Source organism: Stenella coeruleoalba (genome assembly GCF_951394435.1).
Source record: "Stenella coeruleoalba genome assembly, chromosome: 2".
NCBI lineage: Eukaryota > Metazoa > Chordata > Mammalia > Artiodactyla > Delphinidae > Stenella > Stenella coeruleoalba.
In genome coordinates, this window is record NC_137147.1 from 75,985,946 (window position 1) to 76,117,165 (window position 131,220).

Sequence of the window (131,220 nt, forward strand, 5' to 3'; positions counted from 1 at the left end):
AAAAGCTTAAAAAATGAAAAAAAAAAGAAGGGGGGGTAAAAATCACATAGAAATCCTACTAGCTGCAAAACTAAGTGCTATTCTTTATCCAGACGGACAGTCCAGGAGGTAGAAGCAACAATGTCTAACCAAAAGAGTGAAAAACTGGATAGAAAGATTGTTTAATAGAACCACGGAATGAAGAGATTTTGGATAGTGCAATTCAAACCCTTCTCTACACAGTGTAGGAAGCCAAGGCAGGTGGCATAGTCTGCATAATGAACAGGAAGGCTTTTCAATGAGAGCAGTCTCCAGGTGACATACTTACAACATCAGGACCAAGAGACTCGCTGAGACAAGCATCACAGGTTAGGTCTACAGGCAGGACAGTAATTATGACATAATTACTCTGTCAGGGCCACAGACTACATTCCAAATCCTAGCTAACTCTTGGGATCAAGGGATCATAGGTGGAAAAGTGTGAATTTATCACAACTTCTGCTAATACAACTACAAAAATATACATACATTACATATATATACATGCCTATGCATAAATACATGCATGAATACATGTATATGTCATTAGTGGTGAGATTATAGTCGTTTTTTCTCTTAGAGATAGAGGTTTACGGTATTATTATTATGGCTGACGATTCAAGATACAATAACCTGTATTTCTGATTTAGAATTGTGAAAAAAGTATAGCTTGAGAGTGTGAATTAGAGTGAATTAGAATCAGTGTCTTGGATTCAAGCCCCAAATCAATTGCTGTTTTGGTAATCATGGGTAAGTCCTTTAATCACTTTGAATACCAGTGTCTTTTTTTTAATATATATACATCTTTAATGGAGTATAATTGCTTTACAATGTTGTGTTAGTTTCTGCTGTACAACAAAGTGAATCAGCTATATGCATACGTATATCACCATATCCCCTCCCTCTTGAGCCTCCCTCCCACCCTCCCTATCCCACCCCTCTAGGTGGTCACAAAGCACCGAGCTGATCTCCCTGCACTATGCAGCAGCTTCCCACTAGCTATCTATTTTACATTTGGTAGTGTATATATGTCAATGCTACTCTCTCACTATGTCCCAGGCTCCCCTTCCCCCTCTGTGTCCTCAAGTCCATTCTCAACGTCTGAATACCAGTATCTTAATCCATAAAATAGAGATAATACCTGTGCTATCAACATCATAGTGTTATTACAGTCATGAGCTCCAGAGCTTGGGATAGTCCTAAGGATCTCTACACACATTTCAAAAAGTGTACCCTGGTACTCTGAAATTAAGTTTCCAGGCTCTACCCTTTTAGATTAGCAAGCTAGGTGACACCAAACAGGGTGGCCAGTGTGCTGTAGCACCCCTGAGACCATGAGTGCCATACAGAGGGTTACAGGTTTGTCCCCAGCTACTCCAGACTAACACTGCTCCTGAGATAGGGATATGGATTCATCTGGACTCCAGCTGAGGCTAAGGCATTTAGGGAGCTAGAGGTCTTCTAGTTGTATACCAGCTTGACTCATTACCAGACAGGTAATCTGAGCCTCAATGCATTGCACACTTTTCAAGCAAACTGTCACTGATTAAAGCCAACTCTCTCACAACGGAGTAAGAACTGCTTGTTTTAGAATATAGCTAACATTGTTTAAGTGCCTGCTAAGTGCCAGGCAGTGTGTTAACTGCTTTACATGCATTGTCTCATTTAAATGCCAAACAACCCATAAAAAGTGGATGCTATTATTATCCCCATTTTACAGATAGGAAAACTGAAGCTTAGAGGAGTGAATTTACTCACCAAAGGTCACACAGTTTATAAATGTTGAGCATGTATTTAAACACAGGTAGAAGGACTTCCAAGCCTGCTGTCTTTATTATGCCACATCTCCAAGGCAGATTCACCTCCATGGAGTGGTAGGCTTTATTCACAAAACTCATACTTAGACTCGACAAGTGGGAGCAGTTAAAGGGTATTAATATCTTTTAACAATCTATAATGGAAAAGAATCTGAAGCTCCTCTGGGATGCCAAGTGCAACCAAATAGGTGCTTGTCCATAAATCACTGCTTGGGTGATTCTTTGAAGCTGGCAGTGGATAGACTGAATAGAAGCACAAGCTGTGAATCTAAAGGTAAATATTCACAAAAGGGAAAAGAAAAATCTGGTGAAGCCAAGGGTCTTTATAATCCCCAGGCACTCACTGCCCTCTTAGCTTCTTATCAGAGATCTACCCTTCCCAGTTCAAAGTCTACTCCCTCCAGGAAGTTTCTCACGGTCCCCCCTTCACAGAATCCTGAGTTTGTTCCTTAGTAGAATAGAGCATTTCTCATAATTTGCCTTGTATTCTTGTGTCTCCTGCATGTGTCTGTCTCCTTCACGAGACTGTGAAGCCTTGAGAAGAAGGCATGTTTTATACACTTTACATACTGTCTTGCACTTCATAGGTGCTTAACAGATATTTATTGACTCAAAACGGGGGAGGATAAGAAGTGTGCGATAAAACTGACTAGAAGAGGTGAGCAATTTTTAAAAATTTAACTACAATTGATGTACAATTTCAGGTGTACAACTTCAGATTCTTTTCTATTATAGACTGTTACAAGATACTGAATATATTTCCCTGTGCTATACAGTAAATCCTTGTTGTTTATCTATTTTATATATAGTGGTGTGGACCTGTTAATCTCATACTCTTAATTTATCCCCCCACCCCTTTCCCCTTTGGTAAGCATAAGGTTGTTTTCGAAGTCTGTGAGTCTGTTTCATAAATAAGTTGATTTGTATTTTTTTTTTAGATTCCACATATAAGCAATATCAGATATTACTTGTCTCTGACTTACTTCACTTAGTATAATCATCTCTAGGTCCATGAATATTGCTGCAAATGGCAATATTTCATTCTTTTTTTATGGCTGAGTAGTATTCCATTATACATATATATCACATCTTCTTTATTCACTCATCTGTGGGTGGACATTTAGGTTGTTTCCATGTCTTGGCTATTGTGAACAGTGCTGCTATGAATATAGGTGTGCATGTATCTTGTCGAATTAGAGTTTTCATCTTTTCTGGATGTATGTCCAGGAGTGAGATTGCTGGATCATATGGTAGCTCTATTTTTAGTTTTTTAAGGAACCTCCATGCTGTTCTCCCTAGTGGCTGCACCAACTTACACTCTCACCAACAGTGTAGGAGGGTTCCCTTTTCTCCACACCCTCTCCAGCATTTATTATTTGTAGACTTTTTGACGATGGCCATTCTGACCATCGTGTGAGGTGGTACCTCACTGTAGTTTTGACTTGCGTTTCTCTAATAACTAGCGATGTTGAGCATCCTTTCATGTGCTTGTTGGCCATCTGTATGTCTAAAGGTGAGCAATTTTAATAGGTGGTAGGGCCCTTAATAAAGGGGCTTCTAAGGGCTGAGGAGATGGCACAACTTCACCCCAAAAAGTAGTAAGTCTGGACACTGCACTCATCAGTTGGATATTGCAGCTTAATACCACTGATCAACAATTATGGGTGTAGGTTACCTATGGAGGAGAAAGTGAGTCATCCTCTAGGAACTTGCAAATAAGCTCTATGAGAGTTAACCCAGTGGGGAATGGAGTTCCTCCTCAGCTCTGGTAGTTGTTCAGTTGGCAGAATGACAGTAAGCTGAAGAAAGATTGCTTCAACTCAAGGGAGTGGCTAGTTTAGAAAAGCAGGACTCAAAGGAACAAATAATACAGGGTGCATTTAGCACTGTCCACTGAAAAGAAAAGCTGAGTTTGGACTTTGTAAACATCTTGCGAATTGAGAGATTTCCTCTGTTGCAAGGCAGAGACAGTTCATCTGGCTGTCTCAAAATCCAACTGAAATATCCTTTAGAGATCAGTCAGTTACTGTCTCTCTGCCTAGAGAATCATTCTAGACTGGTGATTTTCAAAATGTGGTTCCTGGAACAGAGGTCAGAATCCCCAATACCCAAGAGTTTCCTAGAAATGCAGATTCGCAGGTCCTATCCTAAACCTACCAAATCAGAAATTTTCAAGGGGGGGTGAGCAAAAACCCTAGTTTTAATCAGGGGTTCTTAACCTTTAGCATGTATCAAAATTGCCTGGAGAGCTTGTAAAATACACATTGCAGGGCCTGGCCCCTAGGGCTTAAAAATGCAGACTCCAGACCCCACTCCACCTGTCTAGATCAGTGCTTCTCAAAGTTTAATGTAAGTGGGAATAATCTGGGAATCTTGTAAAATTACAGATTCTGATTCAGTAGGTCTGAGGTGGGGCCTGAGAGTCTGCATTTCTAACAAGGTGATGCTGATGTTGCTGGTCCACAGCCCATACCTTGATTAGCAAGACCCTAGGGCAGAGATTCCCAAACTTGTCTGCACATTAGTATTATCTGGGGAGTTTCAAAAACTTCTAATGCCCGGGTCCTCCTCTGAAGATTGTGATTTAATCAGTCTAGGGTGTGGCCTGGGTTTGGGGATTTTTAAAAAAGATTTCCAATGGTTCCAATGTGCTGGCTTTGAATTTCTTTGCTCTGGCAGCTAACCAGAAAGGAAACTCTAGATTCTCCTAGTCAACCAGGAAGCAATGGTCACCAGTTGCTACTCTTCCTGTACCACCAGTGTGATGCTAAAATACATTATTTATAAGTTGTAGTTCAGGATCATAAAGGCGACAGAAAAATATTTCTTTTAAAAAGAGTGTAGGGACTAATGGGGTAGGTGGTAAGAGAGGCATCTTAGGAAGTTAGGTGGGATCTGGCTCAACAAATTGAGAATAAAGGATGCCCCTGATTCTGAGCTGAAGCTTCAGTTGTTACCTGAGAATGCAAGGGTACCCGCTACCCTTAGGAAAGGGATATTTCCAGAAGACAGATAATCTATCTTACATGAGGTAAGCATGTTTCTCCTGCTAATATCTGTTTGGCCCTGCTCTTTATGAAACAGCACCAGCATTACCATCCTAAAGGTCACTTGTCCCTTTCCTGAGCCTGGTCCCTCTTTCTGAAAACAGTTCCGCATTAGCCATTCAGGATGGCTCCAAAAAATTCTTTGTCCAGGGACCTATCCCAGATGGACATAAGCTGCTTAGTTCACTCTGCCTTAATTATTTGATATCTACACCCGGTTACAGGCCATTGCTTTAGACTTTCCGTCTCCTTTTATTTCCATTTTCACCAAGTAACTTTCGCATGAATTAAGAGTCCCACTATACTATTTGATACCAGGACAAAAGGTGTCCAGATTGGCAGCGAACATGACAAAATCTTTTTCAAGAAATGGTGTTGGAAGATATTACAAAAGAGAGGAAATTTAGCAAAAGAGCGGAATTTGGTAGAAGAGGAAACCTGAGGGACAGGAGAAAAGAGGACGAGGAAGGGGTTGAGGGGGGAAAGGCGGCGAGAGGGAGTGGGACTAACCTCTGGCCCCAGAAAAGGGTGCAACGCCCTCGCTGCAGTTGCATCGCCAGCCGCGCCTCTCTCCTCCCCGCGGGCCGCGACCGCCCCGCCCCGCGTCTGCGACGGCGCGCCGTCTCCTCCCCGCTGCCCGCCCGGCCCCACCTCAGGCTTCCACTCTACCCACCCGCGGAACCGAGAGCCCGGTCCTTTTCCTGCTGCCGAGGACTGAGCGGCCCCGCGTGACAGCCAGCTGCTCCAGGCCCAGGTGGCTCCGAGGACGGTCGAGCGCCGGCAGCAGCTGGCCCTGGCCCCGGGTCTAGGCGTGGTTTCGGCCGCCGGGGCCGGTGGGAAGGGCCTAGCGCGGCCAGGTAGTGACCTCCCGAGACTCCTCTGGGCGGGCGCCGGGAGGGGTGCCTCGGCCCTGCTCCTCCGGCAGCTCCGGGAGCGGGTGTGGTGTGTGAAAGGGGGAGTGGGAAGGATGAGGGAAAGGGAGGGCCCGGGGATAGAAGGCCACAGGAAGAAGGTGGAAGAGACCAAGTGAGAATGGGTCGCTCTTCCTTGCTCTGTGTTCTCCTTGGAACGGAAACCCGGGCTGTGCTTAAGCTGGGTAGGCTGTCACACAGCCAACTTAAAAGTGTGGTGGCTATTAATGTGTTAACACGGCAAGGTCTCCAAGGCACACTAAGTGCAGAATAGTCTCTAAAGTATGATCCTCTTTGTGTAAAACAAAACAAAACAAAAAGGGGGGTGGTGGTGGATATGGGGGAAGGGAAGGTACAGACCTATACATATATTTGTATATGCAGAGAAAGTGTCTGAAACTCTTCATATAAAACTTAGCAGTGGTTATCCCTGGAGAATGGAATTAGAGATGGATATTTTTACTTTTAATTTGTAGAGACTTTTACTTTTCATTTGTAGGTTAGCTGAATCTCCCTTCACAAACACCAGGGTGTGAAAAACATGTAACTATTTTTCTGTTAACTTAATTTTTTTTCTTTTTTTAAAATTTATTTATTTTTGGATGCGTTGGGTCTTCGTTGCTGCGTGCGGGCTTTCTCTAGTTGCGGCGAGCGGGGGCTACTCTTCGTTGTGGTGTGCGGGCTTCTCCTTGACAGTGGCTTCTCTTGTTGCGGAGCACGGGCTCTAGGCACACGGGCTTCAGTAGTTGTGGCTCGTGGGCTCTAGAGCGCAGGCTCAGTAGTTGTGGCACACGGGCTTAGTTGCTCCGTGGCACGTGGGATCTTCCCAGACCAGGGCTCGAACCCCGTGTCCCCTGCATTGGCAGGCGGATCCTTAACCTCTCCACCAACAGGGAAGCCCTGTTAACTTAATTTTTGTTATGAGATGACTTCTTTTGAAAATCTTGAGTCGATTCTGAGATTCCTCAGTCCTTTCGCTGGGGGCTTACATAGTGCAAAGACATGAGGGAAATGTACAAGCCTATATAGGCCATCATTCTTGATGCAATTTGCCTGCACTTATGTCCAGTGAGATATCCATTGTCCTTTCTGGTTCTGGATTGTCAGTCCATTCAAGTCTTCTTGGACGTATTCTACATTCCTGTCCATAAGCTCTTGCATATTAAGGATTAAGCAATTGACTTAACAACATACTTATTCCTAAAATACATAAATGTAAATAGGAGATAAGCATTTGTCCAAATAAGAGAGTATGCACATTACTAATGATGTAAATTCAAGCATCCTCTGAGGCAGAGGTTCTTAATTTGTAGTTAATGGAGATTCTAGGAGGTCCGTGGGTGGACTCCCTGAAAATTGAATGCAAAGTAGTATATACTCATGTTTTTTCTGTGAAAAAGCTCCATGGATTTCACCAGATTCTCAAAAGGTTATGAATCCTACTGACTAGACATTGTTGCAACAACGGTGAACAAGGCTAAAGAGTCTCTGTGCTCAGGAATTTATAGTCTGGGGGGATGAAAGACAAATGACCAGGCAATTACAATATAGAGGATGTGTTCTATGCCAGAGGAAGTACAGTGTGGGAACATAGGAGGACCACCTGTACCAGACTGGGGGCTGGGTGTCACCTGAGGCTCCTTGGAGGAATTGACTATTAAACTGAGGCCTTCAGAGTGAGAGGGAAGTAGAATTTGGCCTAGTAAAGGAGGGGCTGGGGAAGGGGGGTGGTCTTGGTAGAAGGAAGAATGTTCTAGGCCTCTGCCTATGCAAAGTCCAGAGTCAAGAGATACCTTGGCAATTCATAAGCTGAAAACAGTTTGTATGGTTCAAGCTTAACGTTAGATGGGAGTAGCAGTAAGAGGTGAGGCTGGGAGATCAGAAGCCAGGTTATGTGTGTGTTGCTGGGCATGCAGAGGTGAATAAGACACAGGAGCCCTGACCCTCAGGGAGTTTTATTTTATTAAGGAGAAACCAGGAACAAGTAGGCAAATGGGCTGACAAGATAAATTTTTATTATGATGAAATAAACAAGGTGTTGTAAATGGTGGCTGGGCTATGTATTGGGAGCTCCTTTAGGCAGATCTACATACTGTGTGCCACGTGGATTGGAGGGTTTCAGCGATGACGGTGGCAGGCAGAACAGAGAATTGGATAGATCTGGGAGACATTGAGGGAGTAGAATCAATAGGATTTGGTAATTTATTGGATGATAACAATAATAAATAATAATAGTTTCCACTTATTGCACACTTACTAACTCTAAGTGCTTGATATATTTTTTCTTATTTATTCCTATACAACTCTATGAGGTAGGCATTTATTTCAGTTTTGTGATGAAACTGTGGCACAGAGAGTTTAAGGAACTAGCCCAAGGTCCCATCAGGATTCAAACTCAAACCTATTTTATACCAAACCCTTGTAAGCATAGGGGGCAATGAGGAGGAATGGATTTGGAGGAGAGGTAGAAAGCTGATACATTTGGGATCTATGGAGTTTCGGGTACCTTTGAGTCATCCAAGTGGAGATGTCCAACAGGGGAATGGATAAATGAGTATGAAGCTCAGATGAGATCCAGGTCAAGGAATAAATATGTGAGTTGCCAGCATAGCAGTGTTATGTGGAGGAACAGAGTAGGTGAGACCACCCTGGGAAAGTATATAGAAGGGTTAGAAAAGAACTCTAAGCAGCATCAACATTCAAGGAAGAGCAGAGAAAGAACCCCCCCCCCCCAAGAAGGTGTGATCAGGGTTGTAAGAGGAAAACTGGGACAGCACCGTGCAAGTCAAAGGGAGAGAGTTTCAGTGAGACAGTGATCACAGGGTCATATTCCACTTGAGAGATGAAGTAAGATAAGCTCCAAGATATGTCTATTCTTATAGTAAGAAGAATTCCATTAGTTACCTGAGAGGACAGCCTTGGAGGGATAGTGGAAAAAGAATCCCATTTAGTTGGTTAAGAGTGAGTGGGAGGCAAGGAAGTTGAGGTGGTGAGTATAGACAACTTGATCAAAATGTTTGTTTCTCTGGAGCTAAGAATCCAGAGTCCAGATTATGAGTATGGCTCCTGTGCTAAGTTGGGATCATACTGATAGCCCTGGGGGGTCTCCTTTACCCCTTCATGTGGAGACATGTTCCTTTCCTCTCCAGCTCTTACTTTTTATTTATTTATTTATTTATTTATTTATTTATTTATTTATTTATTTATGTCTGGGCCGGGTCTTCGTCGCGGCATGCAGCATCTTTTTTTTTTTTTTTTTGCGGTACGCGAGCCTCTCACTATTGTGGCCTCTCCCGTTGCGGAGCACAGGCTCCAGATGCGCAGGCTCAGCGGCCATGGCTCACGGGCCTAGCTGCTCCGTGGCATGTGGGATCTTCCCGGACCGGGGCACGAACCCGTGTCCCCTGCATCGGCAGGCGGACTTTCAAACACTGCGCCGCCAGGGAAGCCCCATGCAGGATCTTTTAGTTGAGGCATGCAGGATCTTTTAGTTGCAGCATGCAGACTCTTAGTTGTGGCATGAATGCAGGATCTAGTTCCCCAACCAGGGATGGAACCCAGGCCCCCTGCATTGGGAGCACGGACTCTTACCCACTGGACCACCAATGAAGTCCCTTTTTTTTTGTTTTTTAAACTTCCTGACTCTTAAGCTTCTACCTCACCTTTTCCCTACTCCTTTCCCTTAGAATACTCCCTGTATACATCCTTGGAATGAACCCAGTCCTGGAAAAACAAATATTGGTTGTTTTCTGCCTTCAGGTCACTGGGATTACCAGGAGGACTATGGGAAAGATTTAGTCCCAGTACGCATGCACTCCCAATACAGCCAGCTGCTCATTACCTGTCTTTCTCTCCTTCTAGGCATATACTGGTTGGGCTCCAGCCATGGCGAAACTCCATGGGCGTGTGTCTACTCACCTGGACATCCTCTCCTTGGAGAACCGGTGCCTGGCCACACTTCCTGACCTGAAGACCTTGGAGAAACCACATGGGCATGTGTCTACCCACTCAGACATCCTCTCCTTGGAGAACCGGTGCCTGGCCACACTTCCTGACCTGAAGACCTTGGAGAAACCACAGGGGTGTGTGTCTGCCCACTCAGACATCCTCTCCTTGGAGAACCGGTGCCTGGCCACACTTCCTGACCTGAAGACCTTGGAGAAACCACATGGGCATGTGTCTGCCCACTCAGACATCCTCTCCTTGGAGAACCGGTGCCTGGCCACACTCCCCACTCTGAAGAGCACTGTGTCCACCAGCCCCTTAACCCAGAATCTCCAGATACCTCACGTGGTGCAATCTGACCTGTGCAGCCTGAGTGCCAGCAACCACCTGCTCTCTGAGCCTCCAGCCTCAAGGGCTCAGTGCTTCTCTGAGGGTCTAGGCCTTCTGACCTGCCCCAGGGTCTTGAAAACCATCTCTGCCACAGAGAGAGCTCAGGAAGCAGCTTTGGTAATAGCTCCATCAGTTGTCTTCACTGCAGCCATGTCTGTTAGAATGTCTAGTCACTAGCTTTCAGTGCCACAGTGTCCCTGTGTGCTGCTCTGTGTCTGTGTACCTTCTTTCCTCAGAGCCTCTTCCTGAGGCATCTTTTACCCGAGGGCTGTCTTCATGAGCGTCATCACTCTTTTTTTTTTTTTTTTTTTCCGGTACGTGGGCCTCTCACTGTTGTGGCCTCTCCCTTTGCGGAGCACAGGCCCCGGACGTGCAGGCCCAGTGGCCGTGGCTCACGGGCCCAGCCGCTCTGCGGCATGTGGGATCTTCCTGGACCGGGGCACGAACCCGTGTCCCCTGCATCGGCAGGCGGACTCTCAACCACTGCGCCACCAGGGAAGCCCCGTCATCACTCTTACTGCTTATCTAGTGCAGAGATTCTGGACAATAGAGCATAAGTAGGTTTTGTCCTTGGAAAGCCTCTTCTCGGGAGGAGAGCCGATATACTATTGCAGTAGCAGAGTCAATCAGGTGCTTTTGAGATCTTACAAGGCATGAGAAACAACTACAGTACCACTTCTCTGTGTGTGCATGTGCAGACACACGTCCACTTGTACACATCTATATAAGCACGTTTAGTATACAGGTCAGGATCGGTAGACAAACACACATTCCTTCTATGTAGACTTGAGATTTGGACTGAGGGAAAGGCAAATCTGAGCCCTCTACCATTTTTGCCAATTATAAGCCACTCGACCTTGGGCAAGACTCTTAACCTTTTTTTTTTTTCTAAATTAATTTTTATTGGAGAATAGTTGCTCCACGATGTTGTGTTAGTTTCTGCTGTACAACAGAGTGAACCAGTTACACGTATATACACATTCCCTCTTTTTTGGATTTCCTTCCCATTTAGGTCACCACAGAATATTGAGTAGAGTTCCCTGTGCTGTACAGTAGGTTCTCATTAGTCATCTATTTTATACATCGTAGTGTATATATGTCAATCCCAATCTCCCAGTTCATCCCACCTCCCCTTCCCCCTCTCTGGCATCCACAACTCTGTTCTCCACATCTGCGTCTCTACCTCTGGCTTGCAAATAAGTTCATCTGTACCATCCTTCCTAGACTGCCTACCATCCTTCTAGACATTAGCGACACCACACGATATTTGGTTTTCTCTTTCTGACTTACTTCCCTCTGTATGACAGTCTCTAGGTCTATCCATGTCTCTGCAAATGGCACTATTTTGTTCCTTTTTATGCCTGAGTAATACTCTATTGTGTGTATTTACCACATCTTCTTTATCCATTCCTCTGTTGATGGACATTTTGGTTGCTTCCATGTCCTGGCTATTGTAAATAGTGCTGCAATGAACATTAGGGTGCATGTATCTTTTTGAATTATGGTTTTCTCTGGGTATATGCCCAGGAGTGGGATTGCTGGGTCATATGGTAGTTCTATTAATATTTTTTAGTTTCCTGTTTTCCATAGTGGCTGTATCAATTTACATTCCCACCAACAGTGTAGGAGGGTTCCCTTTTCTCCACATCTTCTCCAGAGTGGTCCACTCTCACCACTATTATTCAACATAGTTTTGGAAGTCCTAGCCGTGGCAGTCAGAGAAGAAAAAGAAATAAAAGGAATCCAGATTGGAAAAGAAGAAGTAAAACTGTCACTGTTGGCAGATGACATGATACTATATCTACATAGAAAATCCTAAAGAGGCCACCAGAAAACTACTAGAGCTTATCAGTGAATTTGGTAAAGTCACAGGATACAAAATTAATACACAGAAATCTCTTGCATTCCTATACACTAACAACGAAAGATCAGTAGGAGAAATTAGGGAAATAATCTCGTTTACCATTGCAACAAAAAGAATAAAATACCTAGGAATAAACCTACCTAAGGAGACAAAAGACCTGTGCTCAGAAAACTATGGGATACTGATGAAAGAAATCAAAGACAGCACCAACAGATGGAGAGACATGCCATGTTCTTGGATTGGAAGAATCAATACTGTGAAAATGACTATACTACTCAAAGACTCTTAACCTTTTGAAGCTTTAATTTCCTCACCTTTAAGATGAGATCAATGAAAATCCACGTCATAGGGTCATTGTCAGGATTACAGCTACTGCCATCTTACATTTATTTAGGGCTTTGCAATTTGCAAAGAGTCATACATACATGACCCCATTTAATCTTGTAACAGCCCCATCAGGTAGGTGGCAGGGAATGAGGAAGCTGAGGCTCAGAGGGTAAGCTCACGATTGCTGGGCGATTGATCTGGGACTTGGTCCTTCTTCTTCTGACTCTAAAAATACCTTAATAGCCTCTTGGGAGGTGTGTTGTGAAGGGCCCCAGGCTCCTAGGCTGTGACGTCCGTAAGGAGATGAAAGAAGCCGGAAGATCATGAAGCATCTGAGCAAAGGCTCAGAATGTTGATCTGGGAAAGGGCATGTGTGTGATACTGAGAGATCACTCTTGTCAGACTGGACAGATCCATGCTGGGGGGTGAGGGGAGAAGAGTTTAGGTGCTAGAAGGTAGATGTGGACTCTTCCTAGCCCTGGGTGCTGCTTTCAGATCTCTGTCTTGTATGAGGGGCTGTGGGTGAGTGCTGGGATTCATAGCTGTCACTATCCCCAGGGTCGATGGTCTTCTTCTGGAGAGAAGAAGCTAGAAGACAAGGAATGGGCAGAGGCTCAAATGCCTTTTTATAGTCTAAGCTTGGGAGAGGCGGAGAAAGTGGAGGAGCTGACCCTGACGCTCACTACTGGGGACTCTGAGCCCCGTCCTGAGCCTGCTGACCAGGCCCTTCAGGAAAAGAAGGTAAAAGTTCCAGAGCTGGGGAGAGGTTGATGGTGGAGTGGGGGGGCCTGGGGAAGTTGGGTAGAGCGGGCGCCAAAGGCTGATCCCCTCCACAGAGAGAAGGGGAGGGAACTCTGGTTTCTTACTTCCTGATCCCCTTTTCTGACCTCTCAGCCGGACAGACATCTTCCTGAATCTGGGTTCATTCTCTCTGTCTTTGGAAGTTGGCCTGAGTGGATGCTTAAGTTGGTCCTTATTACGTCTTTTCTCCTTTCTTCCCTCTCTTTCCCAATTCCCAGATGGTTCTAATGAGCTTCCTCTGTTCTACTCTGGTGTCAGACGTAAACACAAATGATGCAGCTTCCTCTACCCAGGCGTTCCTCCTCCAAGTCTGTAGTGAACTTGCCCCCTTGGAGCCTGAATTTATACTCAAGGTATTGTGACGTGAAAGAGGGGATGGGAGTGGGAAGTTAGGAGGAAGGGAATTTGGTTATGGTGTGTCAGGGGGATGGTGAGAGGCTTTATACTAGGGGCTGAAGGAACTTTACTTAGGAAGGTAGTAGGATCTCTGGGTGAGCCTGAGGCCCAGTCCCTAGGGTTCTCTGAGGAGTGGGGGAAGATAGGATTGAGAAAGTATCCTAGGGTTTGTTTATTTAGTAGGTACACAGGCTAAGTACACAATGCTAGGCCTTGAGGGTTATACCAACAGATAAAACGAAACTTGGACCCGGCTCTTAGGGAATGGTATTATTAATGGTATTATTAGCGAAGCAAAAACGATCCCAAATATTATATAAATGCAAATGGAGTAGCAGATAGTGAATGTTTCAGAAGCAGAAAAGAGAGGGAAAATGTTTCCTATGAAGCTTGGGAAGATGGCAGGATAAATCAGCAATTTGAACCGTGGGTAAGTTTTTGATAGACATGGATGGTGGGAGGTCTTCCAAAGTGGGAAAAGGACAAGGTTAAAGGCCCTTAAATTGGGATAAGTAGACTTAGGAGAAGACTGGTGAATAAGGGCTAGATCATGGAAGATATAGAATGCCAAGCCAAGAGGCTTGGATTTTATATTTACAGACAATGTGGAGGGCTCAGGAAAGGTTTTATGCAGGCAGATTAGATAAGCAAATTAGGGCATGGTGCTGTGCAGAAGTGGGTGAGAGGCCAGCGCTCCCTACCCTGTGCCCTAGGCATCTCTGTACGCCAGGCGGCAGCTGAATGTCCGGGATGTGGCCAACAAAGTCTTGGCCATTGCTGCCTTCTTACCAGTCTGCCGCCCCTACCTGCGACGATATTTCTGTGCCATTGTCCAGCTGCCTTCTGACTGGATCCAGGTAGCCAGGTTCTACCAGGTATGGCATTCAGTTCCCTGACTTTTGACCCTCACTTGGTTCCCTCTCCTTTGCTCACTGCATCTGTGGAGAAAATTCTCAGACACTTTGGCCTGCCCTCAGCTGTCCTCAACCCCGGTGCCCAGACAGGACAACTTCTCCTTGTACCAGGCTGGGTTGCCCAACAGGGAGAATATGATTGAGAAGGGCTGGACTGAGTTTGAGGAAACTTGGTGTTATTCCGGACCTCGTGTTTCCAGTGAAGAGAATAAGAATCTGAGAAGTCTGCCCTCAGGTCCAGGACCACAGAAATTGTCATTGTAGAGCTGGGGCTGGGGACTTCCTATCCTGTGCTGTCACTTAACCCCATGAAGTGCTCTCATTTTGTTTTGGAGGGTCTCGCTCCTGAGGGTTTCTCGTCTCTCTGACAGCTCCTGGCTGGAGAAGAGGAGGACAGGCTGGTGCCCCTGCCTGCCTGCCTGCGTGCTGCGATGACAGACAAATTTGCCCAGTTTGATGAGTACCAGCTGGCTAAGTATAACCCTCGGAAGCACCGGGCCAAGAGGCGCCCCCGCCGGCCACCCCGCCCTCCAGTCAGTCCCTGCCTCTACCCTGGTCATTCACAGCCTAGGCCCTTTTCCCCCGGAAAGTGAGAGGGATGAGGGAACACGCTGACCTCCTTAAACAGCTGACATGTTTCTACCACCAGGACAGAAGGAGTCAGAGAAATGCAGAGGAGCTGGGTAGAGCTCAGAGGGCAGAGAGGGCAGGGCCTGCCTTTTTCCCAGCCAGTTTCCTTTGGGGTAGAGATGGGCCTTCAGGGCTATTGGAATGGGTCTCTCTAGGGACAGCCTCCACTTCCCCTTTTGAAATGGCTTGTCCTGTCCCTACAGAAGGAGCATACATTTTCTGAGACACAGAAATACTTGCCAAAGTTCATTCGGCCTCTTCGAGATGAACAGAGGATGGTGAGTGCCTTGTTCTGGGGTTCTAAACATACACGTACGGTCTTTTCTCAACTAATGTTTAGAAATGGAATTCCATTTGGTCCAGAAATACTACTAGTGGGTATGGTAGGCACATGCCAACGTCCTACCTGGATAATTCTCAGCTGCGATTATGGGGTTTTGAGAGCCCCGGGAAAGGCTCCTTTTATTTCCATTTTGCTCTCCTTGGTGTCGTTCTTTACTGACAGATGGCATATCCAGCTGGATAAGTGAGTTCAAAACATTATGAAATATCCACCTTCCACAGGAAGTTTTAAAAACAAGCCAAACAAAAAAAACTTTTTTCTTTTACTTTAATAACAAGACACTGGTCTTCGCCGTTAAGAGCGTAGAAGCTGGATTCAGACCATCTGGGTTTGAATCTCCCCACCTGCCCCCCCACCGGTTGCTGGCTCTGTGAACCTAGGCTGAATGGCTTACTCCCTCTTGCCTCATTTTACTCACATATAAAATGGGGATAATAGCAGTACCTTCTTCATTGGGTTTTTGTGAGGATTAAATCAGTTACTGTATTTAAAGTATTTCTAACAATACCTGGCACTAAGTGATGATTTCATCATCATCATCATTAAAATAGACTTTTAGGAAAATATATTAGTATTACAAGAAAATACATCCTCAGTTGGTCCATTGGTCTTTTCTCTTCATCCTATTAATACAACCCAAACTTAGCTCTTCTAACAGAAGATTCTGAAAGCCAGCTTCTTTCATTTTTTAACTCCTCACAGCCTACATTGTGCTGATGCCTCCATTTACACGCTCCAGGCCTCAGCAATTTATTTATTTATTTATTTTAAAATTTATTTTTTTATTTTTGTCTGCATTGGGTCTTCGGTGCTGCGTGCGGCCTTTCTCTAGTTGCAGAGAGCGGGGGCTACTCTTTGTTGCGGTACGCGGGCTTCTCATTGCAGTGGCTTCTCTTGTTGCGGAGCACAGGCTCTAGGCATGTGGGCTTCAGTAGTTGCAGTGAGCGGCTCAGTAGTTGTGGCTCACGGGCTCTAGAGCACAGGCTCAGTAGTTGTGGCGCACGGGCATCATTGCTCTGCGGCATGTGGGATCTTCCCGGACCAGGGCTCGAACCCGTGTACCCTGCATTGGCAGGCGGATTCTTAACCACTGTGTCACCAGGGAAGCCCCCAGGTCTCAGTGATTTAAATAAGAGCTGCTTTTCCCTCTTCCTCCCTCTAAGAACAAGGTGTTTTCTGTTTATTCAAGCCCCATCTTGCTTGTCACCACCCAGTCATCCCATGTTAACCATTGATAGTTCAACCTTGTGTAAATGAAACACGGTGACCCCGTAGACCTACTCTGTTATGTTCATCACAGAAGCTCTTGCTGTTGGAGAGTTTTACCCTCTATTCCTATTCTTTGCCCAAATCGACCTTGGGGAAAGAAATTACCATAGTTATAGGATAGTCTTGGTTTTTGTTTTCTGAAGAAAGTGACCATGGTCATAGATTGAATGACCCCTGTGGGACTTGTGGATATTTCCACAGTTTGAGGCAACCTGCAGTGCAGTGTCAGAGAAAAAGAATGAGCCAAGTTTCACCCTGAAGAAGTTGGTACAGAGACTGCACATCCATGAGCCTGCACAGCTTGTCCAGGCCCTCCTGGGCTGCAGGTGAGAAGATGTACCCTGAGCACACGCTCCATCCGGGTAACGGCCTGATTCTTCAACACCCATGGCCCCAATCCCTGTAGTTGGACCCCAGCAACATTAGTTTGGGCAGACCTGGCCTTAAATGTGACTCACTAGCTTTGACTGACTCACCATTCCTTTTCTCAGTTATTTTCAGCTGGCTTTGAAATCCTAAGTTTTTCCTCCTCTGTTCCAGATACCCCTCCAACCTACAGGCCTTTTCTCGAAGTCGCCTGCCAGGGCCCTGGGATTCTAGCAGAGCCGGGAAGCGGATGAAGCTTGCTAAGCCAGAGACCTGGGAGCGAGAGCTGAGCTTGCGGGGGAACAAAGCTTCCGTCTGGGAGGAACTCATCGGTAAAGTAACCTTGACCGTCACACCTCTTTCCTCTCTTCCTCATTCATGCCTCTATGTTTTGGACACTGACTAGAAACTTTCCATGGCATGGTGCAGTTATTCTCTTACTTGGCAGTTCCATCACTGAAAATGATTGCATTTATCAGGTCTGCCATTGACCACACCAAAGTGAACGGTGGCACCTGCTTTGAATAGCACTGGCATCATAGGTAGGTCATAATTCCAGATGTGGTTAGGTGATACACAAGCCTTTATCAACACATGACAAAAGCAGTACCTTCTGTCTGATTTCACTTGTGTCAATATCTGTGTAACTCATCCAAACAAGGTAGGACTAGTACGTGGCATACTGGAATCTCCACCAAAACCCTTTTTTTTTTTTTTTTTCGGTACGCGGGCCTCTCACTGTTGTGGCCTCTCCCGTTGCGGAGCACAGGCTCCGGATGCGCAGGCTCAGCGGCCATGGCCCACGGGCCCAGCCGCTCCACGGCATGTGGGATCCTCCCGGACCGGGGCACGAACCCGCGTCCCCTGCATCGGCAGGCGGACTCTCAACCACTGCGTCACCAGGGAAGCCCCCAAAGCCCATTTTTTAGGACATGGATGTTTTAGGTAATTTGCCCACACTGATAAAAAGAATTCAAATGGGGAAGACTAAGTTACTTTCAGTCTTCTCTTTCTGTTTTTTTTGCTAGTTTATTTTTAACTATAGAAGGATCTTCCTGTTCCATTTTTTCTTTTATGTCCTCTTTCATCTTTGAAGTCAACCTCTTTCTGTTGAAAAATACCTGATTGTAGCCCTTTTGACTGCTTGAGTTTTGTGGACTTCATATTTGGGAGCTTCAGAAGCCCAAGTTGGCTTTTATTGCTCTGTAAGCTGCCATTTATAGGTGGTACTCAGGGCAGCCCAAAAAGCTTAACTGCTTATCGTTCCTCCCACTTTGGGGTTGTCACTAGTGCTGTATGTATCAGAATCACCTGGAAATTAAAACACACACACGCGCGCACACACACACACACACACACACACACACACACACATGCTTGACAACTTATTCTGCAATGTTGATACAACTTTGGGTAGAGTAGGATAAAGGAGCCTGGATGGCAGTCAGCATGTGTTGGTGGTTCTAGTATGCATCATCTCCCCTTTCCTCCCTCTGCCTCTGAAAATTAAAACTGCTATTTATCTTGGTTGAGACCAATGCCCATAATCTAAACCAGTGGTCTCCAGACCACTGGATCATTTATTGCAGAAACAATTTTTGGGATACACCAGAATATATGTATATATATATTAAAAATTTTTTATACATGTACTAATCAATTATGTACTTTAGGAACTATATAACATATAATTATATAAATATAGATATGAAAATTAATAAAATAAATATAACTATAAAATATAAGATAAAATATAATTAGATATACGGATCCCTCTTTGGAAACCAGAGGCTCATTAACAACTCATTAATGAATTATTTGGAATGAAATCAGTGAATTTCTCAATCTGTAGGATGAATATTCATTTATTCCTCTAGTATCGTATCAATAAATATGATATTGAACTTAATTTCTTATCAAAGTGATCTAGAAAATCTTTCATACGTAGCAACATTTGAGCAAAACTAATGAGTTGACAGAGGATGCAATAGTTCATGAGTTGTCACACATCATTTACATTGCGTATACAACATAATTGTTCTACACAGTCTGTAAATCAGAAGTATTATGATTGGAGAACCCCAGGACTTCCAGCAGGCTTAAAGCTTTCTAGCTATAATTCAAATGAGACTTACATCACCTTAAAAAAGGTACCGCCACTTTCCCAATGAAAGCTGCTGCTGATGGTGGGGCTAGTGCCTGGGATGTGGGTGGGGACTAACAGGCCTGGTCTGTAATGTAGTCTGAACGCATCTTTGGGTGTTAGCCAGGAAAAATATCACACCTCCTATTTATGTTGACCTTTATCTAAAAGAAAGAATGTTTCCAATGTTTACTATACAGATTGAACCCCTGTAGTCACTTAGTTCATGTTACATGGTTATGTGTCATGTATGATAGTTGAGGCTTCTTGAGGAAAAGGAGGCGTTCCACAACACAAGGGCATTGATGGGGCCCCCTCACTCTTTTTTGGTTTCTGCATAATGAGACTTGTTGCAGCTTATCTTTGAATTGTAAATGGCTTTAGAATTATTATTCAGTATTAACCAAACTAACCCTCTAAAATTTACATAAGCCTTAAAAAGATTATTAAGAAGCTATGACTTGGGACTTCCCTGGTGCGCAGTGGATAAGAATCTGTCTGCCAATGCAGGGGACACAGGTATGGTCCCTAGTCTGGGAAGATCCCACATGCCGCAGAGCAGCTAAGCCTGTGCGCCACAACTACTGAGCCTGCGCTCTAGAGCCCGTGAGCCACAACTACTGAGCCTGCGTGCCACAACTACAGAAGTCCGCATGCCTAGAACCCCTGCTCTGCAACAAGAGAAGCCACTGCAATGAGAAGCCTGTGCACCGCAACGAAGAGCAGCCCCCGCCTGCTCGCTGCAACTAGAGAAAGCCCACATGCAGCAATGAGGACCCGAGGCAGCCAGAAATAAATAAATAATTAAAAAAAAAAAAGAAACTATGACTTGAAGGTAATACTAATATCACAGGGACAAGTGAACAATAAGAAAGTGACAGAAGTGAAATTCTGCTTCAGGGCAAATCTTTCTCACCTATCTTTATTTTATTTTTCTTTTAATTAAAAAAACTTTTTTGGCCATACTGTGTGGCATGCGGGATGTTAGTTCCCTGACCAGGGATTGAACCCGTGCCCCCAGCAGTGGAAGTGCAGAGTCTTAACCACTGAACCGCCAGGGAAGTCCCTTTTTCACCTATCTTTATTTTTTTAATTTATTTAAAAAATTTTTTAATTTATTTTATTTATTTATTTTACTTATATTTATTTTTGGCTGCATTGGGGCTTCGTTGCTGCATGTGGGCTTTCTCTAGTTGCAGTGAGCGGGGGCTACCCTTCGTTGCGATGTGCAGCTTCTCATTGCGGTGGCTTCTCTTGTTGCGGAGCACGGGCTCTAGGCGCATGGGCTTCAGTAGTTGTGGCTCGTAGGCTCTAGAGCACAGGCTCAGAATTAGGCGCACGGGCTTAGTTGCTCCGCGGCATGTGGGATCTTCCCGGACCAGGGCTCAAACCCGTGTCCCCTGCGTTGACAGGTGGATTCTTAACCACTGTTTCACCAGGGAAGCCCTCACCTATCTTTAAGTAAAAAATGATGACTATTTAATCAGCTCATACAAGACATTGACCAAAAAACTTAAGAATTATCAAGAAGACTATTTGAAATATCAATTTACACTCACAGTTAATGGTGAACCTTTACTTTAAATGTATATCCTGCCTTGAAATATTAACTAATGATTGTACTACATGTATATAATTTATAAGATTACACTAGGAAATTTCTCTTTAGCCATCTAAAAACTTTGGAAATCATTACTGTGGATTAGAGAATGTATTTTGCCCGTTGAGCCCAATCTCAGGGCTGGAGCCAGCAGGCAAAGTGATACCCTCAGTTGTTTATTGAAATAGCTAATCCTATAAACAGTGTTGATTAGGTTTTGCTCCAAGCTCAGGCAACCCAGTTGTTATCTTTCCAGACCTTTAAAACATTTTGGGTAGGATAGATCATATGTTCGTACCTCATTTGCTCCAACCTGAACATTCTGCATGGCTCTGGTCTCTGACCTCTCTCACTCATCCTTTGTTTGCTTTTCTCACCCTATGTCCTACCTTCCATAGACAGTGGGAAGCTTCCCTTCATGGCCATGCTTCGGAATCTGCGCAACCTGCTGCGGGTTGGAATCAGCACCCGCCACCACAACCTTGTGCTCCAGAGACTCCAGCATGCTGTACGTGTGAAGGGCAGGGAGCCAGCCTTCTCCTAGTGGCTGGGGAAGGTCATAGCCACCAAGCTATTTCCATATGGGCTGTAAACAGATATGGGGCTTCAGATAGGTTGAGGGAGACAGGTTTGGGGGTTCATCATCCCTTAGAGTATAGAGGATAATAACTTTCCTTTTTATTTTCTGAGATCATTTCTGTGATTTAACTAACTTCAGAGGGAGTCTGATATAAAAGAAACAGGGAACCTTCTGTTACTTCCTCTCCTTTCCTCGTATTCTCACGTGACATCTTTCTTTATTCTTCTCCACCTTTATCTAATATCCATTTTGGTCTTCCTCACCTTCCCACAGATGTAATAGAGTGGTTATCTCATCTTCCGGGTCCCTGGAGCCTCTGATGCTCCCCATGCTTCCTGGTCCTCTGCTCATGACCCCTCTCTTGCTTTGCAGAAGTCAGTGATCAACAGTCGGCAGTTTCCATTCAGATTCCTTAATGCTCATGATTCCATCAATGACTTTGAGGCTCAACTCGAAAAGAAAGGTATTATCTCTCTTCTTCCAACTCCTGTTTGTCTCTCATGCCTGAGAATAGATGAGACAGCAGCACTGGTATTTTCAGCCTCTTGCCTTCCAGTCTCAGGGTATGGGGTGGGCAGAGGTCAGACACTGGCCAGCCCAAAGGATCAGGACTCAGGACAGGCAATGATGGGAAGACAAGATGAGGGAATAGAAGCTGCCTGACTCAGATACTTACCTGTCGCCACCCAGAGTTGCCACTTCCTTCCAACACAAAACTGATAAAGCGGATAATAATTAAAAACACAAGATATGGCAAGAAGTGTGCCTATTCCTGGCAGTTTTGCAAACCAAGTCGTCGGGAACTTCGGGCAGCAATGATGATCCCCGTGATATATGAGCAGCTCAAGCGGAAGAAGCTGAAAATACACAAGGCCAGGTGTGTGTGTGAGTGTGTGCTATCTGGGAGCAAAGGGTGGGCAACAAGAGGCAACCTGAAAGGGCTTGGGAGTCATCTGGAAACCCCAGCTTTTATTCTGCAATGACATGCTTGTCAGTCATCCCAACGGCTGAGACTTGCCTGTTTCCAGTCTTCTCTCGCACAGCAAACCTTGTCTTTAACATTGTCCTGTAGAGAGATCATGAAACAAAATCTGTGTTTGGGCCTCCACTCTTATCTGTGATTGCCTTATTGGTTTCTGTGGACTCCTTCAGCCTGTGTAGCATTTCCCTTCCTATTAGTACATGATAGTGCCTCTCTGCTTATGCTCTGGTTCACATTTTCTTTCTTTTTCTTCTCTGTGATATCTGTTTGTTTTTCTTTTTGTTTCTCTCCTCTGTGTATTTTCTGACCCATTCATTTTCCTTTTCCTTTTGACACATGTAAAGATAGTTATCATCAAGCAGACTCAAAGTCAGGCATAAAACCTGTTCTGTAAGCTTGGTGAAGTCCCAGCACTCTGTCCTTTTAGATGCATCCACAGTATCTTTATTCGTTTTCATTCAAGACAAATGCGGGGCTCATCTAACCTTCTAGTAGGACTCAGTGGCCAGGACTCACCTGAATCAGTGAATCAGTGGCAGAACATGGGGCCGTTAAAGAATTAAGCTGAGGATGCAGTCCAAACAGGATGTCTTTGCTGGCCAGTTTGGTAGCCACTAGCCACAGGTGGCTGTTGAGCTCTTGAAGTGTGGCTAATGGGAACTGAGATGTGCTAGATTTCGGGGCAGTGTGAAAAAGGATGTAAAATATCTCATTTGTAATTTTTGTATTAATTACGTGTTGAGGTGAAAAACTATACGTATATAAGGCTAAATTAAATGTAATATTAATGTGTCCTGTTTCTTTTTACTTTTTTAAATGTGGCTGCTAGAAAACCTTACATTACATGTGTAATTTCAATTTAATTTCATTTCATTAATTGTAATTTATTTCTACTGGATAGCACTGGTAGAGACTGCTGGATTCTCTAGATTAAAAAAACTGAAAAAATTTAAACGTGTACAAGAGTAATGAGAATAATACAATGGACTCCCATGAAACTGTTAGCCACTTTCAGTGAAAATCTAGATTTTGTCAGCCTTCCTTTCCTGATCCCTCTCTTCCCTTCTTTTCTTTTTTTTATGAAGATTTTTTTAAAATTAATTAATTAATTTATTTTTGGCTGCATTGTGTCTTTGTTGCTGCGCACGGGCTTTCTCTAGTTGCAGCGAGTGGGGGCTACTCTGTTGCGGTGTGCGGGCTTCTCATTGCGGTGGCCTCTCCTGCTGCAGAGCACGGGCCCTAGGCACACGGGCTTCAGCAGCTGTGGCACGCGGGCTGTAGAGCATACGCTCAGTAGTTGTGGTACACTGTGGCACATGGGCTTAATTGCTCCGCGGCATGTGGGATCTTCCCGGACCAGGGCTCGAACCCATGTCCCCTGCACTGGCAGGCAGACTCCCAACCACTGCGCCACCAGGGAAGTGCCCCTTTGAAGATGTTTTAAAAAAAACAAATGCCAAATAATATGATACATCTTATTTCACCCCTCCATATTTCACGTGTCTCTTAAAACAGACGTTTTCTTATATAATCAGAATGTCATTAATATAGCTAACAGAACTGAAAATAATTCCTTGGTATTATCATTTATTACCTAGTCTATATTCAAATTTCCCAGTTGTCTCAAAAGTATCATTTCACAGGTTTATTCAAATCAGGATCCAAACAACGCACACACACATTACATGTAGTTATTAAGATTTACTTAAATCTCTTTTTAATTAATTAATTAATTAATTTTATTTTTGGCTGCATTGGGTCTTTGTTGCCACGCACAGGCTTTCTCTAGTTGCGGCAAGCGGGGGCTACTCTTCGTTGCAGTGCGCGGGCTTCTCATTGCAGTGGCTTCTCTTGTTGTGGAGCATGGGCTCTAGGCACGCGGGCTTCAGTAGTTGTGGCTCGTGGGCTCCAGAGCGTAGGCTCAGTAGTTGTGGCTTACGGGTTTAGTTGCTCCGTGGCATGTGGGATCTTCCTGGACCAGGGCTCGAACCTGTGTCCCCTGCATTGGCAGACGGATTCTTAACTACTGTGCCACCAGGGAAGTCCCAGATTTACTTAAATCTCTTAAAATCTTTTAATTGTTTTCACGCCATTGACTTGCTGTGGAAATCAGGTTCGGGGGCCCCACAGAAGATCCCATATTCTAGATTTGTCTACTTCTCCAGTGTCATCTCACTTGTTTCTCTATTTCATGTACCCTGGGCATTAACTCTAAAAGCTTGAATACATTCAGATTTAACTTTTTTTCTTACGTGAATATTTCGTAGGTGATCCTTTGTACACAATGAGTAAGACCACCAGAATTTTTGTCTCCTGGTAGGACACAGCATCAGGAGGCACCAGAAGCCTACTGGTCCCACTCGTAGTGTTGATGATTGATCAGTGCTTTTAGGTTATGGTAGCCTGATTTCTCCACTGTAAAGTTAATGGTTTATCCATTTGATAGTCTATGCCCAAATCAGTTGTTTCATTAGCAGTTGCAGAATGGGGGTTTTCTATCATTTCCATATTTATTAGCTAGAACTCTAAAAAGAACTTCCCTCATGAACTAAAGCTATTTAGTTACTTTGAAACAGAGATTGTCTTGGGAAGGTGGGATGAATGTTCGATTCTTTCTCCTTTAATTGCCATTTTTTTAGGGTAAGAAGTTAGCATGTGTTCTTTAAATTACAATGTAAAAATATGTAGCAGTTAAATCTTGCCTCATGAAGTATGGACTGATGTGGTCAGCATGGCAAGCGATTTCAGAGAATGGGTCTACAGATGACTTGTCTCCTGCCATGAGAATGGATCAGGATAGTCTTGTAGAATGGGGGCCAAGGGAAGCTCTGTCCCTGTTTTCTCTACTGACATTGGAGATGGGCTGTGGAGCGGGTGAAGACTTTTACTTGAGTGGCAAGTTCTCATCTTCCCATCCGCCTCAAAGTGGCAAACAGTGAAGCCCCTGTCTGTTTCTTTCCTGCCTGCAGACAGTGGATATATGACCGTGCAATGCTGGCTCAGTATCGACAGGCCCTGGAGACAGCTGTGAACCTCTCCGTCAAACACAGCCTGCCCCCGCTGCCAGGCCGCACCCTCTTGGTCTATCTGACAGATGCTGATGCAGACAGGATCCTTCCCAAGAGCAACCCACAAGGGGTAAAAGAATAAAAAGATGGGGTGATGTTGGTAGGATGTTGGAGATCCTGAGAGGCATCCTGTTCCCAGACCTGGTTCTCCCAGGCAAACACTCAGAACTAAAATAAATGACATGCATTTGCTTCCCAGTATCAGACCTTGGTTCCTAGGGATAATTCCTAGAATGTGGTCTCAAGCATGTTCGTGGATCGTAGCACTAACCTTTCACATTTGGCTGGTCCTTAATACTCTCTAAATTTCTGTCACCAAAATATGTGTTACTTTCACCTCCTTACATCCCAGTGTTGAATTTGGGCAGGGATCCTGGCCCTTCTCCACCTCCTACCTGCTCAACTCTTCCTGGGGACTGCTGAAGCTGCCCCATCTTAATAGGGGATTTTGTCCACTTTTCCCCAACCAGTGGAGACGTTTGGCCTCTAGAGCTGGGTGGGCAAAGGTGGATTCTAAAATAGGGGAGTCTTATTTTACCCTGATGCTTGTCCAATCAGCCCCCTCTGAACTATGTGCTGCTGTTGATTGCAATGATGATGACACGGACAGAGCAGGTGGATCTCTTGCTGTGTGGAAGTGGCACTGTGAAGACTGCTGTGATTAAGGCAGAGGAAGGTATCCTGAAGACTGCCACCAAACTCCAAGCTCAAGTCCAGGTCAGACACCCACCATGCAAATATATGTGAATAGACAGAGGCCTGGGAACAGCCTGACTAGGAAAGGCTCGGTTATACTCAGTTTAGAAGATTTCTTTCTTTCTTTTTTTCAAAAAATATTTATTTATTTATTTGGTTGCACCAGGTCTTAGTTGCGGCAGGCAGGCTCCTTAGTTGTGGCTCCTGGGCTCCTTAGTTGCAGCTCACCAGCTCCTTAGTTGCGGCATGCAGGCTCCTTAGTTGTGGCATGTGAACTCTTAGTTGCGGCATGCACATGGGATCTAGTTGCCTGACGAGGGATGGAACCCAGGCCCCCTGCATGGGGAGCATAGAATCTTAATCCACTGCGCCACCAGGGAAGTCCCTCAGTTCTGAAGATTTCTTGAGCAGACTATAGTATTTGTTTTTTAATGATCATCTCCCATGCAACCACATGACACGAGTCTCTTTCCTTCAGGAGTCGGATGAAAAGTGTGAATCGTCCCTGCCTACTTTTGGGAAGCACTTGCTGTCCCTGGCTACCCAAAGGGTCCCTGTGAGTACTGCCCAGTCCCTGAGAAACCCTCCCCTCCCCAACATTTTCCTCCACACTGATGTATCTCATTTCTCAAAGCTTCCTTGCACGCTATGCACAATACCCTGCTGGCTGCAACCCCCTAGTCAGTGACATGCTGGTAAATATTTAACAACCAGCAATCTGGAAAAATAAGTCTTGGTTAATAGCATTTTCTAATTTCCATGATGTAATTACTCCTTCCACGGCTGATTTCAAGCTACCAACGTGCTGTCAGTGAACACAGAGTGGGGAAGAGGTACTCAGAGGTGCTCAGCACAGTTTTTATAGTATTTCCACAATAGAGAGAAAGTAAATGTAAATAAGGTCAAGAGTAGATAATAGTGAAATGTAGTAAAGTAATTAGGAAGTAATGATTTTTTAGTATTTATTACCTTTGTTTTTAATATAATTTATTCAATTATAAGCTTATACAATTTAATATTTAATGACGGTCCATGTTTAACATGTGGCTCACAGAATTCCTAAAAGTTTGACAGTCAGCTCTTGTCAGCCTGAATGACCAGCTACACACTGCCCCCCCGCAAACTCCACTTTATGTTAAAATTTTATTATTTTTATTAAAAATTAAAAAATTTTTAATATAACTTTTAAAGCCTACTTTCTATGTACACTTATTACAAAATATTGATTATATTCCACCTGTTGTACAATACATCCTTGAGCTGTCTTATACCCAGTACTTGGTACCTTCCACCCCCCCACCCCATATTATCCCCCGCCACTGGTAACCTCTAGTTTGTTCTTTGTATCTGTGACTCTGCTTCTGTTTTGTTTTATTCACTAGTTTGTTGTATTTTTCAGATTTCACATATAACTGATACTATACAGTATTTGTCTTTCTCTGTCTGACTTATTTCACTTAGCATAATGCCCTCCAAGTCCACCCATGTTGCTGCAAATGGAAAAATTTTGTTCTTTTTTATGGCTGAGTAGTATTCCAGAGTGTGTGTGTGTGTGTGTGTGTGTGTGTGTATGTATGTATGTATATACACACTAAATAAATATACATACACCACAATTATATATATGTGTTTGTGTATATATATATATATATATATATATATATATATATACACACACATACACACACCATATTTCCTCTTTTTTTTTTTTTTTTTTTGGCTGTACCATGTGGCTTGTGGGATCTTAGTTTCCCAACCAGGGATTGAACCCGGGCCCTCAGCAGTGAGAGCACGGTATTCTAACCACTGGACCGCCAGGGAATCCCATATACCACATTTTCCTTATCCATTTATCTGTTGATGGACACTTAGGTTGCTTCCATGTCTTGCCAACCCCAAACTCTACTTTGATGCCCCTCAAGTCAGGGTGGAGTGGGCTTTCCCACCCTGGGTGCTCTCAGAAAAGGCTGTTTTCACCCCACCTCAGAGTTTTCCTAATTCCCCAGTCCTCAGAGACCTCTTGATGTCCTGAGCTCTTTGGTACCTCTACTATCCCTCTGTTCCTCATCTTAGCCCCTCCCTTTTCATCTTACAGGTGGACAGGGTCATCGTCTTTGGCCAGACTACAAATGAGAAACTGATAAATGCAGCCAAACAGCTTTTCTGGCAACACGTGAATCCCAAGTGCCTCTTTGTTGGTGTTCTCCTAAGAAGGACAGGTTACCTGTAAGGGCGCTCACATTCCTTGCCCAGTGCCAGCAGATAGAGATCCATATTTCCCGTCTACCTCTACCAAAGCGTGGGACACTCGCACTCACCAGACCCCTCCCCATTTCTGTCTCTTACCTCTATTGCACTTGAAGTGCTAGAACCTTCTCTGAAGTCTTCAGGCTGGCTCCATACCCCTTCGTGATGGTCCACCCCAGTCCCAGCCTAGCACAGAACCTTATTAAAAGTGCACAGGTAGGGTGTCCATCCTAGGATGTTAGGGGCAGTGACTCTGTGTTCTTGGCACTGTTTCTGACTGGTAGTGACTACTCTTCCTTTACCAGATACACAGATTTGAATCCCAATGACGTGACACTCTCAGGCTGCACTGACGGGATACTGAAGTGAGTACAGGATGGACACTGGAGAGGTTGGGGACTTTGTTAGAACACTTTTAGAGATTATCTGTGGCCTCTGCTCTGTTCACTTCCTTTTTTAAAAATAAATTTATTTATTTTAGTTTTGGCTGCATTGGGTCTTCATTGCTGCATGTGGGCTTTCTTTAGTTGCATTGAGCGGGGGCTACTCTTCGTTGCAGCGTGCGGGCTTCTCATTGCGGTGGCTTCTCTTGTTGTGGAGCATGGGCTCTAGGCGCACGGGCTTCAGTAGTTGTGGCACAGGGGCTTAGTTGCTCCGCAGCATATGGGATCAGGAATTCCTGGACCAGGGATCGAACCCATGTCCCCTGCATTGGCAGGCAGATTCTTAACCACTGCACCACCAGGGAAGTCCTCACTTCCTTTTTAAAAGCAAGATAAAAATTTATTCCTCTTTTACAGCTGTCTAAGCATGGCAACAACACAGTATTACAGGGACCTGGGCATCTTCTATCTGTTGCTCTACCATCCTCAAATACTCTGCTTCCACCTCATAGTTCATGATGGCTGCTCCAGCTCCAGCCATTAGTTTTGTATTACATCTAGTAGGAAAGGAGAAAAGGGGACATGGGAGATTGTGCCGTTTGCTTTTAAGGGAACAACTCAAGAGTTGGTCACATCACTTCTATTCATTCTCTGTGGCCTCTGCTCCATTCCGTTTCAGAGGAAATTCCATGTTAACTTTATTTATTTATGCCAGATCCAGAAATCTTTTAACTTTGTTTTTCTCTCCGCTACTAGGATTCCCATTTATTTGTTTTTTTCCCCTGCCTTTTCCTTTGGATGCCACCCATTGCCCCCTACTCCTGTTAGGAAGCCTCATACAATTCCCTCCCTCTCCAGGGAGCTTTCATGGCTGGTACCGAGCTGATCAAGCCCAGACTGGAATAACCTGAATCTTTACACCTTCATTCAGCCCAGTTGCCCGTGGCCCAACAGAAAGCCTATGATAACCACGCACACAGCAGAAGAGGCTCTAACTGGGTTTCTTCTTTGTTCTTTCATTCCTGTGGTTCTGCTGCCTCGCTTATTTCAAGTCTACATTTACTGTTTATGGTCTTCTTAAGGAGCTCCAGTTAACTGGGTGAACCTAATCTTGCCATATCTTTGTCCCCTGCCCCCTTGGAAGATCTTCCTGATTCTTACTCTGCTATTTCGCTCTCATTTATTTTGTCACTCTTTATGACAGGTTCATTGCAGAGCGTGGGGCCTCCCGCCTTCTAGAACATGTAGGCCAAATGGACAAAATATTCAAGATTCCACCGCCCCCAGGGAAGACAGAGGTCCAGTCTCTCCGGCCACTGGAAGAGAATACTCCAAGCCCCTTGGCTCCTATTTTCCAGCGTGGGTCAGTCTGTGTTTTATGCCTTTGTGAATTGGGAGGGGCTTCAGTCGAAACCTAGAGAAAGTCAGGAGACTGAAATTCTGACTGTAGAGATGCTGCTTGTTCTATTCGCTGAGGAATGCTTCCTCTTTCCCAGGTAGGGGTGTCTCTAACACAGATGGTAAGCATGCCTATTTCTCTACTAGGGAAAGGGGTTAGGATGCGAGGCACGTGGCAGGCACCAGGGCTCAGGCAGAGGGCTTAGGGGCGCAGGCTCTGGCTTTTCCATCCTGGCTTTGCCACATAGTAGCTTGAAACTTGGGCTAGTTGCTTGATGTCTTAAGCTGTAGTTCCTTGATCAGTACAATGGAGGTAATGCTTGTGCTTACCTCACAGTGCTGTCATGAGCATTTCACGGGCAGAGTGTAGGTGCGTAATAATTATTGCTGACACAGGAGGAGTGCCCGAGAAATGGCAAGTGGGTTTATTTATTTATTTATTTTTGGCCGTGCCGCGTGCCACGTGGGATCTTAGTTCTCTGAACCTGTGCCCCTTGCACTGGCAGTCCCCAGGTGGGGTTTAATTTCTAGGCTCTGCAGTTGAGGTTACAAGCAGGTTATTCTCTGGAGGCCTGCTGGACTCCCACCCTGCAGTCTTCTGTATCTGACTTGTCAGTGCTGACGGGAGGTCACAGCCCCGCGTGTGGAGCTGGGCCGTGGGCTGATCCCTGGCTTTCCTGCAGATGGCGCAGCGTCCGGCTTTTCATTTCCTCCACTTTCCGGGACATGCATGGGGAGCGGGACCTGCTGCTGAGGTCCGTGCTGCCAGCACTGCAGGCCCGAGCGGCCCCCCACTGCATCAGCCTTCATGCCATCGACTTGCGCTGGGGCGTCACCGAGGAGGAGACCCGTCGGAACAGGTATGGGGGCCACAGAGAAGAGGGGCTGGGTCGGCGATGAGGGGCTTGAGTCGGGGAGCTGACCTGGGCAGGGCTGGGGCTGCAGGGTGACTGAGTGCCAAGGGTACGGGGTGTTCTTTGGATGCTATCGGTTGTGAGCCAGAGCCCCGTCTCCCTGACACGATGCCCCTATAACCATCTTTCAGGCAGCTGGAAGTGTGCCTAGGGGAGGTGGAGAACTCGCAGCTGTTTGTGGGCATCCTGGGCTCCCGCTATGGCTATGTTCCCCCCAACTACAGCCTCCCTGACCATCCTCACTTCCTCTGGGTAAGGCAGACAAGGTTGGGGCAGGGATGCGAGAAGCCTCAGTATGTCTAGAACCCTGGGACTCTGCACAGGCAGATCCTTGAGACCTGAAGTGAAACACAGGTAGAAGGTTCTGTGAGTGATCAAGTCCTAGATGAGGGAATTCCTTTGGGAAATACCTCTGGGTTGGCCATGGGGTGCGAGAGGTAAGTGGTAGGGCTGATTAGGCTTTGCCGTCAGACAGAGCTGGGTTCTGATCTCCCTTCTGTCGTTGTGCAGCGTTATGGAAAATGGTTTATCTTAATCTAGCCTCAACTTCTTCATATATTAAAGAGAAACAGTGATGTCTACAGTGCAGGGTTATTCTAACAATTAGAAATCTACTTTAAAAATGCTCCACGTGTGAAAGGCGTTCCATCAACGTTAGCTATTAGCTGTATTTTACTGGCTTGTATCTGGAGGGAGAGAGGAACGTTACTGAGATGAAGGGGCCCTGGGGTCTTGGCAGGTCTCAGAGGAGGGGATCGTGTGACCAGGACTGAACCTGCCTGCTCTCTGGCCTCTCCCTGCAGGCCCAGCAGTACCCTTCAGGTCGCTCTGTGACGGAGATGGAGGTGATGCAGTTCCTGAATCGGGGCCTCCGCCTGCAGCCCTCTGCCCAGCCTCTCATCTACTTCCGGGATTCTAGCTTCCTCAGGTACCTTCTGTTGCCTCCGGGCCTCAGTCTCCAAAGAAGGCCAGACAGGCTCAGTGGACGGGTCTTCTGTCCGTAACATTCAGAGCACAAGAGGGGGACCTAGAATGGAGAAACAGGGACCAGAGGGCTTGCCTTGCAGCACCAAAGCAGCCTTGCAGGAGATCTCCCCTTGAGGGGTTTCAGGGAACCACAGCCAGGTCTGGTGGTCGGGGACGGAGAGAGGCTGGGGTCTGAATCCAGCCCCGCTCTTGGGGTGTCTTTGGTGGTCAGCTCTGTGCCAGATGCCTGGAAGTCTGACTTTATTTCTGAGTCGGAAGAGGCTGCCCATCGGCTCTCAGAACTGAAGAGCTACCTGAGCAGACAGGAAGGGATCACCTGTCGCAGGTGAGCTGGGAGAGGTAGGGAACACCTGCACGGAGCAAGGTGGTGAGGGGGCCCCGGCCCGCTGTGACCCTGCTTGTGCTCGCTTTTCCTGCAGATACCACTGTAAGTGGGGTGATGTAGCAGCTGGCCGGCCCTATGTTGGGGAGCTGGAGACGTTTGGGCAGCTGGTTCTGCAGGACGTGTGGAATATGATCCAGAAGCTTTACCTACAGGTCAGCAGGAGCTCTGGTGGCCAGGGGAGTGGAGAGGGGCTAGGCTGGGCCGGGTAGTCCTGGGTGGGAGGTAATTTGGTGGGGGGGCACAGTGAGTTTTAGGCCTGGGGTCCTGAGGAGCATGGAAACATAGGTAGTCACTGCCCCATGTGTTCTCAGCCTGCGGCCCAGCCGGAACAGCCAGTGCCCATCCAGGATGATGATTTGGTCCAGGCCGCCTTTCAGCAGCTGAAGAACCCACCGAGCCCTGCACGACCGCGCCTTCTTCAGGACACAGTGCAGAAGCTGAGGCGCCACCGGGGGAGGCTGAGCCTGGTGACCGGGCAGTCGGGACAGGGCAAGACCACCTTCCTGGTACAGAGTCTCAGAGGCCTGGACAGGAGGGAGGGCTGCGTGAGCTCAGGAGGGCTAAGGAGGTGGGAAACAGGAAGCTTGTGCATGTGAAATGTGACCATGTTTTCTGGTCTCTTCCCATGCAGGCATCCCTTGTGTCAGCCCTGCAAGCTCCTGATGGGGCCACGGTGGCCCCCTTAGTCTTCTTCCACTTTTCAGGGGCCCGCCCTGACCAGGGTCTCGTCCTCACCTTGCTCAGACGCCTCTGTGCCTATCTGCATAGCCAACTGCAAGAGCCAAGTGCCCTCCCCAGCACATACCGGTGTGTTTCTCCCCCACTCAGCCCAGCCTTGTTGATAGCACGTGACACCACCCCTGCCGACCTTGGTCTTCCTCCTGCATACACAGGGGCCTGGTGTGGGAGCTGCAGCAGAGGCTGCTCCCCAAGTCTGCTCAGTCCCTGAAAACTGGCCAGCCTCTGGTGCTGATCATCGATGGGGCTGACAGGTTGGTGGACAAGCGCGGACGGCTGATCTCGGACTGGATCCCTAAGACCCTTCCCCGGGTAAGTGTGAGAAGGAGGTGGGGTGGGATGCAGCAGGGAGAGGGACCTCTCCAACAGCGTTCTCCTCCTCTTCCTTCAACGTTTTTACCCTGTTGCCCGAATCCCACAGTGGGTGCACCTGGTGCTGGGTGTGTCCAGTGATTCCAGCCTGGGGGAGACACTCGAGCAGAGCCAAGGTGCCCATGTGGTGGCCCTGGGGCCTCTGGAGCCATCTGCCCGGGCCCGGCTGGTGCGAGAGGAGCTGGCTCTGTACGGGAAGCGGCTGGAAGAGTCACCTTTCAACAACCAGGTTGGGTGTAGGCCAGGGCGGGTGGGTGTGTGGGGTGAATCTGGGAGCTGGGAGAACTCTGGATGCTGAAGCTAGCAGCCGCCCCACACAGACCAGCTCCTTCATTTTCTCAGCCGAGGGAAGTTGTCAATAAGATAACTGCGATTCCTTATAATGTCACCCATTCCTTTTCTCCTGGTGAATGGCCTCTCCAGGGCCTGTCCGGGCGAGGGGAGGAGAAAGCTGTGGCTGTCGAATGGGGTAGGCTGAACCGCGGGGGGGTTTCTGAAAGCGGGGCTGGCTGGCTAGAGCAGTGCGGGGCAGGGATGGCTGTGTCCTGAGGTGATGCCATGGTGGGGCCTCTGAGAGGAGAAGCTGCCCTGCACTGGGCTTGGTGCCAGGACGGAGGGCAGGGGGTGGAGGGCTGGCTGTGGCCAGGCTCGCTGGTCCTGTGCTGAGTCTCTGAGTCTTCAGATGCAGCTGCTGCTGGTGAAGCGGGGGTCAGCCCTGCCGTTCTACCTGCGCTTGGTCACTGATCACCTGAGGCTCTTCACGCTCTTTGAGCAGGTCAGTGGAGGACGTGAACGCTCACTCTTCATCTTCGAAGTCCTAATCCCACTTCCCAGTCTCCATTCAGCCTCTTTCTCCCACCCTCATCCTTTGCCATCTTGTGATCACCCATTCCGCATCCACACCCCCAAGCCCTGCTTCTCTCCCACCAGCGTTGCTCTTTCCTTGTCATCCCTTCGCATTTTTTTTTCTGATGTCCCCTCCCCTACCCACAACCAAAGCTGCTTCTCCCCCTCCCCTCACTGACTGAGGCCCCTCCCTGTCCCCTCCCAGGTGTCTGAGAGACTCCGGACCCTGCCCGCTACCGTCCCTCTGCTGCTGCAGCACATCCTGGGCACCTTGGAACAAGAGCATGGCCCTGATGTCTTTCCCCAAGCCTTGGCCACGCTTGAGGTCACCCGCAGCGGTCAGTACTTGGAGTGGGCTGGGGGGTTGCATGACCTTTAGTTCAGTTGGGGCCTCAGCAGGCGGTGCAGGGAGGGACTAGGTGTCATGGGGATGGGTACATTGCGTGGTTTAGGGCCTCAGAGAGCTTGGGTTTTTAGGTCTGACCGTGGACCAGTTGCATGGAGTGTTGAGTGCCTGGCGGATACTTCCCGGGGGGACCAAGACCTGGGAAGAAGCAGTGGCTGCTGGTAACAGCGGGGACCCCTACCCCATGGGTTCGTTTGCCTACCTCGTCCAGAGTCTGCGCAGGTATAGGTGCCCTCAGCTGAGCTCCCACTGACTTCTGTACCTCCCTGTCTTTGAGCCAGGGCCCCATGTGATCCTCCCTTCATCCTACCCTTCCCTCCGTATAGCCCCTAACACTTGTCTCCCAGACCCTGAATGGCTGTCACTCAAGTTACCACTGTTTGAGGTGGGAATGGGAACCCACAGCTGTGCCAGATGCTCACATACAGGCCTCCTCCCTCTTGTCCTGCCTTCTCGCCCTCACACGGGATCAGTTTGCTAGGGGAGGGACCCCTGGAGCGCCCTGGTGCCCGGCTTTGCCTCCGTGATGGGCCCCTGAGAACAGCCGCTAAATGTCGCTATGGGAAGAGGCCAGAGCTGGAGAAGACGGCACACATCCTCATCGCAGGTGACTGCAGCCCAGTGAACCCCCGGGACGCTGACTGTGGGACCTGGTACTCCACATCGGCTGGCCCCCTCACCTGCTACCCCAGGGGGTGGATGGCTCTTGCTGTAGCCTGAGGGATGTGATCTTTGGAGATGCTTCAGGGCCGAGCCCGTCTCAGTGCCTGTTCCTGTGACCCACACCTGCAGCTCAGCTCTGGAAGACGTGTGACCCTGATGCCTCAGGTGCCTTCCGAAGTTGCCCTCCTGAAGCTCTGGGAGACCTGCCTTATCACCTGGTTAGTCCCCGGATCCTACAGGCACCCTCTCCCAAGGAACTTCTTTGGCTCTTCTGAGACCCCTCTCCCCCATGACCACCACCGTCATCTCCACTGCCGTTATCACCCCCACCCCCTTCCCAAACTCCGTGTACCTTTCTCCTGTCAGTTTTCCTGCCCTCGTCCTTCAGGTCCTTTGTCCCAGCTCCTAAGTCTAGGTCTTAGCTGCACAGACAGGGTCCAAGACTAGACGGTCCCTCCTCACCAGCCTCATCACATCCCTAATGAATCCAGTCTGACTTTCCCAGCTCCAGAGCGGGAACCGTGGCTTTCTTGCAAAGTTCCTTACCAGTCTCCACGTGGTGGCTGCACACCTGGAACTGGGTCTGATGTCTCAGCTCCTGGAGGCCCATGCCCTCTATGGTGAGATGAGTTACTGGGTGGAGTCTTCTCCAAGCAGTGGCTCCTGGGTGTGTTCATGGGGGGCGGCCTGCTCGGAGGGAGGTGTAATGGAAAGAACAGTTGAATTTCTGTTCCAAGGTGAAAAGGCAAGAGGGTAAGCATGTGATTCTTGGGAGACCTTTTGCTTAGGTCTCTTAAACCAGAGGCTCTCACACTTTATTTAGTGGGCATACAATTACTTGGGAAACTTGTTGAAACTGCTGATCCCTGCGTCCCCAGATTCTGGTTTCCTAGGTCTGGAGTGGGACCCAAAGCTTCGTACTTTTAACAGATGTTCCTGATGTGGGACCAGAGGGCCACACTTTGAGACTTAGCATTTTAGACACATCATATGATTGACTTGGTGCTGGGGTTAATGGGGGTCCAGGCTGGCTCCCCAGTGACACCCCACATCTCTTCTATAGCTTCCTCAGTCCCTGACAAGGAACAGAAGCTTCTTGAGGCTGATGTTGCTGTATTTCACACCTTCCTGAGGCAGCAGGCTTCAGTCCTCAGCCAGTACCCACTGCTCCTGCACCAGCAGGCGGCCAACCAGCCTCTGTGCTCGCCCCTTTGCCGCCAGGCCCCCCAGCTCTCCCAGCGATGTTACCTCCAGCGCATGCTACGTTGGCTTAATAAACCCCAGACCCTGAGGGGCCAGCAAAGGTAAAACCCTTGAACCCAGATGCTGGCAAACCCGCCAGAGAGCAAGCTGCAGCCCTCTCTGAAACTGGAGAGTAAAGAACAGACCGCAGTCACCGTGGAGAGGGGGGTTCAGGCCCAGAAATGCAGAAACGAATTCCCATCCTCTTCCTTCCCCTCATTCCTCATCTCCTCCCTTTCTTGCTGTTCTTCCTCTAGCTCCAGCCTGTCCCTGGCAGTTTCCTCACCCCCCACAGCTGCGGCCTTCTCCCCCGATGGGCAAAGAGCAGCTGTGGGCACTGCCAGTGGGACGGTTTACCTGTTGGACCTGAGAACCTGGCAGGTACGACACGCAAGGCGGGGTGGGATTTACCTTCAGAAGAGCCTCACGTCCTGCCCCGAAGCCTGAGGCAAGCCAAACCCACCAGTTATCACCCTGTTTGATTCAGCACTATACTAAGCACTGCAAGGAACACAGGGCTTAGGACATTGTCTTTGCCCACCAGGTGGTCAGTTTTTTGAAAAACAAGGCATACAAGGTAAAAAAGGAACCAAAACATAGCCATGTGGCATAGGTAAGAGCTAAGTGAGTTGTGCAGTTACTGGAGGACGTAGGGTGGAGACGGGGAGGCGTTCCGGGTTGAGTGAGGAACCCGGGCAAAGACGCTGGGGGCATGTTCCCTGTAAGTTGCTGAGAATAATGGCAGCAGAGTGCGTGTGAGAGAGGGCGGTAGTACAGTAGGCGGGAGAGGCGGGCTCTGCAGCCACAGCCGCCGTCTCCTCTTCCACCCATGTCAGTACCCCCCGCCCCCCATAGGCGTGTGTGTGATGTCATTCCCGCCTCAGAAGCACCAAACCTTCTGCGACTCGGGGTTATGTACGGGGTTCGAAGTGAGGGGGACGATGTGACCTCACTTGGATCGGGAGGTCCCACTTGGATCGGGAGGTCACTTGGACCTCACTTGGATCGGGAGGTCCCACTTGAAGCTGTTCGAGCTTGGCCTAGGTCTGGAGTAGGGCCCAAAGCTTTGCACTTTTTACAGGGGCTACTGCTGTGGGACCAGAGGGCCAGAGTTTGAGACGTAGCAGGGAGTGTAGAGAGCTAAGGGCTCCAGCCCTTCTAGCCATTGCCTCCTTCCTGGTTGGGGCTTGGAGTGGCTGGACATGGACTGGTCAGGGGCGTGTCCTGAGTGCGCTTCCCCGCTCACTGTCACAGGAGGAGAGGTCTGTGGTGAGCGGCTGTGGTGGGGTCTCCTCTTGTTCGTTCCTCTCCGACAACGCCCTCTTTCTTACTGGCTTTGACGGGCTCCTGGAGCTCTGGGACCTGCAGCACGGCTGTCGGTAAGGGGCCCCTCACGTCTCAGCGTGAGGGCCATCCCTGTTTGTTGGAAGCCCAGGGGGAGGGGGACGAGGAGGGAGTCTGTGGCCAGGGGGGCCCCCTGACCTTGTCTCCCTGGGGTAGGGTGCTCCAGATCAAGGCTCACCAGTACCGGATCACCGGCTGCTGCCTGAGCCCAGACGGCCGGCTTCTGGCCACCGTGTGCCTGGGGGGAGGCTTGAAGGTAAGGACCAGGGGGCTGTGGTGGTGCAAGCGGCCCTGAACTCGGGGTCAGCCCTGTGAGATCGTTCTCCTCAGTGCGGCAGAGGCTCCAGCTGCTTGGCCTGCTGAGGGCAGGGGACTGGACAAGGTGGCCCCTGGAGCTCTGGAAGTGAGCGGCTCAGGCATCTGTGTCCAGCACCCTGAGTCCTCCTCCCCTTCTCTCTCGTCCAGCTGTGGGACACGGTCCGCGGGCAGCTGGCCTCCCAGCACGCCTGTCCCAAGCCCCTCAACTGCATCGCTTTCCACCCAGAGGGGCAGGTGATAGCCATTGGCAGCTGGGCTGGCAGTTTCAGCTTCTTCCAGGTGGATGGGCTCCAAGTCACCAAGGTGAGAGGAGCCGGGTGGCCCTGGGGAAGGAAGCACGGGAGGGTGGGAGTGGAGAGCGGGAAATGGCGGACACCTGCATCCTGGGTCACTCTTAGTTTGGGTTGAGAGCAGGGCCCTGACGTTCCAGTTTCTACCTCTCCATGCAGGAACTGGGGGCCCCAGGAGCCTCTGTCCGCGCCTTGGCCTTCAGTGCGTCTGGGCGGGCTGTAGCTGTGGGCCGGCTGGACGGGATGGTGGAGCTCTGGGTCTGGCAGGAGGGGACACGGCTGGCTGCCTTTCCTGCGCACCATGGCTTTGTTACTGCCGCCCTTTTCCTGCGTGCTGGGTGCCAGTTACTGACGGCTGGAGAGGATGGCAAGGTCAGGTTACAGAGGGCTGGCGGTGGGCTATGAGGAGGGGTTGCAAAGGTGTGGGACTATTTGGGGGAGGGTGGCGCCTTTGCCGAGGAGTCTGGAGGAGCTTGTGCTACGGGGAGGGGGTGCGGTGTGTGCACAGTAGCTCTCGGGGACGAGTCTCTGGAAGGAGGACTTTAATGGGGGGGGTAGGTTATCTTTAAGCCCCTTTCTTGGCCCTCAGGTTCAGGTGTGGTCCGGGTCTCTGGGTCGTCCCCGTGGGCGCCTAGGTTGCCCCTCTCTCTCTTCTGCCCTCTCCGTGGCCCTCAGCCCAGATGGCGATCAGGTGGCTGTTGGGTACCGAGCAGATGGCATTCGGATCTACACCATCTCTTCAGGTACCGGAGGGAGAAGGGTTGGAGTGTCCGAGCCTGGAAAGGGCCCTCTCCCCCAACTCTGGCCCTCTTTCTGAGCGTCTTACTCTGTTGTTGTCCCTCATTCTCTAGGTTCCCAGGGGGCTCAGTGTCAAGCGCTAGATGTGGCCGTGTCTGCACTGGCCTGGCTCAGCCCTAAGGTGTTGGTGAGTGGTGCTGAAGATGGGGCCCTGCAGGGCTGGATGCTCCAGGGAGGCTCCCTTCAGTCCCTCTGGCTCTTGTCCAGACACCGGAAGCCTGTGCTGGCACTGGCCACGTCCCAGGAACTCGTGGCTGCTGCCTCAGGTACGGCTGGGCAGAGGGCATGGGCAGGGTCGTGAATCACTGTTCCTTTCAAATGTGCTAACACCTTTCTTCGATTTGTGTGTATATGTGTGCGTGAAAATACACACACCTATATAACTTTTTTTTTTTTACAACTTGCAAAGTGTCACCCTTTGAGTTTCTGCCTAGTGGGAGATTTTGCTGTGTAAAAGGGATGGGTCTCCCTTAGGAGAAGAGAGACGTTAAGGTGAAAATGGCCTTAGTCCTGTCTAGGTAAGAGGCTTGTTCAAAGTGACACTGTGCACTCTAGGAGAGGAGGGTGTGGAGGTGCAGTCGGGAGTTAGAAGGGGACGGCCGCAGAGCCGGAGCTGGGAGTGCCTGGCATTCCTGCCCTGTGCCTCACGTGGTGAATGATCCTCGTCCAGGGCCTGGGTGGGACTCACGGCGTCCCTCCCTTGGAGCTGTGCCCTCAGACATCACCTTCAGCCCCCATGATTGCCTTTGTCTTTGGCCTCCCAGGCCTGTGTCACTTCCTCTTTCAGAAAATCTTCCTCTCTCCCCATTTCTAACGCAGAGGACTTCACAGTGCGTCTGTGGCCAAGGCAGTTGCTGGCACTGCCACAAAAGACAGAAGACTTTCCCTGTGGCACTGAGCTCCGGGGACACGAGGGCCCCGTAAGCTGCTGTAGCTTCAGCACCGATGGATGCAGCCTGGCCACCGGGGGCAGGGATCGGGTGAGCTGCAGGGCCCTCCTCCCCGTGGGCCCCCAGCCCCTCTGGTCCTGGATTCTTGAGCAGCTCACTTCCCACTGCTTCCTCCAGCTTTTTGCTTTGCTCAATGGCCTGTACGGGATCTGTCCACCCGTCCTCCTTTGATATTCCCTCTTTCCTTGAAACCTTTTGCCTGAGATGGCCCTGGTGTCCTATGGTCCTGATGGCTTCCTCTCTTGGGGCCTGTCCAGAGTCTGCTCTGCTGGGATGTGAGGACACCCAAAGCCCCTGTTCTGATTTGCTCCTTCTCTGCCTGTCACCGAGACTGGGTCACTGGCTGTGCCTGGACCAAAGACAACCTCCTGGTGAGTGAAGGGGTGGGGGGTGGCACAAAGCTCAGCAGGGTTCCTGGGGGAGGACAACACATCCCACCTCATCCTGTTCCTAATACCCATTTATAATACAGTATGTGATTTTCTAACACCCAATATAATAGCTCACATTTATTGAGCACTTAGTATGTGCCAGACATTGGACTAAGCCCTTGGCATATATGGCCTCATTTCGTCTTTACAACACCCTGTGAAGAAGATACTACTATTCTCTCTATTTCATAGACAAGGATATCGAGCTCAGCTAGATTAAAGACCATTTCCAGGGTCATGTAAGTGAAGAAGCTGAGCCAGTAAACTTTATGATAAGAAAGCCCGTGCTCTTAACAAGAACACAGAACTGTCTCCCCAAGGGCTTAGGATGCCCTGTGTCTGCAGGTAAAGGTAGTGCTATGATTTCTTTGGTCCTAAGTGAAAAATGGGTCTCAAATTATGCACTCAGCGTTGGTAAAGCCTAGTTTTCCAACGCAGTCCCTGTTGTTCTCAAAAAGAAATGAGTAGCAATTGAATAGACTTGTCATTGTCTGTCCTACCCCTGACTTCTAGGCAGCCAGATCTCTCCTGGGCGTTGCAGACTTCTCACCTTTGTCGGGGTGAGAGAAAGTTGTTGTTGACTGACATTATGTTAATAACAAGGACAATAGCTACTATTTATTCAATGCTCACTATGTACCAGGCATCCTGCTAAGTCCTTTACGTAGATGCTTCAGCCCCATATCAGTAGGTACACTGTCATGATCCTAGTTGAACAGATGAGAAGCCTGAGGCCCAGAGAGATGAACTGGCCCCAGGTCACCAAGCAATGAATGGTGGAACTAGGATTTGAACCCAGGACAGCCCTTGCTGTTAATCACAAGGCTTACAGCCCTCCACCCTACATTATAAGTATAGAGAAATGCTGGCGGGATGCTGATTATTCCACTCCTCTGCCCTCTGACTCTGCAGGTCTCCTGCTCCAGTGATGGCTCTGTAGGGCTGTGGGACCCAGAGTCGAGACAGCAGCTTGGTCAGTTCCTGGGTCACCAGAGTGCCGTGAGCGCCGTGCTGGCCGTGGTGAGAAGGCAGTGGAGAGCTCACTGGGGGTCCCTGGGAAGGTTAAGGGGGCTTTGGGAGACTGGATGCATTGCGTATCTAATCCCAAAGGCAAAAGGAGTATAAAGAGTGAGATGCTTGGGCTCCCCTGGTGGCGCAGTGGTTGAGAGTCCGCCTGCCGGTGCAGGGGACAGGGGTTCGTGCCCCGGTCTGGGAAGATCCCACATGCCGCGGAGCGGCTGGGCCTGTGAGCCATGGCCGCTGAGCCTGCACGTCCGGAGCCTGCGCTCCGCAATGGGAGAGGCCGCAGCAGTGAGAGGCCCGCGTACCGCATAAAAAAAAAAAAAATTAAAAAAAAGTGAGATGCTTGGGCCTGAATTAGAGCAGAATTAGGGTATTGAGGCTGAGGGTTGGTGTGAGGGGAGGAAGAGCATGAAAATACAGTATCTCAGTATCATGACCTCGTGGCATGATGGAAGTCCTGAGCCTCCCAGCCCCACTATCCAGGGTGTCCTCATTCTTTGACATCTTCTAGGCCCTTAATGCTGAGCCCACACCTCTGTGGCGGGAGTCGTAATTCCCACGTCCCGCTCAGTGTGACTCTTCTCTTATCCTGTGCTCTGGGGCAGGAGGGGCACGTGGTATCTGTGGGCCGAGATGGGACCTTGAAAGTGTGGGACCATCAGGGTGTGGAGATGACCAGCATCCCTGCTCACCCAGGACCCATCAGCCACTGTGCAGCTGCCCTGGAGCCCAGTGCAGGTAATGAAATGTCAGCCACCTTCCCGTCCCCGCCGCCTGTTCCCTTCTCCCCTTCTCCTGACTCAGTTTCTCTATCTTATCAGCTGGCCAGCTGGGGTCAGAGCTTCTGGTGGTAACTGTGGGATTGGATGGGGCCACACGGTTGTGGAATCCACTCTTGGTGAGTTCCCTGAAAGGCCTTGGGTGGGGGCAGTGGAGAGGGTATGATGGTACAGCATCCTGCTGTGTCACCTCCCCACTGTACCATCTCCATCCTTTCCTCCTAGGTGTTTCAAACACACAGCCTCCTGGGACACAGTGGCCCAGTCAGTGCAGCTGCTGTTTCAGAAACCTCAGGCCTCCTGCTGACTGCCTCAGAGGATGGTTCCATACAGCTCTGGCAGGTACCTGAAGAAGCAGGTGAGGTGTGGAGAGACTCAGGGTGTGAAAGGGGGGTGTGTTTGTCGGACCAAGAAGGTCAAGGGTAGCCTGCTATCTCCTCTTGTATCCCAACAGTGGTCCAGCTCCTAATGAATCACTTCCTTTCTTCTCCAGATGACACATATATACCCAGGAGTCATGCAGCCGTCACTGCTGTGGCCTGGGCCCCAGACGGTTCTATAGCAGTGTCTGGGAATCAAGCTGGGGAACTCACCTTGTGGCAGGAAGCAAAGGCTGTGGCCACAGCACAGGTGAATGGGGTCAACTTCAGTTCTCTGTTTATGTGAATTCTGCCCTGGCTATGTATCTGATGGTATGTGCCGGGGTTAGAGGTTGCGTAGACGCCTGGGATGGGGAAGAAGCTTAATCCTGGTTCCTCAGAAATACTGAAATAAACTTGTATTCACTAGGCTCCAGGCCGCATCAGTGCTCTGATCTGGTACTCAGCACACACCTTGATTGTTGTCAGTGCTGATGAAAAAGTCAGTGAGTGGCAAGTGGAACTGCAGAAGGGTTCAGCACCCAGAAATTTCAGGTGAAGTGAGGCGGCTGGGTTAATGAATACAGTTACATCTGGGATTTTGCTCAAATCACTCCCTTCTACTTCTGAACTAGGTCAATAGCATGTTAGTAAGCAGGAAAAAGTCACTGGGAAATTGTTTTCTGCTCATCATGTCAATTTAAGTAATAATTATCAAGTGCCTACTTTATGCTAAGCTCTGGGCCAGGCAGTGTGAACCAGATTGAAATTAATTTTTAACTAAGGGAGCTCACAGTACAGGGATGTGCAGATAAGTAAACTGCCAACAATATGCAGAGTGATTACTGCTATAATAAAGATATATATATATTTATATATATATATATATATATTTTATATACATATATGTAAAATTCCTGGGGCTGCAGAATTTAAGACATTTACCGTTTACAAAAGAGTTGCTATTTGAGATTGGGCTTAGAGGATGAGTAGGAGTTTTCTGAAGCAGTAAGGGAAGGGAATGGTGTTTTAGGAAGAGGAGGTAGCATTAACAAAAGGCATGGAGGCATGAGAGTGCGTGGTGTGTTCTGAGTATAGCTCAGTCTTTGGGTTCTCGGTGCGAGTGGTGGTGGGGAATTGCGTTGAAAAAATGAACTGGGGCCAGGCTGTAGAGGGCACAGTGCTAAGAATTTTGAGCAGAATAATTATCTGAATTTTAGAAAGAGAACTCTAGTGGCCACACGGAGGATGGTTAGTAGTAGATAGATACTAAACGTAGGGCGACCACATTTACAGCTGATGCTCTAGTCCAGGGAAGACAGCACGTGAGCCCTGACCTGGGCAGTGGGGATGAAAAGGAGAGATAAAGACTTAGGCATGTGTTGCCAGTAGAGTCCACAGTGCTTATCAATCAATTGGAGGTCAGGAGGGAAGGAAAGGACAGGAATGTTAGAGATTCCTGGTTTGAGCAGATAAGGTGATGATGGTATGATGAATACTAATTAATATAACAAAAACAGAAAGAGGAACACAATTTGTAGGGATGGTGATATATTTTGTTTTATACTTTACTCCTGAGGAATTCATGGGGAGCTGAGAGAGGTGGACTAGAGTAGAATCTTTCTCTGTCCATGTATCCTTTCTTGCGCTATAGTCTTCACCTGAACCGAGTTCTGCAGGAGGACTTAGGGTTCCTGACAGGTGTAAGTCTGGTCCCTGACGGTCACTCCCTCATCTTGGCCAAAGCAGATTTGCAATTACTGCACATGAAGCCAGGCGATGAGCCCTCTGTAATCTGGTAAGATCCAAAATGTTTTCTCTTGGGCTGGAGAGAAGAGGAAAAGTGGGTTAGTGGCTACCCTGAGTTTGGGTCTAACTAGAACAAACATTGGGGTCTTACGGAGAGGTGTTCCTGGGCTTAGCCTCTTTCTTTCTTATCAACCAGGAGAAGCTATTCAGAAGATCCTATAATGTTGTCCACCCACCAGGACTATGGTGTGTTTGTCCTGCAGTCAATGAACCTCAGAGTTCTTTCTTTCTCAGTAAGTTCTGTCTGGGTGTGTGTTAAAACAAACATTTGTCCAGGACCAATGTTTTAAAGCCTTGGGGCCATGATGGAGGATAAGAGGAAGGAAGGGAAAAGCAGTTGGTTCCAAATCCCCTTCTCTTCCTTCAACTATAGCTCTACTTAAGAGCATTTTATATTGGGTTTCCCTATAAGATTTCATTGATACTAGAAAGGATTCTAGTGTTTAAAAGAATCGTGGGAAACCATAAACCTAGTTGTTTTCATTGCATTTTCTTCATATCTGTCTTGTCTTGCCACTGTGAGTATTAGCAGTGTCTGGAACAGTACAGATATATATCATAGACATCATGTTGGGCGAAAGAAGCCAGACACAAAAAACTACATATTACATGATTTCACCTAAATGAAGTTCAAGAACAAGCAAAACTAATTTATAGTGACAGAAGTCGGAATATTGTTAGCTCTGGGGGTGGTGATACTCTGGTATTGACTGGGAAGGGGCGTGAAGGCGACTTTCCAGGGTGATGGAAATGTTCTACATCTTGATCTGGGCAGGGATTACATGGATGTATACACGTGTAAAATTTTATCAAGGTGTCCATTTAAGATTTGTGTATCAGTACTTTCCTGTATCTAGGATACGATTTTGAAAAATCTTGACCAGCCCAGAGCAGAAAAGAGTTGCTTTGTCTGGGCAGCAGTAAGTGATACAAGTAGGCTAATCAAAATGATCTATCCTTTCACAGAGCCAAAAGGAATTAGGAGAGTTTGCAGAGTGCCCAGAATTTGATCTGAGCTTAGAGAATCCTAATAAGACCCTCATATCGGTAACTCAGGCCAAACCTGAATCTGGTGAGTGGTGATGGGAGGGCCCAAGGAATCCAGAGGTGGCCTAGGGGAGGATGGTGCATCCTTCAAAGTCTAAGACCTGGCTCAAACTCTGCCCTTGAAATGGCAGAGTCCTCATTTTTGTGTGCCAGCTCTGATGGGATGCTGTGGAACCTAGCTAGATGCAACGTTGAAGGAGAATGGACCACAGATAATATCTGGCAGGAAAAAGTAGAAATGCCTGAAACCCGAACTCCAGAGACAGACGCGTGTGTATGTGCTGACACGTATACCTGTCCAGCAGTCCCACAGCTAAAGACACGGCAACGTAGAAAGGTGAGTTTGAGGGAAAGGTCACAGACGTTGGGGAGGAGGCTCTAGGTCTGACCCAGCAGACTTCTCTGCTTCCTTGTCTGAGGAGGGTCCACTGAGAACTCACCACACCTCTTCCCCTCCCTCCCTAAGATTCACACGGGCTCTGTCACAGCCCTCCACGTGCTGCCTGAGTTGCTGGTGACAGCTTCAAAGGACAGAGATGTTAAACTGTGGGAGAGACCCAGTATGCAGCTCGTAAGTGTGTGTGTGTGTGTGTAAGGAGGGCTAAAGGGATGTCATAGAGCAAACGTGGGGTAAGAAAGGGCAAAAGATCAAGACTGTTCTTCTGTCCTTCTTGCAGTAATGTGCAACTAACCTGTTTCTAAACAAAAGTCATTGGTGTGAGACAAATAAGTAAGGAGGCCCTAGGCTTGTAGCCCACATCTCCCGTTTTTGTTCCCATCGTAGCTGGGCCTGTTCCGATGTGAAGGGGCAGTGAGCTGCCTGGAACCTTGGCTGGGTCCTAACTCTGCCCTGCAGCTCGCAGTGGGAGACACACAGGGCAATGTATACTTTCTGTCCTGGGAATGAAGATCACTGCTCAGGGCAGAGAGACCGCTTGTGCCAGAGATGCAAAGCCTGAAGACACCAGTGGCTACGTTCTTGATACAATTATATAAATAAAAGGTGGGAAAATCTCACATGCAGTCCTGCCTGTGTTCTTAATGTGGATTTGGACCAAAAGGGAAGAGTATGAATGTTCTTATGTTTCTTTTCTGATTTAACATTAATCCTTACCAGAACTGCAAGAAAGTGAACCAGATCTTTAGTATTCTTTGAAATTATGCTTTAGAATTCTTGTGTCATTTTCTGGCCCCAGGACCGTAAGGTATGACTCCTACCAGGAGGAGGAATGAAAGTGATGTTGACCAGCACTTAGTTTGAACAGAAATCTGAAGACCTCTCACTTGTTCAAGGAAGAGGAAGAGAAGGAAGAATGAGTCACTTGGGCCCTGGTTCAGGGTATTTGGAAAGAACTGGGATAGAACCAGGACAACGCTAGGTTCCTGTCACAGAAGCAGCCCCATCTACTCAGAGCCAGCTGCCCAGGTGAGAGGTGAGAAGCCAGGGCTCTGAGAGCAGAACATGTCTTCTGGCTTTCACAGCCTCTGACAGGGCAAGCGGCAGCCACTTGACTTGGAAGCATTAGTCAGTATAGTAATTTGCATTCTTGGAGGAGATCACAAAAGGGGGTCTCTCTCAAATTGAAGTTCATAAAGATAAAATGAGTTGAAAGGTGGAACAATACCTACACATGGACTTGCTGTGGACTGTGACCCTCTTAAGTAAACTGTGACCCTCTTATTTTCCTATAAGTCTGTTTTATGGGAGAGGAAGTTCCCTGAGGCCCTTTCTTTCTAAGGGTTAAGGAAGGGTTAAGGGTCTTCGGTGTCCAAGAAGTCAAGGACTTGTGTATGATAAGCCAGAGCTATTACAGGATTTTATCCTGGGTTGGTAGGGTTCTCTCAGAGACATATCACTACACTCTGGTCTAGAGTTTTCTGGATTTAGGGAGTTGAGGGGTACTCAGTTTCATTCTTACTTTGCCCTGATTCCAGATTTTATGTGGAGAAATCACCTGAAGGACTTTATCTTATTTCTACCAATGCCTCATATTCTCTCTCAGCCTGAGGATAAAGACATAAGGAATGCCATCAGCTGATAAGTTTTAATCGTAGGTCATGCTTCTGTCTTTTATCCCATGCCTCATGCAGGGCTCTAAATATACCTTCTAGACTACCTGCTCTACATGAACCTTGTGACTAGAAGTCCAGGTTAAGGTAATTTGAAACTTATGATTCATACTACTACCCAGAAACGCTACAGAGAACCATGGTACAGCATCATCCTGGAAGTCACTGGGTTCAATCGTTCCCCTGAAAGCATGGGCCAAGGAAGGAGGAAGCTCTAGATGTCTGTCTTCCATGCTCTAAAAATTCTACAAAGGCAGCCCAGCTGAGGATGGAGGAGTGGGGCTGGAGAAAGTAAAGCATACCTTGCTCAGTAGACTCAGCTCTGTTTACCAGGTCCACCTGAAGGGTGTGATCTTTCTTATCTTGGAGATATAATTGCTATGAGTGAACAACAGGTTCTAGGTAACAGTAAATATGTCCCCAAGGGAGTTGAAGGGAAAATCAGTTTAGGTTTTACGTTAAATATTTTCTGAGTTCTTATCGTTAAACAATTTCAGTGTCTCCCAGTGCCTGGATGAGTTCAATTATAGTCACTGGATTATAGGATCATAGGACATTGGAACAGTCTTCTTCAACCCACAGAAGCACCTTTTTCATGTGTCAGTTTTTAACATCTGTTTTTACACATCTGTGCAGTTTGGGTTTTTTTGTTTGTTTGTTTTGGCCGTGCCGTGCGGCTTGCAGGATCTCAGTTCCCTGACCAGGGAATGAACCTGGGCCAAAGCAGTGAGAGCCCAGAATCCTAACCACTCGGCCATCGGGGAACTCTCACCACAATTTGTTTTTGAAATCTAGAACATATCTATTCAAAGCTTGGTTTGTGGGCTTCCCTGGTGGCGCAGTGGTTGAGAGTCCGCCTGCCGATGCAGGGGACGCGGGTTCGTGCCCCGGTCCGGGAAGATCCCACATGCCGCAGAGGGGCTGGGCCCGTGAGCCATGGCCACTGAGCCTGCGCGTCCGGAGCCTGTGCTCCGCAATGGGAGAGGCCACGACACAAAAACAAAAACAAAGTTTGGTTTGTGGACCAGTGCTGTTCCACAAATTCTTGAGGGTTCATTTTCCTGGTACTTCATTTTTATTATATTTTACGAAAGTATTGTTCCATGACAGGTCAGAAATTTGTTTTAACAAGACTGCTTCCCTTTCCCCATCTGTAAAATAGGCATAATAATATTGCCTATTTTTTAGGGATGTTGTGAGGATTAAATGAGTTAAAACATGTGAAACACTTAGAACAGTAGTTGACACTTACATGGTAAATGTTCAGGAAGTGCTTGGCTGTTCTTTTCCTTATCCACTAGTGCAAGTATCACCTTGTTATTCTTTCTCAAAAATGTCTTGGTTATTGGTATATATTTAATCAGTCAGATGAAATCTGGACTCAATTTTTCAGTTAAAAAATATATATATGGGGAACTGATAGAATTTTTAAAAAAGAAAAAAACCCCACTTGCTGGCTCTAAATCTACCTGGAAATAAAACACATCACTTCCACTCATATTTTATATATGTGAGCAAAGCAAGTCACACGGCTCTGCCTATTGTCAAAGGGGAGGGAAGTGTCATCCTACCATGTATCTGGAAGAACTAGGAACCAGATACACAGTTATACCCTCAAAGAACCTGTGTTGATGCTTTTCCAGTAGAATGGCTCTTAGTCCTTTTTTAAAAAAGATCAGTTAAGATTTACACAGAATATTCCCATATACCCTTCTTCACCCAGCTTCCTCTAGTGTTAACATCTTACATAACCAAAAAATTAACATTGATATAATATTATTAACTACATATGTGATTCGATTTCCTCAGTTTTTCCACTAGTATCTTCATTTTGTTCCAGGTCCAATCCAGAATACCACATTGCATTTAGTCATTATGGCGCCTTAGTCTAATCCTTCAGCTGTGACCCTGTCTCAGACTTTCCATAGTCTTGACATTCTTGGAGATTTCTGGTCAGGTGTTTTGTAGAATATCCCTCAGTTTGGCTTTGTCTGCTGTCTTCTCATGAACAGACTGAAATTATGAATTTAAAGGAAGAATACAAGAGATGATGTGCCCTTCTTGTTACATCATATCAAAAGCAATGATATCAACGTGACTTATTACTAGTGGTGTTAACCTTGATCACTTGTAAGGTTGACGTGATGTTTGCCAGGTTTTTCTTACTGTACCTTCTCCATATTGTTTGTTAGAAGCAAGTCATTAAGTCTAGCTCACACTCAAGGGGAAGGGGATTAAGCCTCTAAGAGGGAGATATATCAAAGAATTTGTGGTAATCACCACAAAATCAATAAATTTTGAGGTAAGTTTTTTTAGACTATGCAAATATTCTGTTTTCACTGACTTTTTAATATTCATGCATCAATTGCCTGAGCAATTATGACTGTGATTTTCTAATGATGATTTTCTATTTCCCTCAGCCCTTCTATATTAATTGAAATTCTAAAAGGAATGTTTATCCCGTCTTCCCCACTTATTTATATATGGAGTCATTCACATATCAGTATGGACTCATGAATATCTATTTTACTTTTTGGGAGCCTATTGCATTTTATTACTTAAACTACATAGTATGTATATTTCAATGCAACTTTTTTGGCCACTATTTTTAAAGGAAAAATATATATCACAAAAATTCAGTATAGCATTTTTAATTGAGATACAATTCATTTTCACCTTTTTTTTTTTTTTCTGGCTACACTGCACAGCACGCGGGATCTTAGTTCCCTGACCAGGGATCAAACCCGTTCCCCCTTCCCCGGAGCCTTAAGCACTGGACTAGTGGTGTTAGGGGAGTCCTGTTTTTCACCCTATAATTCAGTGGTTTTTAGTATATTCCAACACTGCAACTATCACCATTAATTCCAGAACATTTTTATTACCTCCAAAGAAACATTGTACCGAATCACTCCCCTCTCACCCCTTCCTCCAGCCACTGGCAATTGCTAATCTACTTTTCATCTCTATGGCTTTGCCTATTCAAGACATTTTATATAAATGGAATCATACAATATGTGGCCTTTTGTGTGGCTTTCACTTAGCATGTTTTCAAGGTTTATCCATTTTGTAGCATGTATCAATACTTTATTCCATTTTATAATAATAATACAATATAACAATAAATAATACAATAATATTCCATTGTATAGATACACCATATTGTGTTCATCCATTCATCAATTGATAGAAATTCTGGTTGTTTCCACTTTTTGGCTATTATTGTGTTGCTATCAACAGTCAACGTACAAGTTTTTGTGTAAACATTTCTTTTCAATTCTCTTTACATACCTAAGATCAGGATTAGTAGGTCACATGGTAACTATATGTTTTAACTATCTGAGGAACTGCCAAACTATTCTCCAAAGAAGCTGAGCCATTTTACATTCTCACCAGTAACATGAGAGGTTTCTAATTCGTCCACATTTTCACCACTACTTGTTATTTTTGGTCTTTTTAATTGCAGCTCTGCTAGTGTTTGTCAAGTGGTATCTTGTGATTTTGATTTGTTTCTTTAATATATAATGATGTTGAACATCTTTTCATGTGCTTATTATTGGACATTTGTATTTCTTTGGAGAAATTTCTATTCAGATTCTTTGGTTGGTTTTTAACTGGGTTATTTATCTTTTTGTAAATAAATTTATTATTTATTTATTTTTTTGGCTGTGTTGGGTCTTTGTTGCTGCGCGTGGGCTTTCTCTAGTTGTGGCGAGTGGGGGCTACTCTTCGTTGCAGTACACGGGCTTCTCATTGCGGTGGCTTCTCGTTGCGGAGCACGGGCTCTAGGCACACGGGCTTCAGTAGTTGTGGTACATTGGCTCAGTAGTTGTGGCTCGTGGGCTCGAGTGCAGGCTCAGTACTTGTGGCGCACAGGCTTAGTTGCTCCGCGGCATGTGGGATCTTCCCAGACCGGGGCTCAAACCCATGTCCCGTGCATTGGTAGGTGGATTCTTAACCACTGCGCCATCAGGGAAGCCCCTATTTATCATTTTATTGTTGAATTGTAAGAGTTCTTTATATATTCTGGATACTGGATCCTCATCATGTTACGATTTGCAAATATTTTCTCCCATTCTATAGGTTGTCTTTTCACTTTCTTGATAGTGTCCTTTTTTTTCTTCCTCTAGTATATCTATTTATTTATTTATAATTAATTAATTATTTTTTTGGCTGCATTGGGTCTTCGTTGTGGTACGTGGAGTATTTTGTTGCATCATGTGGCCTCTTTGTTTCAGCGCACGGGCTTCTCTCTAGTTGTGGTGTGCAGGTTTTCTCTCTCTAGTTGTGGCACACTGGTTCCAGAGTGCGTGGGCTCTGTAGTTTGCAGCACGTGGGCTCTCCAGTTGAGGAGCATGGGCTCAGTAGTTGTGGCATGCGGGCTTAGTTGCCCTGCAGCCTGTGGGATCTTAGTTCCCTGACCAAGGTTCGAACCTGTGTCCCCTGCACTGGAAGGTGGATTCTTTACCACTGGACCACCAGGGAAGTCCCGATAGTGTCCTTTCATTAACAAAAGTTTCAAATTTTGATGAACACTATTATTTTCTTTGGTTGATTGTGCTGTTGGTGTCATAGTTCAGAAACTATTGCCTAATCCAAGGTCACAAGATTTCCATCTGTGTTTTCTAAAAGTTTTATAGTTTTAGCTCTTACATTTAAGTCTTTGACACACTTTGAGTTAATTTTTGATTGATTACTTTGCATGTGGATATCCAAGTTGTCTTGACACCATTTATTGAAAAAACTATTCTTTCCCCCTTTTAGTAGTCCTGGCATCCTCGTTGAAAATCAGTTGACCATAGATACATGTATTTATTTCACAACTCTCCAATTTTATTGATCTATATATCATCTTTATGCCAGTACCACACTTTCTTGATTACTACAGCTTTGTAGTAAGTTTTGAAATCAGAAAGTGTGAGTCCTCCAACTTTTTCAAGATTGTTTTGGCTATTCAAGATCACTTTGCAATCTCATATGAATTTTAGGTTTGTCTTGTTCACTTGTACAAAAAGGCTATTGGAATTTTGACCAGAATTGCGCTGCATCTGTAGATCACTTTGGGGAGTATTGCCATCTTAGATATATTAAATTTTCCAATCCATGAACACAGTGTATTTCCACCTATTTGGGTCTCCTTAAATTTCTTTCAATAATGTATTGTCATTTTCAGTGTACAAGTTTTGTGATTTAAATCTACTCCTAATTTTTTTTGATGCTATTATAAAGGGATTTTAATTTCCTTTTCAGACTGTTCATTGCTAGTGTATAGAAATACAACTGATTTTTGTATATTGATCTTGTATCCCACAATCTTGTTGAACTTATTATCTCTAATTTCCTTTTGTATGTATTGTTTAGGGCTTTATATATATATTAGATCATGTAATCTAATCTATATATATATATTACATCATGTAATCTAATCTATATATATATATTAGATCATGTAATCTGCCAATATAGTTTTTCCTCTTCCTTTTCAATATGGATGCCTTTTCCCCTCTATTCCTTATCTAATTACTGTGCCCAGAATCCAGTACAATGCTGAATGGAAGTGGTGAGAGCAGATATCCTGGCCTTGTTCCTGATCTTTGGGGAAAAACTTTCAGTCTTTTTGCGGTTTTTCATAGACATCCTTTATTAGGTTGAAGAAGGTCCTTTCCATTCTTAGTTTGTTGAATGTTTATCGTGAAAGGGTGTTGAATTTTGCCAATTGCTTTTTCTGCATCTAATGAGATGGTCATGTGACTTTTGCCCTACATTTGGCAAAAGTCACAACCATCAATTTTGGTTGATTTTCATATGTTGAACCAACCTTGCATTTCTGCAATAAATCTCATTTGGTCATGCTGTATAATCCTTTTTTATGGTTTGCTGGTTTAGGCTTGATAGTATTTTATTTTTGTATCTACATTCTTTTTTTTTTTGCTGGGTCTTTTTTTTTTTGAGCTGGGTCTTCATTGCAGCATGTGGGCTCTTCATTGTGGGCTTCTCTCTCTAGTTGCAGCATGCGGGCTTCTCTAGTTGTGGCGCACGAGCTCCAGAGTGCACGGGCTTAGTAGTTGCGGCGTTCAGGCTCTCTAGTTGTGGCACGCAGGTTTAGTTGCCCCGCAGCATGCGGGATCTTAGTTCCTCACCCAGGGATTGAACCCATGTCCCCTGCATTGGAAGGTGGATTCTTGACTACTCGATCACCAGGGAAGTCCCTGTATCTACATTCTTTTTTTTTTTAATAAATGTATTTATTTTTGGCTGTGTTGGGCCTTCATTGCTGCACGCGGGCTTTCTCTAGTTGTGGCGAGCAGGGGCTGCTCTTCGTTGTAGTGCGCAGGCTTCTCATGGCAGTGGCTTCTTGTTGCAAAGCATGGGCTCTAGGCGCGTGGGCTTCAGTAGTTGCGGCACACGGGCTCGGCAGTTGTGGCTCACGGGCTTAGTTGCCCTGCAGCGTATGGGATCTTCCTGGACCAGGGCTTGAACCTGTGACTCCTGCATTGGCAGGTGGATTATTAACCACTGCACCTGTATCTACATTCTTACAGGATACTGGTCTATAATTTTCTTGTGATATCTTTATCTGGGTTTAGTTTTATGCTGCCTTATAAATGAGTTGGGAAGTATTCCCTTCTCTTACATTTTTTTGAAGTGTATAGTCTAGTTTTAACAGCAGCATACTATTTCAATGAGAGAATATATTTAACTAGTTCCTTATTTATGGGTTTTTTTTGCATATAACAATTCTGCAGTGACATCATCTATGTAAACATGTACATCTGTAATTTTTAGGTCAAAGGGTGTGTACATTTAAAATTTTTGATAGATATTGGTAATCTGGTCTCTAAAAAGTTACAAACTATTGTTTTCATTTAAATAACCTTCATTGTTACTAAGGAAGTATGTTGTATGTGTGTGTTTATCTGTGTTGCATGTGTTTACAAATAGTCAAGAAGTCTCTGGATCTGTTTTAGACTTCAGTACTTCTTAGAGGGAGTGGGGTACGTTAAATCATTCTCCTTCTCTCCCTTCCTCCCTGAGATATATTTAGGCTTAGTGACAGTCCTCCAAGTGCTACCCAAAATTTTGGACATCTGCTGAGACCTAGGATGCTAAGTGGTGGGAGACCTGGTCAGCAGGTGGTAAACAGGGGAAAAAGGCAAGTGAGAAGATTTGTATGGGAAACAATTCAGTCTTTGCTGCCTCTGCCCTTCCTATAATACTACCCAACAAACTCCAGTTTGCAGAAAAACTATATTAAATGGAGAAAAACATTAACCTCCATTAGTCTCCCTCAATGCACAGAGGCTATTCTGCTGTGAAAGAACAGAACAGGATCCTGAGTAACTGCAGCTAGCTGTGGCATATGCAGAGAAGCTGTATTTTCTGTCCTGGAAATAAAGATACACTAACATCAGAAGAAATATGTGCTTGCAGAAGTAAAGCCCGAAGAAGCCAGTGGAAGATTTGTACTGTCTTTATTACAGAAAATATGAGAAAATCGGAAGTACAACGTTGCCTGTTTTCTTGCTTGAAGATCATATTTTCTCTGGTTTGTTTAATATCAACATTCACCACAGCTGCAGGAAATTAAATCGAACCTTTAGAAGGTATCGCATATGGACCTGGTTGGGGTTATAGACAATAAATTCGTTGTAGTTGAGGGTATAACCCTCTGGATTCAGAATTCCTGTGTCACTTGCTGGTCCTAAGGGCACTGTACTCCCATTCCTGCCAAATGGAAGAATGTGTGTCAACATCTGCCTCTGGTTCAGAAGTTTGAATAGAGAAAGTAGAGAGTCTTATCTGGCCAAAAGGAGTTTTCTGACCCTCCAGGCTCTGAGTACTTACAAGGTGATGGCGCACGTAGGACTGGGAGCCATCTTGCCTAGCCCCTTGGTGCTGTGTTTGCCCTGAAGTAATCCTTCTGCCTCTGGATTGGCCCCTAGTAGCTCATTACACTGACCTAGAGCTACCTGCAAAGAAAAGGATCTTTAAATGACCACATCCTACTGAAATGAATGGCTCTAAAGCCAAACAGAAAACTCCATCAGTTCTTTCTTCTCCTACTCCAGCAGAATCGAATGCAGTGGAAATTGCACTTGGCTTCCCTCTCAGGTTCTCCCAGGTGAACCTCTTGGTTCTGTGGCTGAACTTTTCTCTTTGGAAAAATAGGAACTAATAATAAACTAGAAATCACGGATGTGTTCCTGCCTTACCTCTGACAGGAGCAGCAGTCCAGTATCCTTTAGGCGAGTGGCAAAGCAGTAATTGGCACTCTTGGAAGACATGTCAGCAAAGTAGATTCCTTTTCCAAACTGAAACATATAAATAAAAAAAAAACAAGGTCAACTGCCTAACCCATTGTGTTAGAAGGGAGGCTCATACCACTGACCCTGTGTTCTATTATCTTAAATACAATATAGACCCTTCTCCATTTCCCCTCACAATTCTGTTCCAAGAGAAGGCAGAAGCATCAACGAATCTCTGCTTGCTGGGGAGAAAGGAGGGATATCCTTAGGAATTTAAGAAAGGAAGGTCATAGTCAATGCCAGGTCACCACCTAATCCTAATCTAGGAAAAAAAAGAAAGGGGGGAGGGAAGGACTGAGAAAATTGTATTCTTTTCCCTTGTACCTACCTCCAGGGTTCAATTTCTACTCACCATGTAACCTGTGATGGGAGCCTCAGGTGGGGCGATTCGAAGCCCGTGGCTCAGGATTCCCACCCAGTTACTCAGCCTGGAACCATGCCATAGCAGCATCCTAAGGAAAAGCCAATATTATTGTACTCTCTCTTGCTCTCCTGCAAACACAGGCCATAAGCATAAAAAAACACCAACAGCTGTCTCTGCTGTCCTTCTCTATAAGTTCCATAACTGCGCTTCAGGCAAGGGAATGTCTTCCCAAACCCAAAGCTAAATGGAGACCTGTTATGAAGGTCCTCTCTGAAGGCTTCTTTCTCACCCTCCTTCTCTACTTCAAATACATCCAGCAAGGTCATGGTATAGTCACTGTGTGTGGGAGCATGCGTAGACTGCAGGTACTGGGAAATCACCTGTGAAGAAGAATGAAAGAAATGGCTGATGCGGACTCTATAAGAGACCATGGTGAGCTGAAGAACCTCAGGGCTTCTGGTGTAAATGGCCCAAATGGTCTCACAAGGGCAGCTAGAAAGAGCCCTACCTTCCCAATTCCTAGTAAATAGAAGTTCTGCCCTCAAGTTTTCTCTTAACCAGAAGTAGTCAGAGAACAGGGGGATGGGGAAGGGTGGATCATTTATTTTGTTATGAAAATAAATGATCATTTTTCTTACTTTGAACTCATAACTCTCATGGTCTAAAGGGTGCAAAGCACAATGTAGTTTTCTATAGTGTTGGTCCAGTGGGTGTTCTGGGCTCTGCAGTTCTGTCCTCACCAGTTTAATGGCAATTTCAATGTCTCCCAAAGCCTGACAAGATGAGACAGAAAATCAGTGTGGGAGGAACCTGGGGCAAGAGATGTAATACTTCCCAATCCACACATATCTCACCTCTAGTAGCTGTACTTTGTCTGACAACTCTTTCTCTGTCCGGATTAATGGAGGGGTACGGAGTCTAGGACAGAGATATAACCAATAATTAGTTCTCTGATGTGTGGCCAAAAGGCACATGACTAAAAATAACAGACTAAAGATAGGTCCTTTAGAAAATAGGTATAAGAAACTGGGGTCTTCCATTTGATAGAGATCTGTAAGAGATGTTAACTTCCAAATGTATAAAGAGATATTATGCATATACTCTGAGTAGGATAAAATGAACAAACTATATAGATTTTGACATTTGGGACTAGAGTTAAAATTCCTTTTTATGGGAACTTTTTAAAAATAAGATGGGGCTTCCCTGGTGGCACAATGGTTGAGAGTCCGCCTGCCGATGCAGGGGACACAGGTTCGTGCCCCAGTCCGGGAAGATCCCACATGCCGCGGAGCGGCTGGGCCCGTGAGCCATGGCCGCTGAGCCTGCGCGTCCGGAGCCTGTGCTCCACAACGGGAGAGGCCACAACAGTGAGAGGCCCGCGTACCAAAAAAAAAATTAAATTAAATTAAAAAAATAAAATAAAAATAAGATGTATTGACATCAATAAGGAATAGTTTGGATGAAGTCCTATCTTGAGGCAGAAATATACCTATTGACCACTCGGGGTTATTTCTAGGTCACAGGCTTCTATAAAGCAATAGAGGAATAAAAATAAAGGAAGCACCAGAATGCAGAATCAACAAAGATAAAATGTATTTTATATACTTAATATCCTTTGAGTTCACAGAAATGGTGTTAGTGTGTTACTGTCACCTTAAAGAATAGGAAACAGGGTGATAGGCCTGAAGGTGTTTTACATGCTGGTTGGATAGCTAGACCCCACTCTCTCTTGAGTTGGTAACTTCCACTTTGTCAGAGAATATGGTTGTAATCAGGCCAGGAGATCACATCCCATACTCATAAGCTGATGAAATAGGCTATCTATAAATCATTTTCGCTCTACAGCTATTCAAGATGATCATTTCCTTAGAAATGAAAAATTAAAAAGATTATAGTTGCTGCTGAGTGATGTAGGGGATATGGCTGGGCAGAAGACCAAAGTGAAGTAACAGCACAGGCCTTACCCAAAGTCATGTGGTATTCTGGTGTAGAATTCATTGCATGCTTCCATGAGAGCTCGTCCATGCTGGCCAGCCCGAATACAATCCTCAATCTTCTTAAGAGACTGGTAACCTGCCTTGATTTGTGCCACTGTCAGCTTCCCTGCAGACCCAGCCAGAGATCAGACTCCACAACTAGGGTCCCAAGCCTGTCAACTGTATTTGTGTCCCTGCCCAACAAAGACTCTCACCTTTCAACTTTCAAAATTGTTCTTCCTCCCCCCACGCAACCTCTCACCCCAAATCTCTCTTTCTTTGTTCAGTAATATCAGCAAGCTTTAAATCATGATGGTGATAAAATATCCTGGTAAAGGAACTAGAGTATGAAGTGATCGAATCGGAAGTCCTACCAAGTGGGGCTTTCTTGGTATCATATTTCATTTCTACCATCATCTCTTCCATGGCCTGGACATTACAGATCAACTTTATCAGCTCCTGTACACGAAGATCTAGCTGTGACTCTGGTTTCAACTGGGATTTGAGAGATTCACCTTTATTTGTTTCCTCTTCACTCTACAGCAAAAAAAAAGTCATAAAATCTGAAAGGATCTATTTTACGCTCCCTGCAAGGACTGGCTCTACAATATTCCTGCCAGGTCAACATCGGCCTCTGCTTGAACACAGGCCTGTTCCATTATTAACCTAGTTGTACTCAGTGTGACTTCCACCTTCCAGTCCTACTTCTGCTTCCCATAGTTAAACACTCAGAGTAAGTCTAAAAGGCCCTCCAAATATGATGTCATTAAGTATGTAAAGAAGCTATTGGATCTCAAATCTTCTCACCTTAAAAAGACTGGTTTTTCATTTTTCAGATATGTGACAGTTTTCAGGATAGATCCTTTTAGCATCCTGGTTATAACTCAGCATTCAAAATTAAATTTTTTTTTTTAAACTGTGGTATATAACTAGAAGTGAAGGCAACTTTAAATGTAGTTTTATCAGTTTGACTATTGATTACTCCTCTCTTGACTCATAATATTAAACTTCTGGAAACAGGCCCTAAGATTTTATAAGAACCTTAGTAAATAACAGAGACTAGGACCTCATCTAAGTCACTCTGCTAGACTTCACCCTGGTTAAGAGGAAACAGTTCTTCCCTAAACGTATAGTCAGAGTTTACCTGAGTATTGGTGGTATAGTCCATTTGTAGCATATCATATTTTCCAGGCACCTTCTCAAACTTCTCACGATCCTCCCAATTATTTTTTGTTTTGTCAAGGAATCTGTAAAGTTCAAGGTGGTGAGAAAATCTTACAAACAAGGGTCTACTACTAGGGATGGGCTTACAGTTATTTCCTAAGAACATCTTCAAACTTTTTATTTCCTGCGACATCAATTTTCCATAAATCTGGATTCTGAATTAGGACCCTGAATGGACAGAAAAGCTCTAGAGACAAAGGGAACAAAAAAAATGGGAAAAGACGCCTGAGCTTCCCAAAGGCCCCAAACATCACAAAAGTCATTGAGATTTAAGACAAAAGATCCCTATACAATCCTTTTCTCTGAAAGAAACATTCCCAGAGACTCCAGAAAGTTTTTCATATCATAGTAAAATAATTTTTCAAACTGTAGCTGAATAGTCTCATCTCATTTTTCCCAAATTTCCTAAATTGTTGGTCATGTGCTGAATATATTAGCTTCTTCTCTTTTTAGTCAATTTCACAGTTCCAGGTGATTTAATCACTAACTAAGGATGTAATTTGGTGTTCCGATCATACAGTGTCACAGTGGAAAGACATTATCATTTAGGCCAAATCACACTTACTATAAAATTCTTAAAGAAGAGATATCCAAGAAGAAGAAGGGTATTTTTTTGTACTCATTTCTTAGCACTCACTTCTTTTGAAAGATTTCCTTGGCCTTGTTGAGGTCCCCAGAACAAGCCACCAAGCTGTGCTGCCCCATTTTTCCAACTGCAAAGTAAATGCCACGTGTAAGATGGTTCTCTGCCCCCCAACCCAAGAACAGTTCTCTGATAGCAACAAGCCAGCTCTCTAAGGTTTCTCCACTTAGCATCTGACAAATGGGCAGGAAGGAAGAAGGAAAAGGTGAAAGGGCTTAGGGAACTGATCCTGTTGCCTCTGAACAGCACTAGCAGCCCAACTGCAGGAGAGTTCTCAGCCTCAACAGGCTGCTAGTAGTTTTTCCGATGGGAACTTGCAAATGAGGATGCTGGCCACTCCCCAATTTCAAGCAGCACAGTTTGATTCCTAAGCCTCTGACAGGTTATAGAAACTCTACTTCACCAATTTAAACCCAGAGGATCCTTTGGCTACTCACTTAGTTGCTTTTGGCTTTCTGAATAATAATTCATAAAATCCACAATAAAAGTCATTACCTCGGCCCCATCTCATCCAAACACAGAAGTTCCTCTGTGCATCATCTTCTAACAGCTGGATCAGATAATACTTGTTGTTGTTGAACTGGAGATTGGTCTACGATGATAGAAATATGAACATAAAAGGACAGAAGTTTGCAAATGAAAGCTACATAAACTAATGACTCTTCCTTGGTCACAGGTACCAGTAATTGCCATGAGGAAAGGACAGCAAGGGACAAGAAAATCAGGTTCATGTAAGAGTAAGGATATGAGAAAGGAAGAAAAGGGTTTCTATATTAAACTTTGAGTTCCTAGAATTAAAGGCTGGACGCTTCCTAAAACCTCTACCCAACCTCAAATATCATCACTTCCCTCCATAGATGGTTCCGAGGCCGCATGTATTTTCCAGCTCCCAATCCATTCCCAATAATTATTTTCCAAGTGAAAACAATTTTGATGCCCCAAAGATCTGTAACTATTATGCTTGTTTGTTTAGACAACTTATTCTTCAACAGTTCCACTTACTGCTTTGGTTTGTCAGCTGCAGCAATCTGACAATGAGCTGAGAGCAGGATGTTAGGAGGGGAGGGAGGACAGGCAGAAACCACTGCCACGTCTGCCCCGTACCTAACGTGACCTGAGCTGGAGACATTCAGAGAAAATGTGACTAGTATCTAAAAAGCGGTATCCTGTGAGTAACTTACTCTGAGTGAAGAGAGTGAGCAGTCCATGATAAGGAACAGCAGCTTGTGCTGTAAGGCCAAGCCCTGGTCATCAATGCAGTCTTCTTTGTTAAGTGTGTTTCCTGTTCCTACCTCCTGTCTGCTCACATTATAAAGTCGCAGATGGTAGAACAAAAAGGGGCCTTAGGATCTTTTCTATCTGCTCATGATATTTTAACTGAAAAAAGTGGTAATAAAAGAATACTAGGTAGCTGTTAAAAGTATATATGATAGATCAATCAAGTCAAATATGAAGACATATTCAGGAAATACATTAACCAGGCATGTGTAGTATCTACCTAAAACAACAAAAATAAACAAAGAGAAAAAAGATTAAAAAGAAAAAAATTGGATATCAGCATCATGGTGGAGAAAAGATGCTCCCTTCATCTCTCCCCTTCAATCTACAACCAGTAAAAAAATCCACAACTCAACAAAGGTGCCTCTGTCTTACACTCCAGGGTGCCAGAGAATTCCACACATCTGTACATCTAAAGGTGGGTGGACTGGGACACATAGAGGAGGTGGAACCAGGGCAACAGTGGAGGCGGTGCCTGCGATTCCGTTCCCCCAGAGAACCTGGCAGCAGCAGGTGAGGCGGTGCACAGGACTCTGGCATCCTGGCTGCAGTGGTGCTGGCAGCCACAGGTAACTGGGCAGCAGTGACAGGGGAGCCATGGAGGGCCCGTGACTCTGGCCCCTGCACCTTCACCCTCAGTGGCAGCTCCCGGCTGAACACAACAATACCAGACAACTCAGAGGCACTGGCGACCCAGCTCCCCGCGCCTTTTCCTGTGACTTAGGAGATCCCAGATGAATGGAGGCTCCTGCCATCCTGGTGCCCCAGGTAGTGACGCCAGTGACAGCAGCAGCAGCAAAGCACCAATGACCTTGGAGGCACAACAGTGATAAGGAGGGCACCGGGTGACCCCTGACAGAGGTGGTGGAGGGTGGAAAGTGCTATCAAATGTAACTAGAGGCAGGTCCGATGAGAAACCAAAAACTTGTGTTACATCGCCACCTACTGGAAAACAAAAGAAAGGCCTGTAATTTCTAACCTGTTGAATCCTCAGAATCAAGATTTAAAAAAAAGCTTTACCTAAAGAAGAGCGCGGTGTTTGCTACTTCAGACGTACTAGCAGAGGAACAACTCATCAAACACCACGAAAAACCACAATTACAGTGTATCATGAAAAGAAAATGACAATTTTCCAGAAACCAAACTTAAAGTCACAGAATATAATATTGTGATCTAACTGATAGAGAATTATCATGAAGAAGCTCAATGAGCTAAAAGAAAACTCAGAAAGGCAGTTCAATGAGCTCAGGAATAAAATTAATGAACAGAAGGAATACTTTTCTGACGAGATTAAAACTATAAAAGAACCAAGCAGAAAGAAATAATAGCTGAGAACTTCCCAAACCTGGGCAAGAAAATTGATAGACCACTCCATGAAGCTAAGAGAGCATCTAATTCCCTCAACACAAAAAGGTTTTCTCCACGACACATTATATTAAGACTGTCAAAAGTCGATGATAAAAGAAGAGTTTTAAAGGCAGCCAGAGAAAAATGTATGATCACCTATAAAGGAATCCCCATTAGGCTAGCAGAAGATTTTTCAGAAGAAACTCTAGAGGAGTGGAATGACTTTCTCAAAATACTGAAAGATAAAAACTGTTAGCCAAGAATACTCTACCTAGCAAAGTTATCATTCAGATATGAAGGAGAAAAAAGGCTTTACCAAACAAACAAAAGTTGAGAGTTCATCACCACTACACCTACTTTACAAGAAATGTTGAAAGGAGCTCTTCTACTTGAAAGAAAAAGACAAAGGTACACAAAACTTTGAGTAAGGTGATAAACAGAATCAGAAAATTGCAACTCTATCAGAATAGGTTTAAACAGCATAAAGGTTAAAGGGAAAAAAAGCAGAAAAAACAACTATAGCTACTTCAATTTGGTAACAAATTTACAACATAAAAAGGGATAATTTGAGACAACAAATACATAAAAGGGGAAGAGGAAGAGGATGGAAGCCATATAGTCAAATGAAGATGCTATCAGCGGAAAAAGGACTATTTTATCTAAGAGACGTTTATACAAACCTCATGATAACCACAGAGCATAAATCTAGAGCAGAGCCACTAAACATTAAAAAAAAGGAAACTGAGAAAGACGTCATAGAAAACCACCAAACCAAACTGGCAAACAGAAACACGAGGAAAAAGAAACAATGGAGATATAGAACAACCAGAAAACAAAAGATGAAATGGCAATACTAAGTCTTCATCTATCAATAATCATCCTAAATGTAAATGTATTGACTTCACCAATCAGAAGACACAGAGTGGGGCTTCCCTGGTGGCGCAGTGGTTAAGAATCTGCCTGCAGGGGACACGGGTTCGAGCCCTGGTCCGGAAAGATCCCACATGCTGCAGAGCAACTAAGCCCGTGCACCACAACTACTGAGCCTGCGCTCTAGAGCCCATGAGCCACAACTACTGAGCCCGCATGCCACAACTACTGAAGCCCACATGCCTAGAGCCCATGCTCCACAAGAGAAGCCACCACAATGAGAAGCCTGCGCACTGCAACAAAGAGTAGCCCCCCACTCGCTGCAACTAGAGAAAGCCCGTGCGCAGCAACGAAGACCCAATGCGGCCAAAAAATAAAATAAATTAATTAATTTAAAAACAAACAAAAAAACCCCACAAAAGACACAGAGTGGCTGGATGGATTAAAAAATAAGATCCACCTATATGCTGCCTCCAGGAGACTCAGCTCAGCTCTAAAGACAAACAGGCTCAAAGTGAAGGGATAGAAGATGATACTCCAAGCAAATGGCAGCCAAAAGAAAGCGGGTATAATTAATACTCATATCAGGCAAAATAGACTTCAAGAAAAAAGGTAACAAGAGACAAAGATGGACATTACATAATGACAAAGGGGACAATTCATTAAGAAGAGAAGTTTTTCAATATATGTACACCTAATTCAGGAGCACCAAAATATGTAAAGCAATTATTAACAGACCTAAAGGAAGAAACTGACAGCAACATAATAATAGTTGGGGACTTTTAACACCCAAATTACATCAATGGATAGATCATCCAGATAGAAAGTTAATAAGGGAACAGCAGCCTTAAATGAAACATTAGATCAGACAGATTTGACAGATTTGTACAGAACACTGTATCTAAGTGCAGCAGAATACACATTCTTCTCAAGTGCACAAGGAACTTTCTCAAAAATAGATCATATTGATATGTTGAGGTACAAAACAGGTCTCAATAAATATAAGAAGACCGAAATCGTATCAAAAATCTTTTCTGATCACGTGAAACTACTACAACAATGTAGAAATCAACTACAAGAAGAAAGCCGGAAAAACCACCAATATGTGGAGACTGAACAACATGCTACTGAACAACTATTGGGTCAACAAAGAAATCGAAGGAGAAATTAAAAATACTAAAGATGAAATGAAAATAAGACATACCAAAATCTATGGGATGCAGCAAAAGTGGTATTAAAAGAGAAATTGAAAGCAATACAGGCCTACCTCAAGAAACAAGAAAAATCCTGAATAAACAATCTAACCTCACACCTAAGGGAACCAGAAAGAGAGCAAATGAAGCCCCAAAGTCAGCAGAAGGAAGGAAATAATAAAGATCAGAGTAGGAATAAATGAAATAGAGACTAAAAAGACAATAGTAAAGATCAATGAAACTAACAGCTGGTTCTTTGAAAAGATAAACAAAATTGACAAACTTTTAGCTAGACTCAGAAAAAAAAAGAGATAAGGCTCTGATAAATAAAATCAGAAACGAAAGAGGGGAAATAACAATGAGTACCACAGAAATACAAAGGATTATAAAAGAATATTATGACTAGCTATATGCCAACAACTGGACAACCTAGAAGAAATGGACAAATCTTAGAATCATACAACCTTCCAAGACTAAATCATAAAGAAATAGAAAATGTGAATAGACCAAACCCTAGTAAAGAGACTGAAATAGTAATTTAAAAACCTCCCCCAAAACAAAACATTACCCTGATACCAAAATCAGACAAGGACAACACAAAAAAGAAAATTAGAGGCCCATATCTCTGATGAGCATAGAGAACTGTATGGTGACAAATGGGAACTAAATTTTCGGTGGTGAGCACCCTGTAGTGCTTATAGAAGTAGAAATCTAATGTTGTACATGTGAAATTTATATAATGTTATAAACCAATGTTACCTCAATAAAAAGTAAATTTAAAAAATAAATAAATTTAACTACATAAAAATGTAAAACTTCAGTAAGGGCAAAAAGTATACCATAAGGAAAATCAAAAGGCAAATGACAAATTTGGAAAATATATAAGCAATTTATATTATAGACAAAGGACTATCCTCCACATTATATAAAGTTCCTCAAAGCCCATAAGAAAAAAGACCAACAACCTATCAGAAAATGTGCAAAATGATATGAACAGAGGGTTCATAGGTTCAATAAAAGACATAAAATCTGCTAAAAGATCTGCTTTTCATAGAGGACTCCACTATCAATCAGGTAGAGTGCACTAGGGCTGAGTACTTGGGAGTATGAACCCCTAGGGTCTAATATAAGGGACTTCAGAATTAAAGATTTGGGCACTGGGACGCTGTCAACAATAATTATCAAGAAGAAATTCCCATAAATAAAATAGTTTCTTCCCTTACCTGATTTAGCATGACATCATAGATATCATTTCCTTCACAGTATACATGGGCCTAGAGAGAAAAGGAAAAAAGTGACATTTGTACAGTCACAGCCCTGATGAGATCCTAAGCGAGGCTCTAAATTTTCTTATGCCTCGAGGTAGTATTCTCCCACTCTACCAACATGCATCTTCCAGGGAAAGAAATGCAAAAATACGTTCTTCTACACATAAACTGTCATTCCTATGATGAAAACATGTTGCCTTTTTGTAATTACAGAAATACAGATCAGTCTAACTCAGTTAAAGGAAACCTGTTCCAGAGGAAGCCTTTCTTCTGTATTCTTCAAATCCTTTTCCCATTCATCAGTAACTCATGCCATACATACCAGGGCAGTTTCTCATTAGAACATTGATAATGATACAATTTTCTAACTGAGAAAGAGAATGAGGTGTGGAAAGCTGATGACGACTCCGGAAGTTAACCATGCCAAAAATCACCCTGATGATTACCCCCAAACCCCACCCCTGCTGTCACTCAGCCTTGGAGAGAGTTAATCACTAGTAATATTTTGCAGAGCATTCCTAAAATGGATACTAGCAATGTTCCAGACAGGAATCCCAATAACAAACGAACAACTGCTCCCTGAGAAATCAGTGGGAGTCTCTCACCTTCCCCACCTTGGCTGTGCACTCTGGGTCCACTGGAGCTTTGCCCTTTAACAGCAAGGTCTTTACAGACTCTGAGGAAAGACAGATATGTACCACATCTACTTCTTTGGGAATCAAAATTATCTGTCATGGTTAGACAGAAACCTGTCATAATTAACTTTGCCCTTCCCAAGCACTCCTGATCTGCCCAGGTCTCAGTTCATCTCAAATACAGGAAACTGAAGATTTTGAGAAAGTAGTTTAGTCCTGTGGTATGCCCAAAAGATAGAAAGTTAATTATATCTTCAAGAAAGGAAGAAATAAGAGTTGAAAAAACAAGATACCACCCCCCGACCCTCACCCCTCCCAGAGACCCCTTGCTGGCCCAGGAGCTCCCTGGCCTATGTATGTCCAGGAGCTGACCTTGCTTGTTTTCCGTCCTGTCATTATCAGCCTTTCCTCCAGCCACAGGCTCCTTTTTCATCTTCTGGCATTTTCGAATTTTCTTTGCAGGTGGAGGGTCTTCTGTAGCTGTTTTGCCATTATTAACTCTTTCAGCTTCATTCAGTGATACAGAATGGGCAAAAGCATAGGCAAAGAAGCAAAAGAAAGAATGAGTACACACTGAATATGATGCTACTTTGAAAAAAACATCTTTTTAAAGAAATAGATTGAGGTGGTTTTGTAAATTTACAAAGAAATAATAACTGCCACACCACTGTTCTTGAAAACAGTGTGAGTTCCTGAATTGCTATTCTAGCCACATAAAACTAAACAAAGCAAAATGGAGCCTTGAGGTCCTTGTGAGCTCATGGCCTGAGGCACGAGTCTCATAGCCTGCTTATCTCTTCCGTTTACTTGTGCCCCAATACCACCCAAATATCTATCCTCAAACTACCTAAGGTGGTATGAGATAATGGTTACTAGAGTGCTCTGGAGTCTGTGCCTAACTTAGAGCCCAGCCCTGTCTCTTTCAGCTGTTTAATCGCGTAGAAGTTATTTCATCTCTTAGTACCTCAGTTGCCCCAACTGATAAATCCAGAGGAAGACAACACAGTACCGAATTTGTGGGGTGGACCTATGCACGTAAGAACACAATACACAGAGTATGATATCTCATCATAAGTCAGTTCTAAGAGTTGCATTTTATTATCTCTGAAACTGGGATGCATTTTACCGCGGATGACTTATAAGTAGTGAATGTTTTAATTGGAAGCGTTTCTCCTTGCTTAGTGGTACATAAAACAATGATGCACCTTACAATTAATTTTTTTTAACTGGATGACATTAGGTATTTAAGATAGTGCTGGCACTAAGTTAGTTGTTACAGGTCAACAAGCTGTTATACACAGTTCTGTAATCCCAAAAGCTCTTGAGAACAGAAAATTTCAAAGTTCGGTACCAAGACAAGTGCTGGTTCAGGCGGCGATGGAAGTAGGAAGGGCTATAGCAGAGGGCACCGTTCCTTTTCCGATTTCCCGCCCCCCAACCTTCTGCCCCCCACAATGCACTCCAAACCTCGCGCCCGGCTGCCGCCTGTCCCCCGCCGCCGCCGAGGTGCCATGGAGCCAGAACGCTGACGTCATCAACCCTCTCCCAAGTATCGCCGGCGCAGTCAAAAGGCGGGAGCACGTAGCGCGCGTGCGTCCCAGCGAGGAGTTGCCAGGGGAGGGACGCTCCGCAGTATTTGCATGTCGCAATGTGGTGCGGGAAGTCACCATAACCGACAAATGTACTTAGATTTGGGAGCCTTATAAATGTGGCTTGAGCCTGGTTTTCGGCGTAGGGCGGCGGGAAGCTCATCGATGGGGCCACGAGCTGAGTGCGTTCAGTCACTCCGTCCCATGTCCCTTGGGAAGGTCTGAGACTAGGGCCAAAAGCGGCCCTAACAGGGCTCTCCCTGAGTTTCGGGGAGGTGAGTTCCCAGAGAATGGGGCTCCGCGCGAGGGCAGACTGGGCAGGAGATGCCAGCGACCCCGCCCTTGCGGATGGGGCTTGGCGGATGCCTCCTTAGCCGGAGCTTGGAACAGACTCACGGCCAGCGAAGTGAGTTCAATGGCTGAGGTGAGGTACCCTGTATGGGGGCCTCATAACCCAATTCAGACTACTCTCCCCCCCGTCCTCTTTTAGGCTGTGGAAGCTACAGAGAATGCTAATGAACTCGGAAGACCTGGTCAAGTGAGTATTAGAAAAGGTGGGTACCACCACCCCGCTGGGAGCATATCCCTGAAGCTCTGTCTCAGACCCTCTGAATTAAAAACTGAGAGCCTGCATTTTTAACAAGAACAACCAGTGTATTGGTGATTTTCATGTAGATTATAGATATTTATTCATTACTTCAGCATATTTATTGGACACTTTGGTGGGTTCTGGGGATATGGTAGTTTAGCCAATATAGACATGGTTCATGTCTTCATGGACCTTAGAGTCTAGTTGGGGACAGACATTAATCAAGTAATTACACAACCAAAAGTACAGCAGCAACAAGCGCTATAAGAAATACACAGTACTAAGGGAAGTTCTAATGGGAGAACAAACTGGGGAACTCATCACTAGGTAAATGACAGGAGTTGAGCTGTATCAGAAGAATCAGTCAGTAAAGAGGAGAGACACGGAGTGGCTGGAGCAATGAAAGCGGGAAGTGTGGTGTGAGACGAGCTGGAGAGGCAGCCAGGGCCCACAGCAAGCCAGGCTTTCCAGGTCAAGGCTAGAATTGTGATTTGTTCTAATACGGATGTGTGTGTGTGTGTGTGTGTGTGTGCGTGTGTGTGTGAGAACTACAGATGGATTAAGGACTGACATTCAAAAATAAACTTGAAAACTCTTAGGTAGAAAATACACGTAAAAGACATAGAGGACAGACTTGTGGTTGCCAAGGGGAAGAGAGGTGGGGGAGGGAAGGATTGGGAGTTTGCCATTAACAGAAGCAAACTAATATATATATAGGATGGATAAACAACAAGGTCCAATGGGAACATTATATTCAATATCCTGTGATAAACCATAATGGTAAAGAACATGAAAAAATATGTATCTATAACTGAGTCACTTTGCTGTACAGCAGAAATTAACACAACGTTGTAAATCAACTATACTTCAGTAAAATTTAAAGAAAATACACATAAATATCTTTTAGACCTTGAGAGAAGGGACGGGTTTCTAAAGACACAAAGTCATTGAGTATGAGAGAAAATATTGATAAATTTAATTATATTAAAATTGAGAAATTTTGTTCACCAAAGAAGAAAATAATTTTTTCTCATTATTTGCATTAAATTTTGTTCACCAAAGAAGAAAATAAATTTTTCTCATTATTTGCATGTGGTTTGATTATGGATAAAAAATCCAGAAGAAACTGGGGAATCAATTTTTTAACTCAATAAGGAAGCTTAGCAAGGCTGCTAGAAAGTAACATGTAAGAGTAAATTTTATCTTTATAAAAGAGCTTCAAACAAGGAGAAACAGAATTTTTAGGAAAGATACCACTTATAATAACATAAAAGCATATCAAGTACTTAGGAATAAATCTAACAAAATATAAGTGTTCAACAAATATTTGTTGGATTGGATGGGATTGGTTAATCTGTTTCTGAGATATGTCAAAGCCTGTTGCATCTGACTTAATTATGGCACAAACAAGTTAGACTGGTGTAAAAGGCATTAATTTGGAAATAGGAAGACAATAAAAATCAGTTTATTAAAAATAGTTAATACTGAGTAGAACTTTCTTTGTGGACTAGACATTGAGCTAAGTGCTCTCTACATACATAACCTCATTTAATCTTTATAATGATAATAGCTAGAATTTATTTAGTGCTTACTATGCTATGAGCTTCACATATATTATTTAATTCTCACAACAACCTTACAGGGTAGGTATTATTACTATCTCCATTTTACAGTTGAGGAAATTGAACTTTAGAAAAATGTAAATAATTTATTCAAGGTCACACAGTGTATTGGTTTGTTAGGGCTGCCATAACTAAGAAGTACAGACTGGGTTGCTCAAGCAGCAAAAATTTATTTTCTCAAAATTCTGAAGGCTGTAAGTCCAAGATAAAGGTGTTGGAAGTGTGGGTTTCTTTCTTTTTTTTAATTAATTAATTAATTATTGGCTGCGTTGGGTCTTCGTTGCTGCGCACGGGCTTTTCTCTAGTTGTGGTGAGCGGGGAGGGGGGTACTCTCCGTTGCGGTGCGCGGGCGGTGCTTTCTCTTGTTGCAGAGCACGGGCTCTAGGTGCGTGGGCTTCAGTAGTTGTGGCTCGCGGGCTCTAGAGTGCAGAGCTCAGTAGTGGTGCACGGGCTTTGTTGCTCCACGGCATTTAGGATCTTCACCCGTGTCCTCTGCATTGGCAGGCGGATTCTCAACCACTGCGACAGCAGGGAAGACCCAGTGTGGCTTTCTTATAAATCCTTTCTCCTTGGATTGCAGGTGGATGTCTTCTTCCAGTATCTTTCCTGCTAAGCCTGTTAACTTGAATATTACGCTGATGGTAAGTTCTAACTTGAGTAGATCTAGACTGTTTATAATGAAACCTGTCACCTTGCATAAATTAACCATGTTGAGGTCACAAAGGATACGAAATTATCCCAAAGGAATGAAAATTGTTTGCAGTAGGTCCAACTGAACAAGAATGTATGCAAATAGCTCGAATTAGTCCATGTTTGCTTGTGCTAAGTATATTAAAAGGAAACTTGATTTAAAAAGTTTAATCTAAAAACAGTGCAAGTAGCATCATTGGTCCTTAAAGAGACAAGTAGGTGAAGTGGGGGGGGAGGCTTGCATCATTTCAGCACCTTTTAAGGTAAAGAAGGAGGGAATCATCATTAGCCAATCAGGCTCTGAGGCCACTTCTCAAAGCTACTTCCTGTCTCTCCACCTTCTCTCTTTCCTTTTAGTGGTGGGCTGGTGAGTGTGCACTTAATTTTGCTTCCTAATTGTTTTGAATTTCTCTTCAATTTGAGCCATTGTATCCTGGTGGCAGGCCTTTATTTCAAGCCAGCCTTGGAGTGTGGGTAAGCTACAGGCGATTAATTTTGGCTGCGTGGAGATTGGAGGAAGGAAGTGAAATGATCTGCCTGGCTTGTTTCCACGTGGGCCTCTGCTGGACTGGGTCTGCCTTCCTTCTCCAAAACAGGGTGACCTAGGAACAGTAGACTCTGCTTCATGTACATAGTGTTTCTGCAAAATGCCTGGATTCATTTTGCTTGGAGGAAAATGTACTGTTATTATCTCAGTGCTGTTTTGACTTCTGTCTCCCTTAGTGAGAGGGTAGATCTTGGGAGGAGGAGTTCAGACTAGTCAGTTTTAATTCTCCTGTATCTTCGGGGCCCAGGTTCTTACTGGGTTTGTGGGAGCTGCAGTGGATGTTGTCTTTGCCCTGGTCTTTGTTCAGAGCAGTTCGGCTTTCTTAGTGGGACTAGGCTGCAAACTCTGAAGTCAGATGATTTTAATGAGCTCTAAAAGGGGCTCCCAATTTTAATGTTGGCACTGTGCCCTAAAAAACTTAGGATATACTGAAAAAGATGAGGGGCCTTAGTGTAGTGCAAGCCTAAATCAAATTCCAGCACCACAATTTACTCCTCCAGTGATCTTGGGTGAGTCATTGAACTATTCTTAGGCTTAGCTTTTTAAAAAATAAATAATTAATTAATTAATGACTGTGTTGGGTCTTCATTGCTGCGCACGGTCTTTCTCTAGTTGTGGCAAGCAGGGACTACTCTTTGATGCGGTGCGCAGGCTGCTCATTGCAGTGGCTTCTCTTGTTGCCGAGCACGGGCTCTAGTCGTGTGAGCTTCAGTAGTTGTAGCACTCAGGCTCAGTAGTTGTGGCTTACAGGCTCTAGAGCGCAGGCTCAGTAGTTGTGGCGCGCCGGCTTAGTTGCTCCGCAGCATGTGGGATCTTCCTCCACCAGAGCTCGAACCCATATAACTTGCATTAGCAGGCGGGTTCTTAACCACTGCGCCACCAGGGAAGTCCCAAGCTTAGCTTTTGAAGATCAAAGTATACAAAGTCCAAACACTAGTCCATGTGACATACCTTCTAGAAGTAGGCAATAAATTTATTGTGGATATTATTTTTCTCATAAAAAGTTTGCCTAGTGACTTTGAGTGACATACATTAGTCTGAATATAATGTATGTGTTATCCTTACAGGTAGAAGGTATGAGAGAGACATAAACTAGTGCATGGAATGTGGTAATAGCCAGGTGTAGATCCCCCATAATCCTTATAATTCTCAAGCTTTACTGTTAAATTTATGTTATTTGGATAGGTAATACATTCACATTGCTCAAAATTCAAAAGGGATCATAGTGTACATAATGAAGTCTCCTAAGCCTGATTCCCCTCCTCGGTAAGTGTTAATAAGTTCTTGTGTATCCTTCCTGAGATATTTTATGCATACATAAGCAAATATATGTAGATACCCCTCTTCTATACATACTCTACCATGTATCTTACTTTTCCCACTTAGGGTTTCCAAGTGAGAAAATATAGAAGGTCCACATTCTTTAACATGGTTACATAGAAATCTATGTATGTACATACCATAGTTTATTTAACCTTTGTTGGTGTACATTTAGGTGGTTTACAATCTTGTTATTCCCTTCAAAATGAAAAACCTTGTACATAAGTCATTTGTCAACATGTGACATTTCAGTTGTTTTTGATATATTCTTGTTTATAAGGACTCTAAATATGCAGTACTTCCTATTATTTTGTGCACATAGTGATGACTAGAAACCAACACCCTAAATATCTTGATTGAACAATAAAGGATTTTCTATCAAAACCAAAACCATGCTGATGGCCTTTATGTGACTATATCCTTGCCCACTTCAGTTTAAGTAAGGGATGGTTTATTTTGTTGTGAACACATATTTAATGTTGAGAAGGAATGACAGTGTGAATCAGAGAAGCCACATGGTCTTCGTATTCACAAGTGCAGAAGGAGCATGCTTGCCATGTTTACTTGGCAAAATACGGGCTGGATATCTTTCTGAAATTATGGTGTTGAGTGAGTAAACTCATATTTTAGCATTAAGTTAGGAAAAACGGAAATGTTTTGGGGGCTGTAAACATGCAAAATAAAAGAGGAAGCCTTTGTGAATTCCTCCAAGCCTATTTTAAAAGTCTTAAAAGGCCCAGATCATGTCTTGTGAAACATCTAGTTTTCCAGTTAGGAGGTTTTGCTGATTGGGAGAAAAATTAGTTTTCAATGGAAGTATGCTTTTGTTGTTATGGAGTAATTTTATTTAGAATACATTGGAGTCTTCATTGCTAAGTAAAGAATGAAAGGAAGGGGAAAGCAAACTTTTTTTTTTTCTTAAAAGACACAAATCTTGGATTTGGAAGGGCATTTATGAGTATATGAGTGACTTTCCTGGCTTCAAGATTATTGTGAAAGTGTGAAATTTTAGGCAGAATATTTGCATTCTTATTAGCTAGTTGATCTTGGACACTTAGTAGAAACAACATACTAAATATTTAACTACATGCCAGCTACTGTGCAAAGTATTTTATATTTATTTTATGTCATTTAATCTTCACAACAGTTCTAAGAGGTAGGTGGTATTTGTCCTTATTTTATGGAAAGGGAATCTGAGACTTAGAGAAGTTGCGTAACTTGCCCCAGGTCACAGCAAATATATGGGGGAGCTAGGATTCAAATCCACTTCTGTCCAACTTCAAAATCCATTATCTTAACCACTAAGCTAAGTTGCCTGCCATTTATTTAAACCTTGCTTGTATACCTATAAAATGGAGATGACGTAGTACTTGCAAAATGAGGTACTATGTGGACATATATGGACAGTGCTTTATAAATTCTAAGATAGGCAAAGTATTATGAAATAGATAAAACATGAAGTTAACAGAGTAGGTTTTGTTGCCTTTTCATATTGATTTTAAATCATTCCTTATTGCTGTTTTGACCCAAAGCCCTCAGGTACTATATTTTTATTTCATTTTTATTTTGCTCCACTAGCAGTGGGACTAGGATTGGGTGAAATGGTGGTCTCTTGGGATGAGCTGTATGATAAGTCAGTGTTTCTGATCTCACCACTTTCATTTCATATGTGCAATGAGTGGATTCCTCCTGCACTATGAGGTTAAAACAATCGGTATTCTTGGCTAAAATAACTGACAGTGAATTGGAAATAAAATGTGGGTGTCTGTTCTGATAGTACAGCGTTACAGAGCTGTCTCTAGAAGAGGACGGTGCCAAGCAACCAATTTAGCTTTTACTTCCTATACAAAGTTTTGTGTTGTTTTCCTTCTGCTTCAGGTTGGAGATGGAATCCACTGAGGAAGGAAGGCCTAGGTCTTCAGCACCGTGTCTGCCAGCCCAGAAGCAACAGTGTGAAAGCCTCTGTAACATCTGCTGCAGACCCCTAAAAATCAAGGGGGATTGGATTTGGACATCCTCAGTAGGAATGGTTAAATGCTGATGGGATCATAAACGTAAGTACTTGAACTTTGACCAAGATATGATGCCTTAAAGTGCTCTCTGTTTCACGTGTGTATGTGCCTTTTCTATCTAAAAAAGATATGTTCGTCGAGTTACAATTGTATCCCATAGTGTGAGATACACAGTAGGCACTGAGTAAGTTGGAATGGAACTGAGTAAAATTGAGTGATAACATAACCTTAAAATAGAAGCATCAGCTGATTCAGTATTAGCAATTTGTGGTTTGTTATCAGGCCTCATGAAGCATCTGTTCACATGTAAAATGTACCTTTTGCCTGTGAGCACCAGTCCTTTGAAGAACTTATTGCCACAGGAAACAAAATGAGCAGGTCATTGATTGTTTTTATTTACAGAATAAAATTTACAGAATGTTTACTTTAGCTCCCTAAACAACTCAGTAAATATACAATGGCCTTCAGGTGGTAGAATAACACTTGCTGAAGCGTGACTAGAATCCTGCAGGGAGCATCACACATTGGGAAAGGCATCATATATCATCAGGATTTATGTGCTAGGCTTTGTGCTACGTGCCAAGGACACAAAGACCAGGCCCTTTGCAATCTGGGTTTTGTTTGTGAGATGAGACAAATAGAGAAGTTACACTTTTAAATCTATAATTATTTTCGTGTAAGAAGTACTTGGACACGGACTTTTGAGGTTAGACAATGTTGAAACTCCCAAATTAAGAAATGGTGAAATCTCGCAATAAGTCTTGCTTCCTATGTTCCCTTAGTTAATTTCTCATGCTGCTGATCTCCAATACATTTTGAATAATTAAAGCACCATTCAAGTATAGGACAAGAAGGAGTAAAATAACACTTTGATTATATCTCTGAGCTACTTAAAACACCTCATTTTCTTTCTGACCTATTGAGCCAGTATGCCATTCTTAATACGTTCTAAAGCAAACCATCTTTTGTAGCTCTGCTTCTTATTTCACGTAGGAAGTGGCATTGTGAAGTGAAAATATGGAGTTGTGACAGAATTGGGTTTAAATCCTAGCTCTTAATAGCTAGATGGACTTTTGAAATTTATTTAACTTCTCTGAGCCTCAAATTTCCTTGTAAATATGAGAAAAACTTTTGTTGTAAAGTTTGAAATGGTTTCAGTAGTTCTTGACAGATTGTAGGAATATTTAAGAACGATAGCTACTACTTCCTTTCTGTCAGCTTATTTTAGTCTTACCCACCCTTTAAGGCACTGCTGTCCAACACAACTTTCTGTGATGATGGAAATATTCTATATGTGTACTATCCAGTTTGGTAGCGATCAGCCACGTGAGGCTATCGAACAATCAAAATGTGACTGAAGAATTTAATTTTTAGTTTAATTTAAATTTAGGCTGTACGTGGTGTTAACCTATTGGACAGTGCAATTTCTCTTTTATTGAGATATAATTGATGTATTACATTATATTAGTTTCAGGTGTTCAACATAATAATTCAGTATGTGTATATACTATAAAATGATTACCACAGTAATTCTAGTTAAGATCCATCACCACACCTAGTTACAAATTTTTCTTCTTGTGTTGAGAACTTTTGAGATTGCTCTCTTAGCAACTCTCATATATATATAATAAATATTATTCTAAGTGCAATTTTGAGGCTCATTCAAGACCTACCTTTTTTTTTCATGAAGGCTTCCTTGACCAATGATTCTTCTTAACATTACTTGGTTCTCTCTCCCACTTATTTTGTACTTACCATACACATTAATTTTCATGAGTGTTGTCTTTCTAGCTAGATTGTATTTGAGATTGTGGAGTTTTAAATTTCCCCATTGCTGCATGAAAAGGAACATGATAAAAATATAACTGTGTAACGTGTAGTTAATAATTTTAAATGATCATTAAATGTAATACAATTTTCTAGTTAGTAATTAGGTGAAGAGTAGGGAATAGTATGAAGGTTGCTTACGGTGATGAGCTTTGTGTCTAGTCTGTTTCACTCATCATTTTAGGTGATGAGCTTTGTGTCCAGTCTGTTTCACCTAAAAGTTCAGGTTACACTCAAGCTCTGGAAGAACAAATTAAAGCCTCTTTCTTACAGTGCCATCTTGTGGCCGATTTGTGCTCCAAAGAATGCTAATTCAAATTTGCTGTGTCAAGGGAAGGTTTTCTTTAGTTTATTCTGATAAAACTTTAACAGAAGTAGAGGTTAAATATAATTGACACTGGCTCAAATGAAATTGAAACATGCTTTGAAAAAAAAGCTGACTATTTTACGTTGACTTCTCATTTATTTGACTCTTAGGAGTTCTTAGCTCCTTCCTTTTTTTTTGAAAGGATTTTGTGAATTTAGTGACTGTGGTTATCCTGTGGTGGTTACACGTGTTTTCTGCCATCACATACCCTGTGAACTTGGAGAGATTGGCAGTAACCCATGCCATTTATCCCATGGCTGCCAAGCTGTTTGCAGCCAGCACACGGCTCCTTCTTTTTTGCATACCTATTCTTTTGTTAGACTGTTGAGTTTTATAACCTTTCAGAGGTTGGTTAGATTTATCGCACAGTTTTACCCAAACTTTTAAATTTATACAAATAGCGGAGCTTGTACAGAAGTCCTGCCCTAGTCTGATACTGAGTTTGGGCATTTGATGACATCCTCCAAGTAGATGGGTCAATTTATACTGCTGAATGGAGATTCAAATAAAGAATGAACAGTTTTCTTTGAGGTTAATTTTCCTTGAGGCTATATGGGTGTGACTTGGTGTGGAGTAGGCTGGTGTGCATTCAAGTTTTATAGTCAGAGCATTTGCATATTTTTTAAAGATTTATTTATTTAATTTATTTATTTTTGGCTACGTTGGGTCTTTGTTGCTGTGCACGGGCTTTCTCTAGTTGCGGCGAGTGGGGGCTACTCTTCGTTGAGGTGCACAGGCTTCTCATTGCAGTGGCTTCTCTTGTTGCGGAGCACGGGCTCTAGGCACCCAGGCTTCAGTAGTTGCGGCACGTGGGCTCAGTAGTTGTGGCGCACAGGCTTAGTTGCTCCGTGGCATGTGGGATCTTCCTGGACCAGGGCTCAAACCTGTGTCCCCTGCATTGGCAGGCAGATTCTTAACCACTGTGCCACTTTCTTAACCAGGGAAGCCCCTGCATGTTTTAAAATTTATTAATTTTTTATTTTCCAGAGATGATGCCAGATAGTTGATAAATCCTATAGCTCAACTTGATTCCTAGATACAAGCTGGATTCATTTGATACCACAGGTAAGTATAAAAGAAAACCTTCATTTTTACCTCGTTTGAATTTCTAATCACCTAGCAATTTTGGGGGCTCAATTTTCTTTCTTTTTTTTTAAATATTTATTAATTTATTTTTGGGGCTGCATTGGGTCTTAGTTGTGGCACGTAGGATCTTTCACTGTGGTGCGTGACTTATCTCTAGTTGTGGTGCATGGGTTCCAGAGTACGTGGGTTCTGTAGTTGCTGCACACGGGCTTAGTTGCCCCGCGGCATGTGGGATCTTAGTTCCCCCACCTGGGATTGAACCTGCATCCCCTGCATTGGAAGGCAGATTCTTAACCACTGGACAACCAGGGAAGTCCCCAGGGGCTCAATTTCCTTAGTGGCTGAAATTTAGTGGTAGTCGAAGGGGCCTTAGTTCTAACCTTAACAGAGTTTCCCTGGTTTAGGGATGAGGAGCTGCTGGTGGTTTGTCCTTTACCAGTCAGTCATTTGCAGTTTGCCATGATGAAACGCATGTTAAGTTCATGTTTCAGCTGATCGCCCTGATTAAACACATGCTCTGAGCAGACTAAAGCTAGGGTAAGCACCTGGAATTGAATTCTGTGTCTTGAAATTTTTACTGGAATCTAGCCTGTGATGTTAGGTAATTCTTAAATCTTTGAATTATGAATTTGCTACTACAACATTTTGTTGTGCTTTGATCTTTTGTGATATCTCTTTGAGATAGACAGAACTTGGGTCTAGAATCCTTAATCTAATAATTCAAACAGTACAGAAAAAACACTGATAACTGGTATAATTCTATTAACTACTTAACTTGACAGTATTAAACTAATCACTATTTTGTTAGTCTATATATAAGATTAAGAGAACCCCAGAGTTGGTTAAGTCAATTTTAAAATCAAGATAATAAAATGCAATACTATATAATCACTAAAAGTTATGATACTCGTTTTGTCTTTCTTGAAATGGAAGAGTATTCATGATACATTAATTTAAAAACAAGTTACAGAGCAATATGTATAAGCCTTTTCCTGCTTAAACATTTTTATATGCTTATGTTTACTTGAGAAGTCATTTGAAAGGATATACTCAAATACTAGGGATTATTGTCTTTAGAATTGGGTTGTATGGGTGATCTTGTTAACCAGTATTTTCTGACTTTATGATATTCATGTGTAATTTAAAGTTATTTAAAGCAACCCAGATGGGACAGGCTCATATTCTTGTACCTGCAAGTTTCAGCACAGAATGGGGTTACATATGAGGGTGAAATATAGGAAATACGAATAATTCAAAGTAACATCACTTGAAATAATTTTTTTAGCTTTTGGCTGTGTCTTTTGCAGAAATGAAACTTCAGGAGACTAGGTTGGAGTCTCACTTCTTTCCCAGCCTGGAACTCTTGGGAGCTGTAAGTCCTGGATATACAATAGATAATAATAGCATTTTTGTTTTATGGTAAGGCTTATGTTGAAATTGAGAAATTTGACATACATATGAATCTGTGAGAACTCAGCTTAGTGACTTCATGGCTAGCTGCTAAGGTGCTACAAATTTCATTTTTTAAAAAGTCAACTAAAGATGTTGAGAGGTAGCTTAGCATAGTAGTTATACATGGCTTCTGGAGTCAGACTGTGTTCAAACCCATTCTGTATCACTTAAGCAGCTATGTAACCTTGGCAAGTTTCTTAACATCTCAGAGTCTTAGGGTCTTTATATCTTAGAAGGTGATAATTATAGTACCTGACTCAAAGGAATAATACTTAACTTGGAAGATTAAATTAGATAATAAATGTGTGGGGCTTAGAACATTGTTAACATGTGGTAAATGCTCAATAGATGTTAGCTATTTTATCATCAGAGTCCATGTTTATCTTAGACTGTACTACCTGGCAATTTCTGACATCTGCCTAAGAGGTTATCAGAAATTCTTTGTTTTTATTGCTTATGGCATCTTTCTGCCAGTTGGTCTATCCCTCATCATCTTTACCCCTAGCACACAAAGCCTAATTTAGTTCTAGAATTAGGCAAACTATGGTAATAAGGTCTATAGTGTATATCCCTATATAACTGTTCAAATAACATTTTCTTAATTAATCTTGTTTTTGGCACTGATTTATTTATCATCTAATTCCTCTTTTTGTCTATCTAGCTGGTCCAGTTGATACTTAATGGTTCTAGTTCTTGACTGACTTTTTAAAAAGTTAGATGTAGTGATTATAGTGATGTTTCTTAAAACATTTATTAAAATGTTTATTAAAATGAATAGAGATAATATTTGACGGCTGTTCCTCTCACTGCTTAGAGCCTTAAGTAGTGGGATTTTAGTCTGTCATATATCTAAGCTGACTTGTCTTCACTCAGGGCACCATGAGGATGGGTTGGCTGTCCGTTAGTGCCATCTGATTTTTGCGGAGTCAAACAATTGCAAAGCAGGTGGTGATTCTAGGTTAAGAAAATATACCTGTGATTAAAAAAAAACCCACTAATTTTAAAACATGAGGATCTAATGTATAGAGAACGTTTTGATTGCAATTGCTTTTGAATAGCACTGATCTAGGGCTATGAAAGAAAGAGCTCTAGTCAGTTGATTCTGGGAGTTATTGTAACATTATACTCTGAAGACATTCATGTATAAATTTTAAATGGTTTACTCAGTTTTCTATTGAGTAGTTATTCACACATTTCAGGGAAGTATTAAAAATATCTTCTTCTTTGCAGCATGAAGGTAGATGATTCTTCAAATTAAAGACGGACACTGACTTTTCTCACCGGAAATGGTTTATAGAATCAACTTTCAAAAATGTAAGAGGCAGCAAAAAAACAGAGTAAAATATTTTCTTCTATTATTCTTTGATTGTTTGCTAGATTGTAAACTCCATGAAAGCAGGATAACTTGCTTATCTGTAATGCCTGGCCCAGAATAGATACTCAAAAAATATTTGAAGTTAATTAAAATCTCCATAGAATTTTGTATTTTTTAATCCCTGGAAAATAACAACCATTTTAATGGCATTTCAGCAAGACATTTACATGGAATAACTGGGACTTAAATTTTGACTCTGATGTATAAACTATCTGGATACCAATGAGTCTACTTAATATCTGATTATGATGCTTGATCCTTTAAGAGGCAATGAAGAATGGCTGCCAAAACAAACTGTGTATGTGAGGAATAGATATATAAAAGCTTACTAATATTTAGTAGGATATCTTTTATTATGTACATTTCATTGGAAAGTTTTCATTGATTTAAACTGCACATACCACTCAGGTATGATTAAAAAGTCCTTGTTTGTTTGTTTGTTTGTTTGTTTTTGGCGGTACCGGGCCTCTCACTGTTGTGGCCTCTCCCGTTGTGGAGCACAGGCACCGGATGCACAGGCTCAGCGGCCATGGCCCACGGGCCCAGCCGCTCCGCGGCATGTGGGATCCTCCTGGACCGGGGCACGAACCCATGTCCCCCGCATAGGCAGGCGGACTCCCAACCACTGCGCCACCAGGGAAGCCCTGTTTGGTTTTTTTTGCTTTATATTTAATGTTGAAATATTCTCAATTGTTTTGGCTAAATTATACTTTACAGATTTTTTTGCTCTATATTGCTTATTTACATCCATGAGGGTATATTTAACATGCAAGGGGTACAAAATATACATCCAAATATTGGAAGTTTGGTATACTTCACTGTGTTTTGGAATGAAATTTAATACTTGTGCTTATGCCAGAATCACACAAATGGTATGCAACTATAATAACTTCTGTTAGAATATGAAACCTATTCTTTAGATTCTTCTATTAAAACAAATATAAGTATCAAATTAGTTTTAGAGTAGATGATGCTGACAGATTCAAAGATAATAAGGGGGGAAGAATATTATCTCTGAAGCTCTTAGAGAAACATGGTGCATAAATAATATAGCCAATATGTACTTAAAATATCTGAATAAGATCAAAATCAAACTTCATGGTAAAAATACCATTTTGAAAGGTAAAGTAACCTGCAGTTAAATGGTATAAGTGATATGTAAGCACAAATTGTGCTTTCAGAGTTTATCCAGGCTTCTTAGGAAGAATGGATTAAAGATCTATAAATGAAAAGCAAAACTTTAAACCTGTAGAAAAGCAAAGACTATGACACTGGAGTACACCTAAAGCACAAAAAGGAAAGATCGATAAATTTGTATACACTAAAATTCAAACTTATATTTGCACATCAGGTAACTGACAAAGTCTCCATTTAAATCAAGAAAATGATCAAAGGATATGAATGGACAATTCATAGATGAGGATCCCTGAGTAGTAATTCACATGAAAAGATGCTTTACCTAACTATTAATAAAAGATTTCCACATTGAAACAACACTGAGATACCATTTCACTGCCATCAGATGGGCAAAAATGAAAACAAAACAACCTTGACACTTAAACATGTTGCCGAGGCTGGAGTAGTGGGCTCTCATCTTTGCTGGTGGCAGTGAAATTTATGTTATTACTTTAGAGAATGGTTTGGCAACATCTAGTTTATTGGAAGATGCTTATACCTGCTCTTTGAGTATTTTATAAGAATTCTTGACATGTGTATTCAAGGAGGCATGTACAGAAAGTTCATTGCAGTAGTATTTTTAATTGTAAAAGCCTGGAACTAATATCCATTAGAAGAATGAATGAATAAATTGTGGTTTGTAGCATTTGGCTATTAAAATGAATTAATACAAGGTATGTGTATTAGCTTTACATCTCAAAAACAATGAATTAAAATTATGGCCAACTGATATTTGTTGTGTGAGAAGATTTAGTAGTTTTAGAACATGCAAGACATTCACAGAAAGATAGACAAGATGAAAAGGCACAGAGCTATGTACCAGATGAAGGAACAAGATAAAACCCCAGGAAAACAACTAAATGAAGTGGAGATAGGCAACCTTCCAGAAAAAGAATTCAGAATAATAATAGTGAAGGTGATCCAGGACCTCGGAAACAGAATGGAGGCAAAGATCGAGAAGATGCAAGAAATGTGTAACAAAGATCTAGAAGAATTAAAGAACAAACAAACAGAGATGAACAACACAATGACTGAAATGAAAAATACACTAGAAGGAATTAATAGCAGAATAACTGAGGCAGAAGAACAGATAAGTGACCTGGAAGACAGAAAGGTGGAATTCACTGCTGCAGAACAGAATAAAGAAAAAAGAATGAAAAGAAATGAAGACAGCCTAAGAGACCTCTGGGACAACATTAAATGCAAAAACATTTGCATTATAGGGGTTCCAGAATGAGAAGAGAGAGAGAAAGGACCCAAGAAAATATTTGAAGAGATTATAGTCAAAAATTTCCCTAACATGGGAAAGGAAATAGCCACCCAAGTCCAGGAAGCACAGAGAGTCCCATACAGGATAAACCCAAGGAGACACACACCGAGACACATAGTAATCAAACTGGCAAAAATTAAAGACAAAGAAAAATTATTGAAAGCAGCAAGGGAAAAATGACAAGTAACATACAAGAGAACTCCCATAAAGTTAACAGCTGATTTCTCAGCAGAAACTCTACAAGCCAGAAGGGAGTGGCATGATATACTTAAAGTGATGAAAGGGAAGAACCTACAACCAAGCTTACTCTACCCAGCAGGGATCTCATTCAGATTTGATGGAGAAATCAAAAGCTTTACAGACAAGCAAAAGCTAAGAGAATTCAGCACCACCAAACCAGCTCTTCAACAAATGCTAAAGGAATTTCTCTAAGTGGGAAACACAAGAGAAGAAAAGGACCTACAAAAACAAACCCAAAACAATTAAGAAAATGGTCATAGGAACACACATATCAATAATTACCTTAAAAAGGAATGGATTAAATGCTCCAACCAAAAGACACAGGCTTGCTGAATGAATACAAAAACAAGACCCATATATATGCTGTCTACAAGAGACCAACATCAGACCTAGGGACACATAAAGACTGAAACTGAGGGGATGGAAAAAGATATTCCATGCAAATGGAAATCAAAAGAAAGCAGGAGTAGCAATACTCATATCAGATAAAATAGACTTTAAAATAAAGAATGTTACAAGAGACAGGAAGAACATTACATAATGATCAAGGGATCAATCCAAGAAAAAGATATAACAATTATAAATATATATGCACCCAACATAGGAGCACCTCAATATATAAGGCAACTGCTAATAGCTATAAAAGAGGAAATCGACAGTAACACAATAATAGTGGGGGACTTTAACACCTCACTTACACCAATGGACAGATCATCCAGACAAAATTAATAAGGGAACACAAACTTTAAATGACACAATAGACAAGATAGGTTTAATCGAAATTTATAGGACATTCCATCCAAAAACAGCAGATTACACTTTCTTCTCAAGTGCGCATGGAACATTCTCCATGATAGATCACATCTTGGGTCACAAATCAAGCCTTAGTGAATTTAAGAAAATTGAAATCATATCACGCATCTTTTCTGGCCACAACGCTATGAGATTAGAAATCAATTACAAGGAAAAATACGTAAAAAACATGAACACATGGAGACTAAGCAATATGTTACTAAATAACCAAGAGATCACTGAAGAAATCAAAGAGGAAATCAAAATATACCTAGAGACAAATGACAACAAAAACATGACAATCAAAAACCTATGGGATGTGGCAAAAGCAGTTCTAAGAGGGAAGTTTATAGCTATACAAGCCTACCTCAAGAAACAAGAAAAATCTCAAACAAACAATCTAACCTTACACCTAAAGGAACTAGAGAAAGAAGAACAAACAAAACCCAAAGTTAGCAGAAGGAAAGAAATCATAAAGATCAGACCAGAAATAAAAACAAAGAAAACAATAGCAAGGATCAATAAAACTAAAAGCTTGTTCTTTGAGAAGATAAACAAAATTGATAAACCATTAGCTAGACTCATCAAGAAAAAGAGGGAGAGGACTCAAATCAATAAAATTAGAAATGAAAAAGGTGAAGTTACAATGGACACTGCAGAAATACAAAGTATCCTAAGAGACCACTACAAGCAACCCTATGCCAATAAAATGGACAACTTGGAAGAAATGGACAAATTCTTAGAAACGTATAACCTTCCAAGACTGAACCAGGAAGAAACAGAAAATATGAACAGACGAATCACAAGTAATGAAATTGAAACTGTGATTTAAAATCTTCCAACAAACAAAAGTCCAGGACAAGATGGCTTCACGGGTGAATTCTATCAAACACTTAGAGAAGAGCTAACACCCATCCTTCTCAAACTCTTCCAAAATGCTGCAGAGGAAGGAACACTCCCAAACTCATTCTATGAGACCACCATCACCCTGATACCAAAACCAGACAAAGATACTACAAAAAAGAAAATTACAGACCAATATCACTGATGAATATAGATGCAAAAATTCTCAACAAAATATTAGCAAATAGAATCCAACAGCACATTAAAAGGATCATACACCATGATCAAGTGGGATTTATCCCAGGGATTCAAGGATTCTTCAATATATGCAAATCAATCAATGTGATACACCATATTAACAATTTGAAGAATAAAAATGATATGGTCATCTCAATAGATGCAGAAAAAGCTTTTGACAAAATTCAACACCCATTTATGGTAAAAACTCTCCAGAAAGTGGGCATAGAGGGAACTTACCTCAACATAATAAAGGCCATGTACAGCAAACCCACAGCAAACATCATTCTCAATGGTGAAAACCTGAAAGCATTTCCTCTAAGATCAGGAACAAGACAAGGATGTCCACTCTTGCCACTATTATTCAACATAGTTTTGGAAGTCCTAGCCACGGCAATCAGAGAAGAAAAAGAAATAAAAGGAATACAAATTGGGAAAGAAGAAGTAAAACTGTCACTGTTTGCAGATGACATGATACTATACATACAGAATCCTAAAGATGCCACCAGAAAACTACTAGAGCTAGTCAACGAATTTGGTAAAGTTGCAGGTTACAAAATTAATGCACAGAAATCTCTTGCATTCCTATACACTAATGATGAAAAATATGAAAGAGAAATTAAGGAAGCACTCCCATTTACCATTGCAACAAAAAGAATAAAATACCTAGGAATAAACCTACCTAGGGAGACAAAAGACCTGTATGCAGAAAACTATAAGACACAGATGAAAGAAATTAAGGATGATACCAACAGATGGAGAGATATACCATGTTCTTGGATTGGAAGAATCAATGTTGTGAAAATGACTATAGTACTCAAAGCAATTTACAGATTCAATGCAATCCCTATCAAATTACCAATGGCATTTTTTATGGACCTAGAACAAAAAATCTTAAAATTTGTATGGAGACACAAAAGACCCTGAATAGCCAAAGCAGGGAAAAAAACAGAGCTGGAGGAATCAGACTCCCTGACTTCAGAATATACTGCAAAGCTACAGTAATCAAGAGAATATGGTACTGGCACAAAAACAGAAATATAGATCAATGGAACAAGACAGAAAGCCCAGAGATAAACCCATGCACCTATGGTCAACTAATATGAAAAGGAGGCAAGGATATATAATGGAGAAAAGACAGTCTCTTCACTAAGTGGTGCTGGGAAAACTGGATAGCTACATGTAAAAGAATGAAATTAGAACATTCCCTAACACCATACACAAAAATAAACTCAAAATGGATTAGAGACCTAAATGTAAGACCAGGCACTGTAAAACTCTTAGAGGAAAGCCTAGGAAGAACACTCTGACATAAATCACAGCAAGATCTTTTTTGATCCACCTCCTAGAGTAATGGAAATACAAACAAAAATAAACAAATGGGACATAATGAAACTTCAAAGCTTTTGCACAGCAAAGGAAACTATAAACAAGACGAAAAGACAACCCTCAAAATGGGAGAAAATATTTGCAAACGAATCAACAAAGGATTAATCTCCAAAATATATAAACAGCTCATGCAGCTCAATATTAAAAAAAACAAACAACCCAGTGCAAAAATGGGCAGAAGAACTAAATAGACATTTCTCCAAAGAAGACATACAGATGGCCAAGAAGCACAGGAAAAGCTGCTCCACATCACTAATTATCAGAGAAATGCAAATCAAAACTACAATGAGGTATCACCTCACACTGGTTAGAATGGGCATCATCAGAAAATCTACAAACAACAAATGCTGGAGAGGGTGTGGAGGAAAGCGAACCCTCCTGCACTGTTGGTGGGAATGTAAATTGATACAGCCACTATGGAGAACAGTATGGAGATTCCTTAAAAAACTAAAAATAGAATTACCATATGACCCAGCAATCCCACTACTGGGCATATACCCAGAGAAAACCATAATTCAAAAAGACATATGCACCCCAATGTTCATTGCAGCACTATTTACAATAGCCAGGTCATGGAAGCAACCTAAATGCCCATCAACAGATGAATGGATAAAGAAGTTGTGGTACATATATACAATGGAATATTACTCAGACATAAAAAGGAACAAAATTGGGTCATTTGTAGAGACGTGGATGGATCTAGAGACTGTCATACAGAGTGAAGTAAGTCAGAAAGAGAAAAACAAATATCGTATATTAACGCATATTTGTGGAACCTAGAAAAGTGGTACAGATGAACCAGTTTGCCGGGCAGAAATAGAGACACAGATGCAGAGAACAAATGTATGGACACCAAGGGAGGGAAGTGGGGAGTGGGGGTGGTGGTGTGATGAACTGAGCGGTTGGGATTGACATGTATACACTGATGTGTATAAAATGGATGACTAATAAGAACCTGCTGCATAAAAAAATAAATAAAATAAAATTCAAATAAAAAGTAAAGAGGTGAAGAGGGAAGTGCCCATCATATAGAGGGTGGGTCAGTCCCGAAAATACAGGAAAAGGAGTGTCACAAGCAAATGGCACCTGTGCCTAGTCTGGCACTCTTCAAGTGGGGGCACCTTGTCTGTTCGATTTTAAGTATCTTCAATCCACTGGCCATGTTATTCCTATGATTAGTGTTATGGCATCAGGGTATCATCAGTGCCTTTTGTCACTGAACAGTTTAATAATTCCCTACATGCCTCCCACAACATTTCACAATTCTGTGCTTCTTATTAAAATGTGATAGGGAGACAATAGACTGGTCAGCTTGAAATAAATAGTCTACACGGCAGTTACGGTGTTCACTGGAGATTCTGAGATGTAAGTTTACCCATGTGAGAAAGAGCCACTCTCCATGGGGCTCTGAATACACAAGCTGACAAAAAGAAAAAAAGAATATGCACAACCAAGTTTGATGTGCATACATATATTAAAAGTATAAAAGCATGCATGAGAATGATAAACACCAAAATCTGGCTAGTTTACCTCTGAAGAGGTAAGAGGAAAGTGGATTGAGGTGTACACAGGGGAAGCTTCAACTGTATCTGTAATTTGTTACCTCATTAAAAATATCAAATGTGAGAAAGTTTTGGGTTTACTAAAGCTGAGTGGTGGTCATTCTCCATACATTTTTGATAAGCTTGATATTTAATAATAAAAACCAATATTTTAAAGAGCTCTTTTTGGTCGATGGGTCTCTGTATCCCAGCCTTGATTGATTTCAGTGGTCTCATCCCCAGGAGCACCTTAGAAATGAGCCATTGAAGGTTTTGTCTGTCATGAGAGAACAGGACACGTGTTTTGCTGAAAGCCTGCTTTCAGTTTTAAGGTTTGTTGGATTCGTTGGCAAAATAACCACTTGTTTCACATAAATAAACAGCTTTAATCAATTCTTTAATGAAAGGTGATTAAACTTAATTTTAATATACAGTCATTAGAAGGAAAAGAATAAGAATATTAGAGAAACATAACAGGATATACATCACCGAATTGTGCCGACACCTACTTCCAGATCCAAACAGCAGCTGGAAAGTCCCAAGTGACAGCAATCTGGAGCCCCAATTGGGAAGGGTCCCGGATGGTGCATCCACCCCACAGGTGAGACTTCAGATTGGAGTTCTGGGGGCTTCCGTTTATAATTCCTGGCCTCAAACTGATATCATCAGTTTGTGTGCAAAAATGCAGTTCTGGATTCAACAATGCTGTTGGTTTCACCATGTGAGTCACAAGATGTTCCAGAATGTGGGGGACTGGCCAGGTCCCCAGGACTCCAGAAATTCCAAGACCCACTCCCTTTGTTATTGTAAGCACCGCTTGACTTGCTAGCAGCAATTGTTAGGTGTGCAAGCAGGCACGCAGTCCAGGCAGGGTCACAGGTCGAGCAGAGGCCTGCTTCTGCCTCAAGCCTGAACAAGACTACTTTACTAGTTTTGCCAACAACATGCCACCAAGAAACAGGTCAATTCCTGGTGTTCCAGTCTACTGGGATATTAAGACTTTGTAGCCACCCCCCTTTTCTCCTATCTGGCAAAACAGGTTCTCTCCCCCCGTCCCAAAATGTGTGTGGGGTGTGCGTGTGTGTGTGTGTGTGTGTGTGTGTGTGTGTGTGTGTGTTTTAATTCATACAGGCTTTTAGCTAAATGGGTTGGAAATTGGAAACAGAGAGAAAATGGTGTGGGTAACACTGAGGTTTGGGGAATCAGTATCACTGGGGAATCGATATTGATGAAGAAGCAGGAAGGGATCATACTGCAGCACAAAGGTAACTTGGCTAGAATCATAAAGTTAGGTACTGGTAGAATTTGAATGCTTTGTGTTTATAACTTGAAATGAGATTATACCCTTTTATTGTACTTTAAGTAGTATTTCTACATTTGGCATAGTTAAAACCAGAAAATGCACAAAAGGCTCAGATAACCAGAACATGTTAAGGATTACATGGTTTACACATGAACCCCTAATTTTCTTCAAACCTATTTTGTACCACTAGAATTGAGTTTCTATTCTAAACTGTCAGATGTTTTAGGAAAAGTATACAAAGGCCAAGATGACCCTGATTACTATGAACTAGTTGCAAATAGACAAAAAACGAGCAGAAAGTTGTTTAATAGGATAGGTTTCTGTTTGAAGGAGAAAGGTTTAGTATACAGATTCACAACCCATAAAGGGGTTTGCAGGGCTTAGTGTCCATTGTGTTCCTGATTTATTGGGTTGTTTCTGTTACTAATTCATACTGTTTTCACATAATCTGGAAAGGTGGCGACAAAAGACCACCTTTAATTAAGGCGTGTATCCTGAGGACCCCTCAAGCTCTTGGCTTAATTTCTAATATGAATTCTAATAGACTCATAGATTGAGCAGAAAGTCATACAGTATGCACAGAACAGAAAAAGTGACAGGTAACAGCATTAGGATAAAGCCAGTACAGATATTTAAACAATTACAAGCAGGTCCAGGAAAGCACACAGGCAGATGACCTCAAAACAGCTGTGACACCCGATCCTATCGCTTCGTTCCTAGAGCTGCAATGAATGTTCATAATGCAGACTCTGAATCAAGAAAAGTTCTTTAATATTATACAGAGGATGTGGAAAACCTGGAAAGATGTCTATTTCAAGATGGATTAAAAAAAACGGCAGAATCTACCTCAACACAGAGGTGTTAGGTGTCAAATTATAGGTATCGTACAATTTTGGGGACTTTTCCCTTAAATACTTAGAAAGCCTTTGTTGCCCAGTCGGTACTCCCCAAATTTTCCCAGGACAAACACCTGCGGGTACTCAGAGGCTCTTAGCTTCTCAACTGTACGCACTCTGCTCTGACCTCAAATGTTAGGCCCATGACAGCTAGGATGTCACTCTTGTGCCAGTCGAGGGCTGAAAAGAGCACACGATGACAGTATCTGCGGGGCTCCCAAGTGGGAAACCTAGGCCAGGCCCAGTCAGATTCGCTCTCTGAGGGGCACGTACCCGGGGCGGGCGGCGGGGCGTGGGGGGGGGGGAACCGCCCACAGCGCAGGTGCCACAGCCCGGCGGGTCCCAGGATCCTGAGCGGCGGGAACCCGGGCGCTCAGCCCCCAGCAGGCTCCCGGGCGACTCCGCGCATGCGCCCTCAGACGTAGTGGCGACGTTCGTGGCGAATCGTCGCTCGTCGTGGAGTTGAGGAGGCAACGGCGTTTTCCCGCGCTTTTCCTGGGCGCCTCCGGTTAGATATTTTATTGGTATTAGTGTTGTTAGTATTTTCTCTTTCGAGCGCGGAAAGCGGGCTGCGAATTTGAAGTTTCCGTGAGTCTAACCCTCAAAACTTGGTCCTCGCTAACTTGGACAGCTCACTAAATTGGCTCTTTCTCCCACCTTGTGGAAAATTTGGAATTAGCTGCGCTTCTCGCTCTGCCTGAGAAGGGGCTCAGGTTCCAAACTGTTTCCATCTCTTCTGCTACCCCTCGGCATATTGCCCTGCCGGAGGGAAAATAGGCCTCATAACTCCGGCCGCCTGGTGCCTATACCTGTGGAGACACCCTCAGCTGGGGCATTTGGGGTAACGGTGTCAGAGCATTCTTGTCCACCCCTATGACCAAGGCAACATTCTTGACGGAATTTATCAGTTCATAAATGTGACCATTTTCCCTTGGTGTATAATTGGTGTGTTACTATTATTTTATACAATATATGACTAATTTTGGTATATTCAGAATACTGCTGCCTAGTTTGGATTAGTAAAACTCCAGTAACAGTGAACACTATATTGAAAAATAACTTGTGTATTTACATGTTTTTACAAATGTTTGAAATAGAAGCGCAGCATTGAATAGTATTTATATTAATAGGTGAGTTGTTTAATTGGTGATAAAATCTGCTTTTACATAGATTTTCAGGCTTCATAATGTCAACTACTTGGATGACTTAGGTTAGTTTCCATTTAATACTATCAGATTACTACTCTTTTTTAGTCAAGGCAGCACAGGTAAAGAATCTGAGGAACCAGCATATATGAAAACCTAAAAACGTAACTTAAAATACTTTGCATTAAAGAATGCCTGAAATCAGTGCCTGGACTTTTATATCTTCCAAGTGTGAGAAGGGATACTAAAATATTCTAGCGAACTATGAATGGGTAATAAATTTGGATTTTTGTTTAGGTATTGAAGAATGGCAAAAAGCACTAATTTAAGTTTTATTTATTTGTACTTTGTAAATGTTCCCAAACCGTTTTTTTCCATGAACATATATTTTTGACTTGTAAGTAAGATGTGGAACCACCTGTGTCTTTAACTTTTTCCTTAAAAAGTTTTTTCATGGCCTTGGTAGTGGTTTGCACAAAGAAGGAACCCAGTATTTTTGGGTGACTGAAATCAATATTATATATTTTTATAATAAATACAAAAGCCTAATAAAAGGTACATTATTTTGTCTTAATAGAATAAAAACGTTTTACTTATCTATTTATTTAATTTTACTGCAATTTGACTTTTTCATTTACCCCTTTTTTGGATTCTTTTCAGCATCTGGAAACCTTATTATCTATTATGTCTTTGTGTGAAGACATGCTGCTTTGTAACTATCGCAAGTGTCGCATCAAACTCTCTGGTTATGCATGGGTCACTGCCTGCTCTCATATATTCTGTGATCAGCATGGCAGTGGTGAGTTTAGTCGTTCACCAGCTATCTGCCCTGCCTGCAACAGTACTCTTTCTGGAAAGCTAGATATTGTCCGCACAGAACTCAGTCCATCAGAGGAATATAAAGCCATGGTATTGGCGGGACTTCGACCAGAGATTGTGTTGGACATTAGCTCCCGAGCACTGGCCTTCTGGACGTATCAGGTTAGTGCTTAGACTAGTTTCTCTGGAGGGTATGATTTGAGGCACATGTGAAAGCTTCTAATGTTTTTCCTTCACTGTGTTTGTATTTATTTTTTAATGAATGTATGGAAAACTTTATTTTTAATAAATTTTCTTTTTTTCTAAAGTAATGTTTATTGTTGAAAATCCAAAAGGAAGAAAATAAAAACCATCCATAATTCCATCGCTCAGAGATAACCAGTGTTGATATATTTTTGTTTGTGTATTGCTAGACTTTTTCTTTTTTTGTGTGTTCTCTCTCTCTCTTTTTAAAATATTTATTTATTTACTTATTTGGCTACTCTGGGTCTTAGTTGCGGCACTCGGGATCTTCATTCCCGCATTCAGGATCTTCATTGCAGCATGCGGGATCTTTAGTTGTGGCATGCGGGCTCTTTAAGTTGTGGCATGTGGGATCTAATTCCCTGGGCCTGGGCCCCCTGCATTGGGAGTGTGGAGTCTTAACCGCTGGACCACCAGAGAAGTCCCTACTAGACTTTTTCTGCGTATAAATATATATATATTTATATAGATATATATAGATATATAAATATCTATATATCTATATATTTTGTATATAGGCAAAATAATATATTTTGTCTGTACAAAAATAGGGTAATACCACAGACACTGTTTCAGTGGCCAGGTAAATTGATAATATATTATGCCTGTTATGAGTATTTTATTAAATATTTAAAAATTAGCCATTCTATAATCATAATTTTAATGGTCATAATATATCATAATTTATTTCCATTATTAAAAAATGCTATGATGGGCCGTTATCATTAAATTCATATCCTTAATATTTTGCTAAGTTTAAGTTCCTGAAAGTGGATTTAAACATGTCAAAGTTTTAAAAATTGTAGTATTTTTAAGTTGCCCTCCAGTTAGATCATGTCAATTTGTGTTCCCTTAAGAAGTGTAGGAGGGTGCTTGTTCTCCATACTTTCTACTCACCAATTAGATATGGGCAAAATAGAATCTTATTGCTCTCTGAATATTCATTTCTTGGATGACTTTTAGATGAACACATTTTCTTGTATTTTTAATGTATTTTTCTTTTATTAATTGCCTGTTTCAGTTTGTTTTTTTAGTTGCTGTAGTTTTTTCCCTACTGATTTGAAAGAATTCTTTCTATACATATACTTAACTCAGATGTTGCTAGAAATTTTTTTTCCACTTATCTTTTATTAGTCTTCATTGATTTTTTTGACATACAGAAGTTTAAAATTTTTGTGTATTTGATGTAATTATAATTTTAATGATTGGATTGTATCATAATTTGTAAGTTATTTTAAAAAATGCTGTGATGAGCATTTTTATCTTCAAATTCACATACTTATTTCTTTCCCTTTTTGATTTCTGCCTTTGGCTTCTTCTTAGAAAGGCCTTCCTGTGGAGAACTTTTATCATGTCCTTGAGTATATTGTTATATCTTGTATATGCATTTATAATAATGCTTCTTAAAGGTTCTATTTGTCATCTGTCAAGTAAATATTATCATTATATTTTTCTAGGTAAGGTGTTCTTCTTACATGATCCTGTATCTTCTTATGCTTACCTTTGTTGTATTATTTATCCTGTATTGTAATTATTTATATATTTGTTCATCTTCTCTAGTTAGGAGAGCTCTTTAGGTCAAGTTTTGATTCCTGTATTTCTCTGGGTCCTCAGTGACCATCATTACTGGTCTTAAGTCTCAGTAAATACTTATTGACTGAATGAATAGACATTCTGTCTTAAAGTGGATTCCAATTTGGGGGGGTAGTATTGATTGAACATGAACATGTGGTATTGTTCTCATCTTTTCAGATGTGGTGGAAACCAGTGAATGAACTAGTAGCCAGAAATGATTTTTCTCTACTTCATTTATTCACTTTTTTTCCTATTAGTCATTCCCTCTCTCTCTCTCTCTCTCTCTCTCTCTCTCTCTCTCTCTCTCTCTATATATATATATATATATATATATATATTCAACATATAGTTTTTTGAATGCCAGGAAACACTTATATCTCATGCACCATCTTAGGTGCTGGGTATACAGTAATGAACAATATATAAGGAGCTTCAAGGAGGCTACAGTTTAGTGGTGATAAAGATAAAGAAAAAACCCAAACATTTACAATACGTTTTTCATGCCGATAATGATAAGGGAAGTAGAAAGTGCTATGGGACCACACTATAGGGACAGGTAACCCAGACTTGGTAGAGTTACATCAAACTATATAGAATGGGCAAATTAAAAAATGGTTAAAAAAGAGTGGTCATATTTCACTTTCTGTCAATATTTAAAGGACAGTGAATCCAAAGATAAGCCAAAGTTGGTTTCTGTGTGTAGTAGTTGTCTATTGATGTATAACAAGTTTAGTGGCTTAAACAGCAAATTTAGTGGCCTAAAAACAACACATGTTTATTATCTCAGTTTCTGTGGATCAAGAGTCTACACATGGGGGCTTCCCTGGTGGCGCAGTGGTTGAGAGTCCGCCTGCCGATGCAGGGGACACGGGTTCGTGCCCCGGTCCGGGAAGATCCCACGTGCCGCGGAGCAGCTAGGCCCGTAAGCCATGGCCGCTGAGCCTGTGCGTCCGGAGACTGTGCTCCGCACCAGGAGAGGCCAAACAGTGAGGCCCGCGTACCGCAAAAAAAAAAAAAAAAAAAAAATGTAAAAATAAAAAAAAGAGTCTATGCATGGATTCTGCTCAGGGTCTCACAAGGCTGCAGTCAAGGTGTTGACAAGGGCTGCAGTTTCATCTGAATCTTGACTGGAGAAGGATCTGCTTTGAAGCTCATGTGGTTGTTGGCGGCATTCACTTTCTAATGAACTATCAGACTGAGGGCCTGTTTTTATTCTCTTTAATGGACTTTATTTATAAAGCAGTTTTAGGTTCACAGCAAATTTGAGAGGAATGTGCAGAGTTTTCCTATATGCCCTGTCCCCATACATGCACAGCCTCCCCGTTATCAACATCCCCCACCAGAGTGGTACATTTGTTACAAATGATGAACTTACATTGACACATCACTATCACCCACCAAAGTCCATTGTTTATATTAGGATTCTCTCTTTGGGTTGTACATTCCATGAGTTTGGACAAATATATAATGATGTGTATGCAGTATGACAGTGTCATACAGAGTAGTTTCACGGCCCTAAAAATCCTCTGTGCACCACCTATTCATCTCTCCTTAACACCAACTCCTGGCAACCACTGATAATTTTACTGTCTCCACAGTTTTGCCTTTTCCAGACTGTCATATAATTGGAATAATACAGTTTGTAACCTTTTCATATTGGCTTCTTTCACTTAACTAATATGAGTTTGTTTCCTCCATGTTTTTTCATGGCTTGATAGTGTTCATTTCTTTTTAGTGTTGAATTTTATTCCATTGTTAGATTTATCCATTCACCTGCTAAAGGACATCTTGATTGCTTCCATCTTTTGGTAATTATGAATAGAACTGCTACACATATCTGTATGCAGAACATATATTTTCAGCTCCTTTGGGTAAATACTAAAGAGCACAATTGCTGGATTGTATGGCAAGAGTATGTTTACTTTTGTAAGAAACTGCCGAACTATCTTCCTAAGTGGTGATAACATTTTGCATTCCTACTAGCAATGAAAGAGTTCCTTTTGCTGTACATCTTGACAGCATTTGGGGTTGTTAGTGTTCTGAATTTGTGTCATTCTAATAGGTATGTAGTCGTATCTCATTGTTTTAATTTACATTTCCCTGATTACATATGATGTGGAGCATCTTTTCATACACTTTTTTGTCATCGGTATATATTCTTCGGTGAAGTGTTTATTAAGGTCTTTGGCCCATTTTATAAAATTGGGTTGTTTTCTTATTGTTGAGTTTTAAGAGTTCTTAATCAGATGTGTCTTTTGAAAATATTTTGGACATATCTTACCAGATGTGTCTTTTGCAAATATTTTCTCTTAGTCTGTGGCTTGTCTTCTTATTCTCTTGACATTGTCTTTTGCAGAACAGAAATTTTTAATTTTAATGAAGTCTAGCTTGTCAGTTATTTCTTTTATAGATTGTGCCTTTGGTATTTTATCTAAAAAGTCACCACCAAACCCAAGGTCATTTAGATTTTCTCCTATGTTAACTTATAGGAATTTTATAGTTTTGGTGTTTTACATTTAGATATGTAATCAGTTTCAAGTTAATTTTTGTGAAGGTTGTAAAGTCTATACTTAAAGTCACTGTGACCTCAATATTTTGCTGGCTATTGCCCAGAGGCTGCTCTTAGTTACTTGCCTGTTGGCCTTTCCAATTTGGCCTCTTGCTTCCACAAATCCAGCAAGAGAGAGAGTGTGCTAGTAAGACAAACCTTATATTCTTATGTAATGTACTGATGAAGCCATATCCTGTCATTTTTCCTGTATTCTAATCACAGGTCCTGTCCACACTCAGGGGGAGGATATAAGTACTAGGAGGCAGGGATAATTGGGGGCGGGCTATCTTATATAATCTGTTATCCACACTATGGATTACTTGAAATATAGTATTATATATTAGAAACCTTTGAGCTACGTGTCACTTGTTAAGGTTAAACAAATACCTTTGGGTAGTCTGTAGTGGTTTGAGAATATTCCTCCAGATTTTTTTTCTATGCATTTAGTGACATGGCGTATTATTTTCTATAATAACCATCCTATTGTACATCCTAATTGCTTCTTAACCTGGTTCTAAACTTTAAAGTAATAACATCTCAGTATGTGTGTCTTTCTTTTCTTTCTGTGTTTGTATCAATATAAAGTTAAAATATACAACTTTGCATTTATTACCTTAAATCTTTCTTTTCTGTCTTGGGACAGGTACACCAGGAACGTCTCTATCAAGAATACAATTTCAGCAAGGCTGAGGGCCATCTGAAACAGTTGGAGAAGATATATACTCAGCAAATACAGAGCAAGGATATAGAATTGACCTCTATGAAAGGGGAGGTCACCTCCATGAAGAAAGTGCTAGAAGAATACAAGAAAAAGTTCACTGACATCTCTGAGAAACTTATGGAGAGAAATCGCCAGTATCAAAAGCTCCAAGGCCTCTATGATAGCCTTAGGCTACGAAATATCACTATTGCTAACCAAGATGGTACCCTTGAACCATCTATGATTGCACAGTCTGGTGTTTTTGGCTTCCCATTAGGTAAGAAATGACATGTAATATCCAATATCTGTTCTTTAAATCAGTGATTTTTCACACTGTGCCTTGCATAATTCCAAGCAGTTAGTGGAGACTCCAGAGACCTGGAGTAGTAGTAGGCTCTAAGTTCTTCATCTGCATGTCAACCTGCCCATCATTACTTTTATCGATTTTATTTGCTTACATTTAAGTTATATCTTCAATTTATTTGAACAGAGTAAATAATTCTAAAATTAAAGTTGCAAATTGCCACTTCAAATGAAAAGCTATTTAGTTGCAGTAATAATAATAATATTAGCTGACATTTAATGATTCCTTACTAAGTGCTAGAGACTATTATAACTTTACATGTATTTGTGTTATTTTCAAAACTTTATGAGGTAGGTGTTATTATCATCACTCTATTTTAGAGATGAGAAAACTGAGGAACATAAAGTTTAAGTAAATTGGTCAAGGTCATAGAGCTATCGTCAGAGCCCACACTCTTAAGTATTTGCTATCCTCTGAGAAGGCCAAGTTTTAGTTTCTTTCACGTGACAATACTGACTGTACAGTTCTTAAGTTACTGTCGGTTGTTTGGTTTGTTTGTTCTTCTGTTTATTCATTCATACATTCATCAAATATTTACCAAACATGATTCATGTGCCAGGCTACTAGGCATAATCTTAGGCAATGAAGATATAAGGATTATCCAGATAGGATTCCTGCCCCATGGAAATGTACAGTCTAGCTTTTCTGCTTATTAGATGCCTTGTCAGATGCAATGAATCTCATATCTCTTCCTGAGTTCTCCCCTTTATACTACTCTTGATATAACAGAATCCAATAGTTTTTACTATGCTATTAATAAATTTTGGCACACAAAAAAATAAAAATCTTGAGCTGGATTTTTATAAAACCTCATTTTTTGAATTTTATTGTGGGGGAGGAGACGATGTCCCAGAAAAGGCATGAAGTAATGAGATGAAAAATATCAGATATGAGAATCGAAACAAAAATAAGTTTCTTCTTAATTTTCAGTTAATCATATAATTTAGTCAATCAAAGTATTATTGTTTGTGGGCATTATAGGTGTTCCTAGTTTTTCCTTGTCACGATCCACATTTATTTCAATTTCTTTCATTTTCACCAGTTCTTACCTGTTCCTCTTTTTGTGCACACTTACCTTTTTAATACTTTTACCTCTTGCTACCATTGTTGGCTTGAAGCAGATATAGTCAGCATTCTCCTTTAGTTATGTAACTAAAGCCAAGGATGCGTTCAGTGGAAGTTGTTAAATGCTTATTTTATTAGATCTATTGTACAATTTTTCTTAAGGCTATTCTAATTGATCTCGGGTCATAAATATGTGCCAGGTTTTCATGGTTGTCATATGTTTTCCAGAGTGTTTATGGAAATCCTAAAAAAAGATTTGTTCTTAAACAAAAGTTTACACACACACACGAATACATATGTTATTCCTTTGATATAGATTAATAGATAATGAATGAAATTGTGGTACTATAAATTCTAGCTCTACTAAAGTATTTCATTGCGTTAAATTACTTTTGGTGATGAGATAATGGCTATCATTGGAAACTGCACACAGAAGAAGGTATGGTATATATACTGTGGTCAGGGGAGGGGACCGTCATAGTCCTTTTCTTTATCCAAGCTTTATGTTTTATCCATCTCATAGGAGTTGAGTTCTGTTACAATATTTATTGAATGACTTTGTCTTTTTGTTCCAAAAGATCTGTAAGGAAATAGATGCTTAAGTTCTTCCCTTATTTTTCTCCTAGGGAACAACTCCAGGTTTCCTTTGGACAGTACACCAGTTCGAAATCGGGGTGGTGGAGATGGAGATTTTCAGTTCAGACCATTTTTTGTGGGTTCTCCCACAGCACCTGAACCCACCAACAGCTTTTTTAGTTTTGCCTCCCCAAGTAATGAATTAGAGCAGCAGCAAGTCTCTAGCAGGGCCTTTAAAGTAAAAAGAATTTAGTTCACCTTACAGAATGTTTCTCTGTTTACTTTCAGTGATTTCATTTAGTAAATAATCTTTGTTTTAGATAGGAGTCACCACCCTCTCTGTGTTTGTATTGAGTCTTCGAAGTTGTCTTCACATTTTCAACTTATAAGAGATTCAGTGGCAGTGGTGGGTGGCTTTAGAATCAGGTTTCCTTTTCTGTTTCTATTCTTTAAGGTGTAAGCGTTTTATTAAACTCAATTTTAGGGTGAACTGTTGAGTTTTCACTGGTAGTGAAAAGCTTACAGTATTATTGGGTGTTTTGTAGATCACCATTTGTTTCTGTCTGGGGTATTTCTGAATAGGCCATGTTTTTAAACATACTATATAAGCACCTATGTTATATGGCTACATGTCACTTTGGGTTCTGGTATTTATACATACATGTATATGTATGTTCCTTTACATTGTTTTTTTGCTGCATTTGGCAGTATGTTTATGTGAAGATTTTGGTTTCAGGAAATAGTGAGTGAGCCTGTAGCTTGTTACTTGGGTGTGTACATTTATTTGTATATATTTAATGTATTTGCCCTTGTATTAACTTGTTTGGAGGTATGCTCATGTCAGTGAATGAAGGTACAATTTGATGCATGTATGTTTAGTTCCTATTTCTATTTAAAAATAATTCACATTGATAAAGTTATTTTGTAAAGTTGACTTTTTGGCATTTATTTTAGAATAAAATTACTTTCTTTACCCTTTTGCTAGCTGTTGCCCTGGGTCTACTTATTTAGAAATGCACTTCTACTGCAGAAAACTTACCAATGTGTTGTTGATCTCAAGAGATTATACTAATTAAAATACTTTTAACGATTTATTCCTTGTTTTTCTTTATTAAATAGTGATCATTTCTGACTACTATCACAGGAAACTTATTTAAAATGTAGAGCCAAGAAAGAAATTTGAAGGACACTTTCAGTAACTTTACATCCTATTAGAGACAAGACTTGAAAGTATACTGGTTGGGAGGAAGAAGATCAAGGTTCCAGTTTTTTTTTTTTTCCATTTGTTAGTTGTGCAAGTTTGAGTTTAAATTTCCTGGGCCTTTGTTTCTACATCTGTAAAGTGAGGGATTGAATTAAATTATCCTTACAGCCTTTTCTACCTCTTAGATTTTATGATTTATTGTTACTGGTTTGGGAGGAACTACAATGGAATTACCCTAAATTCCAAATTCCATTGTTTTTTAGGTAATAAAAGTCATACTGAAATCATTTGAGGATATTTTATATTTAGTTATTGCAGAAAGGCAAGTGAATGCCCTTGCTTTACATAATTTAATAGCAAGCAAGTAATGTTTTCTTCTTTAGGGGTATAGAATATAAAATCTCTTCAAAACTATTTTTTACTGAACCCCAAAGTTAAAATGGTGTCTGAGAAAGAGGATGAAAAAAATCTTGACTTAAAAGCTTAAAAACATTTTTCCCTATTTCATTGCTAATTACACAGATTTTATAGATTGCAAAGTTTTTTCTGCCCTATGAAGTTTTAAATTTTGTTAAAAAATGATTTGAAGAAATAATTTTTGTACATTCATGAGTTCTGCCCTGAATCTTTGCTTCTTCCTTTGTTAGGTTCACAGAATCAGTTTGAAGTGTGAGTAAGCTATAATTAAAACTAAAAGGTAAAGAAAAACTCTGGTGGACTGTTACATGGTACTTAAAAAAAAGTTATTTAAGTGTTTAATACATTCATATGGTACGAATTCAAAAGGTACAAAAAAAATTCACAGAGTGAAAATTCTACCTTTCACCCCTATTCCCCAACCACTCACTTCCCCTTTCTGGAAGCAATTACTGTTCCCAGTGTCTTGTGTCTCTTTCAGAGATAGTCTATGTGGAAGCAAATACTTTTTTATGTAAAAATTATGTTTGGGAACTTCCCTGGTAGCACAGAGGTTAAGAATCCACCTGTGTCCACCTGGGGACACAGGTTCGAGCCCTGGTCCGAGAAGATCCTATGTGCTGCGTAGCAACTAAGCCCCTGTGCCACAGCTACCGAGGCTGCGCTCTAGATCCCGTGAGCCACAACTACTGAGCCCATGTGTCTAGAGCCCATGCTCCACAACAAGAGAAGCCACCGCAATGAGAAGCCCGCACACCGCAACGAAGAGCAGCCCCCACTCACAGCAGCTAGAGAAACCCACGTGCAGCAATGAAGACCCAACGCAGCCAAAAATAAATAAATATATTTTTAAAAAATTTTTAATAAAAATTATGTTTGTTTTTGAATAGGTAATACATGTACATGATAAAACATTCAAAAGTGTACCCAGTGAAAAGAATGTTCTTTGCCTAGACAACCCTCAGTCCCCCTATTTCCCTCTCCAGAGACATTGTTTTTTTAAATACCCTTGGGGATAAAGCCTATCAATATATAAGCATTATTAGTGTACTGATACATATACTATTAGTGTATTAGTGATGGCTTTCTTTTTTTTTTTGCGGTACGCGGCCTCTCACTGTTGTGGCCTCTCCCGCTGCGGATCACAGGCTCTGGACGCGCAGGCTCAGCGGCCATGGCTCACGGGACCAGCCGCTCCGTGGACCGGGGCACGAGCCCGTGTCTCCTGCATCGGCAGGTGGACCCTCAACCACTGCGCCACCAGGGAAGCCCGTGATGGCTTTCTTAATACCATCCCAAGTGCAGTAGATTTATTAGGATAGTGTGTTCAAAATAATAAAATTCCTCATGTATAGAAAATCACTGTAAGGCCTGGAAAACATTCAGACAAGTTACCTTACCATTGTACTACATTTCCTGTAAAATTTTAAACTTAACAACACAGGCATCCACTGTCTTAGCTTGTTTTCTTTTTTGGGGTATTATAATCTTGGTATAAATAAATAGGAAGATACGAAACAATAATATGTATACACTCAATCTGAGAATATTTTGTTTACAGGATTTGGAAAAGAAACAAGTTTATGAATTCGAAAGTGATTGCAGACCATTTCCTTTGAGCTATAGGCATTGGGTTAATTAGGTTTGGAGCGACGCCCTTCTTTGAAAACCAGCTCAAAACCAGCTTCTTTGAAAACTCAGGCGCGGTAAGCCTCCAGAGCTCTAGATGTCGCTGTGGCTCCATGGTGGGGACGGGTATGCGTCTCTGTGGTTATAAAGTTGGGGGCGGAGAAGCTAAGGGTGTCTGGGAAATGATGGCTGAGGAAGAGGAAGAAGTCAAGGAGATTTTGCCGAAATTGCAGGTGAAGCCATAGATTAAACTCTGTCTTACTCGGGAGGAAGTAGAGAGCCCAGTTTATGCAGTGCCTTCGAATTTCTTGACATATACCCGCCGCTGGTGTCTGTGTGGTTACTATAACAACTCCCGAAGGTGCAGCCGCAGCTGGCTAGGGGAGGTCCCGGGCAGGGGACGGGCGCAGCCAGTTTGTTGGGACCGCCTGCTGCTGACCTGACTGCACTCAATTTCAGACCTGTTGGGAAGAGGATTTATTGCTAACTTTATTCCTGTACATTCTTGGGAATTTTTTTTCCCCTCAATTCACTCACAACAAATAGCATACACTTGTGTTTGGCAGATCTGCAGGAGCTGTTACCTATCGCATGTTGTTTTGATCCCCACAAAGACCAGTACTTTTATGCTTTCAAATTGGCAGCGATCACAGTAGTGGCTTGCACCGCGTGTATTCTGGTTACTCCCCTTAGAACTTCACAGTTTTGATTTTTTGCACACTGTGCAATTCCAGTTTGGGGCCTGGGGCAGAAGTCTCCAGACTTCACCCAGTCCACAGTTGACTGTGGTGAGTGGGACAGTCTTTTGTATTTGGTAGGTAGGAGCTAACTAATTGCTTGGTTCTTTACCTTTCTTTTGATGACCGAAGATTTTTCTTAAACCTCAGAAACTGAGTTTTTTGTGTTCTAAGACAGCCTGAAATTTAAACATTAGGCTTATGACAGGCTTGTAACTTTCTTAAAGGCTTCTACTGCAAAAGTTTAAACATTGGTGAGATTTCTTTGTTTCCTGAGCAGATTAAAATAATAACGCTTTTTAGAGTGTGAGCTTTATTTCACATCCAGTTGACTTTGATTACTTTAATTTTTTTTTTTTTTTTTTTTTTTTCCGGTACGCGGGCCTCTCACTGCTGTGGCCTCTCCCACTGCGGAGCACAGGCTCCGGACGCGCAGGCCCAGTGGCCATGGCTCACGGGCCCAGCCGCCCCGCGGCACGTGGGATCTTCCCGGTCCGGGCCACGAACCCGTGTCCCCGGCATCGGCAGGCGGACTCTCAACCACTGCGCCACCAGGGAAGCCCTAATTAATTTAATTTTATTCACTAGTGTGACTGACTGAAATCAGAGATTCTCAATCCTGGCTCCATATTACAAACATTGTTTGTGTATGTATGTTTGTATATATGTAGAGAAAAACCTGAAAAGGTTAACTAAGCAGTGGTTATCTCTGAGGTTATTGGGATAATTATGAGGAATTTTTAACCTTTTCTATTTTACATGTACCTATTTGAATTTTAACAACTAATATATATTGATTTTTGCCATGAGAGAAAAGTTATTAAAAACGTTCACTCTAGGAAAACAAACCAACAACAAAATCAAACAATTTCTTACATGTTTGCTATAACAACTAAAAACAAACAATAAGACCTTTTCTATAATTCTTAATGTGTAGCTGTGCTGATTGCAGGATAAAAGGAAATGGGTTGTAGTATTTGCTGAGAGCTGTCTTTTCCTGCTTTGATTTGTGGTAGATGCCCTAAGCAGCTAGGTAGAGGATACCTGGCGTATCTTGGGGGTGAGTGGGGAAGGTGCAGGGATGGAATAGGAGAATGCAGTAGAGAGAGGAAAAGGATGGTGATGTTGCTATTCATAGGAATGGTGGTAAACTTTATTTCATTGTTACAGACATTTTAAGTTAGAAGGAATATATAAAACGATTTTTCTCAAAGTGTGTTTTACAGATCATTTTTATTAAAGTCATGCAGGGTGCTTGTTAAAATGCAGCATTTTGGGTTCTGCTAAAACCACTAACATCAGAATGTCTGTAGCCTGGGTCCTGGAAATAATACACGCAACACAACTTGAAAAGCACTGCTGCAGAAAGTGATAGTCTAACTTCTCCATTCTGGGTAGGATTTTAAATTAAGTAGAGTACATAAGTATTTGTTAGAGAAAGGGAGATTCATTGATTTATTTAATGAGAGCCTATCATGTCCCACACCCTCTGGTAGTGCTCAGGTATAGCTCTAAACAAAACCGATTAAGATACTTCCATCATGGAGCTTACATTCCAGTGGTGGAGATAGACAGTGGATGATTAATGAATAGGCCACGTAATTTCAAATAAGTACCATGAAGGAAGGTAAGAGTGTGATTTAACAGTGGGGCGGAGGAGGAAAGGGTTACTTTAGTTTGGGTAGTCAGGGAGAGCCTCTCTGAAAAATTGATATTTGAACTGAGATCTAAATAATGATGAGAAATGAGCCATGCAAAGGTCAGGAGAAAGAATGTCCAGGCAGAGGGAAAAGCTAAGGATTAGGCTTAGTGGATTTGAGGAACTAGATGAAAGCCAGTGTGGCTTGAGAATTGTAGGGGAGTGATAAGAAGTCTGTGTCAGGATGAATGGTGGGAGGTCAGATCTTACAGTCTTCTAGGCCGTAATAAGGAGTTGGATTTTATTCTGTCTGCAGTGGGAAACTATCTGAGTGTTGTGACATGAGGTACAATTCTGTAAGGCCACTCCAGCTATAGTGAGGAGAATGGGAAAGAGTAGAAGCAGGATGACCAGTTAAGAAGCTATTGAAATGGTCCAGGCAAGTAATGAGGATAGTCATAGAGAGATGGAGACAGGTGGATGCATTTGGGATGTGATGTGGAGGTGGTTGATAAGACTTGGTAGGATTAGATTATACCTTTCTGCTGCTGTTTTGTTTTAGGAAAAGACTAGATAATGGAAAAGCTTTGACTGGTGTCCCAGGAAGACTCAGAGATAGAGATATTTAAAAGAGGAAACAGAACATTTACTTGGAAAGAATGCAAGAGAGCCAGAAGGTGACTTGACAAAAATAAAACAAACAAAAGCACAAGTGTTTAAAGAATCAAAACTCTGTAAAAAAAATACCAAGGTTATCAAGCTTAAATTGGTCTGTTTGTTGTGGAAAACGACTCTTACTTGTTTGTCATGTTCACAGTGGTTATGTATTTTCAGACACCGACATAGGAATAATCAGGGGTAAGGTATTGTTTTTGTTAGGAAGTCCAGTTTTAAAAAGGTAAATTTCGAAGTTTTACACTTTGGGGACCAGTACCAGATAGGATGATCTTATTAACTTTGTTTTATCTCAAGTTGCAAAGCGTTTCCTCCCTCCTGACTATGGTATGTGAAGTGCTTAGTCATTTTGGAAGCTCTGCTGGATCTTGGAGGAGAGAAGTATCATGACGGTGCAGACTGGCTTGGGACAGTGTGAGAGTGGGCTGGGCTACTTTCCTTCACGATCTGTGGTATTTTGATAGACCTGTCCACCTGCCTCTTGTGTCATTCCTAGGTAAGGTAGAGAATCAGCATTTCCAGGCCAAAAGCTGGTATGGCTCGCCAATCTCAAGTTTACTTGTCTGGTATTCTCTGCACTTAATGCTACCATTCTTATACTTCCTAGGAACTGGTGGATCGGCTCTATTCATTTCGAGAGTGCTATTTCGAGACACACAGTGTTGAGGATGCTGGGAGGAAGCAACAGGATGTGCGGGAGGAGATGGAGAAGACCCTGCAGCACATGGAGGAAGTAATGGGTATGAGTCCCGAAAGAACACGCCAACCCCTGGTCCCTCACTGAAATGTGATGGAGTTTTGCTCTCTCTGTAGATTCTTTGGTATCCTATTTGTGGCTGCCACAAGATGGTACAACAATATTTCTTCTAAAGGTGCCTGTGCAAGGATGGCAGCCTTTCAGCTCTCTAAACTCCATTTCCCAGTGCCATGAAATAAAAAAGAGCATGCTTGTTGCTTGATTACTATTGCAGTAATCTTCTTAACTGACCTTTCTGCCTCTAATTTCTTTTACTTCCAAATCAACTTAAATAATGACCATGGCCATTATGTTTCTAAATCCTTACTTCATGCATTTACCCTCATTCCTTGTCTGCCTCTCTGCTCAAGTATCTTCAAAGATTCCTACTTTTGACGGATTGAAGTCCAGACCTCTTCACTTGGTATTCAAGTCTCCATTGTCTGACTTTTTTTTTTCCTACCCTTATCTCTGACTACCTACTTACAAAGGAACTTTTTGTTTCATTCAGGTTGAACCATCCATTCTCCCACGAACATGCCACATGTATTTCTGCCTCTTCGTTTACATCATTTTTCTCCCTGGAGTGTCTTGTCTTTTCTCCTTTTCACTTTGTAAAGTCCATTCATTGGGTGTATGCCATCTGCTCCTTGTCATTGTTTTTTTGATTTTCCATGGATATGCATTGTCCTCTCCACTAGATTGTAAGCCCCTCAAAGGTAGGGATAATGCTTTCTTTGGTACCCTGTTTTCTAACAGTACACTGCATGTGGTAGGTTTTCAATAAATGATTTGTTCATGAAGGTTTTCTCAATTATTTCATTCCTAGAACTGGCATGGGGTTATTCCTTGAGAGAGTACTCTAGTCTTACCTGTAAGACTGCCTGGGTTTCCACTTTCCTTTCCACTTTTCTTTTCCCTTCCTCCTAGGTTCTGTCCAGGGCAAGGCACAGGTTCTGATGCTAACTGGGAAGGCACTGAATGTGACTCCTAACTATAGCCCTAAGGCTGAGGAGCTTCTGTCAAAGGCTGTGAAGCTGGAGCCCAAGCTGGTGGAAGCCTGGAACCAGCTGGGTGAGGTGTACTGGAAAAAAGGGGATGTTGCAGCTGCCCACACCTGCTTCTCAGGAGCTCTCACCCATGTGAGCCACCCACTATGCCCTTGGAAAACACAGATGGGAAGGATGGGATTTCTTTGGTTCTGTGAGTTTCCCTAGATCATGAATACCAGAGTAGAATTGTACTGGAACTAGGAGAACAGAATCAGAAGTGGGGGAAACAGGGACAGGGGACTGAGAAAGGAAGAAGATGATCGGATCAGGTTCAGGGGTAGATGAGAAGTGAAGAAAAGTTAGTAACCAAGTTGGTCCTGTAAATGGGGGTCTAAGACACAGATGGCAGTAAGAATTAAGATGAAAAATTAAAATAAGATTGAGATAGAGTAGATCTGGAAAGGGGAACTAGAATCACAAAGGTTGAATATACGCCTTCTGCATTTGCAGTGCAAGAACAAAGTCTCCCTTCAAAACCTGTCAATGGTGCTTCGCCAACTGCGGACTGACTCTGGAGATGAACATTCTCGCCATGTCATGGACAGTGTCCGACAGGCTAAGTTGGCTGTGCAGATGGACATCCTTGATGGCCGCTCTTGGTGTGAGTGCTCTCAAAAGATCTCCGGCAAGTTTCTAGAGCAGTGGTTCTCAACTGTGGCTGCACACCAGAATCATCTGGAGCCCATCTATTGAGTCTGACTCCAATAAGTGTGAAGCCAGGGCATCTTTGCTTTGAAGAAACCCAAAAGATATTTTGATGAACCACTATTCTAGGAACTCTTGGACCTTTTCATCCAAGAGAGGAGGCTTATGTTTCCATATAAGCAAGGCAGGGCTTTTGTGCAGTCTGTTGTAGTTTCTCCTTTGTGTCCATGTTTGCCTCTTTATCCCAGTGGAATTTTGGGTATACTTGTAAGTTTAGTGTCATCAATGGTTTGTTTCAGACGTGGGGCCTTTCATATAGACTTTTGAGGGTAACCAAAATATTTATACTTTGAACTTGAGCTCTGAGATGATCCATCATTGAGTTTCTTAGTTTTTTTCTCTTCCCCCGCAACCCCCTTAGGTGGGACAGGATGGCTAGAGTGGGTTGGAGTTGGGTATTTCTCTTCCTTAGGTCAGTTACCCTCTGATAACTGATAGCAGGTTAGACTCTGGTTAATTAGTTTCTCCTGAGGGCAGGCCTTGTTAAGAATGGAGTGCTTGGGAGTTCCCTGGTAGGCTAGTGGTTAAGATCACAGGCTTTCATTGCCATGGCCTGGGTTCAACCCCTGGTCGGGGAACTGAGATCCCATAAGCCATGTGATGTGGCCAAAAAACCCCACAAAAACAAGAAGAAGAAGAAGAGAGTGTTCTGGCATATTTCAAAAAAGCTCCTTTGCCCCCTCCCTCTGCTGGAAATATGAGGGTGTTCTTCTCCGATATTTGCTGTGGGAATCTGGTTGAGTTCCTGGAGGACTCCCTTGTGACTGGGACCCCTGGGCTTGTCCACACTGAGCCTCCAGAATTCGTCAATTTCAGTTCAGGTTTTCCTACCCCAGCAGTGTTCCTGTGGTAGCTCATAAGTTTCTGCTCTGCTAAGCCATAACTCCCTGTATTCACCTGTCTCTCCAATTCTGGGGGCAGCAGTTTGCCCTGTGTTATCCCCTTTCTTATGCATCCAAGAAGAGTTGTGGATTTTTTAGTCTGTTCGGCCTTTTCCTTGTTAGGATTGAGTGGCGACTTCAAGCTCCTTACATGCGGAACCCTGTGTTTCTCTTTCAGATATTCTGGGGAATGCGTACCTTTCTCTTTACTTTAATACTGGCCAGAACCCTAAGATCTCCCAGCAAGCCCTCAGTGCCTATGCCCAAGCAGTAAGTATTTATGGTCACCCAGGCAAGATATATAGAGGCAGCAGCAGAAACAAGAGTGTTGTTCAGTCTTCCTCGTGGCTTTTTAGCAAGACGCACGGGCGGTGTTCGCTGGCGTCCAGTGTGCGTAGTTTCGCAGACCTGGTTGTGCAAAGGTGATGTATCTCTTCCTATAACTTGAGTATTAGCAGCCACTTGCAGTGTGTGCCTCAGTGCTAGGTAGCTCCTTGAGCTGTTTGGATTTCGTACAGGCGTGCATAACCAAACCACAGAGCCCATGCCAACATGTTCATCTCTTTAATATGTTCTGTGTGAAAATAATGCTTGTTAATATTCGTGTACATTTTTAAAGAAAAATAAAAACTCTGATACTTAAGTATAAATTAAGCAGTATCCCCAGGTTCACCATTAGATAGTATGGCTCTGGACTTCCCACAAACTAAAATGGAAAACAGCATGTAGCCCATTCCATGTTGTAGCCTAGGGATTAATTCGCTGGAGCTCATGCTTTGCCTTAGCTTTCAGGCTATGTTTATATCTATCGATAGCCACTTGCAGGGGGATTTCCTTCAGGCCTTGAGTGCCTGACTGCTCGCTGTTACAAGGTTTACATTGACCTTTTGAGCACTTTTTATATAGGCTTCATATTCACTTTCTTTTGTTTTCTCTTGACTTGGAGACTTGCTTTTTAACTTACCATTATTTATTTTGCTCTGACTGGCAGAATAAGGAATATAGCTACCTTATATTCATGTTTGCAGTTTAGGAACTGTTCTTTTTTCACCATCCCACAGGAACTTTATTTTTCACAGAGCTGAAGTGCAAAACATAGATAACCATTTTTAATAAGCACAGTCAAATTTTTAACCACAAGACGTCTACAAGAATTATAGCTTTAAAAAATACAACCAATTTTTATATTTCAAAAATAGCTCAACTCAGATTAATTTCTTAAAAAGTACACTTCTCATACTATTTGTTTGGCATTACCCCAGTTGAACTCTGATGCAGCCATAATCGGGAGCTGTGGGCACACAATCGTGCTCTTGCCCTCACTGCTGTGCCGATGAGTGCAGCTCAACTGGTGGGACTCACACTCATGACAGAGAAGTGTGCAGTAATAAAATGGCATTTTAAGAAATGACAGATATGACTTGCTCACACACTATGCTTCTCACTGTAGTCTTAATGGTGGCATTTAACTCAACCTGTATAGCCAGTGGGGTTGTTCTTTTTTTCAATCAGGGAAATTTTCAGGCTGAGGAATTATATTTTACTCTAATTTCTTAATCTGGTAAACGTTTACATTTTAAAGCATGATGTACTACCTTAAAATTTTATGTTTGGCTTCTGCTAAACAGTTGCTTTGAATTCTTAATTTCTTCATCAGTCCTGCATTTTTAAACATAGTTGAACCAACCATTTAAACAATTTAATTCATGTTGTTTGTGCTTTTGCAGTGTGCCAGGCAATGAATAGAATTAAAAAAATAAAGTGATCATAGTCATGAACATCACCAGCAGTTTCTTCATAACATATTTGTCTGCACTGTCATGTGGTTTCTGGCCCTGTATTGAAATTGGAGAATCAGAATTTGGCTTTCACTGTGTGTTTTAAGGGAGCTTGGATGTAGATGTTTGTATCTGGAGCCAGGCTCATGGGCAGAGGAAATGCATTAAATTGACATCATTTCTTTCCTAGGCTTTCCTCATTTATACCAGCATCTTATTGATTAAAATAAATTTTTTATCAGTTTTTTTTTTGTTTGTTTGTTTTTAGTATTGTAGTTTTTACTGGAAAAAATTCACATGTAAGTGGATCTATGCAGTTCAAACCTGTATTGGTCAAGGGTTTTTTTTCTTTCATCTTTATTGGAATATATCTGCTTTACAATGTTGTATTAGTTTCTGCTATACAACAGAATGAATCAGCTATATGTATACATATATCCCCATGTCCCCTCCCTCTTGAGCCTCCCTCCCACCCTCCCTATCCCACCCCTCAAGGTGGTCACAAAGCACTGAGCTGATCTCTCTGTGCTCTGCAGCAGCTTCCCACTAGCCATCCATTTTACGTTTGGTAGTGTATATATGTCAATGCTACTCTCTCATTTCATCCCAGCTTCCCTTCCCCGCCCCGTGTCCTCAAGTCCATTCTCTACGTCTCCATCTTTATTCCTGCCCTGCCACTAGGTTCATACCAGTTTTTTAGATCCCACATATATGCATTAGCGTAGGGTATTTGTTTTTCTCTTTCTGACTTACTTCACTCTGTATGACAGACTTATTTATTTATTTATTTGGTTGCGCCAGGTCCTAACTGCAGCTCGTGGGCTCCTTAGTTGCAGCATGTGAACTCTTAGTTGCAGCATGCATGTGGATTTAGTTCCCTGACCAGGGATTGAACCTGGGCCCCCTGCATTGGGAGCACAGAGTCTTAACCACTGAGCCACCGGGGAAGTCCCTTTATCAGATGTTAATCACATATTTCTTCTATTTTTATACTATTGCATGGATAAATTATAATCATATTTTAAAGTTTCATGCAAATACGAAACCCTTTCATCCTTGAGGTTTCAGGGATTGAGTAGTATGTGCCACACAAGCAGTTACTGTATAACAGTGTGGGTATAGGAAACTTTTTTTTTTTAATTTATTTTATTTTTGGGTCTTTGTTGCCACGTGTGGGTTTTTCTCTAGTTATAGCAAGCGGGGGCTACTCTTCGTTGTGGTGCGCAGGCTTCTCATTGCGGTGCCTTCTCTTGTTGCGGAGCACGGGCTCTCGGTGCACGGGCTCCAGTAGTTGTGGCACGTGGGCTCAATAGTTGTGGCTCGCGGGCTCTAGAGTGCAGGCTCAGTAGTTGTGGTGCATGGGTTTAGTTGCTCCGTGGCATGTGGTATCTTCCCGGACCAGGGATCGAAGGCATGTTCCCTGCATTGGCAGGCGGATTCTTAACCACTGCGCCACCAGGGAAGCCCTGGGAAACATTTTGACAAGCAAGAAACTTAAATTTTTCCAGGGTAAGGAGGTTTAAGACATGCTGTGCATGGCCATCCTTAAGACTGCGACAAGAGCCACTGATGATCTTTTTATCCCACTATAGGAGAAGGTTGACAGGACAGCTTCCAGCAATCCTGATCTTCATTTGAACAGGGCAACGGTAAAAAAAAAAAAAAAAAAAAAACCATTTGTGTGGGGAAGTGGTCATCTGAAGGTAAAATACATAAGATATCTAGGTCTTAGCCTGTGAGAATGACTGAGTATTCACAGGGACAAGGTTGGGTACAAACTGTGAGAGGAAAGCCAAATTATTTCTGGGAAAAGCTATCTTAGTTTGACTAAAGTATCTGGAGGGAAAGGAAAAGGGGCTGAGTTGGTGGGAGGGTAAATAGAGGATGGGGGACACAGTTCAGAAGACTTTCCTGAAGTGTTCATTGTAAACTGTTAAAAATAAAAATAGAATCACCCAATATATACAACTTAACTGTTGTAGAGTTTGGAAGTTAGCTTCTTTGAAATGATTCCATCTTTGGGGTTGTGATCACCTTGGCCAGGATGTAAGGTGTTTACTGGCTCTTCAGGCTGTTCATCTGTAGAAGAGGAAGACAGCTGGGAAGGAAAACAGTTTATTTCTCTAGATTCCTAGCCCACTGTGCTATTACTAATCTCTCCCCAGCCCCTCCCCCCACCCCACGGATAGTTTGTGTTGAACACACTTATAATTGGGAGGTTTTTTGGTTACTTCTTGTGCAGTTACATAAATATGAAGAGAATTATGGGGAGGCCCTGGAAGGCTTTTCTCGGGCTGCAGCACTGGACCCTGCCTGGCCAGAGCCCCAGCAGCGAGAGCAGCAACTCCTGGATTTCCTGAATAGATTAACCAGCCTCCTTGAGAGCAAGGTAGAGATGTCTAAATGCTGAATTCTGCTTTTTTATTCTGCTGTAGGCCAATAAAATAAGAATAAAGTAGGCCTCGGTAGTAGTGACCCTATAGAAGTGGGTAGGTGGGAGGGGAGGACTAGACTCTCAAGGAGAGTGACTAGTTCCCAGCTTCTTTTTTTAACGTCCTTATTGGAGTACAATTGTTTTACAATAGTGTGTTAGTTTCTGCTTTATAACAAAGTGAATCAGCTATACATACACATATATGCCCATATCTCTTCCCTCTTGCGTCTCCCTCCCTCCCACCCTCCCCATCAGTTCCCAGCTTCTTACCTATTTCCTTTTCCTTTGCAGGGGAAGGTGAAGACCAGAAAGTTACAGAGCATGCTGGGAAGCTTGCGCCCAGCCCATCTAGGCCCTTGTGGAGATGGGCACTATCAGTCAGCCTCTGGGCAGAAGGTGACCCTGGAGCGCAAGCCCCTGAGTGCTCTGCAGCCTGGTGTAAATAGTGGAGCTGTGGTCCTGGGAAAGGTGGTGTTCAGCCTTACTACGGAGGAGAAAGTCCCCTTGTGAGTTTCTGTTGCCTTTTCTCTTTCATCCTTTTAAACTAGTTGCTCTTATTTCCTGGCCTTTCTCTAAAAGTTGAGGACATTGTTAGTGGTCAGAGATTAGTGAGTTCTGCTTCCCTTCTGTGACTGTCTTCCCTTCTGTGAGCAAGTATTGTTTAGGTGATATCTAACAATCTCTATAGATTCTGTCACCGTCCATTTTTTCCCTGAGCTTGGTGTTCTGTGGACTCCTATATTCGAAGCTGAAATTTGACAGCTACTTTTTTTTTATGAGACAGATGGAAACCTTAAAATTCTCCTACCTCTTTGTGTTTTCATGATCATAGAGGCACAAAGAGGAAGAATTCTAAGCCCCGTTTGGACTTAGGTATGCCTAAGCAGTTCTGGAAGGTGAGCTTTGAGTTTGAATTTATGGCCTGATGGAGAGATTCTCTCAGATGTTATTCAACAAATATTCATTGAGCATCTGCTATGTGTGTTGTAGGGAGTTAAAAAAAAAAATGTATCACACGCAAATGAAGGGTGCTTATAGTCCAGCAGAGGAAATGAGTTAAAAATATTCATTTAGAAAATTTTTAACTCTTGAAAAATGAGGGTTTGATCAGTATCATCATTCCTTGGTCCTTCATTCACTTCCCAATCCCTGGTTGACTAGTTTCCTTTTCCTGTTTTCTACTGAATTTTTTTTGTTTCTGGGATCACCAGTGTTTGATCCAGTAGCTTCTACTGGAAGCATTCTGATTTCTCTGTCACTGTTCCATTTCATATCCCTTCTGCTCCATTCAAACTAAAATATAACTCCCATTGTATGCCTGATATTCCTCCATGGCATTTTCATGGTATATGAATTTGAACAATTGAAGAGCAAGAAGATAGTTGAGAAAAGTTTAGTTACTAGAGCAGACCCTAGAGTTAAGAGGAATGAGAAAGAAATATAGACAAAGGTAGGGTTTTAGGGGCCCTTGAGAACAAATATTTTGCCACTCCTCTTTTTATGTGCAGTTTCTAAATGTTAAGGTCTAGGAGGACTCTGTTTTTGTTCCTCTCCTCTTTTCTCTCTATATCAGGATGGCAAATAGATGCCAACTTTGATCACTTGGCAGTGGCTGCATGATTTACTGTAAAGAAGGATTCTGAGGCTTTGACTGGTTTCACCAGGAGAATGCTGTGCTTGATTTGCAGTGTTTGCTGTGAATTTGGGCGTGCCAAGTGATGGCATGAGCATCGATTCTTCACCATCTCACTTATAGGTCATCTCATTTGGTGACGTCATACAAACCCAAGTCTTTGGCTGCCTCTTCTATGCTCACAGGTCTAGCTCCAGCCCAGGGCTCATTTCCAACTTTTGGATTCCTATATCTAGCTGCCTCTGGGCTATAATAAGAAACCTCTAACTCAGTATGTTCAGAATTACTCACCTCATCTTTCTCTGGCAACCTGTTTGTCCTCCCTGAATTCCTTTTCAATCAATGGTACCACCTCTACTCAGTCACTTAATTAAGACTTTTGGAAGTTGTTCTAGACTTCTCCATTCTCTTGCTTTGAGGCAATCACCAAGTCCAATAGATATACCTTTTAGTCCCTACTTTCCTGTCTTTACTAATTTAATAAAGCCTCTTAACACATCAACAGACAAGTCTCCCTGTTCCCTGTTTTTCCTCCAGTGTTCCACAGTACAGAGAAATATTTCCCAGATGCAGATCTGACCCTTGCTATTTCTTGTTTAAAATCTCTTACTGGTACTGTGTAGCTTTTAGGATGAAGTTTTAACTCTTTAGCTTAACACCCAAAACGCTTTATGATTTTCTCCCTGCCTCCCCGTGTCCATTATCTTCGTCACTTTAACGCTTGTACCTTTTGTCCCAACCTTGGGATTATTTTGTAGGTTTCAGAACAGCTATTTTCATGCCTCTGTGTTTTTACACACAGTTACTATGCCTGGATAATCTTTTTGCTGCTTCTTGATATAGATTACATTTTCCCTCCAACATTTTATTATAAAAATTCTCAAACATACAGCGAAATTGAAAGAATTTTACAGTGAACATTTGTGTACCTATAGTCTACTATTAATATTTTATTATACTTAGTTTATCACAGATCTATTTATTCCCCTATTCATCTGTTGGTCTCTCTTATTCTTGGTCCATTTCAAAGTAAATTGCAGACATTAGTATACTTTCCTCTAAATACTTCAGCATGCAGTCATTAAGTAGAGTTCAATATTTGTTCATAATTTTATTCTTTTTATGTAAAATTTACATACAATGAAATGTACAGATCTTAGTGCATATTTCCTAAGTTTTGACAAATGCATACACCCATATAACCTAAACACCTATAGAGAACATTACCACCACCTCAGAAGTTCTCTTATGTTCCTTCCCAGTCAAGCCATATCCCCTTCCCTTAGAGATTTTTTATTTCCACTGAGGATTAGTTCTCCTGTTTTAACCCAGATAGTTTTTCATTCTTTAAGATTCAGTTTGAGGGTCTCCTCTTCACAGAAACCTTCCTGGCTTTCCATTGATTTAGACATTTCTCCTCTGGGCTCCCACAGCCCAACCTTTGGCTTCACTGAATTCATCACAAGCAAAAAGCTATTCTGGCACCTATTGCAGTTGTACTGTCAGTGATGGTCTAATTTTCTGGCACCCACTAGACTAATAAGCTCGCTCACAGTGCCTGACACATGATAGGTATTCAGTGAAAGTTTGTGGAATTAAATTAAATTGACAGTAATGGTTAGCGAGTTTGATGAAGGTTGTGATAGTTAAATTGATAGAGCAGGAATACTGTTCCGCTGCAACATTTCGAACTAGTTCATTTTTTTTTTTAACATCTTTATTGGGGTACAATTGCTTTCGAACTAGTTCATTATTAATATTTGTTGAATGTGTCCCAAGTTCTTAGAAAAGTGACGGATTGATGAGTCTTGTGCATGTTCTCTAAAGATACATATCTAAGACAAATGAGCCCTCAGATGTACATAGTGAATGATAGTACCTGTCATAGGAGTTCTAAATAAGTAACTAAGAAAGCTTTTTTTTTTTTTTTTCTCTCTTCTCTCTCTTAACCCATCTTAACCTGGCAGTACATTTGGCCTGGTAGATTCAGATGGACCTTGCTGTGCAGTGATGGTATATAATATGGTGCAGAGCTGGGGAGTGCTCATTGGGGACTCTGTAGCCATCCCTGAGCCTAACCTTCGGCTTCACCGAATTCAGCACAAGGGAAAGGTGAGTGATGGCTAGGATTCTTTCTCACCTCATAGGCTCTCAGAGTGGGGCACGTTTACCTCTTCTAAAAAATATACATAAAATAATGCATATATATGTGTGTGTGTGTTGTATGATATCCTATATTTACACACGTATATGTAATTTATTTTTTACTAATAGTTTTACTAAAAAGTAATTTTTTTTGTTTTTTGTTTTGTTTTTCTTTACTAAAAAACTACTAGTAAACAAAAAGAATTTAAAAAATGGACTGAACAGAGAAAGACAAATACATATGATATCACTTACATGTGAAATCTTAAAAAGCCGAACTGTGAAAACAGAGAGTAGAATGGTGATTATCCTGGGATGGTGGAATTGGGGAGATGTTGTTTAAAGGTATAAACTTGCAACCAGTAGGTAAATAAGTCCTGGAGATCTAATGCACAGCATAGTGATTATAGACAACAATATGGTATTATAAACTTCAGAGTTGCCAAGAGACTAGATCTTAATTGTTCCCACCATAAAAATGAAATGATAATTATGTGATGTGATAGAGATGTTAGCTAATGTAATGGTGGTAATCATATTGCAATATATAAATATATCAAATTAACATGTTGATTAATACCTTAAACTTACATAATGTTATATGCCAATTATTTCAATAAAAATAAATTGTAAAAAATGGACTAAAATATTGTCAGTCAGATGTTATTACTGTTAACAGTTTGGTATGTAAACCTCCAGTCTTTTCATAAATTTATGTACACATTTGTATGTATATTTTTAATTATGAGTGGAGTATTATATGCAAATGTTTGTGAACATTTCCTGTGGTTTTCCATATTCTGCAACATTGTTTTGAATTAACACATAGAGGTGGTGATGAAGATGATGATGATAGTTAAAATTTACTGACTGCTAGACACTGTGCAAAGAGTTTTATGGCCTGCATTGGATCATTTAATCCTTACAAAACTCTACAAGAGCAGATATTTAACCGCTTTTTCCCCATTTAGATTAAGGGTCAGTCAGCAAACTCTGGCTGGTTGACCAATTCTGGCTCACTGCCTGTTTTTGTATGGCTTGTGAGCCAAGAATGGTTTTTATATTTTTTAATGAAAACAATTGAAAGAATAATAATAATTTGTGATACATGAAAATTACAGGAAATTAAAATTTCAGTGTTTGTAATTAAATTTTTTTGAAACAAAGTATACCCATTTGTTTACTGTTGTCTGTGGCTGCTTTTCTGCTAGTGTCAGAGATGAATAGTTCTGTGACAGAGACTATATGACCCACAAAGCCTGAAATATTTATTATTTGACTCTTTACAGAAAAAATTTGCTAACCCCAGATCTAGATTATTAATAATTGTTCCTTACTATAAAAGTACCTTAGTAAATATTTTAATATCTGTGCATATCCATGATTATTAAATAAATTTAATTAATTCATTAAAGAAATTAAGTGAATTTCTAAGGTAGAATCCTGGCTCCAAAGGGTATGCAGAATTCTAAGACTGTGGTTTTTTTTTTTTTGGCTGCGTTGGGTCTCTGTTGCTGCGCGCAGGCTTTCTCTAGTTGTGGCAAGCGGGGGCTGCTCGTCGTTGCGGTGCACGGGCTTCTCATTGCTGTGGCTTCTCGTTGCAGAGCACTGGCTCTAGGCACGCGGGCTTCAGTAGTTGCGGTGTGTGGACTCAGTAGTTGCAGTGCGCAGGGCTAGGCCTGCAGGCTTCAGTAGTAGTTGTGGTGCGTGGGCTCAGTAGTTGCAGTGCGTGGGCTCTAGGGCTCACGGGCTTCAGTAGTTGTGGCACATGGGCTTAGTTGCTCCGCGGCATGTGGGATCTTCCCAGACCAGGGATCGAACCCTTGTCCCCTGCATTGGCAGGTGGATTCTTAACCACTGCGCCACCAGGGAAGTCCCTCTAAGACTTTTGATACATATTGCCAAACTATTTTTTGGAAGGTTGTACCAGTTAATATCAACCGTGGATGTCAGTAATTGTTTTTCTATGGTTTTCTTTGCAACTCTGTATAGAAACCTTTGAAAAATTATTTGCTGATTTTACATGAAAAGTATAGCATCAATATTGTTTGGCTTTGGTTTCTTGATTATTGGTGAGGTTGAAAATTTTATCATATGTTTATTGACTATAATTCTTTTATACATTGCTTTTTTTTGGTCACTTGCCCATGTTCCTGTTAGGATGTTTTAAAAATTGATTTACGAAAACTGTTTAATTCACTTCTTTATTTTGACTCAAAAGAACCTCCTTTATACTCCAAGTGGAACAGTATTTTTTGGATAAAGATCTTTTAACAACACATTTTGCAACTTAATGTACATTTGAACTGATAAATTGAGCTGATGTTTTCCATTATTAGGAGAATGTTTAAACCTACATTTTGTTAATTCCTCCTGATATTAAAGGAGAAGTAAGTCTAATTTATATTAGGCAGATTAATTTATAACTTTACAAACACTTGATCTAAGAGTTTCTCAGACTTTCTATTGGCTCTGGCTTGGCTGCTGTGTGTATTTAGTTATAATTTATGATAAACACTGTGGGAAGGGAAGATTCTGTAGAGCTGGTGGGACCCTTTTGTTGGGCAGTGCCAGGATCCTGTTCTTTTTGAATCAGAATTGTCCCATTCTTGTAATGACAGTTACTGGCACTCTACCTGTCCCAGATTTTCCTTCTGAAGATTGAAAACTTTGGGAAAATTACATCCCCTATGTTAGTTCAGCTTTGTTTAATGTGAGATGGAGGTAAGGGGTATATCTGCTGCAGGAGGTAGAAAGGAGGGGGTGAGAAAGCCACAGGTGGTGTATCCCTGTGCTGGAGTTTCTTCCATCTTAGGATCTGTAATGAGCCTCTGTATATTTGTCTTTTCCAGGACTATTCCTTTTCCAGTGTTCGTGTGGAGACGCCCCTCCTGCTGGTGGTGAATGGGAAGCCTCAGGGCTCCAGCAGCCAGGCCGCTGCCACAGTGGCATCGAGGCCACAGTGTGAATGACCTTCCTTGGATGGCATGCTAAAGAGGGAGTAGAGGCGAGGAGAAAAGCTCAAGGGCACTTGGCAACTGTACCAGCCAGATCCAGTGACGCAACTGGAATTGGGGGGACGTTTTAGATGACAACTTTCCTTTCCTCTGCCCTGTAAGACACTTTGTGTCTTCTTTCTTTCCTGTTGTGTTCCAGCTCTCTCTGGGGCCACACATGTCCCTGGTATATCTCCTGCCTCTTCCATTGCTCTTCTATGTTTTAGGCAAAGAGCATGGAGTTGGTAGAAGTGTTGGGACCTTGTCATGGGACAGAATTCCCAAGGTTCCTGTTCTTGCCTCCTTCCTAAGCCTCATGTGTATATATCATTTCAGTATTTATTGCTAAGGGAGGGGGTTTAATTTTTTTAGTGACTTAGTTTTTGAGCAGTTTTTATTTTTAAAATTTAGGTGCTTCCCCTTCTTTGGGGCTGGAACAGAATTAAATTTGTTTGGAAAAAAAATACTGTGCAGTTTGGCCTGCTTCATTCTCTCTAGGCTTGAATTCTTGGTTTTAGGATCACTTCAATCCATTAGAGTAATACCCCCTTCCCCGCTTTTTTCTTTAAGCAAAATAGTTTACTTCTCTCTCAGTTAAAAGAAATCGGGCAATAGGCAGCCCGGGGCAGGAATGGCAGTTCCACAAAGTTGTTGGGAACCAGCTTCCTTCCACTTCCCCATTCTGTCATCCTTAGGAGTGGCCCTTATCATAGTCCAACATGACAGCAGTACTATTCTAATAGTGTTACTAGGGTGAAAGACCAGAGAGAGCTAGATATTCAGTTCCTTTAGGTTCTAGTGATACATTTTATAACAGTTTCTTTTAATATCCTTGTGGAAAAATAGGGAAATATGAGGGAGGATTATTAACCAACTGAATGGTTATAACCAGAGAGTGCACTAATGGATACAGATTAATTTGGAAGACTTCTAGTGATGTTTGTGTTTTAAGAAGTCCTTCCCTATCCTGAAGTCATCAAGACATATCCCCTCTGTTGATTTATGAATTTTTATCATTTTGTCCTTTTCTTTCATTATGACCTTTCCTTGTGTTACGATGTAGGTATATAATTTTTTTTCTTAATGAGTAATTAATTGCCCCAGCACCTTTTATTAAAGATCTATCCTTTGCCCACTGATCTTTAAAGCCCAATCTGTCTTAAACCAACTTTTTATATATAGTATATAGGTCTGTTTCTGAGCTTTCTCTTCTGATCTATTCTGATCTATTTGTCTATTTCTATTCCAATACCATATTGTCTTCTCATTTTATAAAAAGTCAGTATCCAATCAGAATAACAATGGGCCATGTTGTTCTTAACCAGTGGCCCATTTACATTTTAGAATCCGTAAATTTTCGTGAAAAACTCCTCTGGGTTTTGCTTGGGGTTGCATTGAATTTATAGATCAATTTAGGAAGAACAGACATGTTTATAACATTGAATCTTCTTATTCATGATTTTCTTCATTTACTTAAGTCTTCAATATATTTCAATATAATTGTATACTTTTTCTGGAAAAGTCCTATATATCTTTTATTAGATTTATTCCTAGATACTTCGTAGTTTTCTATGCTATTGTAAATAGTATAATTTTAAAAATTACATTTGCTAACTGTGCTTGGGAATAGATATAAATTGACTTTATATATTTTATAGCTGTCACCTGTTTAGAACTCTCTCATTCTAATAATTTGTTGATTCCTTTTGGTTTTCTGTGTATAAATAACAACTTTTTTGTGTCTTCCTTTCCAGTCCTTTTACCTTTTATTTTCTTTGTTTTCTGCAGTAGTTAGGATCTCTAGTATGCTGAATACAAGTGATGATTGCAGGCATCCTTGTCTTGTTCTTATACTTAAAGGAAATATTTTCAGAACTTCAGTATTAAATAAGATGTTTGTTATATAGTTTTTACATATGCCTGATCTTAGATTTCAAGCCTATTTGGGTTTTTATGATGAAAAGGTATTACATTTTATCTAATGCTTTTTCTGCATTTATTGAGATGGCAGATGACCTTTTTTTTCTTTTAATCTGTTAGTGTGGTGGATTAGAGTACTCAGCTTTTTTTTTTTTTTTTTTTAACGGTACGCGGGCCTCTCACTGTTTTGGCCTCTCCCGTTGCGGAGCACAGGCTCCGGACGCGCAGGCTTAGCGGCCATGGCTCACGGGCCTAGCCACTCCACGGCATGTGGGATCTTCCCGGACCGGGGCACGAACCCGTGTCCCCTGCATCGGCAGGCGGACTCTCACCCACTGCACCACCAGGGAAGCCCGAGTACTCAGCTTTTGATTAATAAATCAAACTTGCATTCTTGGTACAAAACTTACTTGGTCAGGATATGTATTTTTTTTATATCGCTGGATTTACTTGTGTAATATTTAAGATTTTATATCTGTGGGTCACAAGTGATATTAGTTTATGAGTCTACACTATTTCTTAATCTATTCTAGTCTGGTTTTGGTATTAAAGTTATGCTAGCCTCATACAGTGAGTAAAGAGCGTATCTCCTGTATGTTTATTTGAAAAGATGATATAAAATCAGTTTGTCTTTTTCTTGGTAGAACTTGCCCATAAAGTCATCAATCAGCACCTGGCATTTTCTTTATGGAAAGATTAACTTCTGATTTAAATTCTTTAAGGTTTATTGGATTGAATTATTCAAGTTTCTCTTGATTAAGTTTTGATATTTTGTATTTTTTAGTAATTTATCCATTTCATTTAAGTTTTCAAATTTACTTTCCTAAATATTTGTAGTATGTTCCTTATTTGTTTATTCTCTATGGTATCAGTCATTTTGTCCCCTTTTTCTCTAACGTATTATTGGTATTATTCATTTGTACCTTATCACTTCTCCTTCAGCCTTTTGTCTCTTACAAGTCTTCAAAGAAATTGACTTTGTTTACCCTCATCTTTTGTAGTTTTTTTCTTTTTCATTAGTTTTTATTTTTATCTTCATAATATCCTTTTTTTCTCCTGTTATAAGAGTGCCTATTCATGAGCTGGGATATAATTTTTGTATCTGACAGGCAACATGACATTTCATTGTTTTAAATTTTCATTCCTTTGTGATGTTGAACATCTTTTAATAAAATACTAGCTAGCTACTTATAAATTTGATGTGTAACAGAGAGCATCCAAGACTGAGGAAAATGTATTAAAAAAAATTTAGGGAGCTATGTTTAGGAAATGATATAGCACTTTGTACCATCTATATTATATGACACATTTTATTGTATTATGATTACTTGATTCTATGGTTTGAACTCTTAAAGGACAGCCACTAACTCATACTTATCTTTGAGTTCTAGACATTATTATATACATCTCTGAGTGTTGGACATTGCCTGATTTGACAACAAATGGCTGGCCGGCTGGACAGATGGTGGGTTAGGAAAACAAGATATATTAGATTAATGTAGAGAGTGTTGACACCTTGTATGCAGAATAATAATGATTTTGAAACTTTATTCTGTTGGCTTGAAGAGCCTTTAGAACAGGGCTCCTGCTTTGGTAATTGCTTCTCTTGTAGGTTCACTTGGTCTCTAGCCTTCAGAGAGATAGTGGAAATTGTGCTATTCTTTATCACAATACTTGGGTGGGGGGTGGACCATGGAGGTCAGAATTAGGAAACGGGGATGGAATATATCAGTCATGGTTCAATCAGGGGAGCAGAACCTTTATGAGTTATGGGATAAGGGATTTATTATATAAATTAGACCTCATGCAAAGTCTTATATGATAATATATTTATTATATAAAAAAGACCTTAAAAAGACCTGTAGTTCCAGCTTAGCAGGTTGGCACAGTACAAACCAACATGTAGAACTGGTAGGAGGATACTCCAAGAGTAGAGCAGAAGTTGAAGGTTATAACTTGGTTCTACATGGGAGGAAAAGAGGCCTAATTACAGTGATTAGGGGAAGAACTGAAGGGATAAAGACCTAGGGTGTTGAGTATGAGAGGGTAACCGTGAACATAGTGAACCCAGGTAATTGCCAAAGCACAAACGGTTTTTGATCAGTGGATATGATGTGCGTAGCCCTGGTGGAGAAGTCAGAATCTTATTGAATCCTACTTCCTATATGGACACTTCTTCCTCATCCTCTCTTTAAATGGTGGTGGCCTTAGGAGTTCTACCCATGGCCTACTGCTTTTCTTCCTCAAAACATTTTCATTGAGCCATTTCATTCATAGCCATGTGTTCACTTACCAAATTACTAATTTTCCTAAATTTATATTTCCAGATCTTTTTGCCTAGCACTAGTGATAAGTTTACACCTGCTTACTAGGCTATATGTGCCATAGACGTTTTAAATCCAACGTATCTAAAATAGAACTCATTATCTCTAGCAGCCACCTCTGTTGTCTCTGTATTAGCAGCTGACATCACCATGTATTCAGTTATCTAGGCCAGAAACTTGGGAAGTCATCTCTGATTCTTTCTTCATGTCTAATATCCCCCAGTGTGTCACATGGCTGTTATGTTGATCATGTCTCCTAAATATCTCTTCATTTATTTTCTGTCCATTCATATTGTCTTAGTTCAGTAATTCTGTATTTCTTGCCTGACTGTGGCAATGGTGGTCTTTGTTTTCCCTATAGTTGAAATCTTACTTTCTCTAACTTTTTTCACTTTTGAGTAATAATGATCATAATAGTAGTATTGTCCAAATTTATAAGTTTGTAAGTAGTAGAGCCATGATTTGAAATTTTTACTGTTATTGTGCTTCAAAGGCTATGGGTGAGTTTCTTTTTTTTTTTTTCTTTTTTTTTTTTTCTTTTTTGCGGTACACGGGCCTCTCACTGTTGTAGCATCTCCCGTTGCGGGGCACAGGCTCCGGACGCACAGGCCCAGCAGCCATGGCTCACGGGCCCAGCCGCTCCGAGGCACGTGGGATCCTCCTGGACCGCGTCCCCTGCATCGGCAGGCGAACTCTCAATCACTGCACCACCAGGGAAGCCCATATGGGTGAGTTTCTTACCTCTCTGAGACTCAGGGTCTCCATCTATAAAATGGAGGTAATATTACTACCTACCTTGTAGGATTGTTATGAGGATTAAATGAACTCATACATGTCCTACAGGTGGTACATGACAAGTAGAGATAAGCAGGACTCAATTATGCTGGAATTCCAGCTGTATTAGAGCTGGAATTTGAACCCAGTCCTCCTGACTCTAGAGCTTGTACTCTGCCTGTTATGCTAATGTGCTCTTCTGCTGTTTCAGAAGTGGGAAGTGCTGCCAACAGTTTCACCTTTCTCAAAACAAATCTGATCATATAATTTCCTTGTTTAAAAACCCTCAGCAATTCTTTAATTCCAGTAAGACACTCCTTCACATGGGCCACAGCCATCACGTTTTGGTCTGCTTATCTATATTACCTCATTTCTGCCCTCTTCTTATAATCCTAATGCATGGCAACCCCAGCATATTTTTAATATCTGGAAATTTCCATGCTCTTTCATACCTCAGCACTTTTGCACGTGTGATTCCTTCTGCTTGAAATGTGTTGTCTTCACTCCTGGAGAGCTCCTGATTGCCCTTTGAGATTCAGCTTAAACATTACCTCTTTTGTAAAACCGTCCTGAGCATATTCGATTTTGATGTGCCTGTCTCTATACTCTCAGAGCACTTACCGTGTTTTAATTATTTGCCAGTTTCCTATAGGCTGTGAACTTTTCGAAGGTACTCATCTTAGTGGTCTTAAATCCTAGCTCAGTACCTGGCACAAGTGCTCAATAATTCACATGGAACCATTGAATACATTTTAAAAGAGTATGCATTCTGTTCCCATGGTAGTCTCCTACTTTAGTCTGTGGTAATGACTGCCTCTTGGTGTCAGGATTCTGTTAGCATTTTCCTTCTCTACTTACTGATCTACCTACATCTGTGATTTGTAGAGTCAGGGTATCAGTGCTGAGTGTGACCTGAGAGGCAGTGTCTTCCAGTACTCCATTAGCTTAATTTATATATTTTATCTTTAGATGTGCATAGCCACATTTCCCATTGTGTCATATAGCCTCTCACCTTTTTTTTGTGGGAACCTGTCTCTGTATCAGGCCAAGAAATCTCCCTTGATCTCCAGGAAAAGAAGTTCTTCCCTTTTTGTCAGTGACTTGCCAGGCTGTAGAGTATTAGGGAACCACGTTCCCAATACTGGCAGATTTTGTGGCCTTCATTCTTTCTAATATTGATCCTTCATGCTGAAGTGCTAGCTTATTTTTCTGTTTTCTCAAAATATTTGAACAAAAATGCTATTTTTTTTCTAAGTGAAATGTATCATTTAGGATCACTCTTCCTATAAGCCAAAATCACATTTTCAATTTCCCTGTCACTTGGTTGGTTTTCAGCACACCCTCAGCTCCTGGCAGATTTGCATTGACCAGGCAATCATGGGGAAATTCTCACAGAAAGTTGTGTGTGTATACGTACATGTGGATGGTGGTGATGGAATGGGGAATAAGTGGCAAGATACAGGAGAAAGAAAACTGTTCTGTCCTGTTTACCCAACATGGGAGGCAGCATTATACGGAGAGAGAATTGGATTGTGGTTTTCTGCTCCCTAATTGTAACTTTCTTTTTCATTTAATTTCAGGAAATTATATATACAATAGTGTAAAATTACAAAAAAGCTAACACAAAAAAGAAAGCCTCATTTCCATTCCTGACCCCTAGTTCCTTTGCTGTAGCAACCGCTCCATTTTCTTACATTTTGTTCAAGAGATATTCTATGTATATATAAGCTTAGTGGCATATCACTTAAAATATACAAATAATACTGCTTTTATGCTCTTAGATCTCTTGAACTTCAGCATTAACTTTTAAAAATTCCTAGATGAAAATACTAATACATACCCGACAGAACCCACAGGGATTTTGTTTGTGACAATCACTGAAGTAGTATTTGTGAACATGCTTGAAAATCATCAGGTATTTTACAAGTACAGGATGGAGGGGAGGGATAGTGATGGAAGTAGTATTGTTCTGAGTGACGTGTGATCTGATTTGACAGAGCAGTTCTGAACTGGCAGCAGGTCTGTTGTGTCAGCAGCATCCTGCCTAACTTTGGGGCATGTTTCCCTGCCTCCAGGTCCTGTCCTTCTTATGGCATGGTCTTGGGGTTTTGTGCATGGCTAATCAAGAGATTCCACTTGCGCTTCAATTGTCAGGTGTGTATTCACTTGAGATAAGCAGTGGAAGCTTGCCAGAGTGTGGGACACCTCTGCCCCCCTCCTTCACCCCTTCCCTTTGCTTTCTCTTCATGTTCAGGGAGTTGGTGCTGGAACTTGGCTGATGCAACAGTTTGAATCACCATCCCTTCGTGCTGTGGGATCCATTCACTTTTAATTGGTAGTTGCTGGAATCATTTCTCCCTCCCTCATCCTAACTTCCTTTTTTAATTGGCTCTCAGGGGCCTCCAACTCCTGCTTTAATCAACCAAAGCAGAGCTGCTGCAGAGAGTCTTAAACTGGTGCCTGGGGACCCTAGGTTTTTCTGTTATGACTCTCCTTCAACTTTTTTTTCTAATATGTTAAAACAACTTATCTTTGGATTAGGCCTGGGGGTATAGGGATCCTTAGAGCATTGGTTTCACTGAGGCAGCTTGAACAGTGCCAACTTCTTCTAGATTTTACCAACTATTGTGTGTGGCCTGGAGCTTTTTGTTCCTGCTAGCAGAGAGGGAGATTTCTGGCTGAGGTTCCAAAATGGGCCCGGTGAATGATGGGAGTAAATGAAAAACTTATCATTTGAGGAGTGTGAGCCTTGACATTTTGGTGCACAGACTCCTCTATAGCAAAAAGCCTTGTGGAAAACTTGCTGTGTCTGCTTCTGTTTGTCACTGCCCGAAGGGGAAAAAAACACCAGTTGTACAGTTTTTGACAATAATCATTATTGGGTTACATTTTTTTAAAGTATTTTTATTTTATTTATTTGGAAAAATTTTGTTTATTTATTTATTTATTTGGCTGCTTTGGGTCTTGGTTGCTGGGTGAGGGCTTTCTCGAGTTGTGGCAAGCTGGGGCTACTCTTCGTTGTAGTGCGCGGGCTTCTCATTGCGGTGGTTTCTCTTATTGTGGAGCACGGGCTCTAGGCATGTGGGCTTCAGTAGTTGTGGCACGCAGGCTCAGTAGTTGTGGTTTGCAGGCTCAGTAGTTGTGGCGCACGGGCTTAGTTGCTCCGTGGCATGTGGGATCTTCCCGGAACAGGGCTCGAACCTGTGTCCTCTGCACTGGCAGGCGGGTTCTTAACCACTGTGCCACCAGGGAAACCCTAAAAGTATTTTTTAATTAGGCTTTATTTTTTAGGGCAGTTTTAGGTTCACAGCAAGACTGAGTGGAAAGTACGGAGAGTTCCCATATACCTTTTGCACACACACACACACACACACACACACACACACACACGCTCCCCCTCCATCAACATCCTGCATCAGAAGGGTGCATTTGTTACAGTCAATGAACTCACATTGACACATCATTATCACCCAAATTCCACAGATTACATTAAGGTTCACTCTTGATGTTGTACATTCTATGGGTTTTGACAAATGTATGATGACTTGTACCCACCATTATAGTATCATACAGAGTAGTTTCACTGCCCTAAAAATCCTGTGTGCTCCACCTATTCATTCTTTCCTTCTCTCCTAGCCCTTGACAACCACTGATCTTTTTACTGTTTCCATAGTTTTGCCTTTTCCAGAAAGTCATATACTTGGAATCATAAGAGTATGTAGCCTTTTCAGGTTGGCTTCTTGGGTTATATTTTTAAATGACATTTAAAAATTATTTTTAGTACGGTTTTAAAGCTATGATAGAGAATAAATATATCTCTGGCAAACACAAGCACATTTGTGTGACCTCTTTTTTAACAAATGGATAATGCTAAAGGAAATTGTCCTTGTACAAGCTCACTTTTGGAGAAGCAACGCAACAGTAGACTTGGCTTTGAGTGCCTTATTACCAACACTCTTTGACCACGCCACAATTATGGTACAGGTTGGAAAACACTTGTTTGAGGGTTGAATTGTGACTTTTATACTGAATGATAGGTAGCTGTTATCCTACAGATAAACTTGCTTACAAGGCTATGTCTTGAGACAAGACCAAGAAAGACACAGAAATCTGTCTATACTTTCAACAGTGTTCTTTGAGAACTGCATTCTAGATAAAGCAACCATATGTATATATTTGTTATCACTATGTAATATATAAGTGATTTGTAAATTATTATCTATATCTCCCAAGAGATTGTGAACTCTTCTGTGTCTTTCTAGAATGTGTCCCTAACTCTACCATGGTGTCTACTTATAGTACACACTCAATAAATATTGAATGAGTAAACATTCTGATGTTGCTTACAATTCTCTGAACACGTTTTGTTGTTGTTTATATTTAGAAGATCAGGTTCTTACTTGTTTGTTCATGTATTTTATGTGTTTATATGGATAGAGAAGGTAAACAAAATGACTATAGTCCTGCTTATCTTTGGTCAGGGCAGGATGGCTGTAGAAGATGTTAACCAGAATTCCATCAGATGAATGTAGAAGTAGATCCAGAATGCTGGGACTTGAGGGTATGGCCCCACTAGATGTGAGAGTATGTGGTTTACCGGTGTGGGCAGGGAAAACTACGCATCCCAGGGGATTATGAATCTTAGTCAGGGTGTAAGCCTACCAGTCTTTTCGCCCTGTCCAGCTTTGCTTCTCTTTGTGCTTCTTCCCTGGCGCAGGCCATTTCCTCTGCTCTGCCGGGTGGTTGAACAGTTGGGAGGGACGGCTATACCTTTTCTTTTATTTACTTGCTTATTGCTGTAGCCCAATTCATAATTTGGCAAGAAAAGAGGAGGTCTCTTTTACTTCTTCACTGGTTTCTGCTAGACTCAGTTCCTGATTAAGTTCATAAATGTTGACTGAACACCTACTCTAGTATTGGATATAGCAATATGAGAGTTTTAAGATGAATAGGGTCATACAGCTAATGAATGGTAAATCTGGGCTTAATCTGGGTCTACTGACACTAAGTTTACTGCTTTTGACACTAGACCAGGCTGTTTTGTGGGGTTCTTTTGTCAAAGTAAGAAAGTGAAAGGAATTATGTGTTCTTATTTAAACCCAGGAAGAGATAATGCAGGAAGGACTAAAATTGTAATAGTTAAGGTTAGTGTGTAGAGTGCCTATTCTTCTTAGGTGTTTAGATTTAATTTTTAAATGTAGTTTTTCATATACTTAATGTTTATACTTGCCTGTTTTAAAGAAAAATGTATAATTGAGGATAAGACTGTGTTAATCCATTAATCCAAGTAAAGCACTTCTGTTAGATGTCTAGTTGCTCAGATACAAGGACAT

The 131,220-nt window shown here is 42.2% G+C and overlaps 4 protein-coding genes and 1 long non-coding RNA gene across 11 annotated transcripts; 4 read left to right on the forward strand and 1 right to left on the reverse strand.

Annotated features, from left to right (window-relative positions):
* The first annotated feature begins 5,372 nt into the window (after window positions 1–5,372).
* On the forward strand, window positions 5,373–47,810 carry TEP1 (telomerase associated protein 1). Its single transcript, XM_079909538.1, has 55 exons — window positions 5,373–5,739; window positions 9,655–10,245; window positions 12,878–13,060; window positions 13,339–13,473; window positions 14,230–14,391; window positions 14,802–14,963; window positions 15,264–15,338; window positions 16,874–16,998; window positions 17,213–17,370; window positions 21,180–21,289; window positions 21,734–21,824; window positions 22,052–22,238; window positions 25,313–25,481; window positions 25,970–26,128; window positions 26,586–26,663; window positions 28,203–28,333; window positions 28,660–28,719; window positions 29,942–30,100; window positions 30,819–30,995; window positions 31,181–31,301; window positions 31,853–31,977; window positions 32,248–32,361; window positions 32,456–32,573; window positions 32,733–32,927; window positions 33,053–33,228; window positions 33,315–33,471; window positions 33,581–33,760; window positions 34,214–34,306; window positions 34,583–34,715; window positions 34,855–35,005; window positions 35,257–35,390; window positions 35,576–35,664; window positions 35,952–36,066; window positions 36,510–36,750; window positions 36,946–37,069; window positions 37,943–38,067; window positions 38,189–38,288; window positions 38,498–38,653; window positions 38,800–39,012; window positions 39,230–39,383; window positions 39,492–39,704; window positions 40,258–40,418; window positions 40,646–40,759; window positions 41,732–41,839; window positions 42,448–42,580; window positions 42,664–42,740; window positions 42,847–42,979; window positions 43,115–43,251; window positions 43,411–43,535; window positions 44,635–44,778; window positions 44,926–45,022; window positions 45,756–45,861; window positions 45,968–46,173; window positions 46,303–46,407; window positions 46,621–47,810. Exons 2-55 carry the CDS (start codon window positions 9,679–9,681, stop codon window positions 46,741–46,743), a joined length of 7,884 nt encoding a protein of 2,627 aa, XP_079765664.1. The 5' UTR covers window positions 5,373–5,739; window positions 9,655–9,678; the 3' UTR covers window positions 46,744–47,810.
* A 7,100-nt stretch (window positions 47,811–54,910) lies between these two features.
* Window positions 54,911–68,562, reverse strand: PARP2 (poly(ADP-ribose) polymerase 2). Of its 4 annotated transcripts, none has more exons than XM_079908815.1 (16): window positions 68,475–68,562; window positions 67,380–67,514; window positions 66,978–67,048; window positions 66,328–66,378; window positions 60,912–61,008; window positions 60,411–60,486; window positions 59,694–59,796; window positions 59,065–59,086; window positions 58,538–58,676; window positions 57,428–57,491; window positions 57,212–57,346; window positions 56,826–56,953; window positions 56,562–56,661; window positions 56,117–56,215; window positions 55,749–55,873; window positions 54,911–55,628 (listed from the first exon to the last, which is right to left on the reverse strand). In XM_079908815.1, exons 1-16 carry the CDS (start codon window positions 68,518–68,520, stop codon window positions 55,469–55,471), a joined length of 1,551 nt encoding a protein of 516 aa, XP_079764941.1. In that variant the 5' UTR covers window positions 68,521–68,562; the 3' UTR covers window positions 54,911–55,468. The 4 variants fall into 4 exon arrangements, with proteins under 4 accessions (XP_079764941.1, XP_079764940.1, XP_079764942.1 ...); XM_079908814.1 differs by having other exon boundaries at window positions 58,924–59,086; XM_079908816.1 differs by lacking the exon at window positions 66,978–67,048 and having other exon boundaries at window positions 58,924–59,086.
* Window positions 68,563–68,743: 181 nt separating this feature from the next.
* LOC307179871 lies at window positions 68,744–82,253 on the forward strand. The gene is made up of 6 exons (XR_013825578.1): window positions 68,744–69,150; window positions 71,388–71,448; window positions 75,243–75,418; window positions 78,558–78,635; window positions 79,964–80,028; window positions 81,339–82,253. It is a non-coding gene; the product is annotated as an uncharacterized lncRNA (long non-coding RNA).
* A 9,269-nt stretch (window positions 82,254–91,522) lies between these two features.
* Window positions 91,523–101,292, forward strand: CCNB1IP1 (cyclin B1 interacting protein 1). 3 transcript variants are annotated; one of them, XM_079909558.1, is made up of 4 exons: window positions 91,523–91,678; window positions 92,976–93,296; window positions 98,147–98,480; window positions 100,259–101,292. In XM_079909558.1, exons 2-4 carry the CDS (start codon window positions 93,000–93,002, stop codon window positions 100,459–100,461), a joined length of 834 nt encoding a protein of 277 aa, XP_079765684.1. In that variant the 5' UTR covers window positions 91,523–91,678; window positions 92,976–92,999; the 3' UTR covers window positions 100,462–101,292. The 3 variants fall into 3 exon arrangements, with proteins under 3 accessions (XP_079765684.1, XP_079765686.1, XP_079765685.1); XM_079909560.1 differs by having other exon boundaries at window positions 91,657–91,694; XM_079909559.1 differs by lacking the exon at window positions 91,523–91,678 and adding an exon at window positions 91,742–91,758.
* Window positions 101,293–103,611: 2,319 nt separating this feature from the next.
* Window positions 103,612–121,335, forward strand: TTC5 (tetratricopeptide repeat domain 5). 2 transcript variants are annotated; one of them, XM_079915103.1, is made up of 10 exons: window positions 103,612–103,691; window positions 107,117–107,249; window positions 108,176–108,387; window positions 108,748–108,898; window positions 110,062–110,153; window positions 113,254–113,310; window positions 113,904–114,050; window positions 114,387–114,601; window positions 117,696–117,840; window positions 120,726–121,335. In XM_079915103.1, the coding sequence occupies exons 1-10, from the start codon at window positions 103,641–103,643 to the stop codon at window positions 120,843–120,845; spliced, it is 1,323 nt and encodes a 440-aa protein (XP_079771229.1). In that variant the 5' UTR covers window positions 103,612–103,640; the 3' UTR covers window positions 120,846–121,335. The 2 variants fall into 2 exon arrangements, with proteins under 2 accessions (XP_079771229.1, XP_079771230.1); XM_079915104.1 differs by lacking the exons at window positions 103,612–103,691; window positions 107,117–107,249; window positions 110,062–110,153 and having other exon boundaries at window positions 108,206–108,387.
* The last annotated feature ends 9,885 nt before the right edge of the window (window positions 121,336–131,220 follow it).

What these genes read in the sequence shown, in the direction of transcription:
- TEP1 (XM_079909538.1), top strand. Translation starts at nt 9,679, where the DNA reads ATGGCGAAACTCCATGGGCGTGTGTCTACTCACCTGGACATCCTCTCC. An exon ending in GGCTCAACTCGAAAAGAAAG is followed by an intron (nt 21,825 to 22,051) that starts GTATTATCTCTC and finishes GTCGCCACCCAG; the next exon opens with AGTTGCCACTTCCTTCCAAC. An exon ending in CTGAAAATACACAAGGCCAG is followed by an intron (nt 22,239 to 25,312) that starts GTGTGTGTGTGA and finishes TCCTGCCTGCAG; the next exon opens with ACAGTGGATATATGACCGTG.
- PARP2 (XM_079908814.1), bottom strand. Translation starts at nt 68,520, where the DNA reads ATGGCACCTCGGCGGCGGCGGGGGACAGGCGGCAGCCGGGCGCGAG. An exon ending in TTGGATGAGATGGGGCCGAG is followed by an intron (nt 60,487 to 60,911) that starts GTAATGACTTTT and finishes TTTACTTTGCAG; the next exon opens with TTGGAAAAATGGGGCAGCAC. An exon ending in CTCCCATCACAGGTTACATG is followed by an intron (nt 56,216 to 56,561) that starts GTGAGTAGAAAT and finishes TATATGTTTCAG; the next exon opens with TTTGGAAAAGGAATCTACTT.
- CCNB1IP1 (XM_079909558.1), top strand. Translation starts at nt 93,000, where the DNA reads ATGTCTTTGTGTGAAGACATGCTGCTTTGTAACTATCGCAAGTGTCGC. An exon ending in TGGCCTTCTGGACGTATCAG is followed by an intron (nt 93,297 to 98,146) that starts GTTAGTGCTTAG and finishes GTCTTGGGACAG; the next exon opens with GTACACCAGGAACGTCTCTA. An exon ending in TGTTTTTGGCTTCCCATTAG is followed by an intron (nt 98,481 to 100,258) that starts GTAAGAAATGAC and finishes TTTTTCTCCTAG; the next exon opens with GGAACAACTCCAGGTTTCCT.
- TTC5 (XM_079915103.1), top strand. Translation starts at nt 103,641, where the DNA reads ATGATGGCTGAGGAAGAGGAAGAAGTCAAGGAGATTTTGCCGAAATTG. An exon ending in AGATTTTGCCGAAATTGCAG is followed by an intron (nt 103,692 to 107,116) that starts GTGAAGCCATAG and finishes TATACTTCCTAG; the next exon opens with GAACTGGTGGATCGGCTCTA. An exon ending in TCAGTGCCTATGCCCAAGCA is followed by an intron (nt 110,154 to 113,253) that starts GTAAGTATTTAT and finishes ATCCCACTATAG; the next exon opens with GAGAAGGTTGACAGGACAGC.